Genomic DNA, 144,179 nt, shown 5'->3' on the forward strand with positions numbered 1-144,179 from the left:
CATTTGATTCAGAATAGCTATCCGATAACAAAACATGAGAGAAGTAAAAACATTTTATGTTTATATCTTTTTAATGTATGGAAAAGTATCCAGGCAACATAATAAATAAAATTACCACCTACAAAAACAGACACTAGACTATACTTTTACTAAATGAGACTTTATACAAGACAACTTGATTGCAACTAATCCATCACTCTTCTGTACTCTTGTAGCCCAGTGTGTTAAAAACCTTGGAACGGTAATTCTTTAAAGAGCCTCACAATACCCTGATAGCCTTCTGTAACCCATTATTAATGGTTTCATTCACTCTTAGGTTCTCCTTAGAGTGGAAAGTTCATTAGCACTACAAATAAATCTCTTTTGTCAAACAATTTACTCCAGCTGAGGAACCGGCCCTGATACTCTCATCCTTCATCCTGATTTTGGTATAAACCAGATATCTGTTTGCTTGTTTTGTTCCTCCAGTTCCTTCACAGGAAGCAACACAGCCTGAATTTTTCAACATGTGCTCTTGGAGAGAAAATAAGGTGTTACAAATCATCACTAACTTGTAAGTTCATTTTTAATGGGTTATATTTTATTTGCTTCAGTTGAACACTATTATTTACAGACAAAGTTAACAGAACACATCACAAAACAATAAAATTTCAACAGCTAATATTTATAAGTGCATAGTTCATGCTCAGTTACTTTTTTCTATATATAATACATACACATATATATAAAGCTCTCACAATAAGTCATCTCTGCACAGAAAGAATAGTCATTGGAAACAAAAACTGTATCATAAACAATATCAAATTACTGACAGCCTATCAACAAAACATGTACAGAGTTAAAAATAAGCAGTAGACACTTAGGTGTTTTTATTTAGTATTTTCTTTTTAATTTTTAAACTTGAAGCCACAATATCCACAGCACAACAATGACCTTGCCAACCAGCTTTCATTTCAGCAGGAGGGAAATGCTGAAACAAGGTGGGTGCAGTCACAGATACTCCAATCATTGCTGATGGAAGACTTCAAAATACACTGTAAAAACTGTAAAAAAATTTTACGACTGGGCACATTGGGACTCAGCACTTGTACAGGATGTGACGTCTTTGTTAGTAGGTTTCAGGAGATACAAAGGAAGGAAAGGTCTCTCATGCTTCGGGTTCATAGTCTTGATACTCTTCCTAATGAGAAGAGCAGACATCAGTGCTACTATTTCAGATAAATACAACATAACATATAACCTAACTTTTACTGCTTGTCCTAGTCATACTAGATAAAGTGAAAAAATATTATGGATTTTCATGTAATAAGGATATTGCCTTTTGTTATTATTTTGTCACATCTTCCAGATACTCTGTCTTACAAACCGTGGTGTTTACAGAATAGGCTTTCACAGTGGTTAACGTAAAATTCAATTACCAGAAAGACTCACAGCAATGAACTTGTGAGTAATTCTCAGCAGGTATAATGATCTAGGGAAGAAGGGGAACATTGGCTTTCTGTGTGTGAAGTCTACATATATAACTCTTTGGTAATTTTTTTTTAAATCCTGTTCATCTGAGTGGAAGCAAGATGCTACACTTTATCTGGGATCCAGCAAAACACTTGGATGTGTGCTTCAACAACAAAGACCATGAATATCTAAATACATGCAACTGGGCTCTTATGTCTGCTTACAGTGAGTTACATGAACCTGTCACTGAAGAATCAGGACTGCAGGCTGTCTTACAAAGGGCCATTGTGAAACACTTCACGCCTTAAATGGTTTACTTAAACACCAGAGGCAGGTAAACCTTATCTCTGGCTGAACTGTTAACAGACATATTTCAGGCATGTTATCTCTACTGATACAGGACTTGACCCAGCACAGTCAGAATTACAGACGGATCTCTTCTGGTCCCCACTGATATTGCCTTGAGCTCATGAGGCCACTCACAGCAATTCACTTGCCACAGATGGGAAGAGAAGAACCTTCAGGCTGAACAACAAACCAGGTGCTGCACATACTGATAAGAGCCAGGAAATCATTTAAACATGTTTAACACCAGGTACTTGAGCAGCACCCATATTTTCAGTGATATTCATGGTGTTAAAGATCAAGCATGCTTTTAAATTTTATTCCATCTTGACCTAGATGTTTTATATTCCTAATTTTCAGACAAATCATAGAATCATTTAGATTGGAAAAGACTTCTAGGACAATCTAGCCCAACCTTTAACCTAGTACTGACAAGTCCACCACTAAACCATGTAACTAAATTCAAAATCTACATGTTTCTTGTTGACCACCAGGGATGGTGACTCAGCTGCTTCCCTGAAAGCCCATTCCAATGCTTCACAACCCTTTCAGTGAAGACATTTCTCCTAATATCCAACCTAAACCTCCCCTGGCACAACTTGAAGCCATTTCCCCTCGTCTTGTCATTTGATGCTTGGGAGAAGAAACCAAACCCCACCTCGCTACAACCTCCTTTAAAGTAATTGTATAAGGTCTCCCCTGAGCCTTCTCTTTGCCAAGCTAAACAACCCCAGCTCCCTCAGCCGTTCTTCATAAGACTTTTTCTCTAGACCCTTTACCAACTTGATTGCCCTTCTTTGAACACGCTCCAGCACATCGATGTCTTTGTTGTAGCAAGGGGTCCAAAACTGAATGCAGTATTCTATGTGCAGCCTCACCAGAGCCAAGTACAGGGGAACGATCACTCCTCTGGTCCTGCTGGCCACACTATTTCTGACACAAGCCAGGATGTTGTTGGCCTTCTTGGCCACCTGAGCACACAGATGGCTCTTAGTCAGATGGCTATCAACCAATATCCTCAGGTCCTTTCCGCCAGGCAGCTTTCCAGACACTCTTCCCCCAACCTGTAGCATTCCATGGGGTTTCTGTACCCCAAGTGCAGGACCCGGCACTTCATACAGTTGGCCTTGGCCCATCGGTCCAGCCTATCCAGATCCTCCTCAGAGCCTTCCTACTCTTGAGCAGATCAACATTTGTGCCTAACTTGGTATCATGTGCAAATTTACTGAGGGCGCACTTGATACTCTAGTCCAGATTACTGATAAAGACATTGAAGAGAAGTGGCCCCAATACTGAGCCCTGGGGGACTCCACTAGTGACTGGCTTCCAACTGGATTTAACTCCATTCACCACAACTCTTTGGGCCCGGCCACCCAGACAGTTTTTAACCCAACAAAGCATACACCTATCCAGGCCTTGAGCTGCCAGCTTCTTCAGGAGAATGCTGGGAATGGGAAACAGTGTCAAAAGCCTTACTAAAGTCTAGGTAGACAAGATCCACAGCCTTTTGCTCAGCCACTGAATGCTTCACCTTGTCGTAGAAGGAGATTGGGTTCCTCAAGCAGGACCTGCCTCTGATAAAATCATGCTGACTGGGCCTGATCGCCTGGCTGTCCTGTAAGTGCTGTGAGATGGCAGTCAAGAGAATCTGCTCCATGGGCTTCCCTGGCACTGAAATCAGACTGACAGGCCTGTAGTTTCCCAGATTCCCATTCTGGCCCTTCCTGTAGATGGGAGTCACATTTTCTAGCCTCTACTCAGCTGGGACCTCCCCTGATAGCCAGGACCACTAATAAATGATGGAAACCAGCTTGGTGAGCACTCCCACCAGCTCCCTCAGTACCCTCAGGTGGCCCCATACACTTGCATACATCTAAGTGGAGTAGCAGGTTGCTAACCACTTACTTGTGGATTATGAGAGCTTCATTCTGCTCCGCATCCCTATCTACCAGCTCAGGGGGATGAATACCTGGAGAACAAGTGGTCTTGCTGCTAAAGACTGAGGCAAAGAAGGCATTAAGTACCTCAGCCTTTTCCTCATCTCGTCACTATGTTTCCCACCACATTCAACACAGGATGGAGATTCTCCTTAGTCCACCTTTTCTTGTTTATATATTTATAAAATCATTTTTATTGTCTTTAATAGCAACACCCAGATTGAGCTCAAATTGGGCTTTGGCTTTTCTAATTTTCTCCCTGCACAGACTCATGACATCTTTGTAGTCCTCCTGAGTGGCCTGTCCCTTCTTCCAGAGGTTATAATTATCTGCACTACTATAAAACTGCCACTCCAACTACTGATGCATCACAGTGCCAGATACCATAGTAATGTTTTAGATAGCAGGATTAGGATTAGCTCAAGAAAAACAATAATTTACTCCCATAATTGAATTAACCCAAGAGTGTAATAATTAAAAATCATGTTTTACAAAGCATGATGTCAAGAAATATATTGTACCATCAAGAGTCTATGAAGACATAGAAGTTTTTCCCACATTCCCTAACAAACATAAGAAAAATATACAAATTTACTGTGGATTACTCAGAAAGTGAGGCACAAGTATTTCAAAACACAGACAATGTTTTCCCATTAAACTTTAAGGAATGGATTTTCCATTTCCCAGCACTATACCTTGGAGAGATTTTGGCCAAAGAAATTATGTTTCTTCTGTGGCCCTGCAGTTCACAGCACCAGTGTGTGCCACAGTAATACCACTCAAGCATGTGGCTCCCCACCCTTGCTTTTCTCCTATGTGCATGCACAGCAAATACCACAACAGATTTACCTCTGGAGGCATTTCATAAGCCTCATTCTCAGGATCCACAGGAACATCTGTATTATTCACCATTCCTTCCTGCAGGAAACCTTCTTCATTCTACATTTAAAACAGAGAAGAAAAGTGTCAGACAAACTGCTTGCTTCGTCATTTATTCCAAAGCATGTCCTCCCCAAGCAGTGACTACTGACTGTAAAGGGATTTTACAAAGTATAGACAAAATCTCAAGAAATATGCACAACAATAAAAACCCATAATGGATTTTGGATCCTAAGTGACCCCTCTGCTTGAGTCTGGACCTCTGTTCTGTAGCTCTGTTGTAAATTTTGCCTGCTTAAGTACCATCCTGATTTCCATTTAACTGAGTCAGTGCAGCTACTGTGGCTCAAGGATGTTGCCAGGGGTTGTGAAGAACTAGAGAACATCAACTCCAGAGAGATCTCCTCCAGTTTCCATGTGGGTGTCCATGTGAATGACTACCATTATCTTATCATATAGCTGAAGTGCTGCTATCCCACTTCTCTCCTTCCACGGACAAGCCAAGAAGTCAATCTAAACAAAAGAATGATACTACCACTAAGTTAAACCCATTGCAAATGTGTTGGACAAGTCATAAAGCAAAACAAAACAAGCTTTTGCTCCTTAAGGGTGAATACAGTCCCACATAACTTGTTCAAGTTGGTTATCCCATTTATATCTGTTGGGGGAATTATTATCTAATTACTACTAATCTAATAATCTCTTATCTAATATTATATAATAATAATAATTATTATTATCTAGTTGGGGGAATAAAGTCACAGGTGTGCAAAAGTAATTGTAAGAGCAGGCAAAAAGAATTGGGTGGTATCAAGACAGAATGACAGTAATTATATTAGATATTTTGTTATATTATAGACAGATCAATCACTCTCATAAATCATTGCTTATTTTCTAGTTTTACCATTATTTCAAAGTGGCTAAAGGAGGGAGAAGTATTATAATTCAGACTTCTGCATGCTGTGTTGTTTTTTTTTTTTTCTTACAGTTTTAGAGCCTAGCCATATTGGGAAAAGTTTTTTCTTTTTTTTTTCCTTAATGAGTCACATTTTTATAGGCTTTCTTACGTCAATTAGCATGTTACACTATGCAGTATATGATATGAGGCACCACGTGATGCAAGACTTGTTACACTCTTCTCTAGGCATCTGTTATTGACCATTATAGAAGTGCTTCTACTTTCAATGGTAATTTTTACCAAAGCCTCTCAGAATTAATGGGATTACACAGGTGTAAGGACTAAATTGCTGAATAAAACTGTGTGTTTTCCTAGAACTGTATATACTATTTAACATCTAAACCAAACACAAATTCTGAAGGAAAACAAAACAAAACCAAACAAAAAACATGCCAATTGGGCCAATTCCTGTAGTAGCTGTTAATGCAAAAGGTCATGGAGAAGAAACATGAGTTTTGCCTAGCATAAAGACTGCTGGAGTTAGTACTAAACTGTAAGAAAATTGATATGAAAACCAGAAGACTAGCTCAATGGCAGTTTTGTGACTACACTGAATTATTCCATTTGCCAGACTAGACAGAAATGTACTAAAGAAAAACTATGAAACTTAGGAAGAAATTCACTGAAAAAAAACCTGCAGATGAGTACCATGGAAAGGAATATAAAATTAATGATCTTTAAGGTCCCTTCCAACCCAAACCACTCTATGATTCTATGATATTTCTATAAATTACTTGAAATAAGGGGACACCTTCATAAAATGCTACGTGAGACATCCTCAATGATATACTGAGATTTCACACAACTAAACCCAATAATTCAGACTGAAGTTGAAAATGCTTAACACATGAACAAAATTTCTCCAAAATCATAGCTGAGTTCAATCAATCCCTCTTTGCTGTTTTTAATTCTTCCTCATCTTTATCTTTTCTTTTAGTTTTCTTTCTTTTATTAGCTTCTTTGTGTAAGAATTTGTACATCCTAATAATAAGTGTTCAGTAGTAACACCAACCGTACAATACCAACATTTTGCAAACACAGGAAAAGGAGATAGCCCTTGCACATTTCCATTTCAGATACTTAGTACTGAACACATTTTATCCTGCACATTGTTCATACTTCAGATGTGACTTTAATGATTACCTCTCTTTCACCCCCCCATCTTTTCCTTGCCCCCCTATATAGCTTTTAGCAATGACTTTCATGCTTATTCTGATGTTCTGCTCCCTCCTTTATCTGTTACTCCCTTTCACTATTTCTTCTCAGTCTCACACTTCTGCTGTTCACTGTTTGCCACATATCAGCTCTTTCTGTGGTCTAACCAGGTAACCACAGTCATATTCCATTCCTCACTTGCTGTATCCTTCCATGCACTGACTGTGACTTTATCTGCCAGATAGAAATCCTGTTCTTCCTTAGATCAGTCATATATTCACTTTGGCACTCGTGCATGTGCATGCACACACTACTTTCACCCTCATCATATAAGCCTATGATGTGCAGAATTTATTTCTATAGTGTGAATTCTTCTCTCTTGCTCTTACTACAGACTACTGTTGTAATAGTGACACAGTATCAGTCAGCAGCTCTGCTGGAGTCTTATTTTCTTATCTGAGAAAAATTTCAATTGGTCTTGCCTGTTTTTTGGGATAGAAGTATACAGTCTTTTGGTGAATTCCTCAAGTATACCTAAGTGAAAAAGATTACACATAGGACAAGTCACCAGTGTAATATAAAAGGTCCGGTATGAAGACATACATTGCTCCTAAATGGGACCAGACATCCTTTTTCCTTTAGAGGTAAACAGAATAGTCTGTGTGGAGTCAATACCTGGTATTCTGCTGAGCTCCCTCCACACAATGCCTGCTAATTAGTATTCTGCACTGCTCTGTGGCACAGTTAACATAGACAAATTCCACAATCGATGGGACGCTGATGAATAGAGCTGCTACTATCTTTATTTAGCCTTGTGTTTTCCAGGAGAACTAATATTTTTGGATGTTCACCATGACATGCAATTTCTCAGGCATAAAAATATCAGCAAAAAGAGGCCCGTTTACAATTCTACCCTGGCTTATCAAAATGCTCAAACTCCTGAGATTATTTGATGTGCAATATTTAATTATCCTAGCTTTTAAGCGCATTTTTAGACGTGTTTTTGCCTGGTTACTTCTCTGAGAAGTAGAATTAATCCTTATCAGCTCTGACTGAATTAGCTACATCATGTATGTGATGCAAATTTTAAAGCTGTTACAGTGCACCTCACCTAATGTATCAACTCTAACAGCCTACAGCTCCTGTCTCGTGCTCACTCTTTCATTCCAAAATACTATTTCTGCTTCTCCCTATCATTAAAGAACAGCTTTGGCTAAAAATCGGTACATCAAGTAAAACTGTGCTCAAAAATCAGCCTGAAGATTGCATGAGGAAGAAAGAGTGAAGCTTAACGTTATCTGCAGCAGGAAAACAGGCAGCAAGTAAAACCACCAGGACCATTAGTAATGATGAAACAAAAGATTTGACAACAGAATTTCAAAAAAGAGCTTCAAAGCTCATATGCTATGTTTTTATTTATTTATTTATTTATTTATTTTATTTTTATTTTGTTGTTGTTAGGAACCCCTGAGCTGCCCATCAGGGTTACAGAGACACAATGCCTAAAAAAGACAGAATTTATCATCTTCCCAACTTCTTTTAGCAAGTACCAATGGCAAGTTCAGGATGGAGAATCCTTTAAGGCCTCAAATAAAAGAACCAACAGCACTAGTAAAATACAGTGATCACAACATCAGTATTTCTTTGAAATGAAGCAACTCACAAACTGTACCAAACCACCATGCTTTGGTGGCACCACTCTTTGCTTTAGAGTGGCTTGTTACCTTTGTCTAGTTGTAAACAGTAGCCCAAACACTACCCTTCATCTTGATGTCACTGCAAATCACACGAGAATGCTGTTACTCAACGTCGCATTTGTTACATATAAAGTATAGCACAGATCACCACATCACAGTTTTAATGGCTGTTCTCTCTGCTTCTAACGTACAATTCCTCTGAAGTTAGAATATCATGAAGGTAAACAGCCACCCCTAGTAACACAGACCCATTTAAGGTACACGTTATATCATTATTTACTTCCATTAAAACAAAGAAATGCAATTTTACTTTCTCATGATCAATAATTCCATATCCTAATTTAGTTACAGAAGAGGAAAACCACCTTAGAGAACAATTTTTTTCTTATTATGAAAGATATTTTTCCCTTCAAGCTGCCACATCTTTTATTTTTTTTAAACCATATAGAAGGGTAATTCCAGAGGGAAAGTTTTTATTAGAAGATCTGAAAAGCTAAACATTAAATTTCTGAGAGATTAAGTCAGTTTTTAAACGGCGAGTTTGAGCTCTTTGGCAGGCAAAACACTTAAAAACGGAAAATTGCAAATCATGCAATAATTAAGGTGTTAAAAGGTGAAGTGAAGAGAGATGCTCGTCTCCTGAGGCTTCCCTGAAGAACAAGCAAGTGCCTGCCTGTATCTTGGTTTAAAACAAGGTCGCTCTGGGTGAGACTAGTACTTTTGCATTCTCTAGCCTTGTGGTCTCAGACCCTAAATTACGGAATTAAGGATTCCTACCTTGACAAAGCTTTGTGATTATCAGACTTGGACAGCCCAAGACCTGCACGCCATCAGGCAACCTAACCAGCCCTGTTTAAATTATAGGAGTATTTGACAACACTTCAGGCTTATCCTTTTTACCAGGAAAAAGAAAACAAATGGGTTTCTCTTATTTTATTGTTTTCAGTGAAAAATAGCAACCCATTCCTTCCCTTCACTCACTTTTTCACCTTATAAAACTCTTGGTAGAAGGGAAGAGACTGTTTAAGATGCTCTACTCATGCAAAACTGACCAAGCGATCTGCTTGTACTACTACTCTTCGGTCAGCACAGGGTACCAAAATGGTTCCCTACTGGAGTATGCATTTGATCTTCTCAGTGAAATGTCTTTGAATGCTGAATTATTTAAATCAGAAATAAATTATTTCACCTCAAGCCACAGACAAAAGCAACTTTAAAAGGAAGCAGTGTAATTGTAACCTAGCAGTAGTTCTATGCAGTGTAATTTACTATCTCTCTGGTTAGTAACACATTTTTTCTTTCCAATATGAATGCTAAAAAAGTCTTACAATCATAAATATTCTCATGATTACTGCAAAGTAATTCCTTCTGGAGTGGTTCCATATTCTGAGATAAGTAAAGCAGAGTATTTAAGTGTTAGGTCTCCAACTCTTTATACCGGCAAGAGGAGATCACCTTGGAAGTCAGTTCTACTAATCACCGAGGTGGGAAGGCACCCCTGGAGATCATCTAGTCCAGCCCTCTGCTCTGCTCACAGCAGGGTTCCTTACAGCAGGCTGCTCAGGAACATGTCCAGTCAGGTTTTGACCATCCTCCCCGCAATCTCACTGGGTATTGCGGTCCAGCATTTGACTACTCTTGCAGTGAAGCAGCTTTCCCCTATGCAGTTTCTTGCATTTCGGTTTATTGCTGACTGTGCCCCCTGTCATTTCACTGGGCATTGCCTAAGAGTCTGGTTCAATCATCTTTACCACCACCCCAATCAGGTATAAATATACACTGTAAGCTTCCCACCCCAAAATGTTCACGTTCATGTTATTTAACACATGCTGGTTTTCTGCCTGTTCTTATGAAACAGACTGTTCTTATATTCTTATGAAACTTCCCATGCAGATAACGTGGGAGGATTATTTCTCTAGCAGAAAGCTCTACTGTCCACAAACCTTTATATACATAAAAATAAGGCAAACAATAAGGTGTCTTCCCCAAACACCTAACAAATTAAAGTAAAATAAGAAATCATAATTATTTTAAAGAAAATAGAATATTATAAACTCATTAGCTCTGGTCACATCACATCACTTGCCAGTCTGTTATTGAGTATTTTATAAATAATGGTTAGTTGTGAACTAAAAGGCTCTATGGAGAAGGCAGTGAACAAGAATAGGTAAGAAACTGTTTTACAAGGTAATTTTGGTATGGCTCTTTTGTAAAGGCCTTTAAAGTCCATTATGTAAAGATCTTTGAAAACCTCACTGAAACATCCCACGCAGAGCATTGTTGATGCAGTCCAGACATTTGTGCATATGGATCAGGTGCAAACTGGGAGGCTCAAAATAAAAATAAGACTGTAAAAAAATAAATAAATTACATCCAGTAGCATTATTACATTGCAAATTTCCATGTAGTGCTAAATTGGTGTAAGGCTAGTATTGCCCTGTACTGTATTTCCAGAGCCTGTGCACATCAAGGACAGAACTGTCACAGAGGTGGGGTGGGATGTGATACTTGGTGGGCAAGGTTAACAGCTGTTAACTTGGTTAACAACTAAAACTGTTAGTCTCGCGTCTGTTACCATATCCCAAACCTATAAATAGGCAGGGCTGCCTAAAGTCCTTACCACTGGTAACTGAATATCCCTCCCACCTGACTAAGCCCATTTCATTTAGATATTATGCACTCTGCAAGAACTTCCCTCATATAACCATCAAAATATGGCTGAGCTTGCAGAAAAATTTGGGGATTCCTGATTAAAAGATTATCTTTTGTACACCCTCAGTGCAGCTATTTTGCCTGCTGTCCAATTTAATTTCTTACTACAAGCTGAACTGCAATTTACTCTGCCAGTGGGATTAAAATTCCCCTTTGAAATGAAAAATCATGTGTGCTCTTTCTTCTCTCCAAATGTCAAGATACTTTTGGGGCTAGATACTGGAGCTAAGAGAACAAGTAAGTTCCTTTTCCATGTGGCAACTTATCTTTTACAGGTATTTTGAACATAAAGCCCAACTTATCCAAAAGGGAGAAAAATCCTCGAACAAAATAGAAAATCCCAAACAAAGTGCAAAAGAAAGAGGTGCCAAAATGGCCTTGATTTATTTGGTTTCCTAGTCCTAATGTATTCATTATGTGGGGCTGTTTGGTTATAACTGAGTTGTCAGGTCAGTTTAGGATGCCCTCAAGCTCCTGCTCACTCAATGAAACAGCCAGTGCCTCCCCTCCTGCCTGTGGCTGGAAGCCTCAGCTGGGAATGAAAAAGCACTAGCAGCAGTCTACTGATTTTATTCCAGTGATAGGGAGACACAGAGAGCAAACATACCTGGGTACTGCCTAGAAAAAAAAATGCTTTTAATTATCCCCACACTAAACACCTATGTAAATAAATTTTCAAGAAAGCACTATAGCTTACATGCAGCCTGAGTGTGAAGGAATCTAGCTGTCCTCGTTTATAACTCAGAATGTTAATAGTGAAATGGGGCTACTGTTTTCTTCCTTAAATAGAGAGTGTAAGTGAAGAAGAGGCATTTAATTAAACAAATAAATGTCAGAGCAACAGCAGAAGTCCAAGAAAATGCTATCATAGTGCCTGCAAGTGCTACAGGCTGCATTTAGATTCATGTTCTTATGCCCTCCAGTTGCTAATGACAAAGAAGTGAAAAGGATAAAGACTGAGACCTATGGACAGAGGAAGAAATGTGATGACTGTCTAAATGCCTGCAGTTACATGTCCATTGTGGTGTCTGCAAGTGAGTACAAATAGTTTCTGTTTACAAAAATTTATGAACTGTTGTAAATTTCTAAAAAAAAATAAAAATAAAAAATTATTAATACAATACAGGATGTGTATATTTTTATTGCCTTAAAAATTCCCCATTTAGTGTTACTTGTAAAGATGAGATCGAATTCGGTTCAGAGTACTACACAAACATTTTTGTGAGCAATCAACTTTCCTAAAACCCATATTCATGTTTTGCATTAGCCAGGCCAGTAAAATTACCTAGTTAGACCTGCTGTTACTTTTGTTATTCATTGATAAATGTATGTAGTTTACAGGTCATACTAGCAAGTGGCATACATTTGAAAGTCACGGACACATGCATTAATTATTGGTGATGTGAAATAATAAATTGCATAGAGGCTGGGTCGATGTGCCATCCATACTGCATGTAAATGCATCCAGAACACACAATCCTCCCACCTTCATCCTTTTCAGCTTTGAAACATTGAAAACTCCACTGAAAACATTGAACATTGACACTGAAAAACCCACAGCCAGGGAAAGAAAAAGCTAGGGCTCATCCCATCTAATTGTGAAGTACCAGTAACGATACATGCTAGCTAAACATCAAGTCAGGGGGCAGGCTGCCAAAAAGCTCCGAACTCTCCCAGCTGCAAGGCAAAACCAAAGTCTTTACTGAAGAGGGATGAGAGAATGAGAGACTTGAATTTTGGAAAAGAGCCAACTTGTGTTCATCCTCACAATGAAAAGAAAAAAGTGTGGAGCAGGAACACAGACCAGTCAGCTAAGTGCCCAAATAAATAAAATACCCAAATAAACACAAAACTTTTTGAACCCAGCTAGAGAAAACAGGGAAATGGATTCAAGCCAAAATCAAAACAAACCATAACAAACTATTTTTTTTTTCTCCTGGGTCAGTGCAACTCTCCTCATGGATGTCAGATAACTTTAATTTACTACAGGCTTTGCTGTGTCACACTTGACATTCTTCTGAACAAGGTAGAGAAGCACAGGTCAATAAAAACATTTTAGGGTGACTGTAAGTAGCCTTGTTGATACTGGACATTATTCAAGCAGATCATTCCCAAAATGGAAGTCTCTATCAAGTAAAATTTCACAGACACCAGACACACAGTTCAGTAACACCAATAACTTCATTAAGGATTTGGAAGAAGGACCAAAGACGGTATGTTTGTCCTTCAGCATAATAGAGGGAAAATTAATAGCCTGAACTTATTTTTGTTATTCTTACTACAATTCAAAGTGAGCAGAACAAAACTGAATAAGTGACTGAAATAAATGAGATGCAGCTCAATGGGAAAAAGTGTTAAGATACTGTATTTAGGCACTCAACAAATTGAAGAAGATGGGCAAATAGTGCACAGAAATGAATTACAACATCAAATAATAACATGAGCCAGTGATGTCGTGCTATTAAAAGAAATGCAGACCATTCTTTTACGTTTTAACAAGGTCTGTGAGGTAATTGGCTTGGTCAATTGCAAGCATGCCTTCTCTTGAATCCAGACTTCAGTCTACACAATGCATGTTAAAAAGGATGTTGGGAGATCCTAAAGGAGAACAGCAGGAATTATTATGTCCTAGGATAGAGAGGAGAGATGAAGAGACCTGTCAGGAATGTGAACTTATAGGCTCATATAATCCTAAAGCAATCACCTTAATTAGAAGTCTTTAAGAACAGACTGCCCCTACATCTTGCAGGAGCTCCATGGGATTATCCAAACACATCTGACCTCTACTGCAGTGAAGGAGTGTCTGATTCGTATGAACCTATCATCAAGAACGACCTCCCAGTATGATACGTGAACTTTGCCTTCATTAAATAAAAACAGAACATAATGGTAAATAACATTGATTGATCATGTTAAGTAAACCAATGACTTTGCAGTCAGCATAGAAATAAGCAATCATGTTCAGATGTGGCTTCACTGTTGATGTTAATAAAGACAATTTAAAATAGCATGGTCCCACTCGATGCTTCAAAATTATTATATTTTATTTAAGACCGCATGAAGATCATAATCACATTCCAAAATAATATAAATTTTTAGTGTTGATAAATTCCATAAGTCATTCTACAGGCTACTTAAGTATACATTCTCCTTCCTAACAGAAAAATTTAGATGAGGAAAATAAGTTCACTCTAAAAAAGTTCTCACCTCATGTAAATAGTTCATCCAGTGCTGTATTACCTGAAAGAACAATCTCTAAAACATAATAATTTATCTTATTAGAAAAAAATCGCCTATACAGAGCTGCAGGAACAGCAACGCTCCAGCATCATGAACAGCACTAGTTCTGACACCGTTAGATGTAGCCCCAGAGACAGCACACATTTCAGTTCTGTATCACGTATTATGTGAATGTAATCACCAAGCAATAAAATAACATGTAATCTTTGTAGGTCCCTTCCAAATGAAACTGTTGTATTCTATTCTAACTTCACTTGTTTCCAAACTGCCTACTAAAAAATGCAATTTAAACAACAAAATATAAATAAGTAGAAATGTACACACATACAGGCACACGCATGCACATGTATATGCTCATGAGTGCAGGCAGAGAGATTAATAAAATCCCATTTGCTTTTCATCTAATCGAACCTTTCCAAAAAGCAAAACATTGTAAATATAGGGTCAGATTCTGATGTGTTTATGCATGTCACACGGTACTTCATTCCAGGAGAGTAGGGTATGGGTGGATAAACTAATGCAACAAGCATGCACTCATTTGCTTTTACTCTCCAGCATATTGAGCTGTGGGTTGACAGGAGAGTTAGTGGCAGCACGGTCACATTCAGAGGCTGTAACTGATGGGCAGGACTTGCTGCTAGTGAAGTAGTTAACTCTCAGCTATTAGCAGTGAGCATCTCTCTTCAAAGTGTTCCTTCAATTCCAACATATTACAGCACTTTACTAGCTGGGGAATTTTAAAGTGCTTTATCTAAGGAAGAAATAAGCAATTGCTCTGAAAAATAGCTGCAGCAATTATTTGAACTATAAAGATTTTGGGTGTATTTCCTGCAATTGTGATCTGTTCAGCTGCAGATCAAACACTACAAATGACTAGAAAGTCAGGATGCATTTTAAAATTTAGATTCCTGAAGTATCCTTCTTCATGTGGAAGCAAGCATGTAACTGTTCAGATCTCTCACTTGCATTGGGAAAGATTACTTCTTAGTTCACTGGCATGAAACACAAACTTAACCTAAACTCTTAATTTTTCTCCTGTAAAAGGGGAGTAATTCCTTTTAGCTAAGTGGAAAGAATTATTTAATAAAGCCATAGAAGGCAAGGAGAATATTACAGGACTAGTTCCTAAATATATGATACTTGAGTATCTGTGGTTTCTTTCCCTCCTCCCTGGAATTTGGTACTGTTACCATTGCTTTTCCTTTTGGCTTAGAAGGAAAGATCAGACTGAAGTCTCCTGTCCTCTAGACTGTGTGAGAATGGAGTTCAAGGCAAAATTATGACCCTGTTTTCAGACATCTGCTGTTCTGAAAGTGATACATACCACACAAATCTTTACTACTTCTTCATATATAGAAAATCACCAGAGTGCAAGTTTGGAAGGGCCTTGAGTCACCTAAGTCTCTGCTTTAGGCAGGTTCAGCTTTCCCTAAATCATTCCCAGCAGATGTTTGGGAAAAGCTGACTTAAAAGCCTCCTGTGACAAAAGTTCCACAGCATGGCCAGGCAGTCTATTCCTGCACTTAATTGCTGTTAGCATTAGTGTCTTAACTGGTGCCCAACCTCAATCTCCTTCACAGCCATTTAGTGTTAGTATTTCTAGTCCTATTCCCACTGGGCACAATCCCCTTTCTCTCTATAGCAGCTGTCTGATACAGGACAGACCATTATCCTGACTCCTTTCAGTCTCCTTTTCCCTGGACTAAACAACCTGTTTCTGTTTATACAAAACAGTTTGCTGATCTGTTGAGTATCCACTGCGCTGTATTTCCGTTGCTTGTTTCAGAGTCACACGTAAGGTACCTCTTGCTATAGTAAGGATGTGGCTGCTTGGTGTTTGGAGTGGAGTCAAGTAGGTCAGAGAGGCAGTCATTGGGCTGCTACAGGAAAAGGAGGCCAAGACCCAGTGGGGTATAAAGCAGGAAAGACACCTTAACTAACGTGGGCTGATGATCTCCTCAGCCACAGATGTAGCTTCATAGGGGAATTGTTACTGCACCATTTTTACGGCAAAGAGTCTTCTATTGATAAACTGTCAAACCATTTGAATTTAAAATGCAGACCTGCTCTTAAGGGATCAAAACAAACAAACAAACAAACAAACAAAAAAAACCTACCAACAAACAAACAAACAAACATGGAAAATCAGTTGTCAGAATTGTTTTTTTCCCTCTGGTCCTTCTTTATTATTAAACACAGTAGTTCACCAAAATTTTGCCTGTTAGGCAGAGGTCTGCTGTCTGCACTGGGAAGGAACTGGAGTCACAGTGTTGTGACACAGCAAAATGATCACCATAAACTGCCACAATTCACAAGTATGGGTTAGTACCACAGCCACAAGGAGCATAACAAAAGCGAAATACCCTCTTCTTCACAGATGACTTTATGGCTTGAGAGAGAGGACTCTAACTATGTTAGAGGCACTGCCCCACTAATATTTAAGCATACGAGAGGAAAAAATTGTGCATATTCACCGTACAGGTAATATTCAAAAAGCAGTTGAGGTGAAGTATTCATTCTGATCACTACATCCAGAAAAACAGAAAATAAACAAACAAACATTTATGTCTGAAAATTCTGAATGAAATATTACTAGCATAGCAATTGCACTCATTTTACCCTCAACTTTTGACTATTCATATATAGAAAAAAAAATAAACCAGACTACTTTTCTTCAAATTGTAAGTCATTTACCAGTTATTTACAGAAGTTCAGTTGAAGTAGAGAAAGAACAATTTTATGTATGTCATGCCAATGAGAATAATTATCAAAGTTTACTCCGTTTTAATGAAGGGATTCAGTTAAAACACCAAGGAGGAGCTGAAAGAACATACAGTTCACAAGCAGCAAATTATAGTTGCTACGGTTCTTTCTCCTACAATTCACATTTGCAGTTCCTGCAATCAACATTGATATGCTGCCCAGAGCAATACAACATTTTCAGCATTTAGGTTCTCACTGTCACAGAGCTCTTTCGTATTTTACAGCTTTACAGAGATTTTCAGCTTTACAGAGATTTTCAGCACTGAGGATGATACAAAAAGGCTGCCTGGACTGGTCAATGCTTCAGAAAAAGTTGGTGTGTTTCTGACATGGCTCCTTGCAGTTTGAAAACAACACAAGAACCTATCTGCTACCACTTATAGAGACACTCCTCTATGCACACTCTTTTTGGTGAGCATTTAGATATGAACAAGAGCCAGATCTTGAGAATCACTCATGCAGAACTCAACATGAACAATGCACTTGCATGATTACCACAGCTGGATGCTGAAGCGTTTGCAAATGCTCAAGCTATATCATCAGTTAGATGCCCAGCTGGTCAATTTATGCACAAATGCCATTTTAAAAATGAGCCAAGTTAGAAAATAATTAGGTGGAATACAAAGCTAAAAGTAAATGTAGTTTGCCATGAACGAAAAAACTAAATAACATTTGGCAGTACGTTATATCATCTTTTAATCATGAATTCCAAATTATTCATCTCTATTTTGTTCCAGTTGTCTATGAAAAATGTTTGAGCTCTCCCCTCACGGAGATACTTCAACAGCTGTCAATAAAGTATGGTAATTTTTGCAGAGGTTTAGCACGAAGCTAGTTGATGTGTTTACTATTTCATAAAAAAAATGTTTTTCAACAAGCAGATTCAACAAGAAACCATACCACTGAAAATAATGATGAATGGCATCTTGGCCTGCATCAGAAATAGTGGGGCCAACAGGACCAGGGAAGTGATTGTCCCCCTGTACTTGCCTCTGGTGAGGCTGCACCTAGAACACCAAATTCAGTTTTGGGCCCCTCACCACAAGGATATTGAATTGCTGAAGTGTGTCCGGAGAAGGGCAACAAAGCTGGTGAAGGGTCTAGAGAAAAAAATCTTAAGAGGAGTGGTTGAGGGAGCTGAGGTTGTTTTATTATTCAGTGTACTCTTCGCAACAATGACAAAAAATGTATATTGTATTTTAGCATTCTGGTAAGTGAAGCCTAAAATAACGTTGGCAGTTAAAGCTTAAAAGCTGATCTACTTGAACTTGAATTATTTTTACTCATTTAAGTTCATATAAGCCCTGATTTAGCAAAAGACTTTTAAGCATATACTTAAGCAAATAATGAGCTTCCATGAGAGTGAAAGATTTTATGCAGGTTTAATGCCAAAATAACTCCATAGTAAATCAAGAACTCACTGAAGAAACCTGAAGTATTTCATGTGCCAAAAATCATACCACTTAATATAAGCTATGATTTCTTTGAAATCTGATGCCTGTCACTTTTATCCAGTGAGACAGACAGGCTCAGCATTTATCCATCCATCTGTAATTCCATAATTAAATCAGTGATAAGAGCGCTTTTCTGCTGCATCCTCTATACAATAGAAGCTTAAAGATTCACACATAAAGGGGCAGCACTCAAATAAAGTGTGTTCCTAAGACATGTTCCAAGGCGCTTTGGAAACAAGATTTATACAAGTCAAAGTCTTTCAGAACAGGATTTCAAGACAATATTCCTCCAATTGCAGAAACAGAAAGCCTTGATCACTGAAGTTGTTTTTTATACTGCTGCTGATTACCTCGGGCAAAAGAAAAATGCTCCAGAGCTGTGTGTTGTGTGGGTGATACTCCCATTTCCCAATTGAGTTAGACCCAACGTTTATAGCAGAGGTAAAGTGTTCTAAATTGGCTTGTATCAGTACAATGACTCAGTGATCACTGAGTAAGTGGGAGGACTTCAAGCATTTGACATTGCTTTTCATATTCTTGCTGTCACAAATGCAAATGTTAGAGAATTTAAACTCATTTTTATCATGTTATTTTAAAATTGTAAAAGGGACTTTGATCGTTCAACAATCTGTTAAATATTTAGCAGTCGGGAAGAGAGGATTTTTTTTTTCCTTCTGCAAGTGTTTAAGTGCTTCTAAATGTAATATTCCTTCACATGAATACCATGTATTACTGTTTCTGCTTTTTTTCCAGCACAAAATAAATCCATAAAATCCTCAATTTAAAAATCAATGTTTCTTTTCAACTTAAATGAAAAGAGAAGACAAAGTTAATATAAACAGGCAGAATATGGGGTTGTGAACCCCATAAGCTATGCAATCTGTATGCAGAGAACGTGTGCATCTTGGGGCTTCCATGAAATACATTTTAATTGTTGTGTCTCTGTTCAAAACTAAGTGCTTTGCAAATAGTGGCTGGAGACATGCTCATTGAATGCAGAATTAATGCTACCTCTTCAAAGATGTAGGTTGCTGGTCCTGCTGGCACCGATACACTAAAGCACTTAAATGTGTTAATCCCATTGAAGTGGATGTGATTGTGTTTCATCATAATATTAATCACTCACTATTAGGATATCTGTCTCTTTAACCAATGCGCTGAAATTAATACCTGGGGGGACTGTGACCGAACCCACTCCGTTGGTCAGCCTCTCCTTCTAGCAAGGTAAGGAGAAGTGGATCCTTCACCTGCCCACACAAGTGCTTTCCCCTGCTTGCTATGTGCCTGCCAGGTTAACAACTCATCTACATCGCAGAGCACCAGTTCAGACACTTCTTTAATCACCTTAAGCATGCTGGGTTTCGCAGTTCGCTCAAAGCCTGTTGGAATCCCTACTAAATGAGTAATTCATGTTTGAGTCTTACACACACAGGGAAGATTTGGGTACCTCAGAGTACTTCAGAATAGTACTTCAGCAACGACTATGTAAGTTCACAAAACAAAACAAAACAAATAAACAAAACCCCACCACCTTTTGGTCATAGTCCTTTTTTCCATTCCACTACTGGGTACATTCCTGGATATTTGTTATCAGCCAAAATACTGCTTTCAGAATGTGATTGTTAAATTGGGTGAATGGCCAGGCCATTCACCTCTGGTGACATGATTGTGCAGAGAATTAGCATGAATCACTGCCTAGCCTAAGCTTCCTGGAGAAATGTAACTGACTATAGCTTGTTCAACAGTGTGAAAAACCTAGAGTAAATAATAAATTCACTGTACTGTAAATGGAGAAGAAAAAAGTCTCCATCCAAATATACTGCAAGAGGCATTGTATGTTTTATGTGAATGAGAAAGGAACAGGAAAACATTGCAAGATGGAGGGAGGAGTGTTTACTTTTAATGGACTCTTGCACCCTTCTCCCACAATTATCATGATGCTACCACAACTGTGAAAGAAACTGGGCAGCTGCTTTGAAGAGACATTTTTTTCTTTCTGTTAATGAGTAGGATAAGCAAGATAGCAAACATCACCCCCATAAGCAAGTTAAAAATATGGTTTACATAGACCTAAGGGTTTCTAGAAACAAGGCTTACAAGGCTAAGGTCTCTCCCTTGCAGTAGGCAGACTACTCTTAGTTTCAGGTTGTTGGAAAACAAGGGGAAGAAAGCCAGCCCACACGGTCTGCAGCAATCTCACTTTCACAAGGGAAGTGGAGATGGCTCTGGCAGCAGCCAGGACACAGCCTATGGAGTCAGATACTGTCAATTCCAAACCAGAGCCTCCGGGGTCACTGTGACACCATGCCAGCTCCTCCACTGCTTCCTTCTGCCTGGTATGGCTGTAGTCTTCCAAGCCTTAGTCTGGTGCTGGCAATCATCCATAAAGGAGAAATACAAATGCTACTATGAAGAGAATTCACACATGTAATATGATCTTTCTCCACAGCAGACAGATAGATCATATTAGACTAGATTAGATTCACAGCTTCTTTACATCTCTTTCAATTACAAATAACTGTTTCTTAATTATTTCTGAAACAACTTCATTTTATTCCATTTGACAAATGGCTTCTTTTTATTACTGCTAATGATAAAATAACTTGGCATCATACTGTAGACTCAAACAGGTTTCACAGAAATAAACACTAGGGCAAAGTGCAGTGTTAGCAAAACATACATATAACTGATGCAAATTTATGTCCACCCATGAGTTAGGCCATCGATTTGTTTTCTGCTGAAACTTCAAAACTACTGTCAGTCATTTCAACATCCCGAGAGGCTTTATCACTGAGACTAACAGAATAATTCTCCCTTCTAACTTCCTACACTGATCAATGCACCATCTGATGTACAGATTTGAGCCAAGAACACACAGTAGCACAAGAAATTTTATAGGTATTTAAGTGATACATCAAGGCTGTACAACAACTTGACATACAGAGTTCTTAAAATATGTATTTTCTAGGTACTGAGAAACACACAGTCAGCAGGTGTATATCAGGGCACTTGCACTGACTTGACCACTGTTTATCTACCATGATCAATCACTGCTTACCTATCAAGACTGTATGTACCCCAAATCATTGCAACTCTAAATGCAAAATTCGTTAAGGCTACAAAATCCTTTCAGGTAAGTTTTTACATAGTCCTAACTGAACAGTTGGATGTAAGGTTTAGTTAACTGGAGCACTGATACATTTTCAGAGAAGGTCTGGTCAATCATACAGGTATCATAGAAGTTCATGACAGAACAGGAAGTATTTTCTTAGTATTTTAAAGCTGATGAATCTCTACAATGTTGTAGGAAAAGTAACTTGTATCATGTAAAAGTACAATGATGACAGTGATCCTAGGAGAGGAAATATGCTCATTCTGTCCATCTGTGAGGGCTCATAACTTCAACTGTTCATCACTTTCTTGGCTTTACTCTGTGAAACAAAGATAATAATAATGTGGAAATCTCATATCTCCCTTCTCAGTAACCATGGCTGAAACTGTTATTTGCATTTTAGGTTTTGGCTGGTGTGGCATAGTAACCTTTCCTTAATTTTATCTTCTCGTGTCATTCCATCATGCTTTTCAACGAGACAGTTTAAAATCTTACTTAAAACAATGGTTGTATTTTTATTTTTTAAAAAATGATGAGCAATTTCGACCTCCAAATTATTAAACTGAGTGCTTACAGTCCCAATGTTTTTCTTAGAAGTTTCAGTGCATAAATTCAGAGGAAAAAAAAAAAGTCTATAACTAGGTGTATCTGTTTGGGAGGGATGTAAATTTCATAACCATGGGGCAGAAAAATATAGATGTCATTGAACATCTGGTCTAAAGTACTGCAGAAAATTTGTCTTGACCCCACCAAGATATTCTCAGATATTTTTGGCCTTAGTTAATACTCAACACTTTTGCTTCCTTCATGCAGTCAAGCCAGAATGTTTGCAGCTTTGTCTGAAAGTTTTACAACACCAACCAGTAACTCACTTGTCACTCTGCAACGAGCAAAGTTTAATTTCAGGAATATTTCCCAGTGGTGTGGCAAGCTTGACAGATGGAAATAAATGACCTTCTGAGTATAAAATTACATGTATATTGACAAAGTAATGTGGACATAAGTGAAGAAGTTTGTTCGCATCTTTATGGGCACTAGCTCTCACAGAGTTTAGTTAACTTCAGCTCAAGCAGTTTGCTTCAGCCAAGTCAAAGGTATGGCTCCCTTTGCAAAGGAAAGGGGAACGCCTGTCTCCAGAATGTGGCTACTGGAATCAAGCCACGAAAACAGAATTAAGATTGGACGTATTAGGCTAAATGGGTAATTCCCTAACACTTGCATCTTTGAAACACTGCTCAGTTTCCTTCTAGAGAACAAGCACCTGCAGCTTTCCCAAAGGAAGTGTTCGTTCTTCCTCTTGTCTGCCTAAATAAATACCTTTCTGGCACAGAGGCGTCTGAGCACAGAAAACAACCTACTTTTACTAGTGTTGCATACAGATGATACACTTCACTGTCAGACGGTAGCCTCAGACCTGAGCTCATCACAGAGAGAGGCTGCCCACAGTTGACAAAACTCCCAGCCCATCTGCTGGACTCACTTCTCAAGGGGGTTTGTTTTTCTGCCTAAAATACATTTTGTTTTCCCTTCTGCATTTTTTTTTTTTTTTTAGGACTGCAGACCACAAATCCAGCATCTATTTGTTGCCTGCCCCTCAAAGTCACATCTCTTTTGGTGGGTGGCCCCTCAGTCCCAGTCCCAGTCCGCTTTTCAGTTTGGGTAACTGCTGTCCTCTAAGGCCAGTTCTCACTCCATGAGAACAGTGAAAACTACAACACTGACTGATACAATGAATGGTCCTGGTCCCATGCCATTACACAAGAAGATGTCCTGGCCCAAGGGGCAAGACCCTTGGAAGTGACTGGGCTTCTCTCCTCCATGTCCTGAGAGGAGCGCCTATCCTGGCAACCTGAATATCACTGCCTGATGTCTTGCAGGACAACTCCTCCAACATGCAGGTCAGGTAGCTGAAAACTAAGGAAGATAAGGAAGAAAAAATGCAGTATTGACCAAATAGTATTTGGTAAGCAGTATTGATAAAGAATAAAAAATGCAGTATTGACCAAATATGCAATACTCCTCAACACTCTTAATTCAGGGGACATTACTGTTTCTGCTCTGCCACTTAGATTCTACGTTTTAACTAACCCTCAGTCTTAAAATGTCAGTAAACTACCCATTAGGTGTTTAAGTACTCTTAACACACTGGTGTACTTATCAAAATACTAAAGGAGCTTTCCAGTTCAAATTAAGCAATTTTTCCACGATACATTTCCTTGCTTTAGTCACGGCAAACTGACACCGCTCAATAGCCCGTATTCAACCATTTGCAGATTAAAAGTTGTATTTCTACACAGGAGTTTAACAAAGTAATTAACTCTAGATGCTGAGCTTGCCAAAATTCAGAGTGAAATCACCATAAAGAAAACCTAGACTGAATTTCCACTGGGAAGTTTTGCTGGAATAGTCGTATGTATGGGTATCACAAAACTAGTCTGTCTTTACTTATGTGGCCATGCCAGCAACAACTCCTATAACACTGTTCCTTTACTGGTATGGCATGCTCTGAGAAACTTCCTTATACTAATTTTTTGGTTTGTTTTTTTTACTATAAAAGCTGTGTTGACATTTGGGATGAAGTTCCTCAGAGCTATAGCAGTGCCTCTCTGCCCTAGAAATATAATCAGCTCCTCAGACGTCTATCAGAACTTCTCATTGACACACTGAACCTGTTCGTGCTTTCCATACATTCAGTGACCAATTTAACCTTGCCTTTGCCAGATTTGGGTTGTATAGATCTGCCAGCACTTCTCTAACAACACTTTTTTTCTTTTCTGTCAATTATTAAAATGTGTGGTTAGTTTTTTCGTCCCAGTGCAATATGACTGCTGAGAATGAGCCTATTTCAAAGTCTGTACAGTTCATAAGCAAAAAATTGTGCTTTGATGCTTGCTCCTCTTCAGGAAGAACTACACAGCAAGAACCAGCTCCTAGTCCCTTCCCTAGACAACCTCTCAGTTTCACAGACTGCTTCTTGAGGTCCATTTGAAGTGTGGAGTGATGAGCTTTGCACCACTACAAAGCCAAATGGTCCCAGAGGCTACCATGGCTTTGAAGTCAGGAGCACGCCGTGTTTACTTTCAATTTCTGTTTCCTTCAGAAAGTTTTGGAGGGAAAAGTTAAAAATAAAACACTCACTGCTGATATAAAGCAGTGCCTTCCAAGTGCAAACACCAAGTACAAACAAATATTTGCATGCATGAAGAGATGCTTAAGGTGTCATGCTGTCATGCTGTGACATGATCAGATATGACCATAACTGAGCATAACAGTCTCTGCTTTGGAAAAAATCTGATTATTCTTTTTTTTTTTTTTTTTCTTTTTTCTGTGGGGAGGGGAAGGTTACGCTTCAGGTAGTATTCTTCAAAGGGCTATATTACAGATACTAAGATAAGCAAAGCACTCAAAAATCATGAAACACAATCTGCTCTGCTTTATCTCCTAATATGTACCAGTATTACCAATATTGCCAACATTAGTCACCCTCCTCATGATACCGGGTGTTTTTCTTATGCTCTCAGCTCCCATAATCAAAATTACACAACTGCATTTTAATTTAAAATTTCCAGTCCACCTGCTGCCTGAGAAAACTAGTGCAAAAAGTAAAGCCAGAAGCTCAGAAAAGCAAGTTAAAAGCAAGTTATTTAGACAGATTTGGACTCAGGGATTTGTTATGATAATAAGTGTACACCAGGGAGTATTTTTCAAAGTAGCCCAGCCTCCACCAGGGCACCAAAGCAATAACCAGACTTAAGATTCAGGGTACCGCAGCTTTCAAAAATCTGATTTTTTACTACGACCACAGAATATTTGAAAAATCCATTTCTAACCCCATTTTAATATTGGTTTAGATTGTGACAGAGAAATCAGTTGAACACCCTACCTCTGGAAGCCACAATGCTCAAGCGCAAAGCCACTCATCAATCACAGGTCTCACATCCTGCTCATCCAAGCACAGGCTGGGTTAGTGTCTGGGAGAGAGGAGTGAAAGCTCTGCCTTTCCTGCCAACTTTACACTATCAGGAATACGTGTGACTCAGCTGCCTCACACCATCTTTATTTTTATGCAAAGTGAAGAAGAGTTTTGCTATTCTTAAACAGAAAGTATGTCACAGGCACTGCCTGCTAATGCCAACGAGCGCTCTGGGCGCTGTGCTCCAGCAAGGTCTTAGCACATCCTTGGCTGTCAGGCAGGAGAGGGCAGCCCAAGCTGAGCTGCTCACACGTGCTTTTAGTCAGATGCAGAATGGACAAGACTGGAGAGATTTCGATTCCTTTTGGTGTAGAGTGCACCTCAAGCCAAGAGCTGCTCTGGCACCTGAGAAATACAGGTGGCACCCATGCCTTCCCCCATCTTCATCTCTTGGATAGTGTCAACCAAAACATCATCCCCGGCCTAGGCCTGCAGTAAGCGCCAAAGTCTTTAACCCTGTCATTCTGCTCATCTCTTTGAATTGGACAGTATAGGCTGAACTATGTAAAACCAGTTAGTGCTCTCCATGCTGAGTTACAGACATGTTTAATGGCTTTAAACTAAGAGAGGGGAGATTTATATTAGAGGTTAGGAGGAAATTCTTCACTCAGTGTTGGTGAGGCACTGGCAAAGGTTACCCAGAGAGGCTATGGATGCCCTATCCCTGGAGGTGTTCAAGACCAGGTTGGGCAAGGCCCTGGAAAACCTGGCCTAGTGGGTGGCATCCCTGCCTACGGCAGGGTGGTTGGAACAGGATGATCTTTAAGGTCCCTTGCAACCCAGACAAATCTATGATCTTTGGAAGAGTGCTGTGCTCTATGACCAATAATCTGACTCACTGAAGGCCTGTGTCACTAACAGTATACACCACAGTCACAAAACAGGGTATTTTCCCTCAGTTTAGAAGCTATTTTGATGCTAAATGTGAGAAGGAAGAAACATTCACAAGCCCAGATAGCTTGGGATAGTGCAAGGGAGTCTTGAGAGAACGTGATGTTAACATGCTTCCCATGACCGTGGCCTAGACAAAGCACCAGAGTGTCCATGGGAGTTTAAGGAGCTTTCAACATCAGCACCCTGACGTCCTGATCCTACTCAGGATTTTACATACACATGCTTAAGTTTACATAGGCACACCCAAGAACAAACCCACGCATGCATCCTTTACATGAGCTAAAATGTTTCTTTCAGTGTGATTTTGGGGAGGCAATTCACAGAGTTGCTTATGTTTTTATTTCTATATTTTCCAATAGGAAATAGTGCACTTAGTAATTTCCTTACAACTGTTACAAGTTTTTTCCCCAGCTGAGCCAGGAGGAAAAACAGGATTTCAGTACATTTGAACATTTCTTATAAAGTTACCTCCCTCTCTTGCTCACTGCTGAGACACCAACCTTAATAAAACAAAGTAATTCCTCCCCCACACTTAAAACCACTGAGTTCATTAATTACTTAATGATTTTTGTGCTTTTCTGTTGCACAGCTGCAAGCCTCAGCCTATTTTCCAAGTATCAACTTTTTTGTCATTTTTATTACCAAATTTTGTGCATACAGATTTCCCAGGTGTCTTGTGGAGTGAGACATGTTTCTTCACAGTAGGAAAGGAAGAAAATGATAGAACGGCAGTATTAAAATTAATATTAAAACATTTATTTCATATGTCAAATCAAACCTACAGTACCAATCCCAGAAGCTGTTACGTTACACCAGAGTAAGAAAATATTGACAAAAGGTATATATACTGAAAATATATACTGGAAATGAAAAATTATTGATTGAATTTGATAGTGCTTTGAGATATTATCAGGTATATAACATTTTGCTATAGAAGCTGTGTGCCATAAAGCAGAATTGCCTAAACATTAGGCAATTACATCATTACTGTTTTTTCACTACATATAATTCTACTGGAGAAGGCAATAATTTATCATTGGCCTTTAAGGAATTATTTTAGAAGAATTTTCGGATGGTGTTTGGGTATTCAAACAAGATAGCTTTTACGAACCTATTTTTGAAGGAATATGAATTAGTCCTCTCTGAAAATCATGCCTTCTTGGATGTTAGGGCAGATTATCTGAAGAAATTATTTAAATTATGCTTACTTTTAAGCCATTAATTTTAAGAACTAGAAGGGATAGGACAGAACACAGGTTGATCTCCTTTGTTGACCTCCAACTGCTACTGCCATTACAGGTGTTGGGGGAGTGCAGACATTTAACACATACAGGAAGCCATCCTCTTGTTTACTACAAATCAGAGCAAATGACCACCCGAGCAGAATTTAATAGCTATTATACTCTACATCTGTAGCCACTACAATAGCAATGGTCACTAACACATGCTCAGAAGATGTCTTTGAACTAATCACTGAACTCCTAGACTGCAGTATCTTTCTAAGAATTAACCAAGCATCTATTATATTGGCATAATTTCAAGTTTATATTTTACCCAGTCAAAAACACATAAGGCCAAAGTACTTGGAATTAAGCAAAAGGCCTAGATCCCATGTCAGTGGCATTATTTACAAAAGCCCAGTCATTTTTTTCATCCTGCTTTGTGGCTGCAAGATTTTCAAGAATAGAGCTGTCATTCATCTCTTAGGTTTATACTGTTGGAATCTTAGCAATTACAATGAAAAGCAAAATGTGAGGCTGTCAGACTTATCACATCTTATCTAGATCACATGGATCCCTCTAGCACTACAAAAATCCTTAAGTCATATGCCCACAAAAAGTGGAGGTGAAAGTAGTTAGCAAAAATTGCAGCGGTGTTGGAAAGCATCATCGTTTCAGCAAGCAGTACTGCAGCAACTGTTGACAGAGTCAGGAATATAAAGAAAACAACAGTGGCACCATCTATTTCCATGTTGCCAAGCCTTCAATTACCCTGCAGTTAATGGGGAAATTTCATCCTTGGTTCTGGGAGGTAGAGGAGAGGTGGGCAGACAGTGAAGATAAGTAGAGGAAATAGTTTTCAAGAGTAACCATGTAAGCATGTCTCTTTATAGTGGCCTTTCCTGAGGCCAAAGGCAAGCCAGGTGTCCAGCTCTTCTTGCCTGGGAATAATTAGGAATGCTATACACTATTTCTCAGCAACACTTTTATTATGGAGAAGAGTAAACTTCTTTTCTCCTACCCCCAACGTGCACCTGCTCCACCCCCCCCCCCCCTTTTTTTTTTTAGAAAATGTTGATCCTGGCATTCACATTTCTACAGCTTTATTCAGATCAGTACTGTGGATTTATTTTTCCTTTCCTACTTATAAAATGCAGGATGAATAAAACAATCTATAAAACCATGGATGATTTATTTAAACACAGAAAATAACTCTATGTTATTTGGCATCTAAGAATTTTGTATAAAAATAAAGAACAAAACAAAACACTTCCAGACAAAATACACAAATACCAAGTGAGACGGTACCTTAAGATCCTACTGTGTAAAATCTGTATGAAAAAGGAATAAGCCGGCAAAGCTGTCATTACTAAACCAACTTCCATGGTGTAATGAAAGGAAATGTCTCATGGCAGCTTTGGTGAAACTATTAAGTCCTTGTTTGTGATAGCTCTGTTCCTCTGCAGTTTCTGATGGGAAATGTGTGAACTAAATGAAGAAACAGATATCTCAACTACTCAAAAATCATTTCTAAACCCATTTTTTTTTTCCTAATGCTACCATTGTGGTAACAGCCATGTTACTTATGAGCTTCCATTATTGTGGGGACTTTGTCTTCACTTAATCACCTTCTAGCAAACGGAATATACAGAACAAAACATCCAGAATGAACCTGTCTTGCACAGGAATAATTTTTGGGAAGAGTAGTGCTTCAGGTTTGCAGTAGAATTAAAGTCTATATGTCAATGTCAACCGCATCCATTCATTTTCATGTTCTGAATGCTTTACACTATGCTGATGATATATTCACCTCTGCAAAAGCCTTCACCTTGCTTAAAACAACGGTGTCACAAACTCTTATGTTCTATATAGATAAAGCATAGATATATTACACCCTGTACAGGTAGGGAAAGAGGGCTTATCAGATCCTCAGTGATTCAATGCACAGTCACAGGAAGTTTATGACAGAGCAGAACCATTCTTCTTGCAGCAGCCTCTGATCCAAATTTCAAAACCCTTCAAAATGCGTCCCTGGCATTTTAAGCTCAAGAGTTTGCCTAGGAATGTGCCCTTAAAGTAAATGAATTGAATCTGAGTCCTGAAAGTGTAGCTAAGCATATCACTTGCCATTTGTGAGCTCCTCCTTGGGAGATTTGGTAGGTATGTCACTAAAGTGAAGCTCTAGGACAAGGCTTCACCAGGTAGCCGATGCCAATATCATGTTGTTCAGAGCAGGATTTTGCTGACAGAACATGCAATCCCAGATTTTGGTGATGCTGTGAATAGTCCGTCAGTTTCTGGCAGGAGTCATAACTCCTGTTAGGATGTTCAGAGAAAAGTTATCTGATGGTGCATCATAGATGATTTTCATTTTCCTGTAATCCCCATTCTAACTCTCAGCTTGTCTTTTGATTCTTTCCTTCAGTCAGAATCCTTGGTATTTCTCAGGTCATTTAAAGAAATCAGAGAACTGTAATAGAACAGCTTTCTTGCAGAATTATGTATCAAAATATATTATAAGGGGGAAGGAGTTAATTGAAACGTAAGAGGTGCTGAACACTCAGTACAGAAAATTTATTAAGCCAAAATAGCGAACAATACAATTCCCAGACTTCCCAAATAGGGGTCATTCCTTTTGCTTTAGCTACTATAGGTACAGACTTCAGCAAAACCTTATGGTTTAAAATTCTTTTTTCTGCTTTCTGTCTGTGCCATGTTCGTTTTCATAAAAACGGTATCTTTCTCAGGGGCTTAAAGGAGTGAAACACATGATCTTATTTAATTTCCTTTTCCTAAAAAGAGCACTAATTTCAGGGCTGCATTGTAGTTTATGGAATGGTGTGTCTTGCAAATTAAACAGTAAGAAATAGCTTTCCCAGCAACATACTGCATAATGCAAGATTCGGAGATTTATTATGTTTTTCATGAGTCTTAACATACTGTACTTGTCTATTCACATTGTACTGAATCCTCCTTTTCAGAAGAGGTTCCTACACGCACCATGCTAACAAAGACGACATTTACGAGTTTTACCATGAGCCTTTTTTCTCCTCAACTGACTTCGTCATGGTAGGAGTATGTCAATTATTTATGGCATGCATTTGGGTGGAGTGTGGGGTTTTAATCACCAACTTGAGGAATTTTTGTTGTTGGACATTTTGACCAAGACTGCGATCATTTTAGAGTGGTTCAGACTTAGTAATACTGAAAAGTCCAGTGGGATGCACATTCGAAATACTTATTTTAGGGCACTTTTAATTAATCACAAATTAGACACCTTAAACTTAGAAACCTAATTATGGGTCACTCAACAATTCCTTTGAAGGGTATCTTAATTTTGAGTTCAAAAATTACATAACTTATTTTATAGCTGCTTAGAAGGAAACAAAATAATTAGTTGTGGCCTTCTAACCAGCAACATATGTTTCCTTTTCACCTGGAAATATTCAAAACTGTACAGTTATCTGCAAATAAAGCTTCACTGAATTAATTTCTCCACTGCCATGGATAGGCTCCCATTGCACACAGTACAACACCAGGAGACAGAGGAGAACTGCATCAATAAAAAGCTAAAATGTGCTTATTGTTCCACTTTTTCAAACAAACGCTGCTTCTCCTCTTTCATAACATTAGAGTAAAAACATCACATCCAAAAGCAATATTCCTTCCAGTCATCTCAGAGAAAGGAGTAAAAGAACCAGGACAAGCCTACATTATCTCTTATGTGCTAGGTTTTGGGGAGCTTATTTTCATTTGTTTTTCTGGGGGAACTTACCATAGACAGGTGAATAATCTTAAGGAGTAAGTCAAGTCTGTCAGAAGAAACAGTTCTCTTTCCTGCCTATATTACCTTTATGAAATCTTGAGAAGCTGGAGTTGATTTTACTGCAAGATGAGGATTAGTACCTATACTAATTTTTTCCTTTGAAGAGTAACAGAATAACAAATGTTCCATGTTTCCTACAGAGATGCAAACAACAGGAAACAGCTTCTGTAACCTAGAAAACCCACAACCCTAAACAAATAAACAAACAAAAGCAAACCAAAAGACAACAAGAAGTGCAATGCTTTTTTTTTTTTTTTTTTTAATCTAGTTACCCTCCTACCAAATTTTCTAGCGAATACTTGACCAAACCAGGTGGTCTAAAATAAGGATCAGTGAATATCGACAGACAACCACAGACAGCAAATACTCTGGCAAATAAGTAGTCATCTAGGGTAGGCATTTGAGAACCACTCCATTCAGGCCTTAAAGCTGTTCTCACAGAAGAGAACAGTAAATCTCCAGCTGACTGCATGGGTAAAAGATGTAGGCCACCACTATGCACACCTGAAAATTCTAGGCCTGGAGGGAAGCAGAATCATGAGCAATAAAACACATAGACCTGTTAAGAGCAAATCTTGTCTGACAAGATTTCTTCTTTCGCAGAGAAATGCAAAATGTGGGGATTAAGGAGGAATTTGTATATTTAGATTTTAATGAAGCATTTAGTGTTGCAACTCAAAATTTTAATTAAAAGAATAATTGATTTGGATAAAACGAGGTCTTTTCAAGTAAAACTGAAAGCCTGAAAAGAAAGAATACTAAAAAATAACTATTTCAGTCTGAAAGTAGGTGCCTCACCAGTTACTAAAGGGTTCTTCTTAAACATGTTCATAGTGATCTGTGGCAGAAAAGACAGTATAGTATTCACAAATTTAGAAATGGTAATAAAGTGGAAGGAATTCTGAATACTGGCAATAGAACAGGAACACAAACATCTAGAAACAGAATCCCAAGAACAAAAACTGCATAATCCACCATAGCAGCTGTATCTGTATTTGTTCAAGAGTGTTGTTCAAGACATGTATTTGTTCAAGTCACTTAAAACAAACAAACAAACAAAAACTATTTCTAGCACTTGTTAGAAGGAAACCTTGACAACATGAGCCAAGTGTAACTGTTCCACAGAAGTGTGTTCAAAACAACATTAAGATCCAAATTATAGCTCAGAGATGGTACCTCTCCAATTCACTTCAGGCTGTCAAGTCTGAAACCTAATAACAGTTTAAAGGTCAGCACAATTAACTATCTGAGTAAGTTTCACCACAAAAGAAGCATCCAGCTAATGCCCATATATACCCACAATGGCAGATTCCCTTTCCCACAAGGATTTCCAGTATCAGCTGTGATGATTATGTCCATATGGAGATACACTGTTAAGTATTCATTTTTTTTTTTAGTGAAGGACATCTCCAAATTTTTGCACTAGAGCATTCCTGAGATAATTGTAGTTGTGTACAATTTATCTTGGACTATGTGGTACTTTCACTTACAATTTTTTCCTTAATAAAGTATAGAATAACTAAAGATTAAAAAAAAAAAAAGAATTTCTATAGAAAAGAGAAATTTGAAGACAGTGTCCTTACAACATCCATCTTTAAAGTGTCCAGGAGAATGCGTTAGAACGCTAATCCATCACAAAATATTCCAGAACACTTGTACAAATACAATTCTTATAACTGTTTCAATTGTGCTCACCTTTCATTTATTTACATTCTATTATCATACATATGAAAAACCACTGCAAATACACATGCAATAATGTATTTGCCAGAGTATTTGCACAGTCTCTTCAGAAAGGCTTTGTGAGTTTGGAAGACAGCCAATCCAAAAGCAGAAACATTACTGCATAACCAGTGGCCAAATGCATAGTACAAATAACAAATTGAAAATAACAAAGACAGAGCAATCAACAGTCTGGAACAGCCAAATAATTTTGAATAATGGGCAAATTCATGGAAACTGAAGTCTGTTCATACACCATTTATGGACGCAACTGCTGAAAAATCTTTGTTTAAAAAAAAAAAATTTGAACTAAGCATGGGAAAATGTACTGTATGAAAAAAGATCTCTACCAGGACCGAGATGGTTGGTTTTCCTTTTTTTTTTTTCCCAATTTTTTTATGATTATTCAGTCTTTCTATTACAACAAAACACACTTCTATTGATTAAGTTAGAGAAAAATGTAGGTTTTCCTCTTCTCTCCTATTTTATTACAATGTGAATATTTTTCAGTGAGCACAAATAAGAACAGAAGCCCAGTTAACATCAAAAAATATATCAGCATGAAGAGCAACTGAAAGAGCTCAGATTTGATTTTTTTTTTGATCAACGTGACCTTTACATGGTAAAGAGCACAGGGATGATAGGGAATAATAGGTCAGCTATCTTCATAGATGAAAACTGAAAGGCAATATAAAATCACCAGTGTCACGACCAAACAGACAAAAAGTACTTTCTCTCAGAGCATTTTAGTTAAGCTGTGGTACTCCCCTATGTAGGACAGTGTGGCTGAAGAGAGTCACATGCGTTTAAAAGACTACTGAACAAATTGAGGGGTATCACACAGAAACATGGCACCCTTCATATAGCCTACTGGTACTTCTGAGTGTCAAAGTTTCTCAAATTTGAATCCCTGCTGGCAAAGGGGGAATACTGTGGAGCAATACCATGCTCCATGTGTCCTGCATCTTCAAGATGGGAGCCCATGCCACACCAATGTTTATAGCTCTTCTTATATCCTTCTGACTGATGCATTTATAAACAACAGGACTAAAACACCTAATGCTAATTTCCAAGGTGGGGAGGAAGGGTAACTGTTCCAGCAATTACTCATGCCCCGGAGGAATCAATGTGACACTGTATAGATGGGAAAGTTTTCTCAAAGTCAGCATGTACTGGGAAGGTTAAAAAAAAAAAAAATAAGCGGCCAGGAATGGCTCCCTTACACAATTGCAACATGTTCAAATAGGTGCAGAAGAGAAAGCACAAGTGGCTAGAACCTCAGAAAGCATCAAAGGCCATTTCTGTCATCTGTGGCTATGAAAAGAGATATGATCATTTACAGCCTTATGGCTTTTACAAACATTTCTACCACAGGATTTACTCCAGTATGTTGGGTGTTGGAGGGAAATTCTCACAGACTGCTACGACTGCTTTGGCTGTTGTTTTTCCTGGTACTTACCATACTTCCCTGAGAGTGAATATTGCTGTAGGTGTGTGTCGTTAGGTGCTTTTCTAATTTTTGACTGCGGGATCAATGTCTACTCAAGCTGCTTGGCCAGTGGGGTGAACCCTCACTCTTCTGACATAGGTTTGGCCTCAATTCATGACAGCTTACTGAAGTCCAGACATGTATCTTTTGCTAGTGTCTGGTGTCACAAATGGTTACACCTAATAACAACTGAAATCACAAATAGTGCCACCACCAAGTAAGAAAAATACCCTTGTTGGGTATAGAGAAGGGAGTTACAGGAAAACCTCACTCACCCACCCCACTTTTTTTTTTTTTTCTCTCTCTCTCTTTTTTTTTTTTCCCTTCAAATTCTCCTCTCTTCTCTGTGAGGTAGAAAATGATTCCTGCCCTCAATACTCAATGTTCATTATTGTTGTTCCCAGGAACTATTTGGGTGTTTATAATCAGGAGTTAAATCATTTGCTCTTCTAGAGCAAACAGGATGATGTTGCCTACTGAGCATGAAACATCTCCACTGTTAAAAAATAAAATTCTAGACAGAATGATTTCTCAGCCCGCTAGCACATCCCAAATCAAAACATACCTTCCCTCTGAGCTGGTTCATGAAGGCCAATAAAACAAACCAAACAAAACAAAAACCCTACAACAGCATCTATGCAGAATAGTTTATATACAGACAAACTACACATTATATTCTCATACTTTCATTTTTAGACATTTCAGGACTGAGAAACAACCAAGGCTATGGCAGCAAATGTTAACCGAAGATCTAGCCACTTTAGTATCTTTTAATTCAAATATTTCATTTTAATTCAACAGTGTAGAAGGCCAAAAAATCCACCATTTTTTCCTTTCAAAATTCACTAAATATTTAATATCATAAGCAACATCAAAGAATTCAGTGACTTGTAATTTCAACAAGCACAATAAACAACTTAAATCTTACATTGTAGGTGTAATCCAACTCTGAACCCTCCAAAGCAGTAGTACCAAAAGATGCATTTCTGAATCTGAAGAAACCAGTGTCACGTCTGAATTTCACATTGCTCTGTGAGACTCCCCTTTGTCTTTATATTAAAAGCTATTAAATAGAAACATTGTCCAAAGAGATTGCTGTTGAGCTTTGTTTTCCTGTTACTGTAAGCAACTTAATCTTCGAAAAGCTTAAGACAAACAGTCATCACCCAAATAAAATTTTAATTAGTTTGAATTTGAGAGGACAAGTGATTCATGGGGGTTGGGCTGTGCATGAGTAGACAGCTGGTGTCAACATTTCTTTCAGCATTCAGAAGCTGTTGACAGCATGGTTTCTAAAATGCTTTAGGAGTGCTGGCAAATTTTAATTAATACAAATAGTTTTTGTAGAGGAATATGACATTGATCATCCAACTCTGGCCTCCAAAATCAGCACTGTCTCCCTCTGGGACAGGCCTGCAACTTAATTTTCACATCATGAAGTCAAGCATCCTGCAGTGATGTTCCTAGGTTGTTCTGCACTCTCAGGAGGAGGGACAGATCTGCGGTAGTTTTCAGCATGAAAAAGATTTTTGATCCTTAGACTGGTGCCAAAGTCACAGAGGATGCTCTAATAAACCATCTGAACACTACCTGTAGGTGCCTAAATCGAAACTGAGGCAGTGAATCTGCACTTGCATATAGGTCTACATCTGGTAGACAACTGGCCACTTCAGGTTCCCACCTCTGACATCAGCATTACTAATTGGACTAAGTAGTAGAGTACCTTCTTCTGCCTCCCAGACAGTGAGAGGAATCTTAGCTTCCTGACTCAACTTTCCAACAGACTAGAAGCATCTGTTCTAAAGATGAAAAGCAACATTTGGCTCTTAAGTTTGTTTTTTTTTTTGTTAATATTCTGCATGTTCATTGGAGTGTAAGAACAAATGATTTTTGTTAGTTTGAATGTTTGTGTCTCTTGTTCTAGTGGACTACACTTCTGCACTTTTCTGTATAAAACGTAGAAAAAAAAATCCTAAAGCAAAAAAAGCAGTACACCTACAAAGTCTGGAGCACTGTATTACTCCATCCATCCAAATTATACACTCCTCAGGATACAGTTCAACTTCAGGCAACAGCATAGGACTCTTCACCCAAAGACTACTAAAAAAAAGCATGAAATGTTCTACTCACAAGCTTTTATTTCAATTTGTAATGGATTCGAGGGAGGCACTTAGCGGTCAATCCCTTGTGACTGGGGAGGTGTTTCTGGTGAGTATGGTCCAGTATTAGAAGTACAGAAAGAGAAGTATCAACACGATTAGCTTTGGGACAACACTGCCCTGTGCACAGGTTCCTCTCAATGACACCCATTAAGGCATAAGGAATCCTCTGCCCCAGCCACAGAAGAGGTAAACTAATTCATTTTCCACAAGTAGCGGTTTCAAAGCTACTGCAGTCAATGTGGAGAGACTGACCAGGACCTCATGTTGCTCACTGTCTTCTAGAATGGAGCTGGACCATGCAAATCCAGTTGTTTTTGCAACATCTATATCTATCATATCTGGACTGACCATAAGAAGTCACATATGAGCCCCCTGTTTTCAATTCAGGATGTCTGAATATGTACTTTTTAACTGCATCTTTAAATATTAGCCAGCACTGAACACTTGATTCAGTTTCTCAGCTCTTACCTCAAACAGAACTAGACATTTATATGCAAGATTTGAGACAGTCTTGTCTAAACAATATGACACAGAAGAAGAAAGTCAAGAAAAACACACACAAAACAATGCTGCTATCATAGTTCATCCTGCTGGATATGAGTTCCTGTAGGGAACATGTCAAATACAGTCCAAGTACTAGGCTAATACTTAAATCACAAGGATGAAAGAATTACTATGCATTGGAAGATATAGCAAAAGTAAGCAAGGCAAAATTCTCTCTCTGAAATTTAAAGTATAATCACTATGGTGCAAAATCTCACATACATCTCACTGAAATTTTAATAGCTGCAGCTCTATTCTTCTGAAATGTTTCCCTGGTGTAAACTTGGCTCCATCTGCGATCACTAACAGTAATAAGATTGGATAATTTTCAATGAATCCAAACTACAAAGGAGACATAAGCTCTGCTCCCTTTCTGCCTAAACACTTTTTGTTCCAGCGATGGACATGCAGTGAAGGAAAAAGGCTAGAATATACAGTATTCTACCACCCTGTCCTCACAAAATAACTGTTCAAGAACCGAATTGCATTGCAATTTGACCAGCCTTACAATTGCTCTATCTGGTATGCTCAGCAGCTATAGAAAGACTCCATCACCGTGCAAAAATTGTCTGCTTCTCTGGCAATTTGAAGAAGGGTCTGATAGCTTATTGTATTACCAAGAAAATGTTGCTGAAGACATAAAATGCATGAGCTGGGAAGAAAAAAAAAGGAGGAGTGGAAAGTGGAAAAAAAGATAGAATAATTCTAAAATTATTATCACTTACTACAGAATTCAAAATTCTGTGTACAGAGGAGTAAATATGCTAGTAGGGGAAAATAAGCTAAAAGGCTATGTATGCTTGTCACTGACCAAAGCACAAATGATAAACTAACTATAGACTAACTGGATATTGATACAGTTCTACTTCAGGTAAACAAATATATGATAGTCTGGATGTACTGTCTAATAGAACTACTCACATCTGTGTTTATTTATTTTTTATTTATTTTTTAATTGTGAAGCAGTTCTGTGCAGTGCTTCACTGAACACTATTTCATATATTCACTGCTAAAGAACAAAATAGATGACGAGCATCCTACTCTCTGGCTTCTGCGCTTCTTCACCTTGTTACTATTATCACAATTACATCAGTACTGATGATCAAGAAGTGGAATATAGTCTTCAGTTTGAAATTGGCCTTGTACCAAATTATCTCAGATTCTTAGATGTTTAGTCTCTACACAGTCTAGAAGAACAAAACTGTTGATATGGCATATTTAGGGCCAGAGTAATCCTGAATAAAAAGCAAATGCCAAGTGAATGGAACACAAGTGTTTTAGGCTTAAGTAACAGCATCGTTCCTTCCTGTCTTTCCCCATCCTTCCCTTCTGAACTCACCCTCAAGGAGTGTCAGTCCACGCTTGACATGGCTGAGGAAAAAATGAGATAAAGCTTGCTGTCAAAGGAAGTGAACAAAACTGAACTGTCACCTTTGTCCAGTTGACACCATACTAGCCTTACCCTCTCATTCCTAATAAATTGTAGTTTCTTTAAAATCTTACCAATCTTCAAGACATACCAGGGTGATCAATGAAACAATGATACAAACTGAAATAACAGTCAACAGGCTTAAAACAATCCTTCTTCATGAGGCAAGGTCTCATATGAAATGGGATCAAGGGATGAATTTACCAGACCCCAATACCACTCTTCCATGGTACGAATGTTTCTTGCAGCTCTGTGCTATTTGGATGTTATTCACCTATTGCTTGATGTCTCTGGAATACAGCACCCGCCCAGGTGAATAATGCTGATTCCCACATTAAAATAGAGACGAAGACAAAACATGCTGTGGAATACCACTACTAAGAACAAAATATCGACATGTCACTTTTAAATACTAGAAAAATTGTATATCCCAGTAATTTCCAGCTTCTAGAAACTTCTTCCTGATCACTATTCAATAAAGCTTTGTGCCCGAGATTAACAAAAATCTGAATGCCTGTGACCCATGGCATGCATTACTCTGACAGTAAAAGACAAGCAGAAACATGTCACAACTGTTCTGAGCACAGAGTCCAGAAAACCAGAAAAAAAATCTTCATGGAAACATCCCAAGGACATACTTTGATTAATGAAACTATACACTCAGTGTAGCCAATCTACTTAGAGACACAATTGAAAGCATACTATTAAGGAAAAAAAAATATTGTTGTTCCACTTCATCAGTTACTCAAAACCTGTGTATGTAGTTAAGATTATTTTATACTATCAGTATGCCCATTCACTTTTGATTGTTTTCCCTGTCAAACGCTGGAACCCCTCCTTACTTCATGGCCAACACCACTGACTACAGTACAGTATGCCTCCTCACCAAAGCACTATTGAATGGCTGAAAAATAGAAGAACTTACTTGGAGTACTGCATCCAGGTCTAGGGCCTCTAGCACACGAAGGATGTTGATCTGTTAGAATGGGTCCAGAGAAGGGCCATGAAGTTAATCAGAGGGTTGGAGCACCTCTCCTATGAAGAAAGGCTGAGAGAGCTGGGGAAATTCAGACTGAAGAAAAGAAGGCTCTGGGGTGACCTCATTGCAGCTTTTCAGTTCTTACAGGGGGCTTATAGAAAGGATGGAGAACAACTTTTTGCTCAGGCAGACAATGACAGGACAAGGGAGGAATGGCTTTAAACTAAAAGAAGGGGAGATTTAGACTAGAAGCTAGGAGGGAATTCTTCACTCAGGGTTGGTGAGGCACTGGAACAGGTTGCACAGAGAAGCTGTGGATGCCCCATCCCTGGAGGTGTTCAAGACCAGGTTGGATGGGGGCTTGGCCAGCCTGATCTAGTGGGTGGCATCCCTGCCCATCACAGGGGGGTTGGAACTTGATGACCTTTAAGGCCCCTTCCAACCCAAAACATTCTATGATTCTATGATTGAATTTTACCCTTGACGCACTTCCAATTTTAATGTTAACATATTACAGTAATCAACCCTGTCTAGCACACCCAGACATAGCTGATAATGAGTAGCATGCAGTCAAGCACAAGCATATGTTTTCAGTGAATGCTTCTTTCTCACGCATAACTCACTGGCAAGTGTGTGCCGAGTCTCCCCCAGTGCTATTCCACAGAACACGCAATTGTTGAACTATTGTCTAGTCTTTTGAGTTTGGACTTGAAATTGTGTTTCTTCACATCCATAGTTCAATTCAAACATCAGCCAAAGGCTCCCTCACTCCTAAGATGTACTTGGTTCCTACTAGTAGACCTTTCAAACTCCTCTTCTGTTAGCTTCTCATCCCAAAACAAGTGAGAAAACTTTGTGCAATGCCTCATTGTGAGGAAGACGGCTCCTCTTAGGCAAAAGGAAACAGGACAGCTGTATTTCTTTGTCCCCACCTCTCTAATCAGTCTCAGACTGTGGCACATGCCAAATGGCATCTTGTCAGATGTTTACACATTCTGTTAACAAAAAGAGCCATCAATCAACAGATAGATATCCATCTACCCTGTTCCAAAGGACAGGCCACAATGTCTGGTGATGAGCCAGGCAAATTCCTTCTTCCCCCTCAGAAGAGACTTAAACAAACAAAACAATTCAATGTGTCTCAGATGTGAATCTGAAATTACATGACAGTCTTACAAAAAGGGACATAACAGACGAGACACTAACATAGTAGCTCTTCATTAGTATAATACATACTGTAGTTTGAAACTCAGTCATGATTTTAACAGCAATGTTGACATGATTTTTGCAAGCAAGGGACAGTTCATGTCACAATAAAAATTACAAGTTATTTCAAGTTTTCTTCCTTCTAAGGAATCTTTAGTAAACGCTATGACAGGTGTGTTTTTCTCTCTGAATACCAGATATGCTCATCTAAATGTAAAGAAAAGCCACAAAGTCAAGATAAGATCTTATTTCCCTTACATCATCACCACTTATAAAGATGTTTCCAGAAAAATTACATCTTCAGTTCCTCCTGCATAGACCCATAGAATAAAAATCCCATACCTATTTACATCTGGGCAAGCAAGTTAGTCTTCAGTTTAAATAACTGAAATTGAGCATAAGGGTAATAAAAAAATTGACTTGTAAGGTTATGATTCAGAAGAAAGGCAAGAACGCATCAATCCAGTTTGGATCTATCAGGCTACATGAGAGTTCAGGAGAAGGAAGTGGTTACAGCTGTGGTATATGCCCAACAAACATTTCTAAAACAGTAAATATGAATAAGAGGAGAGACAACATTTGGAAGAAAATTCTTTATGCCTTGTTGAAATTCTCAGCACTTGCTTTGAGTGTCAGTGTCATGCCACGTACAATGGACAATCACTTCCCTTGCCATCCTGGTGAAGGGCAAACCAGTGTCTACCAACACAAGGTGGCTGAAGAAATAAAGAATCTAAGATGCAATGTCTTCTTCCCATAGGATTTATGTTAATGCCTAACACTGAAGAAAAAGGGAAGACATCAAGCTCAAATATTCAAATTCCAGGGCATCTAGACTTCAGAGCCACTATTTGCTAAGCAAAAAATAATGAGCTGGGTGTAAGAGAAAGATAGAAACCATTGCACACACAGTACCATTGGCAGAGCCCTCTTTCTTCCCTGTTCCCAGGACACTGGGAACAGCAGCAGCAGAGATTTAGGCGGAATTTGAAGCCAGCATCCCATATCCCAAAGTGAAACAGGAATAAGAGGTTGCCTCACAATGTTTGGAGCATTAAAGAAATAAGAGAGCTACCCTCTCTCATGCATGGTCATCCTCTTTTTCCTCTTACTCCCTGGCCATCAGATCTCCCTTCCCCAGCCTTTTCATATTTCCTGAACCCAACATGCCCCCACTGCAAGCTTTGTCTCCACAAAACAAAACTGACTTTTCCTACCAAGGGGATGCAGAGAAAAAACCTCAGAGCATTTCAGAGGAGATACCAATAACAGGTGAGAAAGAAACCTACAGTTGCATGTCCTAGAACATCAATGAATGCTTCTAGATCTAAGAGCTGCTTGACTTCTGCCTCTTCTTTCCCCAAAGGACATTTTTGTAGTAACTCTTCCCTTCCACTACAGGCTGAAAAGAATAAGGGGCGGCAGAGGTACTAAGACGCATATGATTGTGAATGCCAAACCCTGTGCACAGAGTTACTCTAAGAATTGTTGCACAGACTTGCTTTCATTCACCTAAATGATTTGGGTACTTTCACAACAAAGGAAAAACTTTCTTCCTCTCCAAAATAAATAAATAAATATTAAAAAATGTTTAAAACAAATCAGTGTTTGAAAAGCAGAAGACTTGAAGCATTATCATTCCACAGACAACTGTGACTAGTTCCTTATCCTTCTAACATCAAAAAAACCTTTGACAGACCATCCACAGATATGATCAATCTTTAGCTAAATGTGTATATGATTTCTAAAATGGTAGCAAAGTTCTGACATGGGATGCACGTTACAGCCTGCAAACTTCACACAATACCTGATGTGTCATTTTCCTTCTGATTTCTCCCTGAAAAGGGTATCAGCTAAATGGTTTTAATATACATACTTACAAAGCTTACCAGAGCCCAGAAACTAAGCTGCTGCCATCAGTGCAATCTTAGCTTTAAGCACCCACCTACTGCAGTAATTGTTACACGACCAGGTTTCATGCTGCCTTTGCAAAACTACAGTTGCTCTCACCTCTTCAGAGCTTTCAAAATTAAAGCCCCCTCAGACCTACAAGCAGGCATGGCTTCAATACCAGAGACCTTAGAGACCTCCAGATCTAAAATCTGCAACTTTTAATGGCCTAGTAGCTGATTTGAGCAATTGCCAAAGACCACAGTGGAGCTGATCATTGTGTTGCGTACAGCAGTAGCACACATTTCAGAGCTGCAGGGAGTAGCGGTGGCAGAGTTAAAGAGAAAACTTTACCTGCAAACTAACCTTGTTTTGCTTTCATGGGCACTGTTGTAATCCATCTGCAATAACACAGTTATGTACTTGGCTTTGTAATAATTACTGCAAAGAATACACTGCCAGGTCAACAAGATCTACCAGCACAAAATGTGACAGCAACTCTCAACAGCATTTCGTCAATGGATGATGCCAGGATGGGTTTAGAGCTGTCTGTCCTGTTTAAAACAGCTACCTTCCTCTCAGGCAAATTATAAATACAAAGTGTTCCTTAGCACACACAAAACTTCAGGTACCAGAATGCTCTTAACAACCTGAGCTAGCAGAACAATGTATCTTGGAGGTGATTGCCATCTCTATAGATATCTTGACCAGTTACATTCATCCACGTTATTTCAAGTATGACCTATAGTCCTCCATGCTTTCTTCTCATGGCCTGCATACTGACATGAACGGCCAAGTTTGATTCCCCTTCAAGAAGCCAGTGAAGGACTCTATACAGTTACTTCACTGCCTGTAATGTACCACACTTGAAATCTAGAGTAAAAAAATTGAGCTAAGGAACAAAGAACCCAGGAACATGATGAACAAACAAATCAACTACCCTCATCTAAGGTTTTTACCACTCCCAGACTCCAGAGGAAGACCTATGTTTTGCTTTTTATAGTGGTTTCATTAATTCTTCCCTTGTTTCCCCAGGTTGGAAAACAGCAGGCATTTACAGAATTCCTACCAGCTGCATTATAAACACACCTCTGAAATGAAGCTTAGGGAAAAATCTGCAAAGAGAACTAAGACTTTGAATCCTTATTTCATAGATGTATAGATAGCGTGTAGGAGGTGGAAAGAAGCATTACTAAATCTGTTACCTTTCCTGTGAATGATGAGCACGCCACCCCTTCCAAAAATAGACTGTGAAGGAAACATTATTCTGATGACCATGAAAAGCAAATTCATTATACTGATTTAGACTGCCAGTCAGCTGTATTCAAACACATTTCCTCCTTCAAAGCTACGAGTTATTCCTTTTTACTTTATTTTTTTTTAAAGTAAAGCCATGAAATTTATTTGAAATAATGATATTTGGAAAAAGAACCTCGTCCTCGTTTCAAAAATCTGTTTTATAAATTCTAAGATAACAAGAGGAACCAGCAACAGGGCAGTGCATAGGCTGTCTTGATGCTTCGTACAAGGACAAGCATTTAGCTGCTAAATGCGTTGGTCCAGCATGACCAAATACAGAAAATGCACTTCAGATAAATTTCTAAGAACATGGTGGGGATGAGGAGGAGGGGGAGAAATCTTTCTTCAATGTGAGTGCCAGCATGAAACACACTCAAATTGACATCACCTTTCCAGTGACTTTTCTCTTGACCTGTTTGAAGAACTATTTCCACAGAGGGAAATTAATTCAGCCTTCAACTCTGTTCAATCTCTGATCTTTCTCTACAAAATAATTTAAATACAGCATGTCTATCTGAACTCTGTAATTTATACCTTGAGGGACTTGTAAGATAAAATATTGTGAGCACAAAATTAAAAGCAACCCATCCCTTAAACCTGATACAACTAGGAACCTGAAAAGAAGCGTTTGTTCAGATCAATGACACAAAGCATTAGCAAAGTCAGATGGGTTAAACAAGCATCTTAGAATGTAATTCTTACACAGCTAATATATGCCAGGTGTTAAGCATTGAACTGAAATGTTTGATAGCTTTTTCAGCTACCGGCACCTTCCCTTCTTCAGCAGGAATGGACCATCCATGTTACAAAAGCTGTCACTATGGATAAGAACACATTTCTTATGAGTGACACTCATTTTGACACCCTAATTGATTTTTTCCCACCACTCTATGGTGGGAAACATATACCTTTGTTTAGACCAGAGTGCATCCTTTCAACACTTAACCCATCATGGTGAATTGGTAAAAGAAAAATCCCTGTATCTCCTTTACATATAATAGTGCATGAAGAAGGGATTACATTTCACAATGCCAAGTTATAAGAAAAAAAAAAAAAAAGCCTGGAGCCTTTGCTTTGTCCCATAGCCCCTGAGAAGAAACAGGCATGGCTGAAATTATACTGGCAGTGTCAGCTGCTCTAGGTGATACCCTTTCTGCACAGGACAGACTAGGAGGTGGGGAAGAGGGCCTAAGCAGCCTCAAAGGTACAAATCCTATTTTATACATTTGTGAAGGAATTACAGTTACAGACTGCTCCTCTTTCTGTTTGTGGCTGATCTACTAAGCAGGGCAAAAGAAGTTATTCTTTATTAGCTGGGTACGTTCTGACAAAGCATAAGCAAACAGCTCTGAAAGCAAACACCAAAACCTTAGAGGGCAATTAATATGTCCAGTACATTTCAAAACCCATATCTGGGTTTGCTTCAGTCTTGCAAAAATCAGTTCTTGGAGGACATCTTTAGCAGCTCACACCTCCAGTTTCCTCACAGGAAACACTTTGCATTAGACAAACCACTGTCAAAAAAAAAAAAAATAAAAAAACATTTCTGAGATATTAAATTTAGCTTTCTCCAGCAACAAATTCTGATCTCTAGACTAGAAGCTAGAAGCTTTTGAAACAAGTACTTAGAGACAAGTCATTTACAACTAAAATGGTTATCAATAATCCTTATACAGGCCTCTTAAATTCCTCTAAGGAGCAGATTTAACACAGCTGAAAGCAGGTGAAAACAAGATGTTAGTTTAATGTAGAAAAGATAGGTCATCATGGCTTCCTTTCTCTTTAGTAATAATCTAGCAGCTTTGGAGAAGCCGCAGACACATGTTGACTCTTTAGGAAGTTCCATCGGTGGTCAAAATAGCCATCAAAATGGGGTATATCATATGCCACTGATACTTGCTGATTATCACTACTCCTTATATAAACTCCCCTTCTGCTAATAGTAATAACTACAGCATTGCCAGTAAGTAGGTGATCCTAACCAAAGCATTCTGCCTTCTTTCTTCCTCCCTCCTCTCTTTTACAGGTGGTTTTTTTTTTGTTTGTTTGACTTTTTAGATGATATTTTGAAAATACAGATCACCTTATTTCTCCACAGAGAGAAACTTCCTCTACACTTCAGTCCCGAGTCATTTTCAAGTTTCTATTACTCTCATCAGCATAGCAATCCAGGACCTCAATTTGCCACTCATACCTACCAAGCACCTCACTGCAGTGCTCTGCTGAACAGAGACTGGCAGACATAAAAAAAAAATGTAGCGGTGCTTTGCCAAAAATGTCACTTCAGCACCTGTCACAAACTTTTTGCTAGCTAAAATCTGTCAACTGCAATGTTTGGCTTGTACTATATCAGCAAATGGCACCAGCTATCTTCACAAACCCTCTGAAGATGGCTTCCAGATAGGCACCAAATGAATCACATTTAAACTCCATGCCTTTCCAGGGTAACTGAATTATGCTTAAACACATGATATTGGCCAGCAGAGAAAAGAAAGACCAAAACACAGCAGAAGGAGACTTACAGGTTATCAAACCTGTACCTTAAGCTTTACAAAAATACCACTATTAGGTCTGCACAGCTATCATGGTTTACATAAAACTGTTTCCTATCTGAAACAGCAAAATCTTTTGTGCAACAGTGGGCACGAACAGGAATAGTTGGCATGAATATGAATCATCCCCAAACGAACTTAAACATATTGCTCTAAGTAAGCAGCACTTTCCTGAATATTTAACATGGGTTTGGCAACTATTTAGAACAGGGAAAAATATATGACTGTGAACACTGCATGAAATCCCACAGATGGATACATAGGAAAGACTGGAACACTGTGAAACAGAACTAGTGCCACATGAGCCTGGGGGACTTGCACAGCTAAGTCTCTGTGTACACAACCAACCAGGATCAGGAGAGAGAAACACAGCAGCCTGGAACATGCTATGAGGGCATATATTAGGTTAGAAAGAAAATTGGAAATGAAAGAGTTGGAATGGAGACGAGAGTAAAGAACACAACAGAGAGGAAAAAAAGCATAGACTTCAAACAAGCAAACCCTTACAATAAATGCAGACGTCACTCACCTGATGAAAGCATGGGAAAGGTCTTTTGTTTCTCCTTCACAAATTAAAGATGTATTTTGCTACTGTAGATAGATTTAGAAATGTTCATTACATATGAAAAATTCATTTTGCAGAATGCATTCATCCTTCTATTAGCTAGCAAAGAGTTTTTAGGATCGGGGTGAGGAGGGTAGTTTTTTTCCCTAGGGTCAAAGCTAAATCTGCAGTTGAGCAATTGCTAGAAAAGAAAGATCAGTATGAAGCCACCCAAAAGCTCCACAATCTAAATTCCTCTGCAGATAATTAGGAATACTTTATAGCCAGAAGGCAGCAGGTAGACTGGGAACATCAGTCTGCACTAAAATGTTATCCCACAGCAGGAAGCCAGGAAAACCCATGAGACCTTTACATTAAACTGATAGTTGCTTCTGAATTAATGAAGAGCAATAAACTCCAGGACATCTAGCTAATACCACACAAGTTATCCTGCTCTGCGACTCAGACAACTCCTGATCTGTTTGAGTCACATATGTCAATACATGAAAATGATGGAAATGCTTTAACGCGGAGAACAGTCTGCCTTTAAACACTGCTCTTTTGCCCTCTGAGGAAAAACACTGACGATGAGCCCCACAACAGGAAAAGCATTTTCTCAGCTAACCAGGGAGGCTAGGAACAGGTCACAATTCAAAATCCTCCCAGCACTTCACCACTCTGGTCAACAAACACTAAAACTCTAGCACTCCTAACTGGAGTCAGGCATCATCTGTTTTTCCAAAGTTTTTGTTATTTTCCTGTGCATATTCATCTCTATATTCCCCAGCCTCATAAATATTTCAAAAAGTGTTTCAATGTCTCAATGTTCAAATAGAGATTTCACTGTGTTCATAAAGCAGATTCAAAATCTTAACATTGTCTACCTGGAAGTGCCTTATATTTTAGAATAAATTAAAGTTTCCTGTGTTACTTGTTTCAGATATATGGATTAGATTTTCAGAAGTGTTTTGTTATACAATATACTGCTGGTAACTCTGAGACTTGAAGGGTTTAATCCCCTGTACAAAAGGCCCAGCCAGAATCAGTCCGGCTCTACTGTAATCAAAGACAGATCTCAGTTCACTTGGCAATCGCATTTACTTCGTGAATTTGAAGAAAAAACTAACAAATGGTTTCTCTTAAGAGGGGTTTTCAGTGATTCAGCTTATGAATAATGTGGATCCCCTAATGGGGATTAATCTCTTCCCTTGTTCTTCCACTCTCAGTCCATCTACATACATTAAAAAAGGAAACAACACTAATTCCTGATAAATACCCTCTTGGTTTTACAGCATTTGTTCATACATTATGCACAGATAAAGAAATAAAATGGTAAGGGAAGAAGCAACCCTATCTCAAACTACATGCTCTTTGTTATAATTTAAATAGAAATTTGAGAGCAAGTATTGTCTGATGGATGCTCAGTTGTGACTACGTAAGCAGGCCTGCTTCTATATGTCATCTATCACATTTTGGTTTCCCCAAAGACAACACTGTCTGGTAGTTTTTCTACTGCAAATCACCGATGAAAGCTTTCCAAAAGCACAGTCTACTGCTACAATTGCTTCCACAGGCAAAGCATGAGTGTCACCATCAGAACCACAGCTGGGCCATTTCTGAACAACCAAAAATTCCACCCTGTACATTGCACCACAAGGCAGAACTGGCATTGCTTGGTTCAAGTTCAGAGGGTGTCCTGATTTCAGCTGGGATAAAGTTCTTCCTAGCAGCTGGTATGGTGCTGTGTTTTGGATTTAGGATGAGAATAATGCTGATAACACACTGATGTTTTAGTTGTTGCAGAGCAGTGCTTACACTAAGCCAAGGACTTTTCAGCTTTGTTCTGACAGTGAGGAGGCTGGGGGTGTAGCAGGAGCTGGGAGGGGACAGAACCAGGTCAGATGACCCCAACTGGCCAAAGGGATATTCCATACCATATGGAATCACGATGAATGATAAAATGTGGGGGGGAGTTAGTGGGAGGGAAAAGGAGCGGAGGGGAGGACAGGGAAGTTGCTTCTGCTCAGGGACAGGCAGGGCATTGTTCAGCGGGTGATAAGCAACTGCATTATTCATCAATTATTTTGTATACTTTTATCATTATTGCTATTATTATTATTTCCCTTTCTTTTTTTTTTTTTTGTCCTATTAAGCTGTCTTTATCTCAACCCATGAGTTTTACCTTTTTCCTCCAATTCTCTGCCCCATCCCATGGCAGGGCAGGGAGAGGAGTGAGCAAATGGCTGTGTGGTGCTTAGCTGCATGCCAGCTTGAACCACAGCAGAGGGTTAGACTTCTGGCTGCTTGTCAGGCTCAACAGGGATCTAGATTACATATACTTAATCACAAACGCATCCATTCTCTGATGTAGCCTTATATTAGAGCCAGAAATGGCAAGAAGTAATGGAGTGAAGTAGTTAAAGAAAGCAATTAGACAATACTGCATCCTCTTAGACTACTTGCTCTACGGTGTCTGTAGAAAAGCACCAGGTCTGGAAGTTAATAGGATATAAGTTATTTCTGCATTTGCCAATCTGAGATCTCACTACAGTTTCTTTCCTTAATTTATGACTTTATGTTTTAGCCATAATAAGCTCCAGGGGAAAGGAATAAACCTGCTCATTACAACAAGAGGACAGCAGCTTAAGTTTCATGTATCTCACGCTTACTGTCCTGCTGTTTGTTGGGGTCTAATAGTGTTTAGGGACATCAGCTGTTTAAAAGCATGAAATGTAATGGAAAGGTGGTAAAAACAAACAAACGAAAACCCTCCGTAATTCCATTTCTGAATGAGGGAATTCTATATCTATGCTCACTAGTTTTTCCTTTGTGTTTCCGAGCTAAACTTTTTCAGACTAAATGACTCACGTACAGACTGGTAGCAAGATATGGAACAGTGATCTTTCAATAAGACAAGCATTCTGCAGTGTACACTGCATGTAAAGGTGGTCAGAACCCTAGGAGATACTTACATTCTATCAAAATGCAGATTTTAAAACCAAATTTTACAATGATTAGACCTATTTCTGGAATGTTACTCACAAAAAAAGTACATTAAAAATCAATTTTAACAGTTCCAAGCTTTTTACAAGTGTCATGTCAGTATTAACTCACAGAAGGAATTATGCACATTATATTTCAAAAGTTATAAATAGACAAAATGAGAAAATATCTGTTTGAACTTCCCAAGATAACTACTAAAATGCTTTTGGGTATTTCAGTATAAGACAATGTATAGAAGGACTTCTCCCCAGTTTGATACCAGCACCAGTGATAGATGCCCAGAGCCTGGACATGGTCATGGGTCAGCAGGAGAGCACCTGAAGAGCAACACACAGGAATTCCAGCCACTATAACCAGTAAGTGAACTTCAGCAGGGGCCCAACTTAAATGTCTCTATGCTAATGCACCTAGCATGGTGAATAAACAAGAGGAGGTAGAGATGTGTGCACGCCTGCAAGGCTACGAACTCATTGGCGTTACAGAGACGTGGTGGGATGACTCCCACGACTGGAGTGTTGGAGTGGAAGGATACATGCTCCTTAGGAAGGACAAGCAGGGGAGATGAAGAAGGGGCATTGCTCTTCGTCAATGATCAGCTGGAGCAATCTGCTCACTCTTCCCTGCAAGCTTGGTAAATAAACCAATGAGCTATATCACCTGCTCTCTAACTATACTTTGTTTATATGATAACTATTATATTATCTGCTACTGTAATTTTGTTTTCACAAGTATAATTCAGAATGTAATATGTTAAATTAAGAGACACTTTATAAAAAGAAAAAGGATTTAGGGCATACAGATACCAAGCAAGATCTTTAGGATGAGGCCTGTTACTGTTTGCCTTAAATTTTCTGTGTTACACATCTTACCATCTAAATCTGCATTGTTCTCCAAGTAACTTGAGGTTTGAGCTTGACTGTTTTTTGTTGTTGGTGGTTGTTTTTTGTTTGTTTGTATGTTTGTTTGTTTTGGTGCTATAGTAAATAAAATTATTTGTCATAGAAATCAGTGAACTTACAAACAGATTTATTTCCAAAACGTTAGAGAATCAAAACATGGAATGACATGAATTTTGTGAGGTTAAGAACTTCCATTATTTAATTACCCCTTTTAAAGTAAAAAACTTTGTAATCCATATTTTGTTTTCTATACTATAGCTAATCACTAGCTAGCACCCCTTCACATTAACTGGATCCATACATCCATGTTGAGCTGAAAATAGAGCACTCAAAGGATTTTACAGTTTTCTTGACTTAGGAAAAAGCATGTTCGTTTCTACAGCAAACGTAATCATTATTAATCTTCCATTTTTCTTTGACTTTTACATGATGAATTTAGAAGCATACTCACACTACACAGAAATAAATGATGCACAGGCACAGAATAAATGTAAAAATATAAAACATCTTGTATCTGTACACTGCAGTATTTCTTTTTATGGTCTTCTCCTAACAGAAAGGAGGAAGCACGAAAAGGAGAAGTTCGTTTCTGATTCCAGGAGGAGTTAAAATGATTACAAATAAAAGTATTACTGCTGGTAGACTTTAAAATTAGGCTTGAATTTACAACTACTTTATAAGAGTTAATATGCTTTTAATAGATTCTGTGCTAAAAGCTAGTACAAGCTAGAAATAAAATCTGAGTTGATGCAGGCTGGCAAAGCATGAAAAAGTTTAGAATTCTAAATAATCTTAAGAATTGTTTTGCCATTTATTAAAACACTACTTGTAGTGCATTAGCCCTTTTAATGCTAATGCAAGCCTACTAACTGCAACCATACTGTGTTAAGTACTGAGTTTCTGCCAACGTGTAAACCCCCTGGAGCAGTTCTCTGAATGGCACTATGAAGTCATCCCTGTCACTCACTAGTCTCAGCTGTCATGTTGGCTGACAGCATGGTGTGACAGCAGCCCTCCAGGCTGGCCTCGGCTGGATGGCTATGCCTGCTCGTCATGGTCCACGTGCTGTGCAAAATGCCACACAGCCAGTATTAAAAGCTATAGGAGCCAACCTCATACAAATGTCTCTAGAAAGCATTTTACCAAAAATTTGCTCAGTATTTCCTTTGCACAAATACCATTTTATCCACAGGTAAATACTGTGACCGTTTTCAATGAGTTCAAAGTCAAAACCAGAGTTCCATCATGGCACAAGGAAAATGCCAGTCGCAATGCAAGATTACGGGCTTTCACACTCGCAAACAAATCACTAGTGGAAAATGCCAGCAACGACTGTTAGTTTATATGGGCTTCCAGACACATTGGGAAACAGCTGATCATATTTAATTCACAGTCCCTGACCCTGTAATTGAAGGCCTCCAGTTGCACGGAGGCTGAGTTTATCAGCCTTCTGAGTTCACAGTATAATTCAGGTTGGAAGAGGCCTCAGGAAATCATTGTTTCTCCAACTGAACCTTAGAATTTGGACCTGATTTTGCAGGCCCACATGAACTGGAAGAAATAATTCATCAGAAATTTAGAATCCAACTAAAACAGATTACTAGCTCATGCCTTTTAGTCGTCTGTGGAGAAAAATAATAAAAAAAAAGATCAGCCTGTAATGACGTTTCTATCCACTTTTGACGGATAATTTGCATTTTCCTGTCAAATCTCGTGACTTGCACTGTGTGAGCAAATGTTTTTCTTGCATGTGGGATACACAGTCATTTGCTTTAGGACAAACTCAAATAGATGTCCATAGGAAGAACAATCTGTAAAAGGCACTGGCTAACCACACTCAAGCTCAAGGAATGAATTTGCAAGTCATAGTTGCATATTCCCAGTTCAGAGTAGACTAGGGATAACACAGCCTTAAGAGACATTATGTTATAGAGATATATAAACAAAGTTACATTAAGATTCACATTGTATGCTTCTTTTGTACCTTCTCTTATTTCAAGAAACCCCATCCTCTTTCCTCAAAGGGACCCACTTCCAGTGTGGATATAATCAGTGAAACAAAACCATCCCATATGCGTGACTGGTATTCTGAATGCCTACAACTGGTCCCCACCCAAACATCACTATACTTGAAAAACCAAATCAAAATGAATCTTATGTATCTCTGAACTGCACATGAATGCAAAAAATACTAGGTTTTATAATACCTTTACGTGATTGAGTTTAGATGTCAATGTTTTTGAAATGGCTGTTCATCCCTTGCAAAAACAGTAAGACACAGAAATGCAGAGTAGTCTCTTAAGAGCCATAGGTACTAATCAGCTAGGTGGACATACTGCACACATGACTGAGAATCTCAGTCTAAAAATACCAGCATCAAAAATCAAATGTATGGTTTAGTGTATCTAAAGAACAAAACATGGGCTCAAAATAATGATGCTGTTTATAGAACTATAAAATAATATGTATGCACATTATGGATGTTCTTTAATTTCACAGATGTGATTTTATTCTGTTATAACCATCACGACTCATATTTAAGCATTACAATATACATAAGAGAACTAAACGAAAGTCTGTCGAGATTTGTATCATGTTTTATAAGACACTATAAGTATATACTAATATTAACATGAAAAAATCTTAGTTATGGTCAATACTAAAGTAGGCAATCGCATATTAAAACAATGATGATTCTTATGACACCCCACTAAAGGATTCAAAGAGCTATCAACAGAAAAGAATATTCTTGACATAAAACTACTGAAGGGCTATTGGTGAACATTAGATTACACTACTCTGGTCATTCCATACTCATGTGTCCCCTGGCATGTTCATTAGATACTCAAATCTATAAATCTTCAAAATAGCTTTTACAAAGGACTGTGAGCACATCAAAAGCAAGATTTTCTTTATATCTGAACAAAAAGAGACTAAAAGCACACCCCTCCCCTGAAAACTCCTTTGAAAAAGAACAAAACCATCGTATTTTCAAGACCAATCTACTGCAGCAGAGTGAATGCCTACCGCAATGTAATACCACTTTCTTCATCTGACTTAAGCACCAATAGATTTGTAAGATAGACAGAAATACAACAGATAAGGATAAAGAAGAGCATTTAAGGATTCAATTTTAACAGCACTTCTGGACTCTAAGTGGAAAAAAGATGCGCCATAGAACTTCTTCATTCTAAATCAATATGACACCCATATTTCTGTGCAAATACTAGTATTCTTCATAACCCCAGTTTGCTATTATGAACACACAAATGTTCATACATAAAACAGTATGAAAGGAGATGTTTGTCTCTTCTGGGTTATTTTTGTCTCCAAACACAAATATACATGTTTTGGGAAGTATAATTCCCACCAGCTATAAGGGGCCACTTTTCATCTAGTGTAAGTGGAAGAATATGGCTGCAGTAGATCAACAATAAAATGTGAATCTTGGTATTGAGCAAATATATAATGTTCACCTCTGTGCTGAAATAAAAATACCTACAGTTTTTTTTGTTTGTTTGTTTGTTTTTTAATATGATAAGCTAGAGCAAATTTAATCTGATGAGTTCAGGATGGTTTGGAGGCATTCTTGAGTTCATGTCATTATAATCGTGGAAAATAGGGACTCTCCAGCTACATCTTGACCTAAGATGCAATGTAACAGTGAACTGGTACATGACCCCTTCTGCTTTTCATCTGCAGAGGATACAAATTGTGCTGTTAAACTTGAGATTCAGCTGTTTGACCTCTCAGCTCTAGCAGGTTCCTTTTCAGTCCTGAGTTATTTGGAAAAACAGTTATCTTCCCATTCAACTGAACAGCAGCAGTACAACTGCTGGGCCCTACTAGAAGCTACTGAGTTCAGAATCATCATTAGATCACACTTCAAATATATGAAGGTTTTAAAGTTAGATGCCCAATCCTCCTCAAGCTCCCAAATCCTGTGGGTCATTCAAAATACAAGCTACAAAATGCAGATATTTTCTTTGCTGTTTGTTTGTTTAGCCTAACACAAACCATCCTCTATTCACACTATCTACATATGCAAAAGGAATCACTCCATCTGCCCCTTGGTTCAGAAGCCACCCATCATTTACTTCATCATTTGGAAAAAAGCGTAAACAAACCAACCTGTTTAGCCAACTGATCCTTCTTCACCAAGCCAGTGGCTGCAGCAATGTTCCCTGCACCTTCCACTGTCTTCTGGGCCACTGCCGTCACTCCTGTCACCACAGCTCCCCCAACATTAGATACTTGCTCTTTGGTCTTCTCAGCCACTGAGGAGAAGCAGAAGATGGAAAACCACATTACAGCTCTGGGAATTTTAAGTTACTGACGTTTTCAGAGAGTCATATTTATGACTGACAGCTCATTGTCATGAAAAACCATTGGGCCATTACACTTTGTGTACCCCAAGTGGATCTTCAGAAATGAGACTCAATCTGATCATACTGGAGCAGCACAGGTAAAAATAAGCTTCATCTGTGGCTCAATTTCTTTCATGTGAAAGACATTCAACATATGCATTCACGTCTAGCCGTACTTTAGGGAAGAAAAGTCATTACTTAAGGGCCCTGATTATGCCTCACTGTGCAATGTATAATAATCACATTCAATATAGTACAGTTTGGAAATGCATTCCAATTAGTCCATCAAACACACTTGCTGCATGTTACAGGGCATGGAAGACGATGTTTTTTTACTTTGGACACAAAAGCTATTGATTATTCTTTTTACTTTTTTTTTTTTTTAATATAAGCTTGATTAATAAGCAGAGCTACTATTACTTGACTAAAGAATTTCTAATACAACATCTTATCTGATTTTCTGAGATTTCTGCCCAACAGCTGATGTTTCCATCCATAACATACTAATCTACAAAAAGATTGAATGCCAAAAATGCCAAAGCAAACCGGATTAATAGCTTACTTCAAAGCCCCAGGGAAACAACAACTCATTTAGCCTACATATACATCAGTGGTTGCCTTTCTACCTTTCAGAGTATTACTGAATTCTTTCTGCTCATTCATTCCCAAGTGTTCTTCCCTGACAGAAGCTTGTGCTATAGTGAAACCACTCTAAGAATAAAGAGAACAGATGACTTCATGCCTTCAAGTTACAGGGCCAGATTTTCAGGGAAAAAGGAAAAAACAAAAACCCCACAAACAAACAAACAAACAAACAAAAAAACTAATTTACTTATCTAAACAAGGGACTGTTCTTAAAAAAACATCCAGTATATAGCTTTGTAATTCCAACTAATCTTGTATTTTCCTCCAAACAAAATTCCATCTGAGCTATAAATTGTATTTATAGTCCTGAAACGTGGCAGTGAGAAGAAGGGACCTAATGCAAAATCCAGAGAGCATAATTTCTGAAATGAAACCGTATGGCTTGATAGTAAAAGAATAGAGGAATTGCTTGGACATATTTAAAAAAATATATAAATAAAGCAAATCTATGAGGAGTTGTTCTGGAGAGCAGAGAAGGTAAGTGAAGAGAGATTTGGGTTCACTGTAGTGATGCTCTGAGATATAATGTAAAGACACTCTGAGAAATGCTAGTGAAGTTGCCCTAGAAATCTAATCCATTTAAATAAATGCTTTTAAAGTTGCTGTGTTAACTGTCTTTTAGGATACTTATAAAGACCTACTTGTCTTTTTTTTCATAGGACTAAGAGTTTGCCAGTTCTGGTGATCTTATGATGCTCTAGGGTGTTGATATCATGTGAAACCTGAGGTGCAATAATACATTTTGTTACATGAAGAAAAATGATTCAAGAGGCTAGACACAGTCAGATGCGAACTAGAACCACAGATCCAAATAAATGTGTGTTCACACTTGTTCAATTAATCCTTTCTTACTGTTTGAGCTCTAAGGTCCTGCTAGTTTTGCTATTTTTGAATAGTTTCTGGTGTAAAACCCTTGGCTGGTAAGGGGACTGACACACCTCAAAGTGCTGAACAGCTAAATATGCTTTTCAGTTAGTGACTTTCCAAACACAGGAATACTAGACTGAGGATTTCCTTGTTTTAAGGTATGACCCGATTGCACCAGGTTTAGTTGCATCAAGACACTAAAATGAGGACTCCTGGCTGTGATTCACAGGAATACAGAGAGCATGCTATTTGTCAGGTTGCCCTTTCTCAGAACTTCTGTAGAGGAAGAAGTATTGCTTTTTGGTCTTACGAGGTGTTAGCTTGTGTATCTCACTTGCCTATCTAATTAACATGTCTACTGGCCTTTGACTGTAATAATTCATCCATTTTCTTTGACTGTGCATAGTTCATCCATCTTGCTCATCTCCCAAGGATAAACAGCTAAAAATGTACAGTTTCAAAGATGGAATATTTACAGGGCATGTCCTGATAGTCAAAGAAAAGCACTGGTTTGTGGTAAGCTCAAGGTGAAAAAGCCATCTAACTCAGTACTTCAAGCAGATGTCAGTTTCCTGAAGTGAAATGAAGACATGGTCTCAACAGTTAAGAACCGTAGTCAATCTTTTTCTTAATTCTTTTATCTGATCATTCTTGTGTTGTTTTTTGTTTTGTTTGTGTGTTTGCTTGTTTTCCTTAGTATTCTTAGTCATTGGTATTCCAATTGCATTTGTTTTAACTTTATCAGGTGTCTTATAGTGAATGTATAAATTAAAGAACCCACAACATACTTATGGCTTCTTTGTAAATGAATTCTTCAAGTACCTAAGGCAATCTGATCATCTAAAATAAATATTCAAAAGTGTATTTAGTGCAGTCAGAATAATGTTATTAATCCAAAGAAAGCATGTAGTTTTCATCTACTTCTATTGCTCAAAATAGAAAGCAAAGTTCTCATTTTGAAATATTCCAAAAGTTTCATGTTAAAAGCTTGTATTACCCAGTTATATATGATAAGTAGGGACAAAGAAACCTTAAACGCCAATAATTTTTGCAGTATGCTATAGTCAGTATTAGAACTTCTATTTCAATGTTAGCCTTGGCATGGCCTTAGTACACCATTCCAGATCACTTACTCCACAGGTGGACACAAGTAATCGGGCTATAGCACAGTCAAGCTTTACAGAAGCTGATTTACTGTTTCTCAGCACTGTGATGCAAAGCAGACATCAACTTTACAAAGACTTAATGGCTTAAGATCATTAAACAACCTAGTATTTAGATTAATTAGTTGATATTAACTCCCTGCATTCTGAACTGATTTGTTTGTGTGCACTAAATGCTTTTCCCTTGATACTACTTAGTGTAATCAATAAAACACATAAGACTGGAAAACTATTTTGTTTTTCCTTCTCTTGTTATTAGGGTTACAGAGCTGAAGGCTTAAAAAGTTGGAGCTTATTTACAGAATCACTCTGGTAATAGAACTTTGATAATGTTTTTGCATTCCTCAGAAATAGGAACGTAGAGTTTCTCCTGCTAGTATTAGTGCCTTTGCAGATCTGTGCTATGTGTATAGTTTTCTGGATTTATCTTAATGACTCTGATTTCTGAAAGACAGTATCTTACTATCTGCCCTCTATCCATTTTGAATTTTCATTCAACAGCTAAACTCCTTTCAACCAGTTTAATGGGCCAGAATTATTGAGGTTGTGGCACAATAAACATTATTCTCAAGCTTTGGGTATTTCACTTTGAGTCACCCTTTTCCTAAAGTGGAAGAGGAGCTTTTTGCCTAAAATGAAATTTGCTTAAAATTCTCAGTAACATTGTTACTATTCATAGTTGCAGCACAGAACAGATATGTTCTCCTTATGTTTTGTTTTGTAGTCTGTTTTATATCTTGCAGAACAAAATTTAACATCTTTTCAAAAATTTTGTTCTCCTACCTAAGATTTCCTGTCTTGCTGCACGTATTACAGCAGATCAAGATGGAAGGAAAGAACTTCCTCAGTATGCTAGCCTGCTACAGAAACCCACCTCTTCAGCAAGTTTCACACGTGTAAATGCCCTTGACTTTTATTCTAACACAAAGCCCAGCTTAGTCAACATCACCTCTATTAACTTGCTTGCTAGTGCTATCCACTGCTGTTCCCACATCTGTGATAATATGGGATATATATGCCTCAAATCTCATTCTACTGCAATCATCTACTGGTTACAGTAATGATCCCTCTGAGTATTTCTCTTAATTGAGGTTTACCATTATGAGATTTCAAACCTCGTAAAAAGAGCACAGATCTGTTTAGCCTGCGGCTAAGTTCTGAGGGCCTGTGAGGGATGTTCTGATCAGTTTTGTTACTAAAAATACTATTGGTTTATTTCTCAACTGATTATGTGCATTGTGATATTTTGTACTGCCAAGTTAAGTCCAACTACAGTTGTTTATCCTTGGTATTGGCCTGTGTGAGCACAGATGAATGACCCACTGGTTGTACCCAAATCAAAAGAAAGAAGAAATCCTTTTCTAATCCCACTCTCATTTGTTTTCTATTTTCTTACGGGAAAAACACCTTCAGTTTCTTGACCAAGCATCTTCTTCACATCTCTAGATGTCCCATAATCTATAGCAGAATATTTCACATTCGACTCTATGCACTGTGGTCAGCTCAGGTTTTCCTGCATTCTGTATAGATATAAGACTTCCATTAATTTTGCCACCCACTTATCACTCCAAATTATTGGTTAGTTGTTTCAGTTCATATCTAAAATGAACCCTGCAAATCAATTTGAAATGCAAATTTACTCTTTTTCAGTGTAGAAATACCAATGAACATATATGCCCAGCATTAATTTCAAAGTTTGAAAGTGTTGTTGCTACTGAGAAATTATGCAGTTCTAAAAAAATGTATAAAAAAATAAATGAAACCTTCATAACTGTGACAAATTCAAATTAGTTTATCAAAATTCTGAAATGTGTTTCTTTCCTGTAAGCTATTTCCCTCTTTTCTTCCCACCCAACCAGTTCCAGGGAGACATACTGATGAGTCACAAGAATCTTTTAGGAATGGAAGGAGCGATGGGGCATGTCCATACTGTCATTGTAGCATAACTTTATCTGAAACCACATTATTTGTAGATCTCATTCAAGGATGAAGAACCTCTAAGAATACCAATGATACTCAGGTATTAAGTTCATGTGGAATTCTCTGCTGCCACGGATACAGTCATAGTATAGTTATACTATACTATAGTTATACTTAGCTGTACTAGAGGCAGCCAGCTTAATGGTAGCTTGGGTACACTCATGCAGGCTGCAGATAACAGCAGTGATTACACTGCAGAGCTGTTAATGACTGCGGAGGTGAAACTCCATTTTGCATCACTGTTTCACTGTGGATAGTCAAAAAGACTTAGGCATGGACAAGCTGCTGACACTGCTGTTTGCCTTAACTGCAAACACTCCCAGTGATTTTTCCTTTCTACCCAGCTCTTACAATGCCGACTGTATAGAGGAGGTTCCTTCCACAATATTTTCCCTCCTTCATGTATTGCAGTAGTTCCTGTCTGTTCCACTAGCATCAATCCTGTCTGACTGGTTCTATGAAGTCCTAAAGCAAAAGATTAAAGTCCTCCCGACATATGTCCAAGTCCCTACACACTTTGCCTTCCATGTTCCTCCTTTAGTGGCACTCCTCCACTCCCACCTCCAGATACTGCTGTTCCTCCTCAGATCACAAGGAGACAGACTTGGGCATAGTCTGTCAGAAACCAGGCTTTCTGTTTCTACAGGAAGTTCTTCACAGGAAAAAAAAATATCATTATTTCATGCCAACTAGTTTATAACTTTCTGGCATCGAATATTTTACCTTTGGCAATAAACAAAGAACAGAAAAACCCTTGATTTTTCTACTTCTACAAACACACGCTATTTCCTTCTGTTAAGGAATCTGGCTTCATTAGCCTCCTGGTTCATCCTGGTATTGCTCAACTTCAATTCAGAATATTGCTCAGAAAACTCTCCTCATACATAAACAGCTATATTAAATTTACATTTTCAACGGTAAAACATAAAACTTTATACATTTTTGAGAAAACAAACATTGCTTTCTGCCCCTCATTTTGACTACATTTTTCCATTCTTCAAATATGAGAGTGCTGTCAAAGAAATACACCTAAATTTTTAACAGATAAATGGTTGGTTAAACAAAAGTAGGGAAGCAGTTGAAACTGAGAGATAATTATCTTACCTGTTGTGACACCATGAACAACTCCTTCCTTGGTCCTGGAACCTAAACAGAGAACAATATTAGGTTGAAAATACTTGTTCTTAAGTACTGGTAAAGACGAGACGGATAATAAAGCAAAGTGAATAGACAGATTACATACAGTTGCATACAGCATTTGCTAAGTTGATTAAAATTAATTCAAGTGAAATTAATTCAAGAGATATTTAATCTAATGGAAAGACCAACACTATCAATGAAGAGCAACTGTGTGAATGTAGATTGACTATAGAAATGAGTAACACTGGAAACATTGCTGCAGCTTATTTCTTGTATATATTGACTTCATTGCCATTCTTTTAATAGTCACATTAATTAAGCCTGCCATTCTGCAAACTCACACGGACAACTCTGCACAGAAGTCATCTTACTGTTAACATCCTAATGAGACTTGTGCATGCATTTTTAGAAGATTAGAGCCAAAGTTCCCAGAAGATCCTTATTACTTCTTGTAATAACTCTTACTTAGATCTTGGTTTGCAGGGGTTAACAAGCATTACTGAGCCTGTGGAAAGACCCAGTGGTTAAAATCATGGGGAGCTTGTAGGATAGCCAGACTTAGACAGAAGGAATCTGAAAGGGACACATAAGGTAGTAGACAGTACTCAAATGTGAAAATGCCACTGGATTCAAACCCAAGGTCTGCCTAATTCAGTTTGTTTCCTTGTCACAGACAAAACAATCAACATAAAGATTCTACAGACCAAAATCTAGAACTTGTGCTATACTGAGACATAACGTAAGACTTGTGTGAGCAATGTAATTTTGCCACACTGAAGCCAAAACACATTCTGGAATGCCTATGTGAAAATATCATGATAATATGACTTTTTTTTAAAAACAAACAAACAAACAAAAACTATCAAAAGTTACCTTATTTGTTATATAATTTTTAGTTTGTATGCCATTCAGTATTTCGGACATCATAATTTGTGGTTCTGACTTTACACTTCCAATCTCAATAAAATTTTAGCATTATCACTATGTATAAATATAAACATATACAACCTGCTATGAGCAGAAATATATTATAAGATAATAAAAAACCAACAGAAATGTATTAGAAGAAAAAGTACTTTTTCCACAATTCTATATAATACAATTAAACACTGAACATACAAGCTCATTCATCAATGTGTCTTATTTGCTGCTAGTACCAATTTGTAGAGCTTAAGCCATGGCTCTATCAGATTGGTTACAGCATTGAAAAGGCTTTGTTATCTATGAGCAAGAGCATTATTCTGTTATAAAAAATAAAAAATTGTTGCATCAAGTAAAATGACTTCCTGTTCTTTAGCTAATGAAGAGGATAAACAGTTGAGAAATCTTCCTTCCTCCTTATTTTGATTTTCTCTTTAAAAAGCAGTAGCTTGTTTTCTCTCATTGAAAATATTTACCACTGAATGAGACATTAATTTTATTAAATACAAGGTGCTAATGTCTAAAGACTTCTTTTAGAATTTTGATTCTCAATCTGGCAGCACCATGAGATCTGAACAAACAAAGTACTTCAAACACATACTGAAATACAAGCAGATGACTAGTTCTACCGACTGCTAGAAAGAGACTAAACACCATTTTAGGCTTACAACATGTCTGCTGGAATGTATGACATTAAGGATGTACTTTTAACTTCATTGTTAAATCTGACCAAAATCTCATTCATGTTGTTGAAGTTATTGCCTGCAATCCAAGCCATTAGCAAATCCAAACCTGTGAATAGCAAGTATGCAGTTCCCTAGGGCTGAGATAGTTAAGGTAAGAGACTGATGGTATTACAGAACTCCCTGGGGCCTTCTGCAATGCATGCATCTCCAAGGAACAGACACAATTAATTCCTATCTCATGTAAAACTGCTATAACCACAGCTAATCTAAAAACGCTAGTCTCTTTCCATTTGTAGGCTTTGTTTTAGTGAAAACACAACTAACAGACCTGTATAGGACATTATATATATATGTAAATGACCAGCTAAGCAGTGGTCCAGATCTCACAGCATATGTTAGAGCTAAGCATTATTTGTCCCATTACTGCACACTTACGTGGAAGTAGCTGTTTCTCCACTTAGAGCTACAATAGGACCTGTACATTGGGACTTGACAGAACAGGCCTATGAATGCAACAGCTGAATTTCGTAGGATGGCTTCTGGCCGGGAACAAATGAAAGCTGGTTATCCGCATAGTTTCTCATAGAAACTGTCTTTCATTCTGCCATTTCCAAAACATTGACAATCTTGCCCTTTATACCATGCATAAGAGGAAGATTGCCTACGGCAGGGGCTTTAGAACTAAATGATCTTTAAGGTCCCTTCCAATCCAAATCACTCCATGATTCTGTGATTGGAAGAATTAGAATATGGGTAATATAAAGACAAAAAGGGCCTGACATGGACCAGCACTACTTGGGTGAATCAAGAGCAATAGCTGTACATGGCAATGCTACTTCTCCTTGTTATAATACACAATTGTGTGAGCTGGAGGGAACCAAATCCCCATTTTTTGCCTTTATGTAATTATCCAAAATACAACAGTCTCTCTTCACTTCATTATTTATCATGATCAGTATCATTATTCCAAAAAAGAAAGCATCTATCAGCAGTTTGGCAGTACACTCATTTCTGGGCCCTCTGAGAGATGACCAGAATATTCCAAGCAAGCCTTTACTGAGATTCAGGCCACTTAGTAAGAGCTGGATGAAGACAGGGAGACATAACCCAAATTAGGGGAAGGCGAAGTCATTGTCTAAGGAAAATACTTGTTCACAAGTACTGAAGCCCGTTATTCCACCAGATGGACCTTGAGTCCCATTGACTACTCCACCAGCTGCTATTACCAAAGGAAAATAAGAAACCTTAAGAAAACAAAGTGCAGCAGAGGAATTTGGATGGTCTTGCCAAACAGGTCATGACTGTACTTATCTACTCTAAGGGCAGTTAATACAGGATATAATAAATTCTTCTGTTACCCATTCCTCACCTGATAAGCTATTTCTCCATTCTGCTATGATTTATAACAACCAAAATGATCAGATTGGAAACTTTCATTCCTGAGAACTAAACATGCACTCGGGAGTCAACTGAGCACAAACTGTAGCTCCCCAGTACCAACACAGAGCTCAAATGAATTCTTTAGCAGTATATCACTGATAGCATGCAAGAGATTATCCTCACTCACAGTTCCTGGTTTCAAAATAAGCGTGGGTAAGCATTGCCACTCTTTTCCTTACCACATCACACCAACAAGTTTTGAAAGATACATGGAGACCCAGTTCTGAATTTATGGCATTCATGATCCAGCACAAGACTGCTGAGTCGCTGTCCTCCTTTCTAATCAATGACAAGGTGCTTCTTTGACATAGAGAAAAGTCCTGGTGCTGCACTGGCCACTACAAAACCACTGCATTTCAGCTGGCCAATGCTCAAGTACATCAGCAGAGGAAATTAGGAAAAAGCAAACTGAAAGCATATAACCACACTGTAGACTGTATTGAACTGTCTGTATTGACTGTATTAGTTTTTTTTAGGTTATTAAAAAGCAGGACAAACATGGTAGGAGGGAAGAAAACAGACTTCTACATGAAAAGAGAAAGAATCCACAGTATATCCTTCAATAGACACCCTCAGAGTAGTGAGTTTCCCCTTTGCCAAAGGGAACTTCCCCCCCCCCCCCCCCCCCCCCAATGACCGCATTTGATTCTAGTTTTTGTTAATAGACCTGTATTATGTAGAAGTATGTTTCAACCTTTTAGTGTAGCCATATAGCTAACCATAACCCAGAAAGAAAGGTCCAGATATTTTCATTATTTACTTAAATAACACTCTTAAATTCCTCAAATTCTACTAATAAAATTCCTCCCTTAAATGAGAGACCATCGCACCTCGGGGTGCCAGCAATTTTGTATTTTATTAATTCTTTAATCACAGTGGAAGACTGAGTGTCATGGAGGTGACTGTCAAATCTGAAAATGATTAACAGGTCCCTCTTAGCCCGGTTTTGTCAGGCTCTTCTTTGCAAGACGTCAAGTAGCTTTCACAACAGAATCTGGCTGTGAAATTTGTATCTGAAAATCCACCTACAAAGGCAAGGAGAGAGAAACCTTTAGAAGCCCTAATGCAGTATCCTGTTCCTTCCTTGTGATTATAAAGGGTTTTCACCATTTTTCAGACTGCAACCATTATCAGCCTACAGAACCAAGAGATTATCACATCAGCCTTTGCTAATGCTGTTCAGGAGATGAGTTGCCCCTGCTGTGTGCTAGGGAAGCAGAAAGAGATAGACCCAGTTCAGAAATTGAAGGGTGTTCAGGGCAGCCTGAAAATGCTGCTTTGGCAGGGAGCATAGAGCTGTGACCTACTTTCAGCTGGTCTCTGCCAGACCCAAGCCCTCACAGAAGTCCCCTAACACCACTACAACACTTCATGATTTCTGCTCTGATGTTTGCTCTCCTAGTTTTATTTCTGGCTTTTCCATTTACAGCTGGAAAACCTGAGGAAGCAATAACCCAGCGGGCTTATCACTGTGGTCCATACCCTATCACTGATTGTGTTTAAAATTCCTCTATGGAAGCTGGCTTGCTAGACCCAGGCACACACCCAGACAGATTACCTGCCAGAAATCTGGGGAAGAGCTTCTGATGTGATGAAAGAAAGGCTCTTTTGCCTGCATGACTGAAACTATGCATAAAGCTCTTTTCTCCTGAAAAGCAGTCATCTGCTTCAGGAAGGGTCCTTCACCATTACGGCAGTCATATGCACAGACCTCTATTATGGCTTAGGGCTCTGTTGTCTTATTATTTTTGAAATAAATAGCAAGCCTGCCCTCCAAAGTTCAACCTCATAAAAATAGGAAACCTTTTGCCTTTGGTAGGAGAACTAGGTTCAAACATTACTATGATCAGGAGAACATGTCAGGCACAAAGATTATTTCAGTACACAATGCAGGTTTTTAATACAAAGAAATCAATGACTCTAAAAGCATGTTCAGGAATGACAAGAAAATGAAATTAAAAAAAAGAAAGCCATACCCTGAAAACTAACTCCACTATCAAGCACAATGTGCAGTGAAAGAACAGCTATTTTGATACTGAAAATGAGCAGACGCTCATTTTAAAATAGACTCATCTTACAACTAGTTTTCAAAATGACTTCCATCTCTGTTGGCAAGAGCACGAAGCTTTGCTACAGCTCTGCAGGAGAAAAGTATATTCCAAATAAGTAGTCCAAACTATCTGGAGCAGAAATAATTTTTTACAGACTGACATTAGCCTGCAAGGGCAGAGGGAATCCTGGAAATACATAGGAATTGAAGAAACCCCAGTGCTCCCATTTAAAAGAAATGTCTTCAGTTTTCAACTCCATTCAACTTCTCTTTGATATCTGTGTGCATTTCCCTAGGTTCAAATAGCATCCATTACAGAACTGACCTGCTATAAAATCAGAGCATAAAGGACCTGCAGAAAACAGTATATTTTCCATTCTGTTACAATACAAATTAATTTGATGAACAGAGAAAGAGGTTCCATAATTTTTTTAAATGATCGTTTATTCATATGGTTTGGAAAATTCTTTTCCTGTGAATTTTTCATGGTGGCATTTGCAAGAGAGTCTTCAAAAACCTGATACTTGCTAAGGGAAGATGACAATCATGCAGTCAACGTACCAATCTGGGATTTGAAGATTATCTTATCCCTGGCTCTGTACAAAATTCTTGTGTGGCCTAGATAAGTCAATTAACAACTGCTTCCCATTTTCCTCATTGCTGCCTGGGGGGGCTACCTGCTCTACCTCACTGACTGTAAAGGTACTTCTTGGAGGAGCCATGGAAAATAACTGGTATAGATATGCAATATTAAGTACAGAACATTAATTTAAAAAATTTGACTTCAGAAGACAAGGAGCTGATACTTTGGTACACAAAACATTACCACTGAGGATCTGTATTTACGATTTGTAAAAGAGAATAGGCTCCTTTCTATGGAGTGTACACCCTTCCACTTATCTTCATTTTATTCCAGGAAAAGGCATGGGCATGTCTTAGGTTCAGCTCCTGAATTAACCTCAAGTTTCTTCTCTCAAAACCCTGCTTAAAACCTATGAATTCTACATGATTGTTTTTTTACACTGTTTTTTACCTCTTCAGCCTTAACCTAGCAAATGTATTGGATACAGTGTCAGCTAGTCACCTGTATTGTAAGGCCCCTTCTACAGCACAATCTTGTCCTGGATGCTGCTACAAATATGGCTCCACAGTACAGTCATGCATGGCCAGCAAAACAGAGTGACATATGAACCATCAAGTCACATAAGACCCGGGTGACATAAGAACCAACAAGCAAATGCTTAAAAGACTTGGAGCTCAGGAAGGCTCAACTCTCATCTTGTTTACTTTGCAATAATCTCCTATGAGTGGTTACACATTTTTTTACAGAAGAATAGGTCTGATGAGAATCCAGATCTTTCTTTCAGATGAACGTGAAGGTCAGGGTATACCAACCAGCAGCATGAACTCTACTGTCCACCTACCTACATAGAGGACGCCTTCTTTCGTCTTTCCTGCTGCTTCTGCTACACCCTGCTTGGTTTTTTCTGCTGCTGCTACGACTCCCTCCTTCGCCTTGTTAAGTCCTTTCATGAACACATCCATGGCTGAAGAATTTCTTCACACAACACTAGAAAAAAGAGTACACTCTGAATAACAGTTTTTCAGCTTCTGTTTTTTTTTCTTCTCAGAAAAGGAAGATTTCATTCAAACTGATTGACATATCCATTATTTTAGAATATTATTTATATCCATATACTATGTAGCTTTGATCTACATCTCTATTAGAGTTTAGAAATACACACACACCTCTTTATATCTAATGTTGCATTCAGTATTTCAAATAAACAGTTAAATAAATAGAAAACCAAGGAGTACAGTTACACAAATCGCCTTTATATTTTCTCACATGCTGCCATAGATAGCAAGTCAAACAGCACTGCAAGAATGGTCCAAGAAAGGCTTGGGAGTTTCCACAGAAACCTACAGTGAGGTTGCTGATAACAGTGCTGGTTGGATGATGGATTCATTGATATAAGTCCTTTCCTTGCCTACCACCATTTCCTCCAAAGGACAACAGTTCCGTGCACGTACTGACTGCAAGATTTAGTCCTGTGATTTGATGATACTCCATCTCATCCAGAGGCCAACTTAAACACTAGTAACTTTAAAAACATCCCTTCTAAATGACAAATGTTAATTTGCTATTGTTAAAAGAACCTTCTGCTATAACCCAAAAGGACTGGAGCAAATACAAAACGCTGCTTTTCCAGTAACCCAGCAAATTGTGCACAGTCCATGTCACGCTTCTGGAAACTGAGTTTTCCCAATTGGATTCTCCACTTGTATCAGGACTGAGAAAAAATTTTACTAAAAAGCAGAAGCAGGAATACACAATTTTAACAGTGCTGCACTAAAGCTAGCAAGGGAGTTCTGCAGCAGGTATACAACCCAGGACTGCATTTAAACTACTAGCTAACTAATAGTAATTAAACCCAACAAGTCAGGGTTCCTTCAACGAATCTATTACCAATAATCCTTTCTCTTCTTCCACCGACACAGAAAGATATGGTGCCTGCTATTTTCTTTCCTCTGCCGGAGTCCGAGTAGGAGGAATGGATGTCTAGGAAGGCATCTGCGCTGCCGCAGCTTTCTACTAACTTGTGACGAGCGTTTGAAGAAAGGCAGGATTAGTGCTCCAGGCACACTGCCCACGGTACCTGTCGCCCTGGGGCTGCGGGGCGCCTTGTGCACTCACATTTGGGGGCAGGCAGCCCCCAGCTCTGCCGACACTGAGGGGTCCCCGGGCCAGTCCCCGGGGCAGCGCCGCGGCCACATGCGGGGGCACCTGGGGGCAGCAAGGAGATAAGATATCTATACATAGCTATATATCCCTATGTAAATCAAATAACGGGCACCTGTGGAGGGAGGGAGGGAGGGAGAGGGCAGGGCGTCGCGACAATATATATGTATATAAATATATAGCTGCCTACCGAGGGGGAGGCAGGGCGACGTGACCAGAAAGACACCCAGAGGCTCCGGCTGACCCGCCGTCGGCACAAGGTGGCCACAGCGCCCGGCTTCCCTCAAGGATAAATGTATATGGGATTCAAGGATTCACGTTCAAGGATAAATGTATATATGTATACCCACGTACACACACCTATATGCATGCGCGCACACCTTGTACCCACGCACACCTATGGCTGCCCAGCCACAAAGCTCAGCCCCAGGCACTACCGAGAGGGAACAGCGAGGTAGGAGCGAAGGAAAGGCTCTGCTCGATCCCTCGCTCCCTCCCCGACCCGACCCGACCCAGCCCTGCCCTGCCCCCGGGCGCCCTCCCCGCCGCTTACCGCCGGGCTCCACCGCCGCCGGCTCCGGGCCGCTGCGAGGAGGCTGTGGGCGGGGGGGAGGAGGAGGAGGAGGTGGTGGAGGATGATGATGAGGAGGAGAGCGATGCGCGGAGAGGGCCCCTTCTCAGCACATCCCCGGGGCGGGGGAGCGCGGGCTGGGTCTCCTGGCGCCGCCCCGACGGTAGCGCAGCGGGGAGCGAGTGCGAGGGAGAGGCAGGGCGAGGGGAGGAGAGGAGGGAGGATGCGCCGCGGGGAGGCAGGCAGGGAGCGGGAAGGAGGAGCGGAGGAAGGTAGGGAGGCTCCCCCCCGCCTTCCCCCTGCCTCCAGCCCCGGCTGAACGAGGGTTGCCGGGGGGCGCGATGAGGTGGGAGCCCCCGTCCAGGCTCCGCAGACCGCGGGGGGCACGGGAGCAAAAGGGGGAGACAAGGCATCTTGCCCTCTCCCCCAGCTCTCACCAAAGGCAGAAGCTCCGCGAGCTGTTGATGGCGATTTCAGCAGCACAGCCATGTTTCGCTTCACCGACGGCTCAGGAAATTTTCTTCAATCCCTTAGTTACTTTTTCTTTCTCTTCCAAATCATCAGGCCTAAATGCCTCGAGTTAAATGATGCTGTTCTCTCAAGACTTACGATCCCGGCACATTTTTAAGGATGGCAGGAGACGGTCTTGCAAATGTAATGTGTGTTAACACTACCACACACACTAAATAAATAAATCAATCTTCATCCCAGAGCAGGAAGAGAAACCCAGCCTTACTCCTGCCAGATCCCTGCACCTCTCCTAGCATCCTCCACCTCATTCTGCACCTCTCCATCCATCCTCCTAGCCCCAGGGCCACTGCTGCTCCTTCCTCTCTTGATACCCTGAAGTCACTTTTCCTCCAGAAAGGGAAAGCTATCAGACTTCTTCTCTATTTTGGTTTCAGAATTTAGTCATAAAAAGCCAAGATCAGTAGGAGACAAGGTATCAGAACAGATGGACTTGCAGCTTCAGTCCATCAGTTAGCATGCTGTATAAAATCCTGCAAGACCTGCGGAAACAGTTCATTTTTTATTGCATTCCAAAAGAGGAACAGAATATGGTATAGATAAGATACAAGGGTGGGAGTTGCACGGAACATCTTCCATCCATCATCCTGTGCAGGCAGCTGATGCGCCCCTGGTTTTATTTCCATTCTGAACATGCAGCGCAGAGTTTTCAGCCTTTCAGGTTTCTTTATAAGCCTTAATATTTCTCTACTGTTTGGTAAAATTTCTTTTGTTTCATCCCACTACTAGTTTTAATCAAACAAGCATTTGGCAATATATTTTAATTCTTTGTGTAAGAAGATGCTGACTGAGAATACAAATCATTCCTTTGTAATTCTGCCCTCCAGAAATGCCTTAAAATTTATCCAGGAAGTGCATTGCATAAACTACCTCATCTCATTCATCATGTGCAGCACATTCACACTTAGTAGTGCAAAGACTAGATTTGGTTATTTCCTCCCAGTTTTGGGGAAGGAACATGAGTACAGTTTTAAACAGTAAATCCAAGTAAATCAAAATCATACTCCTTCTGCATGGAGGCAATGATTTTTCTTTCCACATGTCACAAGCAAAAGCATGCAATTTTACTTAATTTAATGCAAATTAACAGTTTTATTTTGTTTTTAATACTGGGTTCAATAATTAAAAGACAACATTAACAGTACTGCCTTTCCCCCATTCCTTCTTTCCACTCTCTTTCCTCCACACTAAGTTGAGTTCCTCTAATAAGGCCAGGAGACTTGCTGGAGTCAAAGCACCGTGGTTCCTTTTTGCTATACCTTGTTTCCTTATTCAACTTCTATGGCCCTTTGGCTCACCCTTGCCTTTAGGGGGCAGAAAAAGAAGAGCAACTCCCATTTGAGATGATCTCCTATGGTAACAGGCTTACCTCAGGTTCTGTCTCTTGTTCTGCCACTAAAATAATAAAGTATTAACTATCAAAGACTTATTACAATAGGATTTTCTAGCTGTATTGCAAAAAGCCTCAAACACGCTGTAATAGACATTGTGTTACACCTCACCCTTTAGACTCATAGCATTATTTCAGTTGAAAAAGACCTCTAAGATCATCAAGCCCTTCCAACCCAGGCTGCTCTATGATTCTGTGATTCTATTCAGAACTCTTTAAGCCCAGCCACACAGGCAGTTCTTTACCCAGCAAAGCATATGCCCAACCAACCCATGAGCAGTCAGTTTCTCCAGAGGAATGCTTATGGGAAATGGTGTTAAAAGCTTTACTAAAGTCTGAGCACATAATATCCACAGCCTTTCTCTCATTCACTTAAGCATATCACCTTGTCATAGAAGGAGATCAGGTTCCTCAAGCAGGACCTGCCTTTTGTAAACCCACAGTGACTGGGCCTGATCACCTGGTTGACCTGTAGGTGCTGTATGATGGCACTCAAGATGATGTGCTCCATAATCTTCCCTAACACTGAAATCAGACTGACAGGCCTGTAGTTTCCCAGATCCTCCTTCTGGCCCTCCTTCTATATGGGAGTCACATTTGCTAGCAGCCAGTCAGCTGGGATCTCACCTGATAGCCAAGACTGCTAATAAATGATGTAAAGCAGGTTGGTGAGCACTTTTGCCAGCCCCTTCATTACCCTTGGGTGGATCCCACCTGTCTCCGTATACTTGCATACCACTAAGGCTTCATTCTGCTCTCTGTCCCTATCTACCAACCCAGGGAGCTGGGTACCTAGAGAACAACTGGTCTTGCTGCTAAAGAGTGAGGCAGAGAAGCTTCACATTTGGTGGAAAGCTAGCTTCTAAAAGCAGAGATGTTAGAAGAGCTCCAGGTTTGCTTAGATTTACTCAATGTACTACCTTTTATTGTAAGCAGGCCCAGCAATTCATATACCTTAGGGCTTAGGAAAAGCCAGTCACTCAAGCATTCTCTCCTTACTAATGAAGCCAGAAAACTTGAATGAATTAGTATGCCCTTATAAAGAGTGAATATTACACTCCTTATGTGAGTATTATCCAAGTTTAAAGCAGCTTTCTGTTTCTCTAGCATTCAGGGGTTCTTTTTTCCATTGATTTATTAGAGGGAGGCATGATGCTCTGCTGTTTGACAAAGTAACAGCTTGTGGATTAATAAAATCATGCAGCTAGATATAGAGGTAAAACAAGAGGTATTAGTTTCAAGAGCAGAAATAAAACTTAAAAATTCAGCTGTAGTGCTCAAAAAAGGCAGCTGTTAAGTTATAGATCAGAGGGTGAGAGGCAGAGAAGGTAAACAATAAATAAATCTGAAATTCATTCTGAAAATGGGTGGGACTTAGTGGAAAACAGAATTAACTATGGTAGGGAATTAGCACTGTATCTCCAAGGTAATACCTATTTAAATCACATTGTCTACAACAGCTGGCTTTTTTAGGTTGTCTCCTCAGTGCTATTACTATAAAAGTAAATTCTCCCCTGAAGCCTTTCCTGTCTGAAGAGAGGATTGTAGCAAGCAGATTGCCCACTGATCACATTTAAAGCAAATCTTTATTTAATGGCACTGTTTACTTTGCATGATCATTTAGAGTAAAAATCAATTAAGTAGTAATAAGAGTTCCTTCAATCAATCTTGCACTGTGGGCTAACTTCTTGGTTTACCTGCTAGTGATCAAGTAAATCTACTTCATCACTATGAAAAGAACAGTTACAGAGTTATTGACAACTGACTGATATTGCAGAGTAAAATTTATCAGAATTTTCTCTCTTTAGGTAGAAAAATTTCAAATGTAAAACTCTTCAAGCAGAAACACTGGAAAGATGTCCCCCTTGAAGACTATATATTAAACTGAAAGCACTGTCCTGTTCATTCAAAGTGACTCACACAAATGTTCCCTGTTGCCACAGAACTGGTATATGATGTTACTCAGCAGAAGGGTACCTTTGAAAACCTGAAAAGCTGCAATATGAAAGGAAGCTGTCCTAGTCTACATAACACCGCAAAATGACAGGAAATGGGCAGGCTATTCACAGGTGACATTTATTATTCCACTGCAGGGTGGTTTTTTTTTAATGATTGCAGATCATATGAAAACTGCTTTAATTTCACAAGTTCATTAACTGTGTAAAAATGGGATTTTTATGCAAATGTATTTCAGTCTTAGGTTTCTTACAGGACAGCTTACTATCTGTATTGCTTTAAACTCCACTGAAAGTTCAGACCATTTTCATACTCTTACATCACGCCATTTGCATTTCTGTTCACACTCAGGTCCCTGTGTGGGACATTGCTGTTCTTGACCATGCTGTATGTGCATGAGCAATTTTTGAGAACTCAGAAACATGTTCAATTTCAAGAAAAGTTGAGTATGACCTCTCATTTGCTTACAAGTGAGCCTGAGTCTTAGTACATCATTTTCTTAATACTTAGCATGTTCCGGGGTGCTTTGGTTGTCAGTGCAGGTGGATTCATTAGAGATCTAACCAAGAAAAAGGTCTCTGCCTAGGCACATAAAACCTAGAAGGAGGGGTTTTTCCCTATGTCTTAACACTTGAACAAATTTCACTGGAACCAAAAGCATGTCTGAAAAAAAAATAAATACCCACACATTTATCCCAGCAGTGATTGTTAACCCTCAAATTCCTTCTTTCAAACATGAACAGTATAAACATTCTCAAAACACAAGTTCATAGGTAAAACATAAGATTTGTCCCCATCAGCTCAGACTTAGATTACCCATTTTAGGCAATTACTTATTATTGTGTATATGTATATTTATATATATAAAAGAGAGAGGGAATATATATAAAGTGCATAAATTAGAATCTTTCAATTAAGACAGATAAATGTACAAAAATACCATGTTGGGTGTATGTATACACATATACGTGTGTGTGAGTAGGCATGTATATGTACATATATATATATTTAAAGAAGGCAGAGATGACCAGAGGTGACTCTCTGACTTAATAAATATCAGCTCAAATACACAATCCTGACGTATCTTTAGCCAATGGAAAGAGGGGCCTCACAGCTTTATACCATCTCTGTTACACACAAGAAGGTCTAGCAGGCTAGACCTTCACCTACTTTACTTGCAGTCAAGGCTGAAGTTACAGAGATACCACATTTTGCATAAGCAATGGTAACATTTTGTAAATTAATGAATTTGTCTGGGCTAGAAATTCAGTGCTTAAGAGGAAAGCAACTCTGTTTGTTCCACCTGTGACCTTAGGTGAAGCTGTACTCTGAAAAGCAACAGCTCAAGTGCCAAGGAGGCCATCTGGCAGCATGTTTCTACTCAGACACGCAGTACATCAGATCAAGCTGACCAGAGGGTGTCTGGCAAAGACAATGCTGATTGTTCTTTAAGATGTTTCCCATTACATAGCACCAATGAGGTGACTGTAAATGAGGGAAAGAATCATCTTCTTCCCATGTGATGCAACATGCTAGCACTATCTGATATAACTGACAAGCTAATACTAGAAAAGTGGGACTCGTCATGCAGGATCATGTCTGATGCCTGTGTAGTCCCAAATCCTGTTTCAGCTAGAGGTCAGCACCAGATGCATCCAAGGTCAACGATAATACTGTATGCCCTGAAGTAACCTGCCACAAACCTATGTAACCGAGCTGGTGGAGGCAAAACACATTAATTACCTGGCAGCATTTCTCAGGAGAAACACCAGGAAGGCAGCAGCTTTAATTAGATACTAATGTTAGGAACCAGCAAACTCTTTAAACAAGTGTAAAACCCAGGCAGGACCATCTATCCAACTGTCTTCTTTCTACAATTTTTAAGGGAAAGCAGACATCGCACAAAAGAAAAATGGCAAGTTTCAAACAGGTTGCAGTTTTGTCACCAGAGGTATTAATAGCCTAGAGGTGGTAAACATATAAGCAATCCAAGCACATGATTGCACCTTCACACAGAAATTCCTGTTTTTCATGTTGCTTCTGAAAACGTTTCCTTTATTGCTACAAGTCTTTTATCTGACATATTTAATAAACAAAAGCAAGCTATGTAACTGATGTTCACCAACAATTGTTATGCAGAAGGAAGATTTTGTTATTGAATATTCCATGTTTGAAAAAAATATATATATATATAAACAAAGATATACAGAAAAAGTAGGTAAAGACTACATAGCTTGCTTTATTACATTTTGCCTCATTAAGTCATAAGGAAAAGCTAAAGTCTTCTCTGGAAAAGGCAACACATCATTCCCTTCTCATTTCTTTGATTCCAACATGCAAGATCCCCAACCAGCTAGGTCCCTTAGATACATACTGTACTAGGACTGGTACAATCACCAAAACCTCATTACATGGTCATGAATTGCCAGCACTTTTTGTAACATTAACTGTGAGTCTAATTCAATTCTCATTTATTCTGAAACTAATCCAGAGATTTCCTCAGAGAGAATCAAGAAGAGCAAGAATATGAAGGAAAATATCTGTGTAAGAACTTATATTCCATTTTCTCTGCCTCCATTTTTTTTTAATGACATGGAATCAATTAGTGGGATCCTATCTCCATCCCACACTGTACCTTATGTCTATGTGTTTATTGCCACGAAACATTTAGGTACCTGTCTTGATTTAAAATCCTTATTTTTAAGGCAATACCTAGGGTATTAATATTTATCTATATGCAGCTCAGGGCACACAGTGGCTGCAGGCAGCAGTTTCACAGTTCTTCACAAAGGGATCTAGTCTTAAGCTTGAGCACTGGAGACAAATAATAATAAAAAAATTATTTTTCCTCATTTTCATGCACAAAATAAACGCACCTGTAAATTAAATTTAATTTAAATTACCATTCCAGGAACAGCCTCAAGCTTAGATCTTGAAAAAAATCTACACTAGCAACACTTAGTTTTTGTTAGGTTCTCCAATTTGTTTCAGTTCACAAGTAGTTTGAAGCATTCATATTTACAGTGATGCCCAGGAGGTAGGAGAAGAAGACTCAGAAGACCACTTAAGTATGGAATAAGTTGGTTAGGGAAGAGACAAAGGGAGAACAAGGCCACCCAGAACACAGGGGCACAAAGCAGCAATGTGGTGGCAACAAAAGTCCCAACAAAAAGGTCACAGTAGGCCTCAATTCAAGTTGTCAGTGGTATAAGTAGACGTGTCTGGGGAATGACTTCTCTTGCATGAAGGTTGATCGGGGAGAAGGAATGAAATATTTTCAAACAATCATTAGTGTTGGATGTCACAGACACCTGTCAGAAGAGAGACAAGAACCGATGTGTTGACAGCAAACAGGTGGCAGTAGGTTCTATAAGGACAGGCCACAAGGAACCTTCAGGTGTGCTGTCCAAGAAAAGCAAGGGACAGTGCAGAACTGTGAAAAGAGCGATGATATGGTAGAAGCAATGCCCTAGGAAAATGATTTCTGTAGCAGCTTATGAAGGTGATATGACTGGAAAAAGGAAATATTTGTCAAAGTCAGAGTAGAAGCTGTATTTGCCAAGGCCTAACCTACAAGCTGTCAGACAATCAGATCATCTTAAGTGCTCCAACCCAGCAAGTTACAGCAATCATGTTCGGCCTCTGCTAGAATAAAAGTTTGTCAGACCAGACTGTAAGAGCACTTGCTTTCCAGATCATTTGTACTATCGGTGACTGTAAGGTGACTCACTGTCAGATAGAGAAATACTCAGAATTTAATGCTTGGGTGAGTGATGTCAACCACCCAAAGCATCTAGACAAGGGTCCAGGTTTGCAAAATTTCTGCCTGTAACAGCCGAAACTCAGCTTTCTCCAGAACCAGCACTACTGTTTTATTTTTCTAAATAGACTTTTTCATTTAGACAATTAAGTCTAGGAATTTTGACATAATTTCATAATCTCTCTGTCACACAAAGGCCAGAGTAATGAAACCGTAGGACAGCTATACTGCTTGCTTTTTATTATTATTTTTTGTAAACCAAATTGTATACAACTTTCATCACTGTTAATGATAATATCACTACTAAACATTAAATATTAGTAAGATTCAGATTCAGATGATACTGATTTGGCAGACATTAATCTCCCAAAAGTACTGTTTTTCATTTTAGCCACTACAGATTCAGATTTGATTCAAATTTAAATTTAAATGTTCTTGCCTTAACTTGCTACCAAGACAAATATACACTTTCTTGGGGACTTTAGAAGGAAAAAGGAGTAACAGTGAGAGAAATCAGACACTGCCTGGACTATGGAGTGTGAAAATAACAAACACAAAATCCAAATCAAGGCTTTCTAAAAGTCTGAAGTTGTTTCAGATCCCTAGATTTTGTTCAGGTTATCACAAACACAGAAGCTGTAAGAAATAAATTGTTCTCAATGATTCACTTTGCTCTGTCCTTGGGGTGCATTCAACACTCATTGTTGCGAATCAGACTCATCAGTAGCCACTCCCCTGCTTTGTGCTCTGTGCAAGAAATCCAGACAATCTTGCCTGAAACAGCTGGATCTCGCTTTTTAAAACAAGTAGTCAGTTCCTTGATATTTGCACTCTATTTAAAGAGTGGTCTGCTTTCATACTGGGCATCTGTATCTTTCCCTGGGCCAAAATACAAATTTCCTTTTGTGTTTTGAAAGATACAGGACTTTTACAGAATCAGGGTGCCTCAGGAGGTCATCTGCATCTTATGATCCTTCTTTATATAAAATATTTAGAAAGACCAGAAAATATCCTTTTTTTCAAAAGAGCTTGTTTCGTGACAAGGTACAAACAGGCAAATAAAGCACAGATGAAGGATGTGAGAAGGACAAGTGAGAGTGAAACAGGTGAACCATTCACAGCAATCAATAATCACAGATCACTGCCTGCCTAGGTACTAACTGCCCTGCAAAATGAGAGTTTAGCATCACTGTAGCTTTTATTTTTATTTTTTTTTATTTTTTTATTTTTTTTCCCTGCCTCGGTGAACTTAGATTAGAGAATGGGTTGTTTCTCTCCAGCTTCCACTGTAATTTTCTCTGCTGTTTGCTGTCCAGGTTTGCATGTGTTCAACCCATGGCTAACGCACCACAAGATGCTGCCTTTGTTGCTGTAATTTCAAGCTTCTCTGATAGAGATTGATCTGATTTGCTACACAATTAAAAGGTTCTTGCTTATGCAGTTGCTCAAAAATATCGATGTCAAGATGCATTGATCTTGATGCATCCTTTCACACACCATACACCCCCATTCAATATCTTCCTTTCCATGCTGTCAGGAACAGTGCTGCTTTGGTTTTGTTAGGAAAAACAGAGGCTAGCAGCAGGGTTTATGGCCCTAATCAGGACCCTCTCGTACATAAGACTGTTTTGGCTACAATCTATGCTAAGAATTTGTATGTAAACTGTTTATAAAAAGCTAATGTATTTTCAATGTTTGAATCAATTGTTAATAATAATTATTTACTGTTAAGATCTAACCAAGCAGTAAATTGTTCATACCTGTGGCATAAACTCATCAGTACTGTCTTCTGCTGGTGTCCTTATAACCACATTTCTAGGTACTTCTGAAACTCCCTTCAAATATTAAACTCTTTCAGAAGTACTTGAAAAGGGCATAAATCATAACTGTAAATAATTTCCCTTGCTATTCACGAGCCAAATTCATCTTTCTTCGTTCTATGACTAGCTTGAATGCTCTGCTGAAGGAAAGCATTCCCCATCATGAGCAAACTTGTGTTTCAATTTGAAATGTATCTGCTGACATACTTTTCAGCTCATTTGGGAAGCTGACTACAATTTGACTGATGTTCTTCACTTAAAATCAGTGTGCTGAACACCTTAAAGAAATGATGGGTATTATATTTCCATTTAGTGATTTTAGAAGATTGCATTTCAGTCATTGCTACTCTTGTCTACTGTGGATAATAATTCAGTCTGTGGGGGTCATCTGTGCTGTGAGATACTAACACCATCGATAAGAAAATGAGACGTTGACGCCTCATTAAGCCATCTCAGCCTGAGAACAGCATTTCCAGTGTCTTTACATTTTTTTTCACGAGTCAGTTATATTGCTCCCATCCAGAACCTTCTGAACAAACATAATGTTATAATTTTGTAGATTTGACATATTTTTGTCGTCCCAAACCACCTTTGGCTGCTTTTGACTTCAGTGATCCCGATTTGACTGTACTTGTCTGATTGGGGCTATCAGTTAGTCCAGCTACAGGAAGGAAGGAAAAAGGAAGGAAGGAAGGAAGGAAGGAAGGAAGGGAGGGAGGGAGGGAGGGAGGGAGGGAGGGAGGGAGGAAGAGCAAACCAACCAACCAAATGTTATACCAAATACATACCAACCATATGTATTTCAGATAAAGATATTCTAGGCTAGCTCTAATTTGTCCCATGGACAGAATACCCACTAGTGCAATGAACGCATCTTTTCATTTACTTTCATCCAAGTGAAAAAGTTTGTGTACCCTGAGACAGGTCTATGATACAAGTCAGTAAGTCAGGCAGAGTGGGAGGTCTGCTCCAGAAGTGCTCTCCTGATCTGATTTAGAACAGTAATGTAGATTCACTGAGGCAAATCTTCCCTAATGCAATTGTGAATAAAAGAAAAAAATGTATTGTCATATGGCCTAAACTAATTTGAATGCTGTTCTCCAGCAATGAAACAATGAATCCATCAATGTACTTTGTACAACTCACTTTCCTTTTCTTCTGAGTTGTACAAACAGGCACAGCTACAGAATGAGAAAAGGTTCATTTCTTATCACTTACGGAATGTCTCTCTATGGTCTATTTCATTGGTAAAAATGTGGGATTGGGATTGTAGAAGATAATGTCCTTGTATTGCATGACAAATTCAGTACGGCTTTATTGTAGTATTTCCAATATTTGCAGAAAACATAACTATTGTATTATAATTCTGCAACAATAATACCTCTTCTTCCATGTCTGAGTTAACTTTACTACTACTAACAGAGGAAGTAGGGGTTAGTTTTAAAGATAACTGGCACTGCTAGCTTCAAGTATTTTGTAAAAGTCATACCAACGAATGTGAAGAAAAGACTTTCAGTGATGATAAAAGATTTCTGGTACTCCTAGTGTAGTATTAGTTGCTTTATTTCACAAAACAGAAGGACACTTTTTTCTTTTTCAATCTTTTTTTTTTTTTTTTAAATCCAAGATGTTCAAAAACATTTTAAGAGTTTTGCTAAGTAAGCAGCAAACTGCATAGCTGAACCTGAACTAGCAGTTGTTTTGTTTAGAGAAACTACTTCATAAAGAAGAAAAAGAAAAATCTTAAGAAGAAATTGAGAGTTATTAATTCTGTTTTGGTTACTGGTTGCTTCTCAAGGAAATTATTTTTGAAAAACACACCTGTCTTATGTAAAGCTTGTTGGAGAAAATGGAGAATTTCTCATTAATTTCATCCATTTTGCAATCTTGTCTTTGGTGTTAAATTTCTTAAACAGGAAGTTTTCCCTTTTTGATCTTTTTTTTGGGTAAATTCAAAAAAACCAACTTGGCAGGTAAACTGCTTGGTATCTGACATTATGAATTCCTATGGGAAAATAGGCACATACGAATTATGTCAATATTTGATATCTAGTATTATTCTTTGTGAATATTCAGAACGGAAATATATGTGGAACAGGGAGGCACTTCTGATGGAAATTTTAGTTGTGAGGTATATGTACTGGTTGTTAAGGTAACAGAATAAGGAACCGAGAGAATTTTTCATTTAAGTCTAATTCTCATTGAACTTGATGAATTTTGCTTGACTGAAGAGTTCATTATCTAAAAACTATAAAGAACATAGCAAGAGGTTGAACACTGAGAAGCGTTAATCCATTGGAGAAAACAGTTTGATGAGTCTGCTAAGTTACTGAACCACTTCTTCAGCCACAACATAATGACATATTCTTCATGTCCCTCTCTGCAAATTTTGTACATTGAAAAGAGAGAGACAAGGTTGTAACTGACAGAGTATAACAGAGGATAGGAAATGTAAGGACACTTCACAGCATCTCAGAGCTTAGAACCTGGTAAACAAATGTGGAGTCAAGTTCCTAATGTTAACTGCAGTTCGCACATCTAGAAAGAAGGCCAGAAAGGTTGCAAACTAGACTGAAGGATGATTCAGCCGCAACTAAGTTAGAGCACGGAGACAGTAGCTTGGAGGAGGCAAGCAGGTTGTTGACCTACTCTGTAAATGAGACTCGCTAAGTGCCTCATATAGGCTGCATCAACATAGGCAAATGAAATTCTTCTTTAGCTAGGCCTGTCAGCGTGGAATAGCCCTGGTTGGAGAGGGCCCTTTTGTTTGCATGTACATTTATATCTGGAAGCTGTACATTACATTGAGCCTTTTAGCAGGGCTGAATTTTCTATCAGTTCAGCTATGCAGACTCCCAGACTGAGTTTCCTCTCTCCAACACATTCAAGTCTTTCTACGTGTGCCTATGCAGGCGTGTTGATAAAAACACGTTTGATCTTCATCAGTTTCTCAGATGGAAAGAATTGCCTTTGTGGACTTATACTAGCAGTTTTATTGCAAGAAATACCTTGTTCTCTCCTTACAATTACAAAAAAATACTGCAACTTGCTTAACCTTATTCTATTGTTTCTATCATGACTGCTAAATGCATTGCTCTCTCGAGTAGCCCTGGTCTCTCAAGCAGCTCTGATTCTCCCAATTTTCTTTCTCTGCCATCAATAGGCTGTCTGTCTGAAATCTGTAATCACAACAGCAGATGAAAAAAGTCTTAAACCCTGCATTACAGGTTAGCCTGACTGCACCATTAGCACTCAGTTCAATGCTGCATGCTAGAATATGTAATTTTCTTTGTGTACACTCTAGCCATCACCATCTTCAGTATGCAATTTCATTTCGATATCTAAGCTCTGTAATACCCCCAGATTTACAAGGGTGCACAAGGCACAGCTGCTTCACCAGAATAAAGTTATTTCTGGGAAAAGGGAAAAAGACATCAAAATATCAAATTGGGGGCCCCTACTCACCTCCCAGCCTCTCCACCAGTTTGCTGGTGGCCCTAGGAAGGAGATCCAGTTCTCAGGCTAATGGATCCATGCATATACTCTGCCACGCCACACCTGATCCAGACAACAGCAGGACTGAATGCTGAGGCATGCTGCAGACAGTGCACACAGAGCCTGTCATTCCTCTAAATGTATTATACGCCTTCTACTGTGGGTTATTCAACATCATGATGCTCCTTCAGTCAGGCGTTCCCGTATTCTTTTATATAGCCTGCAGAGATTTCCTGAATGACTTCAGGAAGGCTGTTGCCTACTGCTTCAGGTAAGTATATTTTGTCGCACAGCAACAGCTACCATCCTGAAGTACTGCTGTCTTTTCTACCCCTCTGTCTCACAAATTTATCAGTTAGGACCGACTGAAACTCAGCAAATGTGGCTGTGGCAAACCAACAGTGAAGCAGAACATGTAGAAATTGAAACGGGGCTCATAGGGAAAATTTTATTGTTGCAAGGGGTAAGCATGGCTCACACTCAATTGTAAGCAAATATCTTGGGGCCCCTCCTGCCACATGACAGTAAAATGTGCTGTTCAGTTCAAGCAGTTTGCAAAGCCAGTAATTAGCCATTGTCATTTCATTTTACTATGCCTCGTAAATTTGCCAAGCCTGCACTTCCCAGAAGACCTTGCAACCCATTCCATAAACCCAGAGCTTCCCAGGCAGCCAGGCACGGTGTCACCCGCTCTGTTCTGTTACATTTTCTTTGGGTTTTCATCCACAACTCATGTCATTAACAGAGAGTCCTTTTACAAGAAATGAGACTGCCCCTCCAGCAGTTGGAAACACCCCTGATTAACGGCACTGGTTACTGGCAAGCCTTGTGCTGCGCTGCAGCACATACAGATTTATTTTTTTTCTCCTGCTACTTCCAGTTTGCTACTAGCACTACAGACTCTGCTCCGCATGTTACCAGTGTGTTGCATCCAAATTAAAGACCAGATTACTTGAATTCTCCATCAGGTTGATATACTTCAAATCCTGTCATGAGCAGAAAGGGGAACACACCTTATGTGTAAAACCAATAACTGACCAGAGCTGAGCTGTTCACAGTCCTGGGGCCTCTGATATCCTGTGCCAATCCTTTAAATTTTCCACTCTAATCCCATGCCTGTTGTCCTTTATGCTGCATTTTATTTGAGGGCCACAGATAATTCATTCTATACATAATATCTACTTGCTGTTGCTGTGTGTTAATTACAGATAACAGTCAGTGTTACATCACACAATTTTACAAAGCTAGCAAACACTAAAATCAGGTTGGCTATAGTTACTTGGTCATTAGGCAATTGTTGCAACCAAACAATCTAAAACAAAGCTTCAGGGAAGCCAGAACAAGTCCAGACATTTCAGAAAGGCTGTTTGGTACAAATAGGGAAAGGAGAAGCATCTACATCACTCCCCTTCTTCTAAATAGAAAAGAGCTGGGCGAGATAAAAATAATCAGCCTCCAAAGGACTCAGAGCTCTGATATTCCCCAGGAGTGGAAAGTAACAAGCACATGCAGTGGGATCAGCTGGAGAAAGAAGTTCTGCAGATGTTGAAAGAGCAGAATTTCTCTCTCCATCAAAATTAGATTGGAAGAGCTTAAAGTCATGTAGAAATTTTACAGAGCCTTTCTCACCAGTGATATTCACTGCAATACAATATATGAAGTCAAGGTCAACTTCCTCCCAGGCCATGAAGCAGCTGGTCAAATTAGTGGCTGCTTTGTTGTTTCTAGGTCTCTGAAGGATCCTGGCATTATGGCCCAACAATGTGACTTCCAATGAAAACCCTGGGGTTTTCTATAATAGATGCTTCCTTTTCCCTTGAGAAATGGAAATGATGGATCAACCATTTAACTTCTTAAAGGGAAGGTGAAGCCTTGGTCAATCCTAATTCCTCTGGGTATTCATTCCCAAATGGGTTCACCTTGGGCACTCTAACAGGCCGTGTTCCCAAAGCCCTTTTGCTACGCCTGCACCAGGTTTGAATAATCCAATTGCTCAACACTTGGAAAACGTCTTTTCCTTTTCTTTTTCAATGTCTGAATATGATGTAGAGGGCTTGAGCAAATCTCAGTGCCTTCCTGCCAAGGATCAGGGAGGCTGCCTGATCTTTTCAGAAGGATTTAAAGGCACTCTTAGAATATAGATAAGACAGGCCCATATTGCTGTACCTCTTGTAGGAACACTGTGCTCTGTGTCACACTGAGATCTTACATTCCTCAGTTGCTAAAAGAGGTGGTAGCAGGTCTTACCTTTCAGCTACAAATGATAAAACATATTGGGTTCAATTCATCTCCAGTCTAGCTCTAAGCAGAGTTGATAGAAGAGAGAAAAAGGGTTTCACAAGAAGCTTTGAAATTTAAATTCCTTAGCGGATAAAGTGGAGCAATTTTACATTCACTTTTGTTTTATTCTGTGAGGGATTTTTATTTTGAAAGCCTTTTCTCAGTTACTCAATTTGTTTCTCTTCCTTCTATTTCTCTTTCATCTTTTCTCCACTGGTGACTGGCGTGGAAATGAAAAATACACAGTTATTAATTTGTGGATTTTCTAACATCAGAAAAGGAAAAGCATTTTGATGAAATGAGACATTATTATTTCTATTTTTTTAAAAATAAATACACCTTTTCTGCAGATTTACTGGCACGCTCCTGGTGATTCAATCTGAAAGTGTAAACAAAACCAAGAAGCCAGATCTGAAATTAGAAATCATGCTTATTCACTTAGTACAAGGTTTTCCAGCTCTTTCATTTGAAATTAGTAGCTGGTGGCCATTACTACTTGCTCCTATCTCCTTTGACTCTCTCTTAACCTCCCATTTTCCTCTTATTGATACAGCTAGAAAAGAGAGACCTTTGAAATCCAAGCACTCATGTACTTACTGTGTCATGGCTACTATACATGAGCATACATACATATATTTAGATATAACACTTACTCCCAAAGCTCATTATTTTCTAAATTAAGCTTCTTCAGGCTCCAATCCAAATCTAAACTCCCAGCTGCAGCAACTGTTGCACAGTACATTAGTCACCCCTCCTTTGCTTTTTGGTTCCAGGGAAAAAATTAGGCACTATGACAGATCAACAATTGTTCAAATTGGAGATTACACACAGAGGTTCCTCTTGCCCTCTTTCATTTTTTCTCTCAGGGCATGTCAGGTCTGCTAGCTAATTTTCTAGGAATAGAGTTAATGGTATGGGCCAGGGAAAAGTCTCACAAATCTATTTTCCATATGATGGTGAAAGCTTCTCTGTAAATAACAGAGGGCTTGTTCCTAGGTCTTGGAACAGTAACCTTCTCCTTGAAAAAGCAGAGCGCTTTGAAAAGCCTTCAGCATACACAAGCTTCACACATAACTAAGGTTTCTGGAAAAACAAAGCACAGCCTTAAATAGTAGCAATGCACAGAGAGACAGAATGTAAGGTTTAAAATCTGGATACGAAGGATATTTTCAAAATCTTTCATCAAAGGCTACAATGAAGGGTAAGTTTCAGCTGGTTTGTCATCTCTTTTCTGACAAAATAAATCCAGGTTTTTAGGCTTTCCCCGTGGCCATAAACCATTTTCTGACTGGAAACTTAAAATATGATCTCACTGTACACATCCAGAGGTAATTTGCCCTATCCTCAAATGCCCAGTTGTAAGGAACATAGATCCCCAAGTATTTTTATAAGTAGAGAAAAATGGAGAAAAACATGATAAATTCTGTGAAAGAAACTGAGCAGCTTAAATCAAAACCAGTGTTGGAAACTGGCTCCAGCCAGTCATTTCAAATCATATTAATCTCTTGTGAAGACATTCAGCATCTTCATCTCTTCTACCAAGCTTATTCATATAAAAACCTGCTTACAGATCCAGCTAGACAAAACACCTCTCTGCCTCAGGACTGCTCTGATCTGGAGATAGCTCCTTTTACAGATTCCCCTGTAACGTGCAGATCAGGGATACTCAGCTTACCTGAGTCACAGGTGAGTGAAATTATGACACTACTATATCTTGACCTAATGTACTTCACAGGATCACAGAACCATAGGCGTTGGAAGGGACTTCTGGAGATACTTCAAGTCACAGAGATGCCAGTTGGGAAACACCAGGCAAATCAGTTCTTTCCCTACTGAACTACAATGTCATTATCAAACCAAAGCTCATTTCAAAAAATAGACACTGCCATGTTTATTCCTGTGCAGTTTGTACATGTAGTTTTGCTACGAGCAGCAACAAGCTTCAGCCATGTATCCAGCCAAAGCTGAGCAAACATCAGGCACAGCAGCGAAAATTAGGAGGCAGGATTATGGATAAACTTGGATTTAAATTTATGTAGACTGAAGGGCCCACAGCTGTATTCTCACTTTCCCTTTTAGAGGACTACTCCACTAATGCCCCAGGTAGTTTGGCACTGAGACACATGCATGATGGAGGGCCTTCACATCTATCTGCACTTCCATCTGCAAGACTGGGGCCTCAGTGCTGGAAAATGGAAACAGGTTGATTCTGTGCATAAAATAAAGAGAAGAAAATTGACCCATAGGTGAATCAAATAAGCAAAATGTAGAAAAATAAAACATAATGATCAGAACGCTTATGGTCTTAGGAAATCACACACAGATTTTCATAGAGCATTTTTCATTGATTGCATTCATTAAGACTTGCTCTTTGTGTATCTTGCACAACATGAATTATGCTTAAAAAAGCAAAGGGCCTTTCACTGTCCCTTTAAGTAGGTGAGACTCTCACTCCAGATTGAGGTGCTCAAGAGGGAGAAAAAAATCTATTTTTCCTTGAAATACATATCTACAAGAGAAGTGATAAAAGAGTGTGCTTGTAGAAAGCCAAGACTGTATATTTGTCATGGAAACAGCAGTTAAAAGAAACACAGTGATGTGAGGAATATCAACTATTGCTTCAATCTGATTATTCCAGCATGCAGGCATAAGCAACTGCAGGTTGCTCCTTACACAGTCTGACAGACCCACCAGTAACTTGGTAATTTTGGGTTTTTTCTGGCTGCAACTTTTGAAACGCCCTAGGTATCCTTTATTATATTCAGGAAATAGAAAGAATTAAATGGAAAGGAGGAAACAAAGTTGGGAAGGCCTCTCACTGGACGCTGGACACTCTGCTCATGTTTGCGAGGCTGGCAAAAGACCCAATGCACATTTCATTTATCAAGTTTCATTTGCCTGTTTCTATACAACCTGGCAGTGGCATGCAGTATAAGGAAAGAGAGGGACCTCTGTGGAGACCACCAGGAGACAAAGCAGTGTAGGGCTCATTCTGATGTTCTACTTGTTGAAATTTCTTTTTTCATCCTTGTCAGGAAAAGCTTGGAATTAAAATAAACTCTGAGGTCTAAGTCAGCCTAATCAAAGATGCAAATCCAAAATTTAGTAAAGGGTTCCCTTTCTAGGACTGTCCCTATCTCCTTAACTGTCACCTCTTTGTTCTTTGCTTCTTTCAGTTTCCTTTCTGCTTGATGCCTTGTTCCTCTTCAGTCACCTGTCCCTTAGCTGTTCCCTTCTTTTTGCAGCAAAAGCCATATGGAAGCATCCTGATCTCTCTTCTCATTTCCACCGATGTAAAGCAAAAATACAGCCAAACCAAGCGACCATTTTTGCCAAAGGGAAGAGAAACACATGCTGAATGCAACTTGCAAAACAGAGATAATTCATGTCCTGGAGGAATTAGCACCATTTGATGACCTGCCATTGTAAGAAAGGGGTTCAGTTACTTCTAGTTTTCAGGTGAACGTCATTCTTCCAGGCACCTGCAGCTCTAATGTTCATGAGGTTCCTAATGATCTTTCTTTGTGGTGCTATCCTCCACTGTGAGAAAGCAGCCCACTGTAGATTTAAATGGATGGTACCAACAGAGGAATTTCTTATTCCTCTTTTTTGTTTTATTTTTTTGTCACAGCCCTGGTTTCCACAGAATATTATTGATCAATATACTAGGAAATGAACTAGCATGAGAGCTTCTTGGTGCTTGTCTCTAGCAGCACGGTTTGTTTTTCACAGAGTGTTGCTAACGAAGCTTTCTCACTAGCAGATATGCGTGGGAATGTCACACCACCAGACAGATTAAAAGTGCATCCAGGAAATTTCTGTCCTTCAGAAATGATTACTTATTCCACAGCTTGCCACACTCTCCTGAATTAAATGCAAGTAAGGCAAAGCCTTGACACTGGGGGTTAGCCAAGCTTTTCTTAGTGTTGGTTCTGAAAGCTATAAAAGTAACTGTTGTTTTCCTTTGTCTTCACTGATTTCTAGGCCCATGCAAATGGTTTGATCTCCAGAATATTGCAGGCATTTCCTAAGCTAAACTGACTTTTATCTGAATCTGGTGGAGGCTGCTAAAAGCGGCCATGGTGCTCACCAAAGATCACTGTCTCCATCGTACTTGGGAGGTAATACAGGGAAGGAAATGGCCAAGATTAGAGCTCTGCAGCAAGTTATTTTATTTTGTTCTAGGAAATCCTAGTGCTTGTTTGCTTTATTTGCATATTAAAACCAATTTTGGAAAGAAAACTCTAGAAGCCAGACCACACCAATTCCTACTTGCTTGATGTCACCTTTGCCTTAAGGATAGGCTGAAGTTAGAGAGGGCAAAGCAGAGAGCAATCAGCTGCCACAGTTCCCACATAAAGATATTTTCAATATGAAAATATATATATTTATGCCTAAAAATGTGCCATTTTGGGCTAAAAACTTGCTCACAGTCAAAGAAGAAGAATGTATTGGAACCACTTTCAAATCACAGCTGTGACAGGATATTATAGGAAAGGTTTGCTGAGATACTATAGGCTATTGTTTAGTTTGATCAAGGACGATGCTAAAGACGGAATATGACTCTTTGCCTTAGCACCTAGATTGTAGCTGAGTCACCAAAACCACTAAGAACTCATGCAGTAACCATGCAAACTGCACATACTGACCTTTAATTTGAAAATCCCTGTGCTGTTATCTCCTTTCTACATAAGGTAATGATTTTTCCTGTTACTAATATTCTAAGCAAAGATTCAAAGGAGTTGTTTTTGAGAGGGATATAATGGTGTTTTGTAGTCAAAATAAACCTAAAGAAATCTTATTTATTCATTGAATCTTATTTTAGATTTACAATGTGAACATAAAATGTTGATTTTTTCTGGAGAAATGTTCTAGACAATGCTTATATCAGTTACATAGGAGCAGCTCTCCTACGAAGATAGGCTGAGAGAGATGGGGATGTTCAGCCTGGAGAATAGAAGGCTCTGGGGACATCACATGGTGGCCTTTCAATACATAAAGGGGTCTTATAAAGAAGATGGAGAAGAATCTTTACTCAGGTAGATAATGATAGGACAAGGGAGAAGGGTTTTAAACTAAAAGAGGGAAGATTTAGATTAGAGGTTAGAAGGAAATTTTTCACTCCGAGGGTGGTGAGGCACTGGAACAGGTTGCCCAGAGAGGTCTTGGATGTCCCATTCCTGGAGGTGTTCAAGACCATGTTAGATGAGGCCCTGAGCAACCTGATCTAGTGGGTGGTGTCCCTGCCTATGGCAGGGGAGTTGGAACTGGATGATCTCTGAGGTCCCTTCCAGCCCAGGCCATTCTATGATTTCTATGATTCTATATGTAGCCACTTAGAGCATGATGGCATCTCTTATACCACATCCTATCAATTCATGCTAACCAGCCATATACATTGGATACATGCTGTTAACTTTTAAAACAACGAATATGGGAATTCAGAACTGCTCAGAAGCCTAGTGCTTACTTTGGGAGCTGATAGGGAAAATACTATGAGAAGGAAAAGAGACTTCATTTTCTCTTCTTATATAGAGGAGGTTTAGAGCTTATATAAGTTGATGAGAACTTTTTCCACCATGGCAGAGTTACATAAGTTGTTTCTTCTTCCTGATTCTATGTCTATTTTCATGATCTTAGTGCTGCCCTATCCTGTCTGTATACGAGAGAAGAATGCAAAGTGGTTGTTCCACTGGACCAGGTACTGGAAGTAATGTGAAATACTATCTCAACACAAACATAATTTATCTGAGAGACAGGAAAGCTAAATTCTCCCAGCAGTAGCCATGCTAGTGGAATAAAATGCTACTAAATGGCAGGTTTCTCATATAGAAACTCTTATTTTTTACCCATTTTGCTTTTGACACTGCATGCTAAGCAGACATACAGCCCATGGGCTGAGCAGTGTTTTACAGATGCTTTAGCTGCCGGCATAGTCGGAGAAAATGATCTGGCTGTGAAGTCCTTGACCTCACTCATTCTTGGCTGGCCAGCCCCTACGGATTCTGGCAGTTTCAGACTACTCTAAGGCTAAGGACAGCCTTACTACTAGTAAAACTTCAAGAGTGAGGATGATAAAAACAGTGAGACAGACCACAGCAGTGTAGCAGAGGTGAGCTTACAGAAGCTGTTTAATAATCTGAAGAATCAACAGTAGCTCTGCCGAAGTGAATGTGCCGTCTAACCGCAGAACAGAGCAAACCTGATACTCCCTTCACTTTGCTTGGGGTGAGTTTAAAGTCCCCAGAGATGACTCAAATTATTCAACGAGGTGAGCAAGGATTTGTCTAAAGTCACAGAACTGAGTGTGCACCATTAGCAGATGTTAAGTACAAAAGTGTTTCTAAAATCCCAGCTTTGCTCAGCTTACTCAGGCTTCTGTAAAGTGCTTGTCCCATCTGGAGAGCCACAGCTGAGACCCTGAAGACAAAGGCTGTTCTCTTTCTTCTAGAGAACCAAGAAGTGATAGCTCTTCTGTGAGGAGAAGGGTACTGCTCTTTAAAAGTAATGTAGACTGTTGATTTGAATGCCCATCCAGAGGTCAGCTACATCTTCAGACCGTATCTTCCACCTCCCAGCAAAGTGTTTTTTACCACCCTGTGTTCTCGTAGGAGAACAAGCGACTCCTCCATCCCTCCTGCTCAATGTGGCAATATATATTAAATTTAAGATTCATTGAATGGAAGAATATGTGTGCAACAGTAATGAATGTAGACTCCAGGAGGGGTCACTTAATAATCCATGGACTTGGAACCCAAGGTTCGGTTTCTGCTCCAATGCTAACATTTAAATTTTACAATAAAAATCCACGAGGCTAGACCAATATTCAGGGATTTCAGTAACACTTTAATACAACTAGTGAAAAAACAGTAGCATCTGTGGATTTATGCGTAAGGGAGTAAGCAGTGTGTTGAGTGGGAGTTTTCAGGATAATTTTGAACCTTTTTCTACCTAAGTTTTACCAAATGCGTCTAAGCGCTTATCTTCCCCTATCTTCAGTTTGCACTGAGACAAGCAGCACTTGGATGTGAACTAATGCTGAAATACTATTTATGATGAACTTGGGATTTAGATCCAGCATGCAGCAATCTGAAAACTGATACCCAGTGTTTCTTACAGTCCAAGGTTATTCTGCTAAATAAAAACAACTTCAACTAATTTTAACTTGTGATCAACAGCCCAGACATTTATTAGTAAAATTATATTAATAATCAATGTTCATTTAAGAGTATTCAAAGAGGGGAAAAGCACTGTTGTAATGAAATTTTCCAGCCACCAAAAGCCAGATTCTTCTACATTGCTTTTCTCTGAACTGGTGGAAATCTGCAGTTGCTGCATTGACTGCAGAGGCATAATTAACACTTGCAGTGTGGTAATAGAAGGAAGAATACAAGCTTTTTTTTTTGTTATTAGGCAAGTTGATTGTATAAATAAACACAGTATATACCAGCTGCAACTATTTTTTTTAAAGCCAGCTTGCATTTAATTTGCAAATATGGTCAAGAGTAATTTACCTCCCTTTTTATCTTGGGATTTCTAAAAATGTAGAATGACAGATGCTAATTCAGGTAATGGTATTAATTCAAAAATCTCATATGTAGAGCTCAGAAAGAGAAACACTCACATGAAATAGTTTATGTTAGCCTTTCAATGAGATTGCTCATTAGACTGTGGTCTACATACAAAAGGTTTTACAGGCTTTTATTATGAATGAGAAGAAGAGGGAAATAAAGTCTCTGAAAGGGAGCACAGCTGCATTTCTTCTTTAACATGTTATATCACAAAATGGCAGGGGTTTCACTTGCACAGTAGAATCCTACACATTAAAGAAACAATAAAACAGTAAAATAAAATGATATCAAATGGAAAACCCAAACATTTGGCACACCTAAAAGGCCAGACTATCAACTGGAAACTGAAAGCAAGACATTGTTAACCCAAACACCACAAAACATGAGCCGCTATTACAGAAATTTAATTGATTTCAGTAAGAACTAGTTGAGTTTTGAATATATGGAGGCACAGAGATCCCACAACTTCTCTGGGTAATCTGATTCAGTATTTGTTTACTTTTCTGGTGTAAAAAAAAATAAAATATATATATATATTTTCACTCTTTATATTGAACATCCACCATCTCCCTCTGATCATTTATGTAAAGTTCCCAATATCATGCTTAGGCTGCAATTAATGCTGGTTTAGAATAGCATCTTGTATTACTCAGACTCTGTTGTGAAAATAACTTCTTGCCCTGTGAGGTATTGAAAAAACTTACAAGTAAAAGATGTAGGAAAAAAGATACCAAAAGAACCTTAATTTTAAGATCAACCTTGAAAGTTTTATGAAAGAGGTTACAGGAATTTCAAGTGTGCAATAAAGGGAAGGAATTCCCTTTTATTCATTGATTCAGGATATTCATTTGAGTCTTGCCTGTATGTGGGATTGAGCTAGCAGAATTAGAAATATGGATTTAGATGTCCGTAAATACGAGTCTGCATTTGAACTAGGGGTCTAAACTCCAGTTCGTAAGCTTCTAAGACCATTTGAAATGCTGTCAAATATCCTGCCCCTGAAGGACACATATCTCCCATAGATTATACACCATCTCTGCCAGGACCATGTAGATGTCTTTTCCATCCAAGACGATCTGAAATGACACCAGACACAGAATCACAGAATCACAGAATGGCTGAGGTTGGAAGGGACCTCTGAAGATCATCTAGCCCAACCCCTCTGCAGAGCAGGATCACCTAGAGCACATTGTGCAGGGTGGCATCCAAGCTTAAACTTGTGTGTAAGCAGCAAAACAATCAAGCCCTAATCAAGACAGTCAATAAGCCAATGAGTCTAAGGAGTTCTTTTGATCATCCTAAAATAGGAGCCTCCATTTAGTCAGGTAGTACTATAAGGTCCATCTTCATTAATGACCTGGATAATGGGACAGAGTGTGACCTCAGCAAGTCTGCAGATGATAAAAAACTGGGAAGAGTCCCTGATACACCAGAGGATCATGCTGCTATCCACAGGGAACTCAACAGGCTGGAAAAATGAGATGATAGGAACGTCCACAAGGGCATGTGAAGTTCCATAAGGGGAACAGCAAAGTCCAGCATCTGGGGAGGAACCAGTACATGCTGGGGCCGGCTGGCTGGAAAGCAGCTTTGCACAGAAGTACCTGGGAGTTCTGGTGAATGCCAAGTTGACCGTAAGCCAGCAATGTGCCCTTGATGCAAAGTAAGCTAACGATATCTTGGGCTGTCTTAGGAGGAGAGTTACCAGCAGGTTGAATGAGGTGATCTTTCCCCTCTATTCAGCACTGGTGAGGCCACACCAGGAGTGCTGGCACTAGTTCTAGGCTCCCCAGTACAAGAGAGCTACGAAGCTACTGGTGGGAGCCCAGTGAAGGTCCACAAAAATAATAGAGGGACTGAGACATCTCTCCTGTGAGGAAAAGCTGAGAGAGCTGGGACTCTTCAGGCAAGAGAAAAGATGGCTCAGGGGGGATCACATCAATATGTATAAATACCTTAGGGGAGATTGTCAGGTTGTTTTCAGTGGTGGGAGCAATGCTATAGGACCAGGATGTGGCATATATAGCCAATGACCTACAGGTAAGTGATTACATACAAAAGCTTGTACTACAACGAGTACAGCATGATCCTATTCTTCAACACTTCCCAACGTTTGGCAGCAGTGTGCTTAATTATTCAAAGCAAAAGAGAGGACACAGCAAACTTTGAGCTTTATGTAGCACACCAGTTTTTCCAAGTCTTTTTTCAATAACAAGGTCACAAGTACAAATCATTCAAAGTGCATGTGACAAGTCACTTCTGCTCTCTGCACATATACATGTGAAAGGAAAATTACCTACCAATTTCAGTTTTTATCCCTCAGGATAACATCACAGTACATATTTTTCCACATTTCTATTGTGCCATTAATCTTTATCCTGTGCCTTCTGCAAAAACTTCTTTTTTTCCTTCTACACAGGCTGCCAGGCTCCTGCTCTCTAAGGGGTCACAGGTTGCAGAGGAATCCACAGAAACAGGAAACCAGGCTTCCTCTGTCAGTTTTGAAACACCAAAACCTGCTTCCTTTCTACAAAAAATAAACCCCAGCAGGACGTTCTCTGAGTAGGCTCTTTGCTGTATGAGTAGCAGCTCAGGAGGAGACAAAAGCTACAGGGTTCTTGCTTGGGAAATAAATGTGAGACATCCTGTACCATTTACAAACTAGCAGAATGAAGGAGGTTATCTTCTTGCTGTTCCTTTTGCACTTCCAGAGTGGCAACCTTGGATTTAATACTCCAGAAAAGCTTTGGACCACAGAGGAGGGTGGTGAAAGCCCAACAACTTACTCGGACATGACCCCATCTCCAACTGCAGTGCATGGCTCTGTGAATGCAGTGACAACTGCAGGGTCACCCTATTCTGAGATACAAGTTGCCAAGGAGAGTGCATCACAGGCACCCACTTCTGCATCTTCAGTCAAGACTCTGGGAATGAAAGCAGTGAAGAAAACTTCCAATTCTACAATCTCCATCCCTGCAAGCCAGTCAAATGGACACAGTGATGGGGACTCTGACAAAGATGAGACGAGAAGCTCGTCTAGCAGCGAAATGACATCTCTACAGAGCAATGCAAGAAAGGCCCCTCTCCAGCAAGAGGTCACTCCAAGCCAGGATAGAGCAGCAGGGAACAGAGCTCTCAAGCAGTCATCCTACAGCACTGATATCACCAACACCCAAAGGGATACCAACTCTAAAGCATCTGGCTTTCAAACTACCAGGGGAAAGTAAGGAAAACTAAACTTTTTTTTTTTTCTTCTTTTATGTACTGTATAGCAATGTTATTCGTTAATTTCCAGTGAAATAATTGGCAAATGTCCTAGTAATTTCAAGTAAAACTGTTTTCTGAGCTTTAGGAAGATCATGAAAAAACAAGGAAGGGACCAAACCTACAGTATTTACTCAGTCAAAACCATTGTGACAGAGTAAAGACTGAAATATTTATTTCCTCATGGTGCTTATCTCAAAACCAGCAGGAAAGTCATTAACACATATGGATAAGAAAGGACTACAATAGATGCCTCCCTGTTTTGTGCATACTAAACTTTTGTTGTTTTCTTTGTTGTGGGTAAAAGAAATTTTAAATGCAAGATTTCATTCTATTAAAAATGATTGTGTTTCTAAACTTCCCCACTAATCTGAAATTACAAACAATTAAAGATACAACAGTGTATGACAATTGCAACATTTTATTCTGTGATAAAAACTTATAGCAAATAGTGCTGCAGGTGAATTGGCATTCAGAATTGTATAGCTTAATACATAATAGCTATGCTTAATGGAGTATATCAACTTGTACTGGCTAGCTTTATAGCTCTAAACACTCAGTTATTTTCTCTGAGCTCCAATATCTTCAACTCAAATGGGGATGTTAATACTGACTTTGGAGTTATTGCAAGCTTCACTTAATTGCTGATATATATTCAGATACTGATGTAAATGGAAGACATAAAAGACTGGTGGTTTTCTGTCATATTTAAGGACAGAGGGCTTTCAGAATATAGATTCCTTCTTTTGATAGTAGTTGACAAATGCTAATATCCAAAATGTGGAGAAACTCTTTCTCTTAAATTCACAAAAAGGGAAAAAAGCACTCCTTAGAAACATTCCTATAATTATGTTGCAATGTGAGGCTGTGAGCTAATATTCCTCCAAGACAAAGAAAAGATTCCCATTGTCCTGAATGTCTTTTGGACCATGCATAAATGAAGTGATGCCAGAAAGATGCAAAGCAAAGGAGTTCTTCACCATAGCGCTGAAGAGATACCCAGTAAGAAGCAGTGCTTCCCAGGCTGCTTTCCTAGCGTACTCCTTTAGAAGTGAATGTCATCTGTTACAACACCTTATCACAGTTTTTGGCAGTATCTGAGATAACCTGGCTTACGTGGGCTCTCTTTATTTGTTAGAGCCTATACCTTCAACGCCATTTAAATAAGCCTTAGAATATACTAAGCTAGAGACTTTAACTTTCTCAGCTTCTCTCAAGAATAATATTCCAGTGAAATTAATCTTCAGAAAAACTCTGTGAATTGGCAAGTATTGTTTCTACCCTTTACATAAGATATAAAAGCAGAAAGTGAAAAATCAGTCTCTGGTGCAGAAGATCTCACATTTTACTTATCACAATGGGATGTGGTTGCATCTGCAGAGAGAAAAAAAAGCAATTTTGTGTGGGCTACCACTTTATTTCATGAGTGGTTGAGGAGCAACCTGCTGTGCAACATGCATAAAGGTCCTATTTTGTTTGAGTGCATTAAGCAAGTTAGACACAAAGCAAGGTTTACATATGATGTTACAGGGTTGAGTGATAGTGTGAAACCCCAGCATAAAACTGAATGTTAAATCCCCACTCTCTTTTTTAACCTGTTCTAGGAGTTGTTTGATCCTTCTAACGTTAAGATTCTTGCCTTACAAGTCTAGTCCTCCTACTGCATACAAGTGCTTTTGCAGCCAGATAGGGTGATTTGAGCTTATCTTGCAGTTTTGTCACTGACCTAGACTGTGACTTGAGTCACTTCACTGTTCTTTCTCCCTTTCCCACTGAATTAGACCTGGATAAATAAGAAAGTCTGTTGCAATTCGACTTTTTTCAGTAAAGTCATGAAAAAAATGTCTGGTGTGCTCAATGTTACCAATCACTGCTGTGAAGCATCTGGAAAACTACTGCTGAGAAACTATGCATAGGAAAACAACTATTTATATTTATTATGTGCAGGTGTTATTGACTACACATTACATTAATTTCTAGCACGTTTCCTTTTTTTTTTTTTTCCTTTTGCATCTTTATTGCAAATAAACTGAAAGAGATGCAGTAAAACTTCCAATAAATACATGCAGCTTCCTTTGAGGTTTACTTATCTAATTCCTGAGTGCATCTTGAATGAGTCAGTAGCAGATTTCACAATTGTAAAGCATACTACCTCAGAGGATATTTGGAAGCACAATTTGCTTTTTGGTTTTATTTTGAATTGAAGCAACTGTGTAGTGATAGTCCCTATTCCAGCCTGAATTTTGAGGTGACTTTGTAGAAACTGCATGATTGCCTTTATGGCAACCCATTGTGCTAACATATGTGCAGAAATGCTGATGTTAAAAGATTCCATATAGAAGGAACAAAACAAAGAGGTCAGCGAGAGACAAGAGTAAGAAAAATAAAAGAAAGCCATTTTATAAAAATATATTTATAATTAAAAAAAAAAAAAAGAAACTAATATACTTTATTGGAGAGTCTCCAGGGCTGTCAGGTTACCCAGAAGATATAGTATGGGCTCATTGTACAAGATTAATTACCAAAATACCCTCTTTCTGAAGGAGGTTGTGTACTCTATTGGCTTAATTATAAACAGAATTCCCTCAGTTGTCTCTGCCCTAAATTATCTGAGGATAAGACTATGTACATATATCATGCACATGCTAGAACTAGACTTAAAAATAAAAGTTCTTCTGGTTCATTCTACTTTGGCAAAATTCCCATGAAAATGTCAAAATAGTATGATTTGGAAATATTATATGGATTTTCAAAGTCTGCACCTGAACAATATTTCTGACAACTGACAAACAAATGCAGGCAGGGCAGACCCAGATATGGCAACTAGCATCAACCCAGAGGCTAAATCACAAAGTGCTGCTGTGGTGATGCTGCAAGGCAGACATCAAGCCAGGAAGCCAAGTCAGTGAGTCCGGATCAGGCCTGGTGATGGTGACTTATTATTGCAGAATTTACAGAGGAAACAAACAAACAAAAAAGTATCTCAGAGGAATCTAAATATGCTAGCTCCTAAAAACTTCCCTATTCCAATTGTTTACTACTTGGGCACCCCTCTAGGATGAGTAATGCTGGAAAACTAAAGCTGTGCTTCAGCAGCAGAGAGTTGGTTTTTTTTTTTTTTTTTTTTTTTTTTGCCAGAGTTGAGTGAAATTAAATGTGAGTACCAATTTGGTGTCAAAGAAGAGAATTGATGATACATTGTTTTCAACTGACTTCATGTGAGATACATCTTTTTCAGCCTGCAGAAAGGACTTAATTGAAGTATTTCACTGTATGAAACAGATGAAGTAACTGTGGGACTCTGGAGTGAGTTTGAGGCCGAGTCTTGGGACGAGCACAGTCTCCTTCCATTCTGAAGCCAATTTTATTAATTATTATTCAAGGCAGCTCCTGAATACGAGACATTCATTCAGGCTGTAAATTAACCATACTACCTCCACACTGTTTGATGGCTCTGTATTACTCATTTCTCTTAGTATGTGTATATTTCACATTTTCCAATTAACATGAATCCACTGAGGGTCTTCACTGACTTCCCCTGCCATTACTATGGGTAGTGGTGAGGTGACAGTATTTTATTACTAAGCACAGAAGGATTTAATAAAGTCAGCACCAGGGACAGATTTACTTAGCTGTCACATGTGATAGGAGTGCTGAAATATTTCATTCTCAAGACCAGAGCTCTGGATTTCTCCCCAGAAATTGCTTTTGCTTTTACTGGCTTGGTAGAATTTCTAGTGTACTGGTGAATTGAAATGAATGGTTAAGTTCAGCAGATATTTCAAATACAGAAGAAACATAGAAACTGATTTAACTGTCTGGCTAATGTAAGGTCCACCGTCTCTTTTGATCATGTCATGTTTTAATGGAGCAGAGAGAACAATTCTTAAATGGATTTCTTAGGATTTTGCATCACTGTGCATTTACAATAAATAGAACTCTCGTATGACTTAAGTTTCTGCCTCACTAGGTGTATTCACTAGGACCTGGAAGAAAGAACCCCTTACACTACTACTTAGGCTGCCTTGGTGGCTAAATGTCAGAAAATGTTTGACAGTGCTTTGCCCTCACAATGTTGTACTCCAGCCATGCCGAAGACATTTACAATGATACCTTCTTCTCCAGCAGCATCTTGAACATACTTCTTAAGTATGGCTATGAGTCCACAATCTAATTTCCCTTCATATGCTGAACACAGCATTACTCCCATTGCACTCCTGAAAAAATAGTAATAGTAATAGTAATAGTAATAATAGTAATAGTAATAGTAATAATAATAATAATAATAATAATAATAATAATAATAATAGTAATAAATGAAATCAGTAATCCAGGCACTGGTATTCAGTACAGAGGAGCAAAATACATAATTATGCACTTCCATAATGATGCATGAGGCATGGCACCAAGAAAATGTAACTCCAAAGAGAATTTTAACACGAGTATTTAGAGATCGGTGATTAACAGGTGACTGAGGGTGCTGGTGTGAAGTAGCCAAGTGCCTTACCACATCATGCAGATCACACACTACTGCAAGCTGTACAGCAACACTGGTATAGGGCAACAGGTGCAGAGGGTTCATGCAATTCACAGACATTTTCTTTATATCAGTTTATATCAAATATCCCATGCGCTGAGGAAATCTTTCCCACTGCTGATGTCCCATGCACAGAAAGAATTAAAGAGTTTGTTTAAATGTGAAACTTTGCAATGCTCACATTTCAAGTAGTTCCAGCACCTGAAAGGAATCATCGAGGGAGACCCAGCTTGTACTGCCTCCCAGAGTGACCCTATAGGATATTTTGTCTTTCAGGGAGAGAAGAAATGGTAAATATATGCCCATGCAATTATGGACTATATGTGACAAAATTGTCATTTCTAAAGACTAGACAAAAATTCTGAAGTAACAAAATCCATAGTTTTGGTTTTCCCAGACAGTCTTTCAGCAATGATGGCTTTGCAGAATCATGACAGACTTCTCAGTAGCACAGGAAATATAGAGCTGGAAAAGAAAAAACACATCTCCACCCACACTGCTTTTGAGATACTCACGTGGTACTTATAAGACAGGGAGAGTCCCAGCCCTTTAGTCCCTTACCTCTTAGCTTCCTCAGAGTTTGGTTACTTAGTTTTTCTATGATCAGAATTAGATAAAGCACTACTATGCATATGACTTCTGAAATACTTTAATGAAGTTAATAAAGGTTTCCATTAATCTCTTTACACTAACTACTGCATCAATGCTCATGCTTATCCTTGCTGTTGCTCTTTGCTTCATCTGCCATGGAAACAGTGAGGAATAAGAAGAGAATGCTTTCCATCCCTATTTATATCTCTCCATCTCATTGAATAGATCAGAATTACTTTAACAAGCTGGACAGGGTGTTAGGATTTAGCTCCCAGTCACTGCAAACTTTATTTATTTATTTATTTTTAAAAACATAATTTCATCTAAGGTATACCAGAAACATCTGCTCAAATTTCCACACAAAATTTGCATTATCACAAACCCAAATATTATTAAGATTTTAGGAAACTGCCACTCTAATTCCTGGAGTAGATGTGGCAAGGAAAAGAACAGTGGCAAGGTGTCCCTGTATGTTTTCCAAAGGCATTATTTGTGTTGCTAGTTAGAGAATGTAAGTGATTCAGAAGATAATTTTCGTGTCAAATCTCAAAACATCTATGCTCTATTATACTCCTAGTAAGTAATACCATAGGTCATGAGGAAAAACACAGGAAAAAAATCACCTTAAATTTCATGGACTTGTGCTCGGATTCTTTTTGTTCAAGAGCTCCGCATAAATTAGTGAGTAAAGACAGTTCTGCGTGAGAAAGTGGCAAATCAGGTACAAAGCAACTAGTGAGGCAATTTAACCATTTAATGAAGGTAAATAAGAAAAGAAAAGCTGCCGAAACACTCTAAACAGATTAAAGAAGAACAACATTTGTCCCGGGAACTGGGATGGGATCTTCTATTTTAACATTTTCATTTTGTGTCACTTTGTCAGCATTTCTCAGAGTGAAGTCATTACCGACTTACTGCAATCTCCTTTTCTGTAGATTAGTAAAGGACTAACAAAACAGAAAAAAACAGTACCACTGAAGGTCATCTGAGAAGCAGTGTCAGTAAATTAGACCAGAATTAGCTTAATGAATTCTGCAGTCTGGGCCAGGTAAATGATGGAAAATAAATCCAGAGGGGGGAAGAAAAAAAAAAAAGAAAAAAAAAAAAAAAGAAAAAAAAAGGAATTAAGATACTTAAACAAACAAACAAAAACAAAATAAAATTATTTGACTGGATTTTCAAATGTGTTTTACTAGATGATTCTCAATCTAGACTAATTGATATCTTCTTAAAATTTTAAATTCCATCTTTAGAAAAGTTTGATTATTTTGAGGGGCTTCAAACAGTGAAATAAGTTCTAAAAGACCTAATATGGTATGCAGCAAGACATCTTTTTAATGCTAAAACTGATGGGTAAAATTCTAGCTAAGTGGAAATTGTGAATTAATTTTTTGCAGCACAAGACAAAAACCGCAATTGGTCACAACAGTAAATAAAATTTGAGTAAGACAAAGAGGCTATTCACAGTCCAAGGTTTCAGCACAGTACATACAAAAAAAGGAAATGAATGATGACAGTAGAATTTGTATTTTGTAACAGGCAGGACAAAATGTCAAGACCCCAAATCCTGCAAAAAACATGGAATAAATGGTACAACACCCCAGCTGATACTTCAGTGTCAACAAGTCAACTGTTTCTCAGGGCCAAAAACCATATTCTATAAAATATTTTACCATCACTTACTATACTGTATTGTCTATCAAATATGCACTTTTCAGAGGCCATCCAGGCTTGTCATTCCAATCAGGACATAAAACAGATTTCCCAACTTGATTTTTGTTTATGCTCAGTTCCTAGTGAGTAATGAATTTTCATTTCAGCTGAGATTAGTAAACTCATACATTTCAAAACTAAGGAAGCTGAGCAGAAAACAGAGAAAATTAACCAATTTTGACTCAGGTTTATAACTTCTGTTGGAAGTAGAGCTTGTATTTCAGAAAGACATCTGACATTCATTTAAAGATACAGAATTTGCTATAGAATCAGAATCACAGAATGGCTTGGGTTGGAAGGGATCATCTAATTCCAACCCCTGCAGTGGGCAGGGAGACCTCCCACTAGATCAGGTTGCTCAGGGCCTCATCCAACCTGGCCTTGAACACTTGTTGGGGCATCCACAGCTTATCTGGGCAACCGGTTCCAGTGCCTCACCACCCTCACAGTAAATAACTTTTTCCTAATACCTAGTCTATATCTATCCTCTTTCATTTTAAAACCATTACTCCTTGTCCTGTCTGTACACTCCGTGGTGGAGTCTCTCCCCATCTTTCCTGTAAGCCCCTTGTATGGACTGGAAGTCCACTATAAGGTCTCCCACAGCCTTCTCTTCTCTAAGCTAAACAAGCCCAACTGTCTCAGCCTCTCTTCATAGGTAGGAGAGATACTCCAGCCCTCTGAACATCTTTGTGGCCCTCCTCTGGACTCGCTCCAACAGATCCATGTCTCACTTATGCTGTGAGCCCTAGGCTCACAGCATAAGCCCTAGGCTGAATCACCTCCTTCAACTTGTTAGCTGCACTTCTTTTGATGTAGACAAAAGGGTATGATTGGCTGGTATCTGAAAGGTGAGAGGTCTCCTTTGTCACCTAATAGAGTTCAAAAGAAGTTGCTGAAGCCAAAATCTGGTCTCCCATGCAATAGCAACAAACCAAACAAATAAACACAAAGCCTGCAAGGGTGCTTTCTATCCTTTTAATCCAAGTGTTTACATTTTCTCAATTAGCATTATCTCTCCTCACCAAAACTTGGCAGGATAGTTAAAGGAAGCTGAAAATATATGACAGCAATGTACTTTTATACAACCTAAATCCAGGGCCTCTGTGTAACACTCTTTCATAGTGGTAAATGTCCTATCTTAAGAAAAACTAGAAAAAGACTGGCTTCTTCCACACAATGTCAGTACGTGTTCTTCCATATGAATGTTTGTACAGTACTATATTCAGAAGAATAATCATACCACCTAAACTATATTTGTATATAAGCAAAGAGCATAGGTTCACAGAATCATAGGATCAGTCAGGATGGAAAGGACCTTGGGAGGTCTCTAGTCCAACCTCCTGCTCACACTTGGGTGAGGTATGAGATCAGACCAGGTTACTCAGACCCTGATCGAGTCAGGTCTTCTGTTCCAAGGCTCACCTGTTCAAGGTCGGTGACTGCACAGCCTTTAGGCCCTGCTCCAATGCCTGGTTGTCCTTGTGGGGAGCAAGCTTCTTATACTCAATCTGACCGTCTCTTGTTTGAATTTGTGCAAGTTGCCTCTCGTTCTCCTGCCACACATTCCTCTAGGTCCAACCTCTCAATAAGGTCCCTGAGGTCCTTGGGGTGGAGTTGGGGCAGAGCTGCTGTTGGGTGCCCCTGAAGGCCTTCCTTCCTCCAACTGAACATGCCACAGTTCCTCAGCCTTTCCTTCCAAGGCACCGCCTCCAGATGTTCATAGCATCTTTCTACATTCTCCTTGCCTAGGTGTAAAGGAAGACAGTAAATGAAAACAGGTGTAGAATTGGGATTTGTATTTCATTAACTGTTCTATGAAATACCCGTCAGCTGCATATAATCTGAACGAGGCATGGCCACCAAGACATGCTCTGGCTTTAACAATGTCTACAGCTCTGCATCCTGCTGTCTTCATTCAGCAACATAATAATCTCATTTTCATGATTCAGTGACGTTCAGCTGTGCTGATTCAATAGCATTTCTATTAAAAGTCAGGTAATCTAATTTATTTATGGATAAAAATAACTCATTTTCAGATATAATATGAAAGGTACAGAATGAAATCTCTACCCTTCGTGTCCCGACTACCACTGGTGTTCCTTCTATATGGCTTTAGGACCATTTACAAGGATTGTTTGAAAGTATGATCTGTGCTGAGAACCAAAGGGAAGAAACTGTGTACAGCTACACTTGATGATCTCTAGCCAGCAGTTTGTTGTTTTTCAATTACCTAAAGAACAGCTTAAACCATCAGTGTGTGGTGGAAGGGGTCACTGAAGTCTCATAACTTCCATTCACCCTGTCACCTTCAGGAAATAAATTATCATTTTTCGATGATAGTGTAAGTTGTACTTCCCCTTTTACCAACATCAAGCCTGCTGCTGTGGAAATATTTCCACTGACTGCAAATGTATTAACAACAATCCCTTTATAGACTGGATAACTCTACCAGCAAGCTAGCATATCCTCATCATCTAATTTCTCAAAACCAGAGAATTTATTTTCAACTAAAAAGTGAATGAAGAGCACATCCTCAGGGACAAAAAAAAAAAAAAAGAGAAAGGGATAAAAGTCATAGCACTCTCATTCTTCAGGATTTGGAAGCGAACATAAATTTATTTCCTTCTTTGGCCACTCTCCTGTCAGCAGGCTCTCTGCTCTCCCTCGTCAGCCTCGGCGGCTCGCACAGAGGCGTTAACGGTCACAACTTTCCCGCCTCTGCGGGCAACGGCCGCCACCTGCCGGCCCCGCCCGGCAGCGCTGCCCGCCTCACCTCGCCTCGCCTCGCCTCGCCTCACGCAGCTCCTCCTGGCGGGAGCGGGCCGCTCGGGCAGGGCTCCCGTGCTGCTGTCGAAGCGGAGTATAGGCTTTGCTAATTAAAAATTTAAATTTGAGAGGGTTTTAAGAGCGCTGGCAATACGCCAGCGAAGCAGTAATGAGTTTAGGGGCCCTTGTTTGCAGTCAGGCGTGACTACCAGTCCCCTGATTCAGGGCCCAGAAGTACATGTAAGAGAACATGGCTATACAGTTGCTTCAGACCAGCTGGGGTATTTTTCTTCATATACCATCAAGTCAAGCTTTGGAAATCTGTGTAGTAAATTAAGAAACAGTATTTGCCAGTTATGAAAACTTAAACAAAAATAAGTAAATTAACTAGTGAGACATTACTTATAATTTGTCTCTTAGCTGTGCACCAAAGGGCAGACCTCCACAGGCTCCACAGTTTTATTACACAGACAAGGAAGTTGCTCTTTGCTGAGAATCAAGTCCCATTAAGTTGCAAAATGTTGTCCAGTATTTCAGGCTGTATAGCTTCGTAACAGGAGACTGATGTAAATCACCAAGGATGAGTCAGCTAAACACAGGGAAACACTCCAGTAATTTGTCCTGTATTTCAGAAATTCCTTTTTTTTTTTTTTTTTTTTTTTTTTTCCCAGCTGACAGAAAGATATGTACTAATACATACTCATGTAGACTGGACATGGGTCTTCTTGACGTGGAGGAACCACAGTGTGGGCAGCCCCTCCTTACGATTGCTCTGAAAAATCTTCTATTTCACAGTTATCTCCAACCTACATCCTATTTTCTGACCAGTTGTGGAAAGGAAGGAATGCCTCACAGGAATGTTTTCTCTGTTGAAAAAGAAATAGGACTGGTGTAAGCAAAAGAGAAGAGAACTTGACCAATAGGGTATTAATACAAGATCCAAATGAGCCTTACAGGACATGCAAGATCCCTAAAGGCAAAGAGAGGCTTATAGGCACCATCTAGGTCACATTAACACTGTCAGTTGTAGGTATTTTACTCCAGCCATATGTGCAGGCTCCAGAGGTTGTAAGCTACACAGACCTTGAATTTGCAATGTCCATAAAATCCCCAAGATTCAGGCCAGCTGGAGTTGTAGAGCTTGCATGCTTATTGCTTGCACAAGAAAAAAATGTTGCTCTTCATATTATGCCCAACTTCTCAGATAGGGTCAAACAGCACTTGATGTAGATTTGGTGTAGCAATATTTATATTTGGGCTGGAAATACTGCTGCAAATATCACAAACAAAGAGGCTATTTCAAAAGTCTGAGGACTGAAAGGTATTCTTTGACACCTTGCTATGAGCGAGTTTTGCTGGTCAGCATATGACAGAAAAGGATGAAATCTGTCAGATTGTCTTTATGCCAGTCAAGACTTGCACTAAGTTCTCCAGGCTGGATTTCTGTTGTACACCATGAAGATGTTGTTTTGGCTTTAAGTACAGTTTTTCTGATTGAAATTAGACCGAACACAAAACAAACAAAAGGCTCCTGCAGCTTTCAATAAAATCTACATGTCAGAAGCTTGTGTTGATGATCTGAAATATATTATTCCATGGAGGGTAAAGAAGATTTTCAGGTTTAAGTTCCTGTTATGCAAAAGAGTTGTTTTCTATTCTGCCTTTGCATTAACACAGCTTGTCATAGTTCTTCCGCCATGCTTCCTCTTCTATTTTCAAATCTACATTTTTTCAGACAGTTTAACTTCAAAATTATATTTGCGTTCTTAACATCTCTTAATGAGCTTATTTCATTGGTAGCATAAACCTAATTATAAGTCACACCAGGGGCTCTGTGGATATTTCCTGCAATTTAGCCTGATCAAAGATTGCTGGGTCATGTGAGAACAGCTACACACATTGTACTCACAGAGCTTAAGAATGAGTTAAATATTTTAAACAGAAACAATCTGTTCAAGTTGAGTTAAATTTTTGGTGGAAATCAGAGACTGAGTTTAAGCTATTTTTAAAAACAAACAGCAATCCTTAACTGTTAAGTTTGAAATGTATTGTACTGGTCTTTCCTTGAGGGCATCTTCAAATGGGCATGTTCCAGTAGCTGTTACCTTGAAGTTGGCTGCTTTCAATAGTAATGATAATTGTTGGATTTACATTATGAATTTTAAAAAGTAGATTTTGTTTTAAACTGACCTCTCTGTATTCCAGGACTTTCATATATTTTGCAGCTGCTTTTTATGCCTGTTTTTATTGTTTTATCTTTTCATTGACCACATTTACTTTGATGTGAAATGGAATCCACTTACTAAAACCTGTACCTCCACATACACTGTATAAAAGACCAACACTGACAACATTGCTGTATTTCCTCTTATTAGTCCAGCTTTGGTGAGCTGTCAGGTCTGCATGTGAGGGTAAAGCACAGGTGAGGGAGCCAGGAGCTCAAGTCCTAACCATAACACTGGCTCACTGTAGGTTGAGATGATCCTCTTCTGCCCAGATTTTAAAACCTGACTCCTATTTTTGAGTCTTGATTTGCAGACATGGTAAGACACCTTTCTGCTGTTTACTCTTAGTCCCTCACTTTCTAGACAGATAACTTGCTACAGTAAAAGAGGTGTGGTACTGAACTGAGGTGTATTTATCACTTCAGATGTCTTCTGATCAGACTTTATATGCTATCAGTTAATTGCTGAAAGTTAATGAGAAACATAGATGTTTATATTTTGTATATTGAATTTAAATCATAAGCAAATCGTAAGCAAATCACCACCTTTAGTCAGAGGTCCCCCTGAATAGAACACTGGCAGTCTGGACCAACATCACTTTATCCATCTGTTAAGAATTGTTTACTATGACATTCATGTGTTGATAGATTTCTGTGTTGTTTGCTTGTTTGTGTTTTTTAATTTAAATCTCAGTGCTGCAATTCAGAGAAAATTATGTTTTTTAATCTCAGGTATGAATATGCAGAACCCTTATTACAGCTATGAAATGGAGGAGGTTTCATACCTGTACAGAATCATAGAACATCCTGAGTGAACTACAAGGATCATCATATCCAACCCGTTTGTGGTCAACACAGAACCACCCAAAAATCAAACCATATGTCTGAGAGTGTTCTCCAAATGCTTCCTGAAGTCTGGCAGAGAAATTACTGATATTACCTGAAATTACTTTTAAAAGAAAGTGGCCTTACACTTTTCAGCTCCCATAATTCTGTACTGCAGTTAGCAGTTTGGTTGTTTCATATGTTATTTCCCTCTAGGAAAGGGTGTGGAAAAAAAGGCACAAGCAAAGGCAGAGCTATGGCACAATATAGTTGTGTGTGTCTTTGACCTCAAAGTGCACTCAAAAACACAGTATAATTGTACTGACAATATTTCCAGGGAAAGGGAGGAAGAGTTGAAATATCTATCCACAAAATGGAACCTATAGGTGATTAGGAACCTTGTTAAACAATCCTTTGACTACTGGAGAGACAGTTTCTATGGTCGGAAATGTAGGTGTGTTATAAGATCTGTTATTATTGCAGTCCAGAAAGGCTTATTTGCCTTGGTGTTCCAAAAAGATTTACAAAGAAAAAATCTGTTATAGCATATAAATAGATGTAGAGGTGTAAAAATGATTGCTTTCTTTGCTAATGAGTAGCTGAAGCACAAAAACTAAGTAATTTGCCTAAGACTACACTGTCAGTCTGAGGGAAAACAAATTTTATTTTCATAACTTAATCCTATCCCTAAATTATGAGTTTGACTTCCCCTTTAAGTATCATATCTCATCATATTGTGTGAAATGTTATTTGTACTTTAATTATATTTACATTTTCTCTCCTACAGAAACTGGTGCGCTTATGTCCATACCAGACTATTACCTACAGTGGTAGTGGACAACCTGGAAACCTTCTCATCAGGCAGAGCGAAGCCTTGCACTTGGCTTATTGGATCCTGTGCTCAGAGGTGTGTAGACAACGGAAGAAAGAGTACTTGAGATTGAGAGTGACACATATGCCTAATGAATACAACCACAACTTCAGAAATTTAAAAACAAAACAAAACAACACAACAACAGCAATAAAGAAACACCCACGCACTCACAAAACACACACCAAAAAAAAATTAAAAAAAAAAAAAAACCAAACAAAACCAAAAAAACCAACCAACCAACCAAACGAAAAACCAAAAAAAAACCACCAAACACAGGCAGGAGCAGATAGTGTGTTCTGAGTTTTCATCTTAACGTGTTGCTAGTAAAGCAAGTAAACATAGCAAGTAAACAACATAGCAAGTAAAAAAGCTCACGACTGGAAGTATCCTTGAGCTCTGCCATATGGGCTTGGTACACCCTCACTCTGGAATCCTCTGATCTGTTCAAAGCCTTCAAGTAAGCCCACTGCCGCCTTCTCTCTTCTGAAGTACTACAAGAGAAGGTACGAGGCTTTAAAGCATGTGTGGGAAAGAAAATCTTTTCTGTGCAGTTTTCTAGGCTTGTGCATTGTTGGAGCAAAAGGCTTTCTCTGAATGGCATAAATATTTTTGTTACTATCTTTGCTGGGTGCTTATTTGTGGCACAGCTTTGTTGCTCAGGCAGTGAACCTAGAAAAGTAACTGGCCTGGATGCAATGTGTAAATAACTGCTAAACATATTCAGATTGTCCTTTGTGATTTGAATGCCTCATTGGATTCTCACGCATTAGCTTTCAATAGTAAATGAAGTTTGATTTTAGTGCATGAGACTGGAAAATGGCATCCTGAAATAGCACCAGCAAAAGTGAGGTTGTAATATATTTTTTCCCTCGAAAAACTTCAGAAGCTTCTTACAAACCATCATGTTCTGAGAATTGCCCTCTAGGTGGTATGATTGAACATGCTTAAAGCTTTGAGGTGAAACCTGGAACAGAAGTGTCCTTAGGATTTGTGAACTCTGAAATATAATGAATTGCATCACAAAACTGTGGGACAAGCCCTGTGGTTGCAATGTTGCCAGCTTTTTTCTAATTCAATCTGGAAGATTCACAATAACTCTGATTATTATTATTATTATTATTTTAAGGAAAATGAGCTCATTGGGCTGTTCCTGTAAATGTCTCTGCTATATACACTTCTGGGTCTTGTCTACATGGAAAGTTATTTTTGTAGTATCTATTCGCAATTAACTTCTTTTAGGGACATTTGTTTTTAAGGTTGCTTTCAGGAATCAGTTATGCTAATGCAGAATAAAGCAGTCATACCATAAAATAAGAGCATCCATACGGTGAAAGAATTGAGGAGAAATCCCTTGATTTCAGTTCACCTTAATCTTTATTTAGTTCTTGCAGCTGAAAAGCCTTTTCTAAGAGGCAAAGGTGTTTGGGGACACATGCAAAGCTCCTGACAGTTGATACAAGTTTTAATATACAATATTGCATTCCTTGTGAAAGGTTGACAAGATTAACTACTGTATAAAACAAGATGGTATGTTTTTTTAACTCAATGGGAAGGCATTTTTTGGTCTGACAGTCTTCAAATATGCCCCCTTTCCGGCATGATTTAGACAGGGATTGTATGTCCAAGAGTTCTGTAGACATTATATTTTTGTATTTTCTGAGATTTGAAGTATTCTTCATGGTAGTGTTTAGCAACTAGCAGAACCGTTTGATACTCTTTTTACTCAAACTTTGTATTTAAAATAGACAAGTGGAGTTGCTGTAGTTTGTTTCTTTTTGTTGCAGTATGCTCATTCTAAATTAACTTTTCTGAACTTCAGAAAGCTAAAAGAAGTGATGGTGTAGCCAGGACTTACAGAATGTGATGGAACACAGAAACAAAATTGCTGCCGACTCTGCAGTTACCTACAGTAAAAACAGAGGCATCACAACTGCATAGCTATACCCTCCTTTCATCAACTTACAGAGTGGAAATTTTCATATTTTATCAGAATAATGTGTCTATAAACCTACAAAAAATAATCAGAATGGAAGGCTTCTGGTATGTACTTAATATGAACTGGCATGGCATAGATTCATCATAAGTGCTTTTTGTCACTGATTTCAAAGTAAACAGGATTTCACAATTTTATTTTTGACCCACTCTGTCCAGTGTAGTATGTATTAATTATAATAACATAACAGTTATTAATATTTGACTCCTGAATAAGATATTCAGGGAAGAAACCTGACAGCCCCAATTAGACATCAGTTTCCTTTAAAACCTATGCAGATGATCTGAAGGGTGCAATTCTAACACTGATTGCTGTTGAAGCACCAAATCCTAGTTAGGATTCACTTTCAGTTTCAATGGGTTAATGAAATAATACATAAGAAAACATATTGTTGATGTACAGGTATCCTACAACTCCTGCTTGGTCACCTAAAACAGGTTTTAAAAGTTTTTTGTTTTGCAGGTCCCAGACAACAACACACGTGGCCTACAGAATCAAGCATAAAATAATAACATCACTGGAGTGGAAGTGCTGTCCTGGGTACAGTGGGCAAAACTGCCAATCCACGGGTAGGTGAGAGCTGCACTAATTTCCAGATCAGCTTAAGCAGAACATCGCTTCCTTTCTTCCCCTCTAAAACTCACAAAATCTTCAGCCTGATTCCATTTTGCTGAAATACGGAGTTTGCATTCAGTGCTTCTCTGCTTTCAACCTTTCAATTATTGAGTATTACAGTGCTAGGATATTAAACCCAGGTCCTGTATTGAATGCTTACTGTAAAATTCATCTTCAGCACTGTGACCCTTTGGCTTTCAGTTTCAGTATCTAAGAATATGTTTCACACATATGATAAAATAATGTACCAACTTTGTTTCTCCCTGAATCGAGCAGGAATTTTGTTCTGTTCAATGGTGACTGAATTTTACTCAGTATTACATGTGATCCATGTATAACTGTGCCCTTTTTCAACAAAATAGAACATTTTACCTCTGCCCCGGTGATCAAACATATGGCAATATACTGTAGTTTAACATCTGTGTAATAGCTATTTCTTTGCTGCTGGCCTTAAACAAGCTGCCCTTGAAAAATAAGATCTGGCATCAGCATACATATTTTAAATGAATGAATATTATAAGAAAGGCCATTAGATGTGGTAGGGAATTCAATCAGTAGTGGTAAAGTAGGGTCTGTGATTAAAAATTAATGTACAGGAATGAAGAGAAATCACTGTTATTCACATCCAGGAGGGAAATTTTAATGCTGAAGAGCCAGAACCTCAGCAGGCACAGAACTCTCTTCTGTGTAGCTGAGCATGGAGTCAGATATTAACAGGGGACACAATCAGTCAGCAAGGCTGTCCAATGAGCATGAATCAGATGTTTTAAAGATTTGCATTTAAAAACCTTGAACATTAGCAAGAATAAATTTTAAAAATGCTTATAAAGGGGTCAGAATACAGTTGATAAAATGGAAAAGACATCAAAACAACATGGAAGCACTGACCAGGAAAAAAAGCTATTAATTCAATTTGTAGTGGTATCTATGTAAAAACAAGAATAAAGGAATGCATTGTCAAGTGTTACAGGACTGGGTTTGAAATTATATCTCCCGGGTACAGTTTTCAAGCCTCTTCTGACTTGCTGAATAACTTGGGGAAGCCACTTATAATCTGCATACCCAAGTTTACCCATCTAGAAAATTGAGATGACACTTACCTCACAGGGGCACTGTGATATTTAATTAATTAATACTTGTAGAAGTGTTTAAAGAAACTGGGATGAAAGGTGTTATGTCAGAAATGCTCCTCTTCCCTGCTACTGGAATCCTCCCTCCCATGAGGGGCAGACCACCAGCACAAGCCCTGCCTGTGTTATTCAATTCCCATGAAGGGACATCAGCTAATGAACTTGAACAACTGGGAGTCCAAGAGCCCTGTCTTCAGGCACTATCTCTACAATGGTAGGGAGAGAGATGTTGTAAGCTCTGACAGTGGCTCTCCAGAGTCCCTGAGGCCTCCACGCAGCCTGTCTGCACTTGATCTGCTTAACAACAGAACCATTTATTGAAGGATTTCTGTGCCAAGGGAATCGGGGTATTCTGATGATTTGTTTTAGATCTTGGGAAGGCACCATTAGTGTGATGTGGATTGGTTGTAGCGAACACTAATTCAAAATTCCTGCTTTAGCTTCCCTCTCAAACTAAATTAAACCATACATAATGATTTCAGTACAACATTCTAGGAAGCAGAAAAACTTGTTTCCATCTGATAGCTATTTCTAGACATCTGTAAACTGTACTTGGTATCCTCATTATAACTGGCTACAGATACTTCTGCAGGTAACAGTATTGAGTGACACAGAAGAGCCTCTGGAAAGAAACTGGTGTTCATATCACTATTTCCAGCTCTACTTCCCATGTGGCTACACATTCCTAAATTGGGTAATACATGTATCCTAGTGCAGCATAGACAGCACAACTTTACAAGAAAGGTTTTTGTTGTTGTTGTTTAATAAAGAAAAAATATAGACATGAATTCTTTATTATAAATCTAATGGAACAGCAGAATATGGACAATTCAACAAACAAAATATCAGTATTTTAATTCAGAGATATCAAATGTTTAACTGTGGGCAAAACTGCCGAAATTAAAGAGCTTGTCAGTTCTGAGTTACACAGATTGTGACATATCATTATTACTAAGCACAGCTTTATTTTAACTATTTATCCTTAAGTTGGAGAAAACAACTTGTCTGTGGTAATGTTTTGGGGCGGGAGGGAAATCTCATTTCATTCTTGGACATATGGTTAGTGGATACTACATGATGTGTCACAAATAATTTCAAGAACTGGAAAATGCATCTTCAAATATAGGTCATGCTGCATTCAGCTTTGCTTTGGAGTGGGGTAACTTAATGTGTGGTAATTTGTTTCCATCTACCATGACTGTGGTTTAGAGCAAAGGGCTTGTTCTCGAAATTGCTGAAATTGCAGTAGCCATTGTTAGCACTGAATTCTCTTGCCTGGTAGCGATGTCATTTCTCCAGCAGATGGCTGTAAAATGTTCTGCACAGGAGCGAGCTCTGTCCTCACGGTGGGGTGAGATTCAGACACAAAAGGTGGCAATTCACCTTTAAACACAGGAGTGCCCTGAGAAGGAGTGGGAGGAAACTACCTAATTCCCCACAGGGATTTCCCTTGAAACACTCCTGCCCCATCAAAAGTATATTGAGAGAAAAAGATACAATTTTCATATTTTTAATATTCCCTGAAATCATTTTGCACATAATTTTGTCCCATGTATTTAAAAATTATACATCTAGGCCAATATATTCAACAGGAACCTAGTGTTGGATTCCTATGTGCGTTACCTGATATTTGGAAGTGCTAGGAACCTTCAGGCTCCTTGAGCTTCTTATTGTAAATGGCATCTATAGGGTGGACTGGAAGTCTAATTTTGAATTTATATTTTCTCTTTTAGCTTAAACTGAGCATAGCATATCCCATTTCAAGTCATTTGATGGCTATTTCTAACCTACAGAATGTGTGTTGGTATTTCAGTTTGGTGCTCCTGTCCCATCTGCAGCTGTTTGGCATCTAGGATGGGGATCTCAGCTGTCAGACCAATCAGCACCTAAGACCTAATTACTGTGTGATCTGTCAGAGTGGTTCCTTTGGAAAAGGGCTGAGCTGGACCAGAGGAATCATGTAGGAGAAGTTATATTGCCACTGACTCTTCTGAATTTGTTTCACCAATAAAATTCCTGATTTTCTAGGGCTGCATGAGAAGTGCCTTTCCTATACAGTGATGAAATTCCATAAATGTACAACACAGGGGAATACAGGGAATTCTTTTTCTCTCTCTCTCTCTCTTTTTTTTTTTTTTTTTTCCCCCGGTTGGTAGCTGGGTTGGTTTTCTGTGTGTGTATGTGTGTGAATTGCTGGCTACAGTCCTTGCTGCTGTTAGAAGCAGTACAATGCATTAGTGGTTTGCTCCATTACTGGTTTACTACAACAGGGTGATATCTATGTCCTGGGTTTTACAGGGATTAAGCTATCTGAACAGCTCAAAGCATTAGTAAAACAATCATGCAGCGATAAATATATGTCCTTGAAACTGTAAAAGCAAATAAAACTGACTGTAAGCATTTGGGTATGCTTCAATGTAAGGCACTTGATTTAACAGGGAGAATGAAAGATGGATAGTATAAAAAATCTTATATCTGTAGCAGTAACAGTGGTTCTGAATACATTTAGAGCAACAGAAGGATCAGTAAATGAAAGAATAAAAGGACATCGATCAGCTGGTCTTTATCACGGGCAAGTAAGTGACTCCCTTGTCATAGATTATATTATCACATCAGCAACTGATAAATGCTGTGTAATGAATTGGGATGAATGCAAGTATTTAACTCCTGTCAATAATCATGCCACAGAAAAATAACAGAAGCTACTGAAATTGTTACTAAGGATTTTGTATTTTTATCAGATCATTTCAGCAGATTCTATGAAAAATTCAGTCCATTTAATAATTTCCTTTGATGTTTTCACATTCTAATTGTTACTTCGCCCATTAATTTACAACCTCAAACACTTTATACTTAAATGAAATCTATTGATCCTCATATACACTGCAAAAAGGCTGATGGATAATAGAGAATTTCTTGATTCAGCATTTTGTTCTGTTTCCCTGGAAACTCACGTTATGGTCGGACTCTGTTTTAATATTTGAACTGGGGAATAATGTTGGTGTATCCAAGTTCTTCTTGTACTGTACTAAAAGGCTGGAAATCACATCAGCTAAAGTGTCATTCCTCAGATGTGCTCAAGATGGAACAACAGCCAATACAAAATGCTTCATGAACTTAACAAACATGTAAAAATTGGTCTGAATTTACACTAACAAGTTTACAACCTACTTTGTACATATTTCATTTTTTCCCCACTGCAATGAAATGAAAGTGAATGGAAAGAGAATTAAGTCCTGAAGGTAGAAATCTCATTTCATTTCTCAAAATTATCAGCTGTTTCCTATGTTTTGTGGGTGAAGGTCTACTTTTCTGGACATCTGTTTCCCCAACTGTAGTACTGAAATAATAATGTTAGTCCAGCTTTTTACAAAGTGCTTTTGTATCTTTGGATTGAGAGGTAAAACAAGCACAGAAAAACCTCATCTGCCATGACTAGAGAAAGTATTTACAAACTTACCAAATTTCATTATTAATGTAGGTACCAGTTGAAAATCTCAGATAATATTTTTTGGAATCTGATTACATTTTGTAATTGTTTTCATTTTTTTAGGTGCTGCAACCATCACATTAATGAGAAGCTTTTTATAATTTGAAGATTTATGTAATCTGCCAAAAATAAAAAATAATTAAAAAAAATAATTTCAACAAACTTTACTTTTATCCATTTCAGCTAGGAAAAATAATTTTATAGGTGGCAAGTAAATAATTTTATAGCTGGCAGTCTTTGTATTGTCTTTGTATTGCTGTTTTATATTGATCTAAAATCCTCACCTAGAATTTTTAGCCCTGTATATTTCCATGTTCTGTTCATTCTAGGACAAGTTCTGACCTTATAGTATTAACAGCAACCCTCACCGATGTTAGGAAGCCATTTATAAAGCTGTTCACTATGTTAATAAATATGTGGTTCTGCAGAAGAGTAAACTGCAGCGTTTTTTTTTTTTTTTGAAAGCAATTGATTCAGAATCCTTATTTAGTCACATTCAGTATTTCACTTGCATCCTTTCCTTTTTGTCTGTCTTTTAGCTCAAGAACAACAATTGTTTCTACACAGCAATCAGGCTGAAAGCAGCAGAACTCTCATTGAGAGGACACCAGGAGTTTCACAGGACCCCAGTGGTCCAGGTCAGTTCTTATAACTAATTTCATGGTGGGGCAGTGTGAGAAGCTGAAAAGTCTTTGACTTAGTGTAAGCACTGCAACAACTAAAACATCAGTGTGTTATTAACGTTATTCTCATCTTAAGTCCAAAACACAGCACCATACCACCTTCTAGGAAGAAAATTAACTCTATCCCAGCTGAAATCAGGACAGCACTATAGAATGTCCATGACAAAGCTAAAACCAGAAAAAATATTGAATAAAAAATATTTAAACTACTGCATTACTGAGTTAGTTAGATGAATTATCAGAAGAATAAAAAAAAAATCTAGTAGTGTAGACTAGCATTGCACTTTGAAAGAAAATGTAGTGATGTTCATTGTATTACCTGAATACACAATTCTGTTATGTACTTGCTTATAAAAATTGTTGCTCTATTCAAAATCAGTACAGTGGCTCTTCAAACTTTGGCAAGGGCAGCTTACATGTTATTTAAACTACTCCATCTATGATGATCAAATAACTAAGCAACACAGGGACAATATACCACTGTATACCACAGATGTTTGAGACCATGTCTTATTGCACTACTCATTTGCTCACTATGTTCACATTTTGCCCACATTTGTTCACATTAAGCCATAACGTTTTGGAACATATTGATCAGTGTTTTCTTCTGTGGGTATGTACAGAGAGGGCCCATATGAAAAAGTGAGCCTGATCAATAGCGTTAAATAGAGCCACTTCTCTTAGTAGCAATTCTGGCATAAAAAATAACTCTAAAACTGAAATCTCAGCGCTCCATGTTAATTGATAAGATCAGTTTAGAGTATAAAGAGATACCTGTTCTGGTTGCCAACTCTGCAAACACAGCCTAAGGCCAGGAGTATTTGACTGCCCCGGTCTGCCACTCCATCAGCTGCTGTCAGAACTCTACAAGCCAGCTTCTATTTCCATCTGCCATAGCATTTATAAACCACAGTTTCAAGTTAATTTTTGAAGCTTGTCTACTCCCTTTAGTAGGACTGACAGAAATGTAGGTGAAGAAAGTGTTGCACTCTGCAAATTAATTATCATTCAGTTAATAGATCTGATGACTATACATGAGCCAGTACTGAAATCAACTCAGTTTATTACAGTGGCAATTCAAGTAAGAGAGATACTTCTTCAAAGAGCAGAAGTATCCAGACTTGTCTGTCTGTCTTTGTCAGAGTGTAGTATTATGCCAAGGAGCATTCAAAAAAGAACCACCAATGGCTTGTCTCCACGATGATGCTGAGGAAAGCTGAGGAGAATTGCCAGACTCTAAACTACTTAGTTGAGATATAATCACAGTTTTCTGTCTAAATGGACACCAAGTGGGAAAGAAAACAGCTGAAGATGCTAACACTCTAACCTAAAACAGGTTTATTCATCAAGCTATACCTATTAAGAGTTTTACAGACAATGCATCTCTACAGGAAAGTATTCTTGTGGGTTTTGGCACAATTCATCTGCACTGACTTGATGCATTTGGTGAATTCTCTGTATTTTCCCACATGCTATTGAGTTAGATATGATACATTTATTTTTTACATATTAGAATATTGAAGAATCAAATTCTAGTCAGAACATTCGTTTTTTTAACTTGCTTTTTCTTGTTGTAGTCTTTAGGACCCTGTGCCTACAGCCTGTATTTTACACTAGGCCTGTGCCTATATGATTTCTGATTATAAGTGTACTGCCATGAGAAAAGACACTGATCCCATAATGAAAAGTGACTAAAGATCAATAGCAATACTGTAAATTTGTGCTAATAAATATTTATCTGTATTGCTTAAGAATCTTCTGCATAGCAATTTGTTAAGTCATGGCAATTTGTTAAGTCATGGTATGGTTTGGATAATGTGGTGTAGTATATTATGTGTATAATGTATGTGTATAGGCCATTTAAACTTGATTGTCAAAGGACCTGAAGAGATTTTATAGCTTTGCTTACAGGAATTAAATCATTTAATTTTCTCAACATCTTCTGAAAATCTCAGACTAAGTCTCATTCCTGTCAGCTGTGAAACGCCAGTGGATAGCTGATGTTCCATGAAGTCTCAGTTTGCAAGATCAAGGCCTTCTTTACCACTATCTTAAAAGCATCCAGATAGGCCTTTTTGCACCTGAAGAGACTACAAATGCCAGGTTTTTGGGCAGGTTTGGAAAAAAATTGACTGAACAGGTTGGACATCTTTTCTTAGTGACAGACTAATTATTCTGAAGTCATTTATCTATTAGCTGTTTTTCTGATAGTTTTTTTCCCTTGCTGCTCTGTTGAACAAGTCTTTATTTTGACCCCAACACTGAAAATATGATGTGTTTCTTCAGACACAAGCCTTGCAAATTCATGAAGTTATGTTATAAATGGAAAGTAAAAATCAATGCTTTTGTGATTGCGTTAAAGGAGGTAGACTAAATGAGAGTTAACTGAATACCCTTAGGGTGCTAGGTGGAGAATGGCATTATGCTGATTAAAATATGCTAACCATTCAAAGTACTCTTCTAGAATTACAAATGCTCTATAATGGATACAGATGCTTCAGTAATTATTTACTGCTGTGCTGCTGAATGTCACTAATACATGATACATGACAAAAATCAAGATGATTCACTCCAGGCTAATAATTCAGAAACTTTTCACTGCACTCTCAGCTAATGTCTCTCAAGTCAATTACATTTTATTTTTCCCTCACAATTTTGCAATGCTACTTTTTTTTTTCTTTTTTTTTTCTCATTTTGTTTTGTGAACAAGCACTTACGCAAAAAATGAACGAGAAGATTAGCAGCCAGGAGATGAAACTGACTTTTCTACAGAAGAAGGTTGACAACATTACTGCTGCCATGAATGATGCAAGCAAGACTCTTTCTTCTCTAGAAGGCAAAATCAATGAAGATAAGGGCAGAGACTTCCAGTCTTTTCTAAAAGGTAAGAAAAATAAATTAATGTAATCACTCACCCAGTTAAAGGTGCCAGAAAGAAAGAAAGAAAGAAAATCTAAAAACATTTATAGGCTGTCTTATTCTATTGTTTAACATTTGGAGGGAGAACTCTTGTTTCATAACAGAAGGATTTTTTTTATTTAAGCATTTGTTATGGTGTCTTTTACAGTAACAAAAAGAACTTACATTCTTATGTACTACATCATCTATATGGTAACTTAAGCTACTATCAAGGCATTTTCATTTACTTAGAGCTTCTGCAAATTTTCTTATCTCTGTTTTTAATTTACCTGACAGCTGCTAAAGGAGGTAGTATTTGCTTTTATACTAAGTTCAAGCAATATTCTTTAACACATAATTCACATATGCAGAGGAAACATATAAGGATTTCTGTAGTTGCATTTATAACATGTCAAACATCCCCCTGAATAATTTGCCTCTGGGATAACATTAGGCTAACTTTGATAAAGATCTGTGCTCATGAGTTAAAAATCAAGTAAGCAATTATCCTTCTTCTATTGGGTGAATGAGGAAGACATGGACAGGGATCAGAAGGTTGGGCAGATTTTTATCAGCAGAATTGTAAATCCCACAGCAAGATCTGTTTGATACTTATCTAGAAACAGTGCTTAAGAAACAGACTGGGACAGCAGCTTTCATTTCCTTGATATGCAATATTTTCCTAATTTTTCAGGATTTTTTCCCAAACTGATTGTATAATATGTTTCAGAATCCAGAGAACTTTCTATTGGTTAAAAATAACATGGGGGAATTGGAAATTTTGCACAGAGATAAAACTAAAAGAAGCAATAAGTGCTTTCTTATTTCCCTTACAATTACCTGGTGTTATCCCATTTCATGTATTTTCAGTTCTCTTCTGTTTCCCAAGTTGCTCATGCCAAATGCTAGATGGCTCTCTTGTACCCTGGATCACATTTATCCCATCTCTCACTTTGTGACCTGCTTTCACCTCTCCACATATTGCTAGACGGCATTCTTGACCCTTGGGCATACATTTAATTTGTCTTTGAATATTTCCCATTTCCCTTCTGCTTTCTCTTCATTCTTTTTTATATTCCACTCATTCTAGCTGTCATTTTGATGCTATTCCAAGAGGTCATTTTCTGTGCTCTTGCTTCTCCATTCCCTATCTATATTTAGGGACCTAAGTCCTAATTAAAACGCACAGTAAAAACAAACAAAGAAAAAAAAACATTATTTCCTACTTGTCTGTAAATGTGTTTCAAGTCTTTATTGTTTTTATCTATCACGCTCTATTTTATACCTGCTTCAATGAAATCCCCTCTTGCTGGCCTTTTTTTGATTTATGTTCTTGATCTACCCCCTAATCAGGTAGCTCTAATGAAAATGCTGCCATCAGCTACTTTCCTTAACTCTCATTATGGGCACTCCAATAATGGTTATTCTTGGCTTGTACATAGGTAAACAGCAGGAATGAATGGAACAGGGGAGAGAGGACAAGCTTCGTGTTTCTGTTGGCTCATGTAATAACGTTAAAGGGCAACTGCAGTTTCTGCCCAGGGAGTATCACTCCGTCATATCCCAAGTGGGCAAAGAATATTCTAAAGAAACTGAAACTGTCAAGAGTTCCATGCTGTCCTCTAGTTCAGTACAGACGCAGAGCATACAAACATCAGAGTTGCTAAAAATTGCTGTTAGAATCTCACCTGAAGCAAAACACTTAACAACTTTCCCCACTATCACTGCTTGCTGAAGAAATATGCTTTCAAAGAATAGCTAAGACTGTACTTCCTTCATGTTATTCAGATTTCTTCCTTCTTCCTCCTGCCTTTCCATTTTCTTCGCATGATGCCCACCTCCTTTCTCACATACATTATTCACCTTTGTTCATATCACAGAAATTCTAATGGCTGCCCAGATTTGTATCAAGGTTTGTTTGGAGTGAAGTCTTTCTCTTTGAACAAACAATTCAATACAGTTTAAAAAGTCTTTATTTCTTGTTTTCATCTATAAATAGACTTTGGTCCCACAAATCTGTCATCTGTTGATACAAGGTGACACTGTAGTAACTGATATGCTCCTCTAATTTGATTATTGAAGTCTTCCATGCATTTAAAAAGACTGCTTTCAATGCTCAGGAGACTCTTCCTATTTTTTACTTGTTTTGAGAAAATAATTTGGCGTTCTCCCTTTCATTTCCTTCTTTCATCCACATCAAGCCCTTTTATATACTCCTTTCCTCTTCATTATTAAAATGCACACTCCTTTAAAAATGAACTCAGCAATGGAGAGTTAATCACTTCCAAGTCAGAAATGTCATTTACAGCTGGATGTATAACCTCAGCTCAGTCTCCTGTGTACATACATTTATTTTGCACACTATTCTTCAAATAGTAATTGAAACTGCAGAGGGAGTATATGTTGACACAGAGTAATTACACACTGTGGATTTCAGCCAGGGAGTTAAAATTAAAATTCATAATCTCATAAAAAGTTCAAGAGATCTTTAGTGATCACAGGTAGTTTGGACCTTTCCATTTCAAAATGAGCAACAGAAAGATCGAGTTGCATCCATGAATGTACTCACATGTATTCTTAGCTCAAGCTTAAGATTGTCACCTACAGCAGGAGTTTGGTTCAGGTTTTCCTGTGAAGAAGTATGCTCCCACAGCCCCAGGGAGCAATAAATTCATAACAGTACTTGCTTACCAAGTACCTAGTTGTCCTAGCCAGGAAACAAGGGAGAGAAACCCCAAGTTGTCTGTTTTGTCAGGTTTCATCATCTTGATAATAACAAGAACACCTGAAAACCAGAGCTGAGCTCCACAAAACACCGACGATCCAGCTAAATAGAGTAGGAATGGGAGAGGAGGGGCTGGCAGTTTCTTGACTGTCACAGGAACAAAAGGCCAGTGTAGATCCCATAGAAGAATTCTTGCAGCATGATGGATTTTCATCCAAATATGTTGCTGACATGAAGAAATTTGATGAATTCCTCATAGAAGGCATAGAGTAACTTGGTTTTTTTCCACAGCCATTAAACTTCTCTTCACAGCTCCTTGTGACTCTTAAAGCCACAAACTATTTTCTCGCATCTTCAAGTATCCTGACCAAATGATCAGTGATAATGGTTTCCTCTACATGTCAATTATTTTACTCTTCATTTATATCTTGGATCCTCCCCTCAGCTGCCAGTATATCCTCATTTTCGAATATCTTGCTGTTTTTCTTTTACTGAAGTTCATTGACAAAACTCTGCATATGTGAGTGCACATTGTACCCTGAAAAAAAATAGAGGCAATCTCAATATTATCACTTTGTTGTTCTGCATATTGTATGTAAAAAAAATACTGTAACATCTGTGACCACAGTTGACAGTAACTGAATGTATTGCTTGGGAAACTTCATTTTGTATTTCTGAAGTAGCTTTTTTCTATGCTATCAAATTTACTGTACCTGCCTATTATATCCTACCTTGAAAAAAACACTTGAACAAGTGACAGATTTCTCCCCTAAGCATCAGAGATGTTTACTGTCCATTTTACCAGACATAATGAAGACTAAGACTCATTTATAGTTCATAGCAGCTATTATCAGTTACATTAGCCTGTTTACAGCTGGAAGGACGCACGTAATTCACATGGATTTCCTGAATAGAAAAAGTACTATGTTTCTAGCTTTCTGAACAAAACCATTTTTATTGGGACTTTCTTTTGTACCCTTGGGGCCCAGAGCTGTATTGGCATTTATTGTCCTTAGGTTTTATGGGTCTGATTTCCTGCCACTTATATTGCTCTTGCAGAGAATGTATTTTCAAATAAGGTTTCAGAGTTTGCCTTGCTGTTTTAGAGATGAAGCAATACATTCCAGGCTATAGAAGTAATTTAGAGGAAAACAGAAAAAGGCAAAGGAAGAGTTTCTATCTTTATCAATAATATTTAATCTGAGAACTGATAGTCATCAAAGTATTGTAGAGCTTGAAGAGTATAATCATTATATGGCAAGCTGGCTACAAGGGTCCATGGTGTTTGTGCAAAGAATGTTTCAGTGCTTTAACTGGACACAGGGGCTACCTTTGGAGAAAAAAAAAAAAAAAGAAAGAAAAAAAAAGTCCTTCTAATCTCATAATGGAGCAGAATTATTGCTCTAATTCAATATTTTTATGCAGCAGTCTTGATGGATAGTATTTTATGACTGCTTTTACCCACTTAAGACTATACAGGAGTCATATTTTGATGTTTTACACAGGAGCAGAATTCCCACATAATTACCTTTAACCATTGCTTTTCAGGATCAGTATTCGTAGGAGCTATTTAAAAAGTTATAGTATGCAAGACTAACTTAAAATGTGTACCTTAAAAGTCTGTCTTTTGCAGCATTTTTATCATACCTTAATTTTAGATATGTAATAAGGCTATTATTTTTATTTTCTTCTTCCTCACTATAGTGTGTCATATGATCACTTATCATACATGATAGAATAGGAAAGTAATAATAATCTCTGCTATTACTTCTTCTTGACCATAATGTTGTTAAAGCCGTTTTTTTTTTTCTTACATTCCAAATGGAAAAAGGACACCTTGTTTTCTTTTGAGCAAGCCGCAAAAGCACACATAACTCTCCTAATTTCAGTGCTCAGAGACAGCTTATCTAGGCAATCAAAACTGAAACTATATATGCAGCAGATGAGTTTGCATTTTCAAAATAATAGCAAAATTCTCTCTGATTTCACTAGAAGAAGGGACGAGACTTCATACAAGTAGCCATCTTCTGTGGTCCTCAGCTGCACATTTTCCTCTGTGGGTGGGTAACCAAAGTGGGCATTTCACTTCCTTATAGCACTGTGCTCACATTGTGGGGAAAAAAAAAAAAAGATATTGCTGACTATTGTTTTGATTGTTTCCATATTTATCCTTTCTCTCAAAGGTCTCAAATCCAAGAGTATTAATATGTTAGTCAAAGACATTGTCAGAGAACAGTTAGAAGGATTTCGAAGAGAAATGCAAGAGAGCATTGCTCAAATTTTCAAGACTGTGTCTAGTTTATCAGAAGATCTTGAAAATACAAAAGAATTAGTCAAACATCTGAATGAAACCCAACAAAAAATTGCTCAAGAGAAAGACAGCAGGCCAACAAAGCTTGACATTCTGGAGCTAAAAAGTCATATGGTGCAGATGAAAGAGGAAATGACCCTAATTTGTGACAAACCTGTGAAAGCTTTACAGAAAAAGCAGAAATCCTTGGAAGACAACTTGGAACATCAACAGTCAAGAAGTGTCATTTATTATGAATCTTTAAATAGGACCCTTACTGAAATGAAAGATGCTCATGAACAACTGTTATCAGCTGAACAGTCTTCAAATCAAAACATCCCTTCAACGGATCAAGTCACAGAGTACAACATTACAGAGTACGTGTTCACACTGAATGAGAAAGTAAAGAAACAGGGCCTGATGGTGCTGCAGATTTACGATGACTTAAGAATCCAGGACAACAAAATCAGCAATCTCAGTGTTGAACTGGAAATTCAGAGAGATTCTATTCTGAGAGTCTGTGATGGCATGTTGTCAGAGAGCAGAAAGGATTTCCAAATGCAGCTGGCAGCAACCCAAGAGAATGTGCTTATCCTAAACAGAAGTCTCTCTGACATGGTCCTTCCATTGGACAGTAAGATTGATAAAATGAATGAGCAAATTAATGATTTGTGCTATGACATGGAGATCCTGCAACCCTTGATTGAACAAGGGGCACCTTTTAGTCTGACTTCAGAGTATGAACACCAAATTCAAGCTGAAGCAATCAATGAAAAGCTTGAAAACCTCACAACTTCCATTAACAGAATGAGTTCTACAATTAAGGGACTTTCTAAAACTCAGGAAGGACTTAAAAATGAATCTCAGGCTTATCAGGAACTCTTTGAGAGTCGTATTAATGAATGCTCTATGGAAATAGAGGATGGATTAAACAAGACCATGACAGTAATAAACAGTGCTATTGATTCTATTCAAGATAACTATGTGCCGAAACATATGCTACATGCCCTGAAAAATGAGACTGAAGTCTGCTGTGGCAGAGCAGAGAAGCTGGACAGCCTGCTGGCTTTCATTTCCCAGTTGCAACAGTTGAATGAAACCCTCTGGACACTGCTTACTGGCAAGAAACAGGAATTCACTTCACAAGTAGTTACATCCATTTCTGATCTTCCGTATGTAGAGTCTGACAAAATTATGCTCCACAATTTCAGAAGAATTTACTATATTTTAAATGAAACATCATCAAAAGTGAACAGTCAACAAAAAGATATCACCCGACTGGAAGAAAAACTATATGACTCTGTGGAGGAATCTAGGGACCATGAGGTTCGCCTCCTGGGTGTGGAGTCAAAAATTTCTAAGTTTTTGGCAAATAACTGTGTCTCACTGAAGAAAAACAAGGCTGCCTCAACAGAGAAAGAACAAATGATCTCACTTCAGCTCCAGGCACTGAATTCCAGGATTAAGGCCCTGGAAGCCAAGTCAATCCGCTTCTCAAACAGCATTCCACTTCTGAACAGGACTGCTCATGAAGTCTGGGGGCTGTGTCAGGATGCCAACAGCAGCATCCAAAAAGTGAATGCAAGTATACCTGTGCTGATTAAACTTGCTCAGCCAGATATTCCCCTACTGCAAAAAGGCCTCAAAGAGCTTATTGAATCTGTGCTTGAAATAAAAGCAGGGACTATCCTGACAAATTTAACTGAGCATGTTGACGTATTGGTGGCAAGTGCAATGAACAACATCACCAAACTTCAGAAGCAAGTGAAACCAACTATAAAGAAACCAGCTCCAGTGAAAAAAGGGACAACAAACATCACCATGAGCCTGGCAAGCCGAAGTCAGAGAAACGCAGATAATACTATAGATTCAGGTAACGTGTTTTAGTCTAAGAAAAATTAGGCTCTTTTGTAATAAAGGGTGTTATATAATCAGTGTGATGAACTGAGTCAGAGAGTAGTCTTAACAGGTGGCATAAGAACTTAAGGAGAAGGAGAATAAAAACTCAAAGAATGCCACAGTGTTTTGGAGGAACTTCAGGTTACTGTTCCAAGAAGGTTTATTTTTCTTGTGAGGAGACTTTGCATTAAGGCATCCCAGAAGCTCCATGTAATTTTCCTTAATAAATTCACATCTAATCGGTTTAAGATACATGTGTATGCACACACTCAGCTGAGGACCTGACCTTTCAAACCTAACCGTCAATTTAGAGAAAATCTAAACTACAATAATTTTGTGCTTGCATCTCAATTAGCAATTTCAGTAGAAATGTGCAACTTGGGAGAGATATCTGGAGTTGCTTCAGTGCTTTGCAGCATCAAGGGGGATGAAAGGTATTAAAAACCTAAGCAAGTGAATACACCAAATGATTGCAAAGGAGCTTTTGCCAGCTCCTACATGAATTCACTGAGATTAGTTACAATAATAACTGTTCTTGCAGAATCAGTAGTCCAGCTAATAAAGTGTGTTTGACTCTTGAATTCATCTAGAGAATGGCTCAGCTGAGTAGAAGCTGCCATTCTTAAAAAGGACATTTTGAGTGTGATTGGCTTCCTTACTTAAATTCAAACATCATCACATGAAATTAATTTATATGGATGAATTCATAGAAATACAAAAGTTATGCCTTTTGGCACCATATCTGAGTGAAAATCAATAGCACAAGCTGATGTTTTATGGAAATATAGTTTCTGGAAAAAAAAAAAAGTGACTAAATGACTAGAAATCCTAGAGGAGACTAATTCACATTAAAACAAGCGAGACAGACTCCTAAATAACAAGTGAATGTCCAGATACTTTTGAACGTCCAGACTTAAATCTTTTCTATACAGCATTCTTAAATGTATGAACATTTCTGAAAGCATATTTCATCCCTATTGTAAGAAGATGTAGTGGTAGAAAGAACTACGGCTCTTGTTATGGTACAGTCTTGTCCTCCATCCCTCCTTTTTTCCTCCTGTCCTATATACAGCACTTTTCAGTAATCAATGGAAAGGATGCTCATTAAAGCACTAATCCCACAAGTATCTGACTTATGATGAAATCCATCCCCACTGAAGGACTTACTTAACACACTTCAATTAGAGGGAACACACAGCTATTCCAACAGGCAGTCACACTTAAAAATGCACTTGCTACCAAGAAAGTAATTTGATTATTTTAACATATTGAAATAGCAATTCTTTCTCGGTCATTTTTGTTTTCTGCCTGTTCTTACCACTGCACAGGATGGAAATTCAAAACCCTTGATCACAATTAAAACTAGGGGAAAATGAGATCTGATGTCTTTGATCCCTCCTGAGTCTTCTACTGTTTTGGAAACTGTCACCAGTGCCACCTGCCTGGAGCACAGGAAGCTGCCACCTGTATTAGTGAATTAATGTCTTTCCTATTTATTATTTATCTCATGCCAAATTTATCAAATAGCTTACTTGATAACATTAACTATGTGCTCGCACTTACAAAAAGTGCAGATCTTTGCAGACATAGCAAAGCCCTATTTTTAAGCAAGGTCTTTACATAGCAGTGTTTATGCAGTTTTCCAGCAGTAATGAACTTTTGCACTCTGTGAAGTTTGTTGCCTAGCAAAGTCATACATTACATTTCCATAAGTTAAAGAAGTAAGACCATTGTCTTAATTAAAAAATATCCATCTTCTACATCAGTAGATTTTACTTCTCCAGGAAAGGTTTTTCTCTCTAAGTTCCAGGAGACCATCCAGAGATATGTGCTCACCCTACTAAAGTTTCTAGAAGATATCCTAAGGTACAATCAGCTAATTATAAAATGCATTAGCTCTTAGACCATCATTTTAATCCACAAAGATTAGAATCATATTCTATAAACAGTACAAAGGTGAATGTCAATTCTCATTGATTCTAATATGTTCAATATTCTATTCTACTCTAACAGACTGAAATTTTTCATTGGCTTTAATGTGTTCAGGATTTGGCCCTGAGGTAACTCTTTCCACAACAACCATTTGACGTCAAGGAGAAACAATGTGAGTTTCCACTATGTATGCAGGTACATGCAAGTTTGAAGACTCCTCAAGTTGTGGATTGAACAAAAGAAAAGCTTTTTGTCAGGTAGAGGGTGGAATACGTGTGAGGAATACAGAATATCTCTCTCACCTGATAATAACTTAATAGCTATGTGGAATGGATAAAAAAGCAATTAGGATCTTAAGATACCTTCAAGTATCTAACATAGGGGAAAAGACATCCTTTAAAGAAAAAAAAAAGTAGTAAACTCTTCGTTAGCCTTGGTTACGGATTATGTCTGGTCCTACCCTCCAGTACACTGTTCTACTGCAAAAATGCACGATGCAGAGCAAGGGCTTAGCTAAATTCCAATTTGCCCATTGCCATTTAGTTGGTTTTGTTCTCTAGAGAACCTAGAGGCTGTCACAGTTTTCAAAGTTGAATGCACTCTTCTGGCATGTCTTGTGTTAGTTGTGGTTATGCCTTATTCAGATTATTCTGCCCTCCCATCAACATGAATAACTGAGAGTGCAACTGTGTTATATTTATGTATTTAAAACAGTGCATCATTGTAAGATAAAGGTCATTTGTTTTCATTCATCTTCTTTTTATCTTGTTCCTGATCTTAGTACACTCTTAGTACATCTTAATACACTCATCTTAGTACACTCATTTTACATATCTTAGTATACTCACACGGGAATGACCAAAATCAGTGTTCTCAGTACACTGGAGAATGAAGTACCAAAGGAGTTAAAGTGTATTTAAGATTTCAATAATAGTTATGTTTTATCTCCTATCTTCTTGCTTCTGTCAAAAACTCACCAAAGCAAGACAACTCACTGTACTGAAACGATGGTCAATGCTCCTAACTTTCAATAGGCTACGTTCTACCTTTTAGTTTTAATCCAAGCTCCCATTTGTTTCAGCAGGGACTACACACTGAAACTGAGGGCTAAGTCAGAGTGTTTGCAGTTGTATATGTGGAAATCATTTTGGATTTTTTTTTTCTGTCAGATTTTAGTTTCTCACGATTTCTGACTCCTGACATAAATGCAAGCCTCCATTGCCACTCTCTCATTAAATCCTGCAGTGAATTTAAACAATTTAAATATTCTGATCCTGTGTTTTAATTCCACTAGTTTGATGATTATTCTAGTTCAGTTTGATGACACACACCTCCATTTTGCATAATTACACTTCAGACTAACAGGTGGATGAAACTGCTTTGTTGTTTTTAATTTAGTAAACCTGAAAAACATAATGGTTGAAGTCTTAGATATCTCTGTTTAACAAAGAAGCACCTCAACAGAGTTGCCAGAGTCTAAGTAGTTCAGGTCAAGTTTGACAAACTGCCTCCACCTAAAGCTGGGGAGAACAGCTGCAGTGAAGAAAAGGCCTCCTGTCATCCTCACTTTTTGTCCAAGATCATTGTGTGGTGAGTGTGCCTTTTTGTAACATGGACACTTCATAGAGCACTTGCACCCGAATTCCCTACCAAGGCCCCGAGGGCACCAATAGCCTTGATTGCCCCAGGCAGTCTGACCTATCCCTCACACTGCACCCCCTGTCCATGTGCCTGGGAGCCCCATTCCAGCTCAGGCCAGGATTCATGATCTGACCTTTTGTGAGTCATGCTGAGCTGTGGCTGATCCTGGTTGATGTGATCGACCTGCCTCACTCTGCTCGTCAACTCTCCAGGTAACGCTCTAGCTCTGCTGTCACCCTCTGCTCATGCCTGCCTGCCCTGGTGGGCAGCCCCTCAACTGCAGCCCCGTGTCACTCCTTGCATCCAGGCTACTGAGGATGTTCATTGCTTTTATCACTCTCAGATTTCCAGTCTCTTAAGGCTTCCACAGAGACAGATACAGATAACTAAATATTGAGAAAACACTGGAAAGTCACTTCTTGTTCAGACACTTCCAAACTGAACCACTGGAGTCACTTCTTTCCATAGGGAGACTATTAGATTGCTAAATATTTGATTTACTTCTAAACAATGCTGCAGTAGATACTGACAAATCTTCATTATTTGTTTGAAGAGTTGTTTGTACAGCATTGGCAGCCTATTTCCCAAAAGAGTTTCTGGCTGCTTGCCCTCCCAAAGAGTAGAAAAACTTGGCATTAATAGGCTATCTCCACTCATACTGTTCTAAGTGTAAATAACAACTGCATTTCATTTGTTCTCCACTATTCATAGCTGCAATTAAAGTTTTTCATTTAATTTCTAAAGTATTTCTTCTTCCTCATCTACACCACTAAGTTGTGAAAGATTAATTAAAAGTAGGATGTGTACAATAGTAAGAAATCTTTTCCTAATCTGTAACTTTTGGCATCTTTACCCCAAGTAGAATATATGTCACATGGACACAGTGTTCCAGGGTGCCCTTCAGCAAGGAACAAAAACAAAATGCAGGGGAGATGAGCAGCATCAGCCGGAAGTGACAGCAAAAATATGCTGTTGTAAAACACACAGATGTTACATATAGATTGCTTATTCCTTGGTGGTCTAGGGCATTGGCCTCTTACTCTAAAACTCCTTATTTGACTCGAGTCTTCACAGATTCTCCTAGCTTGCAGAAAGTAAAGCATAAGCCCCAGCAATGCTGCTCCATGAGGGTTAATTTACAAAAGTAAAGCTATGTCTGAATTTGGTTTAACTCCAAGGTTAAATTCAGGCAAAATCATCCCTCTGCAGACTGTTAAAACATTGGTCTCAATCTCATTATCATTTCCTTTTGTGTGATCTTTTTCCTGTTTCTTGGATATACTTGTTTATGATAAGCAGAGGACAATTAGCAGAGAATCTGCTGTGTTCCTACACAAAGCATTCTATGGTATTTTGGGAATACGATACAGTCGACACAATCAGCTGTTTTCCTTCCTTTCCTGCTTTCCTTTCACACAACTTCTAAACCATTGTGGACACTTGGCAAATATGAATGAAAAATAACTTTAATTAAATTTGCAGCAAAACTATAATCTAGGAAGAAAAACATATTTTCCTCATGTCCAGTTGCCTGTGCTGTGACCTCCGTCATGACAGACCTGAATTACTTTATTTTAGGCATTATAGGGTGAACATCATTTTCTGTGAAAAAAAAATTACTGTTGTGTTTTTAGGCCTATATGGTTCATTAGTGCAAGTTCAAGTGGCACAGTACAGTGTGCTTTAGCATTCTACGCTCTGAACTAAAATTTCCCATGGAATTTAGTTGCCTTAATGCAGCATTCTGTGAAACAGTTCGTTAGGAATCTTAGCTAACTGTGGGCATTACTGGGATACCTATGTGAAGATCCAGTTTAATACTTCCTTGGCAATAAGTAAACCCTTTCATGAAAGGATTTTTCAGTTCCCACCTAACAATCTAGATTTATCACATGACTACATGGAGTTCTCTTTCCACAGCTCTACTGGTAGTTGCTGGCAAAGAAAAGTTTCATTTTCTAAAACATCTGACTTTTATTTGACCAAAGCAAAGGAAAAGAAAAATGTATGGTTTGGGAATACTTTGTGTTCCAAATTTTTCATAGTGATGTTTAATTTTTAACATAGCCTGAATATTGTTCCTCCAAACTGCTATGACAAAACATTATATAATTGCACACAGTAATTACTGCCTCAGAGCTCAGAAGCACTGGAATTACAGATTTCTCCATATCAGTTGCGCATGATTTGGCCAGCACATACATAGAAAGAGAGGTAAGGACATCCTCAGTGAAGATGCTCTGCAAAATCACCTGGTTGGTATAATTTTTATTGCTTGCAATATACATTTTTTACAGCAATTTTGGTGGATATTCTGGAACTGAGTTTATTTATGGACAAAGAACCAGTACTGGAAGTGGTTTAGATAACTTTTAAGATCTTTCATCTCCAGTAGCTGGCTCACCCCCAGTGGTTGTGACACATTTGGATGAATAATGTCATAGACAGGACAGCCTATCCTCACTACCAAAAGTACAAAATCTGTGTTTTGCTATGCCCAACGATGAATTGAATCTGCCCTTTGAGAGCAACCTTCTGTGCTTGCACTAGTGAAACCAAATCAAGACACAGATTTGCTTGAAGCAACAGAAAAAAATATTCATTTCCTTTGTCTTACCGAAAGAAGGAAATAAAATTGGATATGTCAGCATTGCCTCTCCAAGTTTTGCTGTTTGTTTCTGAGGGGCTCCTGCAGTCAGCTCCAAACCTCTCAGCACATTCCCATTAATAAGCTTACCCAGCCTACTTCTTTAATCACACGATCACAGAGTGCCTGATTTTCACTGTGTCTTGTTTTGCTGCAGTGTCTAAGAGCTACAATACAGTAAGAGAGGATGAGGACTGAGCCAGCTGTGTGATAGTCAGCAGAGAAAATCAACTGACAGTTGATGCTGGATAGACTGCAAGTCTCTGTGTCAGGAGGGGTGGATTCTCAGCACCTCCACCTCCTTATGGAAATGAATATCTTCCAAACTGAACCTGTCCCGAGGACCATCTGTAGGTCCACCCTGCCTTAAATTGTTATAGAAAGACTTGTGTCAGAAGCAGCAGAAGGAACATTTCCTAATGCTCGGCTGTAACCAGGCTTTGCTGGCTTTAAACTTTTATTACAAGGAAGGAGGTCATTAAATTTAAGGAGGAAGGAATGGGGAGAAATGAGCAAGGAAAGGTTGCTACTTCTTGACAGGACTCTCTTGGACTATACAATCACAGCTGTTCAGATATCTCAGTCTTTTAATGCTTCTCATGTGTGGCATGCAAGATGCTCCAAAGAAGGTAGATTTGTAATATTTCATCTTATTACATGTATCTGACCCCCAGAGACAAGCAGAACTAAGCTTTTATAGATATTTCTGAATAATTTGGGGACTAGCTCAGGATATGCTATGTTCAGGCAAAGAGGCAGGCTGAATTAGCAGAGATGCTGAACAACCTGGACAGGATCTGAAGCTAGCCTTCCCACAGAACCTCAGTAGAAATGCCACCAGCTTTATGAATTGATGAAGAGACCATCCAAAATCCAAAATATTGAAAATTTGGGCAATATCACTGTAACGACTGTTTGGGTATGTACATGCCATTGAAACTTAAGGTTGTTGGTTTCCCTCCCTCTCTATTATAGGGCAGTATTCAGCTTGTGTCAGCTCCCCATGCCAGAATGGAGGAACCTGTATCAATGACAGAGAGAATTTTATTTGTGCTTGTCGCCACCCCTTTGGAGGAGTCAACTGCAGTACGAAGCTGGTGAACGACAATTCTCTGAGTGTTGGCAAGTAAAGAATTTAGTAGTGCAATATGCTAGCAGCACGGGCATTTGCCCCAAGGTCTAGTTAGAGAGCATTTGCTGGTCAAAGGTCTCACATTTCACTTTAATGAGTACCAACTCAAGAAGTAATGTCCTGTGTTTTGGTGCTGAAGACATCAATTCCTGTGGGTGACTCTTGATCTCTTTCTTTAATATGACCAGACAATAGGATTAAATTGGGCTGGGACCAGCCATAATAGCTGGAAAGCTCCCTGCTGACTTGTGCAGAAGGCTGCTGAAGGAGGGTATGCAATAGATGTAGTTGAACATGACATCATGGAATTCAAGGGGGGAGGTGAAATCTCATCACTTGGGAATACTAGCTTCAACACTGCACAAAACGCCCTATAAATACCACTAGCTACCATAATATATGGGACTATAGCCTGGAGGAGTCATTTTAGGCATACCCCTGATTTTCAGTAGCAAACCATACATCCCTTGAAAGATATTTCAAAGAAGAAAAGTGCAAACTGTGCTTATTCAGCCCAGAAAACAAATAAATAATTTACATCCAGGCTGCATGGAATGAGAATTTAATGCAGCTTTCAGCAGCCATTTGGCTGATTCTCATTCATGACAGCATATGAATAGTGAATAAAATCATTTTTACAGTGGCAGGGAATCGCAGTGTGCATGCTCAGCTGGAAGAGAAACACATACACTTTTACTCCCTCATTTAATGTCAGGAGTACTAAACCTCTCCACTATTTGTCTAAGATTTGTGGAGAAAATTCTTGGCTTCAGCACACACAGATGAACAATGAAAGATATCCTGGGGTGGGGAATAAGTTGGGGGAAGAGAGGGGAAAAGAAGAAAGAAAAGAAAAATAGCACCTCTTTTCATGTTAACTTAGTGTAGTCCATCACAGAGGTACCTTGCTTTTTCTAAATTTCTTCTTTTGTGGATATATGTAGCACTAATTGTGAAGAAAAATGCTTTTCTGTACAATATAGAAAAACTGCGTGCTTATGTAGAAATAGTGTTTTAGTTGCTCAAATTACTCAGTTATGTGACTTCAGAAAAACTTTTTCTGATCTTCTCACTAATCCAAGTTGTCTGTCTACAATATAACAGGAAGAATGAGAGGGAAATGCCAGGGATGTTACTTGAAATTGTTCTTTATTCCTTTCCAGATTTTTCAAAAGGATCATACAGATATGCACCTATGGTAGCTTTTTTTGCCTCTCATACATATGGGATGACAACTCCAGGACCCATCAGATTTAACAATCTGGATGTCAACTACGGAGCTTCATTTGCCCCAGCAAGTGGGAAGTTCCATGTTCCATATCTTGGGGTGTATGTTTTTGAATATACCATTGAATCATTTAGTCCCCGTGCCTCTGGCTATCTGGTCATCGATGGAATAGACAAACTTAGTTTTCAGGCTGAAAATATTAATAGCAACAAGTACACTGACAGAGTAATTACTGGAAATGCTTTATTAGAATTAAATTATGGTCAAGAAGTCTGGCTCAGACTGGCATCTGGCTCTATACCAGCCAAGTATCCACCAGTCACTACCTTTAGTGGTTATTTGTTGTATCGTACCTAAGCCACTCATAAATGTATAAAGTAATCATCAAATGAAAACACTGGCATATACATTTATTTTTGCATTTAAAAACTTCATTTCTTTCACATCGATAAGTTTCTGAAAGTAATCAAAGCATTGGCATTGGCTTTTGAAGTGTCTGATCCTCCAAGTTGCTTGTGTGTAGCATGTACACATCTATAAAGAGTCCACAGGCTGGGGACAGGGGAGAAGTAAGCATCCTCCTTCTATGAGTGGGAAACACAAATATAATTATTTTCTACATTTACATTGCATAAATATACTTACACAAGGAAGCTGAGAATCAGTTCTCAAGAAAATCAAAGCTGGTTTTGATGATCACTTTACAACCTGAGTGCACGCCTAAGTGATGGATAGATTTGATGATTCAGATGTTGGGTTACTGTGTAGCTCATTGTATCAAGTGATAGTCATGTATATATTGTTTGGAAAAAAATATATATTTTTTTTCATTTTGCCTGACATTATTGACCACATACCTTGAGAATCCAATTGCAAAATTCTGTATGTAATTAGTATGATAACAAACTGTATTTTTTTTTTTGTCTAGCAAAAATAAAACAGGGAATACTTAGAAGTTGCATATTTATATACTCAAATCAGAAATAAGGTGGTCATTTTTGCCAGTGAATATAATTAGTTATGGCAAAAACATTACAATGGATTTGGTGGACTCTTTCTATTGCTTGAAGCATTTAAACCACAGAGAGATCTTCCTTAGGTGACATTTTTTTAAGTAAGCATGATTATATGGGCTTCACGCTCATTTTGCTGTACAAACTTTGGCCTATAAGGTACAAAATGTTAAAAGAGATAATCATAATAGTCCTTTCCAAGTTTGAACTCTATAAATCTATGATTTTATTTGTTTCTACATCATATTCACTAACTGTTAAGGCAAGATAAAATGAACTTTGGTCTGCATAATCCAAATTTCCAAGACTCAATACAATAAAAAACCAACATATTTTCACATATGACTGCCTGTATGCAATAGTGGATCACATTGCCTCATAAAGTAACAGCTTGAACATACATGTGGATAAAAATAAAATGACTGAATTTTACATACTTATTCTAGAAAAATGCTACTACTAATGTATATGAATTGGGAATTATGTCCTAGTAAAATTTTACAGTAAAGTCGAACAAAAAACATATACTGTAGTGCTCTCTCTTTGTGTTCCCCCCCCCCCCCTTCCCTCCCAGTTGAGTTTATTAAATATTTTCACTGCTAGATGGTAGGCTAATTCTTCATTCTTAAGGTATATTAAGAGCAGCCACCTGGACCAGCAGCCCTAGCCCAGGACTCCTCCTGCCCGGCTGCTTGAGCCCAGGCCAGTGTCCAGGATTCAACTTACGCTGAGCTGTGGAGTTGCTTATCTTGTTGGGAAGGGAAGTTATTCAAAGTGTCCTGTAACAGCAAACACCAGCAGCGTATCATGCATAACGTGACCTCAAATTTAACACTGTTCTTAAATGCTGGAAAACCCAAGGGAGGGCAAACAGTGATTTTACCGTCTGCTCTAATCTTGGTTTAATCCTGCTGTGGAATATGAAGTCTATTTGACCTAGGGAAATGGATACAGCCTACTGCAGGCCAAGTTTTCCTATTGCATTTCTTTTTTCTCTGAACACTGTTATCTGAAAGAAAGCCTCTTATCATTTCTTTGCCTACATTAGCTAGTTGGTTACATGTCAGAGGCTCATTTTCTGCTCTGAAAGACTTATCAAAATTTCATGTGAGATGGAAACTTTAGATAAAATCCTATTTTCTGAAGCCTTAAATCCACTAATTAATTGTTAATGGATCCTGCAGCACATAATTAATCATACAAAATATCCTATGTTTCCTTAAAGCATTTGAAATAAATAGAGCCACTGTAATAAAGGTCAACTGCAAATCTCATTAACAGGTTGGAATGTTTTGCTGTTGCTTGTATTTTTCTTTTAGATTTTTTTCTGAGGCCAGAAACCCTTTCACTTTCATGCCCGACAGATTCTCAATATACCATGAACCCTGAATGAGTATGCTACAGACCTTTCTCCTGTTGCATACCATATTTTTCTGTAAATACTCAAAGTCCTTGGTATGGCACTAACTCAGCCTTCCATATCATTGAATTTTATCAAACATAATGACCACGTGCCGCAATCCCCCTTGTATGATTTTGTCATTTTAATGTGTTTAGTCTTCTTTATTCCTGCTATGGCAATGGCTAAATGGCATGAAAATTACTCTGCAAATGAAATTCAAATGACCCACCAGAGATTGCATCTCTGTTTTAATGTAACTTTCTTTGCCCTTGCTTCTCTTGCCACTAAATCGTTCAAGCTGGTTCCTCATCTTCATAGGCACTATTTTTCCCCCAAGAGCCAGAAACTTTCTAGGTCATGGTATTGGTTTTCTTTCCTCTCTCCTTCTCTCCTTCTCTCCCTCTCTGCCTCCCATCCTCCCTCCCTTCCTCCCTCTCTCCCTCTCCCTCTCCCCCCCCCCCCCCCTTTTTTTTTTCTCTCTCTCTCAACTCCAGATTCATTAGTAGTAGTGTAAGGATTCTGATTAAAGCCACGTCTGTAGATGTAACACACAGAAAAATAATTTCCTTAATTCAAAATAGCACTGAAGCTTATTATCATTATATTATTTAAAATAAGGAAGAAAAAACTTTAAAAAACATAATAAATGTACCCTATACAATTTTATTCTGTGCAATAATCCATCAAAATCTTTCCACAGATGTATTAAAACTGAGTACACTGGACTTTGTCTGTTGTTAAAAAACAAAGTACAGATTCTTTACCATGCATATAGGTTTGCATTGGCACTTGAGGCTTATTTATAGGCCTGTGGCTCTGTGCATTGGCTGCCTGGACTAATGAAGCACATAATATTGAAAAATAACTGAAGATCAATAAAATCTGAAGCCATTATGCAAAATAGGCAATGATAAATAAATCAGTCTGAACTCCCAGGAGAACTTTTTTGGAAACAACCAGGAAAGGTCGTTCCTAAGGTACTTTGTCACCCCTAGACTTTCATTTTCGTTGTCTGATTTGCATTCCCTAATAATAGCAGGCAGCAAATCTGAATGTTCATCTCTACCCACAGCTTCTGTGAGGGACCACAAAGACATCCTGAGCCTTTGTACTTTAGAGTGAGCGATGTTCTCTTTATTTGGGTGATTCAATAACCATGGCAACATTTGGTCTGGTTTGGCTTTGACAAGCCCATCCAATTTACTTTGAAGTTAGCATTATCATTTCCTCACCTACACCAACCAAGTTATCACTAAATGCATTCCCCAGCCCTTCATATACTTTGCATTCATGTTGAGATTAGCAGTTTATTTTCCTCACATACCTTTTCTAGTTGAATAAGCAGCACAACTCTGCTTCCTTCCAGCTCATGCCAAATCCCTCTGTTAACACATGCCTCTCTGATGCTGACTTATGAGTATTGCCTTCTGTCCATGCATCTGGGATATCTTTGTTCAATTATTATTTTTTTTTCTGGGAAAAAAAACACACTACATTTACAGGAAGTGTAAAGAGAGGTGTTATTTCTGAATTTATGCATTGATGTGAATGTACCTATTAGAAGGAACAATGCAGCTAAACCCCACCAAAATCATTGGGTGCCTCATGATTAAGTACCTTTGCAGTGGGATTGCAAGTGTTTTGAGACAGTTGTGAAAGTGAATCTTCCTAGCAGCTATATCTGGACACACGAGAAGAAAAGCTCAAAACTATTAAAAAGAAACAAAAATATACTTGTGGCATTTACAAAGAAACTGCATACAAAAATGTCCCCAGAAAGACCACAGATTTACACATTTTCCTTATCAAGTGGTAATGACTGGCTCAACATTTTATATGACACAAAACTCTGCACACACATTGCAAAGATCAGTTAATAAAATATTAACACACTGCTACTACCTGACTGAAGGAAGCCTAGCAGCTTCATGGATTTCATTAACCCTTTTAGGCCGTCAGATGTGTCACAGAGTTAACAAGGTCTACATTTTTTCATCCTGTTTTAATTTGCCAAATTCTTCTTTGTACACTCAGCTGACTTCTACAAAGCAAGAGCCCCATACTACTGTCCCCATGCTACAGTGTTATCAAAAGGAGAAGGTTTCTTGATTTACAGTAGAGGAAGTCTTTGTATTGACTAAGCCTTCCCAATGTAATTATGTTTTCAGCAGAGTTCTGTAAGAAATACAAGTATTTATTACCACTTTGTACTTAAAATATTCAGTAAAAGTCTAGGTCTAGTCATTTGTTATTTGCAAAGCTGTCATTCTCCTTTTTGTATGAGAGCAGGAATGGCAGGAGAGTTGACAAGAATTAGATATAATAAAACACAATCTTTAAATGGAATTCCAGTCAAGGGAGCTTAGAAATAAAACTTTATTATCAAGCTGCTTCCTAGCCGAAGTTGCTATAGACATGTTAACAGTGAACACACTGACTTGTAATGAACTTCATTGCCCTGCTTAAATCTGTGGTGGTGGCTGCTAAATGAAAACAGTCTTCTGCACTCACATATTCCATGTAAACACACTGAAGTGTTTCTGAAAATATTTATTGTGGAGGTTGCTGTTGAAGATTCTTATTTTACAGAAAGCAATTTGCAAACAGAATAGATCGTGGCTGTTTACAAACAGTGGACAAATGCTTCCAGGAAGCTTGCTATGTGGATCTGCAGGAGTTGGGATATACCATACAAATGATATGAAGTGCCCAGAAGTTCTATACAAATACCAAAAACCTTTTGAATGGTCTGTGAAGCCATTATTGAAAACCAGTATATCTCATCCATGTAGATTTAGAATCATGAAGGCTTGGTTGTCTCAGATGAAATCATACATTTGAAACTAAATGTCTACTTCCATCTTATCTAGTGACATAGCCAAGAATGATCGTGATTTAAAAAAAAAAAACAAAAACAAAAAAAAAAAAACAAGCAAACAAAACTGACTAAAATGATGGATCTGTTTAGACAGAGAATTATCCTCAGCTGTGTTTGACTACTCCGAATCTTCCAGAAATTACCTTGGAAGGGAACAAAAAAGAAAAAAAAAATCACTTAGGCTTCTTATAGGTTTTTGTGAAGTGAAAAAATGCACTTATGAAATGAAAAAACACATGGGAGGAAGTTGTATAAGGTCACTTCCTGACAAAGGAAGTGCCATTACCAACATATACAACCAGGACACAATTTTCAGACAGTGTTTAGACACAGTCAAGAGGAACATAGTAGGCCTCAAGTATGTTTTTCCACAATAATTTTTAGTGCCTAAGCTCATCATCCTGTTGACTTGGTCCCAACACCTGGGCATTGGTATAGCTTGTTAACAGATACACACTACCATAATATATTTTATTCTGTAAAAATAAAAAAGGAACTATGCTTACATGAAATGGAGAGAGATCCCACTAAAAGCTAAAGGGAAACAAAGAAAACCATGGAATGCATTAAATACAGATAATATTGGTGTATTGGGTTTATGTGGCAAAATTTTGGTAGCAGGGGCCTATAGGGGCGGCATCTCTGAGGAGTCCAGAAGCTGCCCCATGTTGGATAAGAGCCAGTTTCAGTCAGCTTCAAAGTGACCTGCTGCTGTCCAGGGCCAAGCCAATAAGCTCTCTGTGAGAGCAAATTTAAGAAAAGAAAAAAAGTGCTGTGCAACAGCAGATGTGTGAGAGAGAAGTAAGAAACAGCAGACACCAAGGTCATTGAAGAAGGAGGGCAGGAGGTGCTCCAAGCACCGGAGCAAAAGTTCCCCTGCGGCCTGTGGAGAGGCCCCTGGTGGAGCAGGCTGTCCCCCTGCAGCCCACGGGTCCCACACGGAGCAGATCTCCACGCTGCAGCCCGTGGAGGAGCCCCCGGTGGAGCAGGTGGATGTGGCCTGGAGGAGGCTGCGGCCCATGGAGAGCCCCCGCAGGAGCAGGCCCCGGGCCGGAGCTGCAGCCCGTGGAGAGGAGCCCACGCAGGAGCAGGGGTCTGGGGGGAGCTGCCGCCCACCCGTGGGGGACCCGTGCTGGAGCAGTTTGCTCCTGGGGGATGGACCCCGTGGTACGGAGCCGTGTGGGAGCAGTTCTTGAAGAGCTGCTGCCTGTGGGAAGCCCCTGCAGGATCAGTTTGGGAAGGACGGCATCCCGTGGGAGGGACCCAGTGTGGAGCAGGGAAAGAGAGTGACCGACAAGGAGTGGCAGAGACAAAGTGCTATAGACTGACCACAACCCCCATTCTCTGTTCTCCTGTGCCACTTGGGGGAGAGGAAGTAGGAGAGGAGGTAGGAGAGGGTGGATGGGTGTTTTTAGGTTGTCTTACTGTTCTAGTCTGGGAGGTTTAGGTTGGAAATGAGGAGACATTTCTTCTCAGAAAAAGTATTGAGGCATTGGAATGGGTTTCCCAGGGAGGTGGTGGAGTCACCGTCCCGGGGGGTGTTCAAGGAAAGGTTGGATATGGTGCTTAGGGACATGGTTTAGTGGGTGACAGTGGTGATAGGGGGACGGCTGGACCAGATGGTCTTGGAGGTCTTTTCCAACCTTTATGATTCGATGATTCTATGATTCTAATAGGCAATAAATTGTGTTAATCTCCCTATGCTGAGTCTGTTTTACCCGTGACGATAATTGTTGAATTATCTCCCTGTCCTAATCTCAACCCTTGAGTCCTTTCAATCATATTTTCTCTTCTTTTCTCTATGAGGAGTGGGAGTGAGAGAGTTCATGGTGGAGAACAGCTGCATAGCAAGGTGAAACCACCAGACTTAACCAAAAGTTGTTAATGGCTATCTCTTTAGAAGTTGAATTATTTGTGTGAGCTAAACAGAAATATGAAGGTAGCAATGAGAAACTGTTAGCTTCTAGAGCAGAAGATACTAGGTAAATTCTTCAATATGTCTATGGGTTTGTCTTGTTTGCGTAGGTTTGGACTTGTACGTATGGCCATTTTCCCCAAAGAAAGTTCAAATGCTTAAATAATCATGAAGTAAAGACACAGATTTGTAATTTAGGGAAATAACACAGGCCCTGTTTGTACTAAGTAAAGAATAAAATAAACTTTTACCCTTTTTCTTGTTTGATATCCTGTACAATCTACCAGGTAGTAAACAGTCTACAAGTTGTTTTTTATCTAGCAAACATCTGGAAAATTAAACAAATGATGGCTTTAAAGAAAATATATGAACAACAATACATAAACCTATCTAAATAATGATGAAGAGAAAAATAAGATGAAATTAATATATTTTAATATACTTGACCAATAGTTGAGAGTGCTCATCACCTAACCTGTAGAAAGGCTTAATTCTGAATTATTTCAAAACTATCTTTCCACATGATTGTTGTCTAGGAAACTCATTTCCATGTTTCACTGTATGAAGCAGATTTTCTTGTGGGACTTCACCTCTGTGGTATGAAAGAAAGCTTATTTGCTGAGTGCACAATGTTACTACACAAGTAAAAAACTTCACTAAAAATTTCGTAGAGGGTGGACAGCTTGAACTACTGCTCCTTTGAAGCCATATGCCAGGTGTACTCAGTACACGCATTTCCCAGATATGTCTTTTAGACTTTCCTCATACATCATATACCAATAAAACACACATAATAAAAACTTCTTCTTTTGAGAATGTGGTTTTTCTTTTGAAGGACACTTTGTTAGAGTAGCTTGACCTGGTGTGTTCCACGCTATTCATTTTCTTGCAGCATGAGTGTACATTTGCTATGATTTTAAACTGAATCAGTCATGACTTTTCTCAGGCGTTCCTGTCTTCTACCATGCATTTCTTTCTACTTCCCTGCTAGTTTTGAGAACAACTGGACTTCAGCGAATTTGGAATTTTTTTATGATGCACTATCTTTGTGTCAGATTTCTTCTGAGCCATAAACCCAAATCTTTTTTTTTTTTTTAATTTTGCTAATTCCTATAGTCAACCGTATTACTGTTATTTTAGTTCTGCTCCAGTACACTACAAAAA

The 144,179-nt window shown here is 38.6% G+C and overlaps 2 protein-coding genes across 3 annotated transcripts; one reads left to right on the forward strand and one right to left on the reverse strand.

Annotated features, from left to right (window-relative positions):
- Positions 1 to 558: 558 nt before the first annotated feature.
- SNCA (synuclein alpha) lies at positions 559 to 70,118 on the reverse strand. Its single transcript, XM_048052150.2, has 6 exons — positions 69,890 to 70,118; positions 68,018 to 68,163; positions 61,461 to 61,502; positions 55,466 to 55,611; positions 4,584 to 4,673; positions 559 to 1,180 (listed from the first exon to the last, which is right to left on the reverse strand). Exons 2-6 carry the CDS (start codon positions 68,136 to 68,138, stop codon positions 1,148 to 1,150), a joined length of 432 nt encoding a protein of 143 aa, XP_047908107.1. The 5' UTR covers positions 68,139 to 68,163; positions 69,890 to 70,118; the 3' UTR covers positions 559 to 1,147.
- Positions 70,119 to 95,228: 25,110 nt separating this feature from the next.
- On the forward strand, positions 95,229 to 137,339 carry MMRN1 (multimerin 1). Of its 2 annotated transcripts, none has more exons than XM_048052147.2 (8): positions 95,229 to 95,930; positions 109,418 to 109,537; positions 111,960 to 112,066; positions 117,272 to 117,370; positions 120,126 to 120,299; positions 125,222 to 127,201; positions 134,423 to 134,573; positions 135,743 to 135,984. In XM_048052147.2, the coding sequence occupies exons 1-8, from the start codon at positions 95,377 to 95,379 to the stop codon at positions 135,834 to 135,836; spliced, it is 3,279 nt and encodes a 1,092-aa protein (XP_047908104.1). In that variant the 5' UTR covers positions 95,229 to 95,376; the 3' UTR covers positions 135,837 to 135,984. The 2 variants fall into 2 exon arrangements, with proteins under 2 accessions (XP_047908104.1, XP_013057387.2); XM_013201933.3 differs by having other exon boundaries at positions 95,230 to 95,930; positions 134,423 to 134,569; positions 135,743 to 137,339.
- The last annotated feature ends 6,840 nt before the right edge of the window (positions 137,340 to 144,179 follow it).

Source organism: Anser cygnoides, chromosome 4, assembly GCF_040182565.1.
Source record: "Anser cygnoides isolate HZ-2024a breed goose chromosome 4, Taihu_goose_T2T_genome, whole genome shotgun sequence".
Classification (NCBI taxonomy): Eukaryota; Metazoa; Chordata; class Aves; order Anseriformes; family Anatidae; genus Anser; species Anser cygnoides.

Bases quoted from the DNA above. Each gene is read 5' to 3' on its own strand.
- SNCA (XM_048052150.2), bottom strand. From the start codon at position 68,138: ATGGATGTGTTCATGAAAGGACTTAACAAGGCGAAGGAGGGAGTCGTA. The intron at 4,674-55,465 runs GTTGGTTTGTTT...TTTTAAATGTAG, and splicing joins AGGATCAGTTGGCTAAACAG to AATGAAGAAGGTTTCCTGCA. The intron at 1,181-4,583 runs GTAAATCTGTTG...TCTTCTCATTAG, and splicing joins CTTATGAAATGCCTCCAGAG to GAAGAGTATCAAGACTATGA.
- MMRN1 (XM_013201933.3), top strand. From the start codon at position 95,377: ATGAAGGAGGTTATCTTCTTGCTGTTCCTTTTGCACTTCCAGAGTGGC. The intron at 112,067-117,271 runs GTAGGTGAGAGC...TCTGTCTTTTAG, and splicing joins GCAAAACTGCCAATCCACGG to CTCAAGAACAACAATTGTTT. The intron at 127,202-134,422 runs GTAACGTGTTTT...TCTCTATTATAG, and splicing joins AGATAATACTATAGATTCAG to GGCAGTATTCAGCTTGTGTC.